At 32.2% G+C, this 121,628-nt stretch overlaps 11 protein-coding genes, 6 long non-coding RNA genes and 5 pseudogenes across 45 annotated transcripts; 14 read left to right on the forward strand and 8 right to left on the reverse strand.

Annotated features, from left to right (window-relative positions):
- Positions 1-2,170: 2,170 nt before the first annotated feature.
- LOC146943507 (serine decarboxylase-like) lies at positions 2,171-7,505 on the reverse strand. Its single transcript, XM_085741782.1, has 6 exons — positions 7,414-7,505; positions 6,040-6,392; positions 4,039-4,270; positions 3,763-3,956; positions 3,535-3,671; positions 2,171-2,876 (listed from the first exon to the last, which is right to left on the reverse strand). Exons 2-6 carry the CDS (start codon positions 6,365-6,367, stop codon positions 2,310-2,312), a joined length of 1,458 nt encoding a protein of 485 aa, XP_085597908.1. The 5' UTR covers positions 6,368-6,392; positions 7,414-7,505; the 3' UTR covers positions 2,171-2,309.
- A 3,447-nt stretch (positions 7,506-10,952) lies between these two features.
- Positions 10,953-12,344, forward strand: LOC146943508 (uncharacterized; annotated as a pseudogene).
- A 4,386-nt stretch (positions 12,345-16,730) lies between these two features.
- On the forward strand, positions 16,731-19,328 carry LOC146943509 (glycine-rich RNA-binding protein RZ1A-like). The gene is made up of 4 exons (XM_085741783.1): positions 16,731-16,876; positions 17,594-17,710; positions 18,403-19,024; positions 19,104-19,328. Exons 2-3 carry the CDS (start codon positions 17,600-17,602, stop codon positions 19,003-19,005), a joined length of 714 nt encoding a protein of 237 aa, XP_085597909.1. The 5' UTR covers positions 16,731-16,876; positions 17,594-17,599; the 3' UTR covers positions 19,006-19,024; positions 19,104-19,328.
- A 4,937-nt stretch (positions 19,329-24,265) lies between these two features.
- On the forward strand, positions 24,266-26,992 carry LOC146943510 (peroxidase superfamily protein). Of its 2 annotated transcripts, none has more exons than XM_085741785.1 (4): positions 24,266-24,503; positions 24,586-24,768; positions 24,909-25,071; positions 26,452-26,992. In XM_085741785.1, the coding sequence occupies exons 1-4, from the start codon at positions 24,297-24,299 to the stop codon at positions 26,868-26,870; spliced, it is 972 nt and encodes a 323-aa protein (XP_085597911.1). In that variant the 5' UTR covers positions 24,266-24,296; the 3' UTR covers positions 26,871-26,992. The 2 variants fall into 2 exon arrangements, with proteins under 2 accessions (XP_085597911.1, XP_085597912.1); XM_085741786.1 differs by having other exon boundaries at positions 26,557-26,992.
- A 776-nt stretch (positions 26,993-27,768) lies between these two features.
- LOC146943511 (putative clathrin assembly protein At1g03050) lies at positions 27,769-29,934 on the forward strand. The gene is made up of 2 exons (XM_085741784.1): positions 27,769-28,474; positions 28,682-29,934. The coding sequence occupies exons 1-2, from the start codon at positions 27,805-27,807 to the stop codon at positions 29,794-29,796; spliced, it is 1,785 nt and encodes a 594-aa protein (XP_085597910.1). The 5' UTR covers positions 27,769-27,804; the 3' UTR covers positions 29,797-29,934.
- A 1,416-nt stretch (positions 29,935-31,350) lies between these two features.
- Positions 31,351-32,629, reverse strand: LOC146943512 (large ribosomal subunit protein eL42). The gene is made up of 4 exons (XM_085741787.1): positions 32,572-32,629; positions 32,312-32,491; positions 31,686-31,760; positions 31,351-31,567 (listed from the first exon to the last, which is right to left on the reverse strand). The coding sequence occupies exons 1-4, from the start codon at positions 32,572-32,574 to the stop codon at positions 31,508-31,510; spliced, it is 318 nt and encodes a 105-aa protein (XP_085597913.1). The 5' UTR covers positions 32,575-32,629; the 3' UTR covers positions 31,351-31,507.
- Positions 32,630-33,635: 1,006 nt separating this feature from the next.
- LOC146943513 (uncharacterized) lies at positions 33,636-35,707 on the forward strand. The gene is made up of 3 exons (XR_015028104.1): positions 33,636-34,334; positions 34,818-34,916; positions 35,459-35,707. It is a non-coding gene; the product is annotated as an uncharacterized LOC146943513 (long non-coding RNA).
- A 1,466-nt stretch (positions 35,708-37,173) lies between these two features.
- Positions 37,174-47,129, reverse strand: LOC146943514 (phosphatidylserine decarboxylase proenzyme 2-like). 2 transcript variants are annotated; one of them, XM_085741789.1, is made up of 19 exons: positions 46,810-47,129; positions 46,166-46,225; positions 45,200-45,268; positions 44,971-45,063; positions 44,836-44,886; positions 44,381-44,464; positions 43,905-43,996; positions 43,584-43,739; positions 43,315-43,399; positions 42,832-42,943; positions 42,348-42,448; positions 41,579-41,626; positions 40,725-40,871; positions 39,092-39,187; positions 38,934-39,008; positions 38,723-38,815; positions 38,021-38,107; positions 37,875-37,925; positions 37,174-37,513 (listed from the first exon to the last, which is right to left on the reverse strand). In XM_085741789.1, the coding sequence occupies exons 1-19, from the start codon at positions 47,116-47,118 to the stop codon at positions 37,406-37,408; spliced, it is 1,917 nt and encodes a 638-aa protein (XP_085597915.1). In that variant the 5' UTR covers positions 47,119-47,129; the 3' UTR covers positions 37,174-37,405. The 2 variants fall into 2 exon arrangements, with proteins under 2 accessions (XP_085597915.1, XP_085597914.1); XM_085741788.1 differs by having other exon boundaries at positions 43,584-43,742.
- A 7,777-nt stretch (positions 47,130-54,906) lies between these two features.
- Positions 54,907-55,923, reverse strand: LOC146943515 (uncharacterized). Its single transcript, XR_015025590.1, has 2 exons — positions 55,785-55,923; positions 54,907-55,175 (listed from the first exon to the last, which is right to left on the reverse strand). It is a non-coding gene; the product is annotated as an uncharacterized LOC146943515 (long non-coding RNA).
- Positions 55,924-59,154: 3,231 nt separating this feature from the next.
- Positions 59,155-61,415, forward strand: LOC146943516 (7-deoxyloganetin glucosyltransferase-like). The gene is made up of 2 exons (XM_085741816.1): positions 59,155-59,784; positions 60,279-61,415. The coding sequence occupies exons 1-2, from the start codon at positions 59,283-59,285 to the stop codon at positions 61,220-61,222; spliced, it is 1,446 nt and encodes a 481-aa protein (XP_085597942.1). The 5' UTR covers positions 59,155-59,282; the 3' UTR covers positions 61,223-61,415.
- A 5,176-nt stretch (positions 61,416-66,591) lies between these two features.
- LOC146943517 (soyasaponin III rhamnosyltransferase pseudogene) lies at positions 66,592-68,175 on the forward strand (annotated as a pseudogene). The gene has a single exon (XR_015025591.1). The product of XR_015025591.1 is annotated as a soyasaponin III rhamnosyltransferase pseudogene (transcript).
- Positions 68,176-69,655: 1,480 nt separating this feature from the next.
- On the forward strand, positions 69,656-72,748 carry LOC146943518 (uncharacterized; annotated as a pseudogene). Its single transcript, XR_015028106.1, has 10 exons — positions 69,656-69,916; positions 70,026-70,293; positions 70,403-70,496; positions 70,578-70,702; positions 70,798-70,888; positions 70,973-71,114; positions 71,196-71,353; positions 71,478-71,598; positions 71,688-71,866; positions 72,132-72,748. The product of XR_015028106.1 is annotated as an uncharacterized LOC146943518 (transcript).
- A 3,819-nt stretch (positions 72,749-76,567) lies between these two features.
- LOC146943519 (uncharacterized) lies at positions 76,568-81,089 on the forward strand (annotated as a pseudogene).
- A 3,536-nt stretch (positions 81,090-84,625) lies between these two features.
- On the reverse strand, positions 84,626-85,665 carry LOC146943520 (uncharacterized). Its single transcript, XR_015028105.1, has 3 exons — positions 85,540-85,665; positions 85,180-85,363; positions 84,626-85,083 (listed from the first exon to the last, which is right to left on the reverse strand). It is a non-coding gene; the product is annotated as an uncharacterized LOC146943520 (long non-coding RNA).
- A 4,759-nt stretch (positions 85,666-90,424) lies between these two features.
- Positions 90,425-91,333, forward strand: LOC146943521 (uncharacterized). Its single transcript, XM_085747715.1, has 3 exons — positions 90,425-90,547; positions 90,619-90,969; positions 91,067-91,333. The coding sequence occupies exons 1-3, from the start codon at positions 90,425-90,427 to the stop codon at positions 91,331-91,333; spliced, it is 741 nt and encodes a 246-aa protein (XP_085603841.1).
- Positions 91,334-96,261: 4,928 nt separating this feature from the next.
- On the reverse strand, positions 96,262-97,847 carry LOC146943522 (uncharacterized). Its single transcript, XR_015025589.1, has 2 exons — positions 97,377-97,847; positions 96,262-96,647 (listed from the first exon to the last, which is right to left on the reverse strand). It is a non-coding gene; the product is annotated as an uncharacterized LOC146943522 (long non-coding RNA).
- A 336-nt stretch (positions 97,848-98,183) lies between these two features.
- LOC146943523 (uncharacterized) lies at positions 98,184-101,914 on the reverse strand. Its single transcript, XR_015025592.1, has 3 exons — positions 99,986-101,914; positions 99,373-99,492; positions 98,184-98,858 (listed from the first exon to the last, which is right to left on the reverse strand). It is a non-coding gene; the product is annotated as an uncharacterized LOC146943523 (long non-coding RNA).
- LOC146943524 (uncharacterized) lies at positions 98,431-99,771 on the forward strand. Its single transcript, XR_015025593.1, has 2 exons — positions 98,431-98,508; positions 99,389-99,771. It is a non-coding gene; the product is annotated as an uncharacterized LOC146943524 (long non-coding RNA).
- A 2,111-nt stretch (positions 101,915-104,025) lies between the features above and the next one.
- On the forward strand, positions 104,026-105,398 carry LOC146943525 (uncharacterized). Its single transcript, XM_085747716.1, has 2 exons — positions 104,026-104,059; positions 104,581-105,398. Exons 1-2 carry the CDS (start codon positions 104,026-104,028, stop codon positions 105,396-105,398), a joined length of 852 nt encoding a protein of 283 aa, XP_085603842.1.
- A 4,441-nt stretch (positions 105,399-109,839) lies between these two features.
- LOC146943526 (beta-galactosidase 1-like) lies at positions 109,840-114,498 on the reverse strand. Of its 25 annotated transcripts, none has more exons than XM_085741796.1 (13): positions 114,213-114,498; positions 114,003-114,046; positions 113,274-113,367; positions 113,034-113,177; positions 112,858-112,946; positions 112,478-112,618; positions 112,325-112,366; positions 111,793-111,854; positions 111,617-111,698; positions 111,188-111,263; positions 110,507-110,660; positions 110,338-110,435; positions 109,840-110,093 (listed from the first exon to the last, which is right to left on the reverse strand). In XM_085741796.1, exons 1-8 carry the CDS (start codon positions 114,369-114,371, stop codon positions 111,833-111,835), a joined length of 735 nt encoding a protein of 244 aa, XP_085597922.1. In that variant the 5' UTR covers positions 114,372-114,498; the 3' UTR covers positions 109,840-110,093; positions 110,338-110,435; positions 110,507-110,660; positions 111,188-111,263; positions 111,617-111,698; positions 111,793-111,832. The 25 variants fall into 25 exon arrangements, with proteins under 25 accessions (XP_085597922.1, XP_085597919.1, XP_085597939.1 ...); XM_085741813.1 differs by lacking the exons at positions 109,840-110,093; positions 111,793-111,854 and adding exons at positions 113,571-113,719; positions 113,820-113,857 and having other exon boundaries at positions 110,185-110,435; positions 114,213-114,344; XM_085741793.1 differs by lacking the exon at positions 111,793-111,854 and having other exon boundaries at positions 109,908-110,093.
- A 1,439-nt stretch (positions 114,499-115,937) lies between these two features.
- Positions 115,938-117,528, forward strand: LOC146943527 (soyasaponin III rhamnosyltransferase pseudogene; annotated as a pseudogene).
- A 1,989-nt stretch (positions 117,529-119,517) lies between these two features.
- On the forward strand, positions 119,518-121,143 carry LOC146943528 (soyasaponin III rhamnosyltransferase-like). Its single transcript, XM_085741818.1, has one exon. The coding sequence runs from the start codon at positions 119,577-119,579 to the stop codon at positions 120,993-120,995; it is 1,419 nt and encodes a 472-aa protein (XP_085597944.1). The 5' UTR covers positions 119,518-119,576; the 3' UTR covers positions 120,996-121,143.
- Positions 121,144-121,628: the final 485 nt, after the last annotated feature.

Consider the following 121,628-nt stretch of genomic DNA (forward strand, 5'->3'; position numbering starts at 1 on the left):
AATCTACTCCCATTTTTATGTGAGTAGATTAGCACAGTAAACCCACCATGTTTAGAGATCACTAAAACAGGTTTTACAATATTTTTTTTAAAATTAGAAGAAAAAAATTTAGAATAATGCTGGATGTCCCGACAAAAATGTTCCCGAAATCGTCCCGAGCAGAAATTTCAACTAAATGTTTTTTCCTTAATTACAAGAATACCCTCCCATGTATTGTGGGCCCTCCCTTTTATTGTGGCAGGAAACATGTCGTGAATGCGTCGGGACAAAGCATGTCGGGACAAATAGCAATGCTGAAAAATTTAACACACGTATAAAACTAGAGGAGTACTAAATATCGCGACAAAGCATCTCGCGAAGCACCCACGAATTTTATGTAACCAATTAAAAAAGTTTCTGGCAGGAAAACACGCTACGGGATGCACTGCAATATATTGCTACGTTCTCATTCATGCCTTCGTGATCAATTCGATATCCCATTTGTTGTTATATATATATTTATATCATTTTCCATAAAACTATAAAGTCAGGTTTTGTTGATTCAAGATTTGAATCTGGGTCATGAAAGATGCGAGGGTCTCTTTTTCGCCAAACGTCTATAATCTGCCATATAAATGATGTTCAGCATTTTTATGTGCAACGTCGGCTTAGTTTAGTGTATTTAGCACTCCTATTAAAGAATGTAGATTATATTATATATCAATAAATAAAGACTTCTACATAAACCACTCTAAATTTCACCACTCCAAATAGTTATTTTGCAATTTGGGTAAGTGTTGTAAACTTTTAAATATCAAGTTTTTGTAATAGCCGACCTATTGAACTGTTACTCTCACCCCAATAACTAATGAGAAAATTACACTCACCTCCCTTGAGGTTTATTAAAATGACAAACACCTTCTCTAGTTTTAAAATTAACACTAACCAAACCTCCCTTATGTTCTAATGAAATAGACAAACACCTTCCTTCCTTATTAACACCGTTAACTTTCCATCAATTTTCTTTTTCAATCGGTTTTATGGATCCCTCAGTCGCCATAAAATAGAAAACAACCACCACCGATGACAGCGAACAACAAACCTCAATCATTGCTCACCATTTCGTCCTCTTTCCTTTCCATCAACAAGGTGGTCTTGTTCTTGTTCTTTGTTGACAAGGTATTTCTAGATCAACCTCTTTTGTCATTGCTTATCTCATGTAGAGAAAAGGACAAATATTTGAAGATGCTTTTCAATTTCAATATTATGTGAAGAATGCTCGCGTTACAAATCCTAACATGGATTTTGCTTGTCAACTTTTACAAGTGTCAGAAAAGAGTTGTAAATGTAAATTCAAGTGCAAATCCTAATGCTATGCCTTCAAGTCCTAATTATGTTCTTGGGATGTTATAAAATGGCTCCTTATTCACCTTATGGACCTCTTAATTTGGTGCCTAAAATGATGATAAGCCAATAAAACATTAAATGCAAAGCGTTTATTCTCGTGGTGCTTTCACTGTTCACGTTTCTTCTGCTACGTATGTTTGGATTGTAAAAATTGTAGTTTTGTTATGCAAGATCAGCAGCTACGTTGGTCGTTCATTATGAGAAAATAAATGCTTCAAATCATAACATATGTGTAAATGAAGAGCCAGTTGACTTTTTGGTTGCTCACTCTAAAAACAAACAATTTGACGGAGAATTAACGGTGTTGTTAATATAAAAGGAAGGTGTTTGTTTATTTGAATGAAACTTAAGGGGGGTTAGTGTTGGTTTTAAAACTAGAGGGGGTTTAACTGTCATTTTAATAAACATTAGGGGAGGTAAATGTAATTTTTCCTTAACAAATTGCAAGTTTGTCTTTTACATGAGTTGGTACCACTATCAAGATTGGTAGTCAAGTTCAGCTCCCACATAAGGTGGCGAGCATTACAATGAGTAGGTTCAACTCCTGGTTTTGAATCTCTCTTCTCACTTTTTCTTTGACTAAGAAACCAAGGAAAGATAAAAATCAAAGTGACTCTAAGAAAGCTTTCTTTTCCACAAGTTTTCATCCATCCATTTTATTTTAACTAACTTCGTAATTGCAGCTTTTGCTGTCGAAACTGAACAATATATGACCATTGGCAAGCCAAGTGATGGCTATTTGACCAAATTTATAAGTAACAAAACAAATATAAGGCCAAGTAAGTACGATAGCAAAGACGATTCTAAATGTTATATAAGTGCATCACAGTGCCGATAAAACACACCACATAAAAAACTCCAAAAAAACGAACTCCAAACAAACAGCTACTGTTGTAAACTCTAGGTTCTATTAGATGCTACAATTACTTATGCAGAGCACATAGGCAACTGTTTTCACCTACATCTGATGCTATGCAATACGGTTGAAATGTGCCATCTTCAAACCAGGTAGCACGCTTCTGCACAAGCTCGTTTAGAAAATCATCAAGCTTCTCAATAGTGACGTTTGGCATCACCACCACATGAGCGATGTTCCCCTTGCATGCTAACTGCCACTTGCGTATAAATTCTTCATCATGTGGTCGCTCAAATACAACCGTGCTGCTAAGCTCATTAAGCATTGCACCAATCCCAGCCTCGATAAGGCGGTCTTTGAAGTAGTGTGCATTCCGCAAGCATTTCTGTACTTCTTTCTGAAATCCTCTGTATCCTTTCCGGTTCAAGGTATACCAAAGGAATATGGGAGCATGGCCATTTCGACTGCCCATGATAGTCGCATCCCTAGAAGCAAGGTATTCCACATTCCTGGAAAGAGCATTAATATGCTCCAATCTTGTTATCTGCACACCACAAGGCATGGGGCACCCCACAAATTTGTGGCCAGAAACACTGACACTGCCAATAGGCTTCTTAAAAGTAACTTTTGGAGCCTGACAAAGCACACGATTTTTTTTATTAAATAAAATGTTATAAATATCAACTCTATCGCATATGAAATGGATACAAAATAACAGAATATGGCACAAACCAAGTAACTACAGGAATAGTTCTAATTTTCTAAAGCTAGCAGCCAAACAATCACATATCATCCAATATAGATGTATTGACAAAGAAGCAACAAACTTAATGTTGTCTATTTTTTAAATATAACCAGGTCAGAATAAAGACAAAATTCTCAGACTTAAATTGAAATAAGAGGAGCTGTTTCTTCTGAATGTAAATAGTCACCACAAGTCATGCTCATATTTGTATAAATTACGCTAATCAATAAGCATTAGAAAAGCAGCTCAACTATCATATATGAACAAAGTTTGATCATATAATAATTGGAATAAGGTCTACGAAGTATGACCTTATTGCTAAAGTGAAAATGCTAAAAATGCAGAACAAATGAGCCACTGTAAGATAGAAAGGGTATGCATGGAAGAACCAAAATGCAGTGCGCAAATATCAAATATGCAAACAACCAAAATAAATGGCAATGACACATCAGCATTCTCTATCAGAACATATAGAGATAGCAGATGGAGGTTTCAGCATTATATCTCACGTGTTATATGATTTATTCATGGTAACATTAGCACTTACGCGTTTCACAAAAGGCATCATGAGACCAAACAAAGCCCCATCAACATGGATGTAGAACCTGTCATGTGAAAATCCAGCTTCTTCGAGTTTCTGTATGACCAGATCAAGATCATCCACAGCTCCTTTCACAGTTGTACCTGTAAAATTTCAGTGCTATGAGCAAGAACCAAAAGAATGAAGATGAGGGGAGGCATGGGACTATTGGAGAGACAGTGTAGAGAAACTTACCTATGTTCACATTTATAATTGCTGGCTTGTCCTGGTGGCGAAGAAGTTTGGCCTTGAAATCATCACAATCAATCTCGCCAGAATTGAGAGTCTCAACCTTCTCACATTCCATTCTGTACATACGGGCAGCTTTAAAAATTGAATAATGCGACTCTCGTGAGGCATACAAAATCCCATCTGGTAACACCTCTCTCCTGCAAAAGTCATTTAAACCATATTTTAGGTTCTTTACAAACTTTCAAAATGCTGAAGCAGATAAATTTAGCTGAAACGAACCCAACTAAGATGCCATGGAGATTGCCTTCTGTGCCACAGTTTGTTATATAGCCCCAGTACTCATTTTTCTCCAGTTCCCACAATCTGGCAAACCAATCCAAAACACCAACTTCAAACTGCCGGGAGTGAACACCATAATTGCTTTCAATGAATGGATCTCCAAGGTTGTTTATGGAAAAGTGCTGAAGTTGAGAGAGTGCACCATAATCGAAATCCAAATTGTAGGGGTAGCCTGGAATAGATTTTTCATAAATTAAATGAGATGATAGGCTTAATTAACTACAGAGATTAGTTGAAGAAATGAGCTTCAACGGATACACAAACGACAACAACCGAGTCATATCTCACTAAGTACATGGATCAAATGCCACCATAATTTTCTACTCCCTCCGGTCCTATTTATAAGAGAAATTTGGGTCAACAAAAGTTAATGTATCTGGTTAAAAATTCAGTCCAGATACATTAAATTTTGTTGACCTAACTTTCTCTTATAAATAGGACCGGAGGGAGTATAATATAGCATATCCCTATCCAACTCATTAATTAATCTCTAGATCTTTCTCAGTGATTACACAAAATCCTAGTAAAATAAAGTTACTTCAAAAAATGGAAATGGAAATAAAAATCATTTAAATGCACTGTTAGAGATTTGTTAAATGATAAGTTCCAATTCCAAAAACATATGCAAGATTACAATTTTTTTTTTTAAATTCCCTCCAGTCTATAGAATGATCATATGGGTCTTTTCGAATGTTTTTTAGTTGTGTTGTACAAGAGAAATGATATTTGTACATCTACTTTCTCACATGCACAACCTTCAAAGGTGTCTTTTCGTGAATCAAAGCAACATCCAGTGAAATTGTAATAGCACCAACGCAGTTGCAAATTCATTCTGAACATAAGATAACATAATAAAACACTAGAGCAAAGTCTGGATGGAAAAAGGATTCAAATGATTTTCTTGGTGTCAACATGGAAAATATCAAAACTATATTTACTTTTTTTCCAGAATAAAATGAGGTGCTATTCACCTCCAGAATAAGCCATAATACTTAGTAATAAAAGAACAAATAATCTGATAGACTCTGGTTCATAGCCCATATGTTTGAGAAAGAATGAAAAAAACAAGATGATTTTATCAATGAGATCTTTCTTAGCCCTAGATCAATGACTAACCTGGTATCACTCCCCCTAAGACCAATTTCCAACCATACAATATACTACTTTACCCTGTCTTCCTAGTTCCTACATCTTAATATCCTATTTCTGACAAATTTTACAGAATTCTAATTAACAATGACAACTGTAACTCCCTTTATGTACAGAAAGTAACCCGTTGAGTTATCTAAAACTTAAGCTGCCATTTCCTACAGACACAATTGAGCTTACTTCCTAATCTGGGAATAAAGATTTGAAATAGAATGATCAAGGGAAATAAAGAACATGAATGGAATACCCCACCAAAATGGCTATGGGTCCATTTGCTGAAAAAATAATAACTCTTCATGTCAAAATCTCCAACAAATAAAAATTAAAAAAAAAAAAAAAAACAGGATTCTACGTGATGTTCATTCATTAAAAGCTTCTTCAGGGTGTACATGGTTAACCAAATCAAGTGAACCAAACCACTTTATAATTCGGTTTTGATAAACCAAACCAAACCGCTTGTCAGTTGTCACAAACCTTTTTCAGGGTGTTGCATTTGCTGTTGGTAGTGCAAATCTGGTTTGCACAATCCTATATTGCCTACGGTGTTGCGACTGTCTACTGTGATGCGTTGCTCGTTTGGTCTCTTTTGTGCGGGGGATTTTTTTTTAGGGCTTGTAATTGGCTCGTTAGAATGAACACGAATACTTAAGTTTTAATAAATATTTCCTACTAGTAAACACTATTTTCTTCTATGTCCAGAACTAGCACCTATAATACCCCCAGATACAACAATGACATAAATGTAATGCAATCAGCAAAGTAAAAGGATCAAGAGGGCAAGCATTGTCAAACCTAAATGATACTTTGTCCTTTCGGTTAAGGATTTTCTGTATCTGGCCAGCACACTTGCCATATGAGCATCACGATCGCCGGTAATTTCATCATCTGCTTCTGGCTCCGTGACTTCTAGACACGTGGTGTGAATATTTCTTCCCAGAACTATTTCTCTTTTCTCTTTTCCTCCATTGGTCTTTGCCTCCTCCTTGTCAATGCCATTGTCTGCAACTACAGGAGGCACTGGATCTTTGATGATGGCTGACACATCAAAATCATCAGGCAATAGTTCGACTGCTCCATTAGTGCTCAAACCATTGACCAAAACATCAGCACTTCCAACCATTTTGTTATCCACAACAGAGGAACAGCTGACAAAAATTGGATACCAAAATTAAGAGTAAATCATAAAAAATGGGAACCAAAATCAATTTTTTTTTAAAAGATACTAATGAATCCCAAAATGCCTGCAAAAAGAAAATGTTTCACTTCCACAAATATATAGAGCCTGTTTATTACAACATTTTCAAACAAAATAATCACTTATAAAAGTTTTCATCCGTTTGTTACATATTTTCATAAAATTGAGGAAAAAAATCTAGAAAATGCTTCAAACAAAAAACTAGTGATTTTTCTGAAAATCAGTTTTTGTTAACTGACTTTATTTTTTAAAAAGTGATTTTCATTTTGATAAATAAACACAAAATAACTTCTCTTTTCTTTTAAACCTCTAAATATTGACTATCAAAATCATTTTTTTCTAATCCGTGACAAACAAGGCCATAAAACCTAGCCATTCCTATCCATTGTGTTTAAGAAGAACATGATATAGAAACAATAAAATTTTTAGAAACTTTAATTAAAAAGTGCGCAAGCAGGCAAGAATACACAAAAGGAAGTGAAACAATACTTCACACAAGATCTACGTAAATCTCCTTTAAATTCATAATAACTTTAAGTATGTTCAAGTGCATGTTTGGTTCCACTTTTGAAGGATCCAAAATTGATTATAAAGGTGTAAAACAGATTTTGCCATGTTTGATTACTCTCGATTAGAACTAAGTTTGCCTCTACTTGAAGCTAGAAATCGCAGCTTCTGCTTCTATAATTGAAAGCTAGAAATTGTAGCTTTTGATTATAAAATTGATTTTTACAGTCAAGTTTATTGTTCAACTTGTATGTTTGGTTCCACTGTACCAAAAACTGATCATGTTTATAGCTACCAGTTAAACTAATTCTAAGTTCAAATAGAATCAAGTGTGCATGCAAAATCAATTATAATCTCTAGAATCAATTACATGCATATATTGTATCGAAACATAAAAATCAGATACAGATAATGAATTGATAATGAAAATGCAGGAAGAAGATAGAGATCTGAAAGAAACTTACAGAAGAATGAGATTGGGAATCGAAGAAAACAGTGGCAAAAGACGCGGAAACAGTGATACAATGAAATGTAATGAAATGGGGCAATCAGAGAGGGTTTCGGAAGTTACATTTTTGTTTATTTATAGTACTACAAAATACACAACAGTTTCCATCCGTTAGATTCTCTCACGCGCTTCGAATCAACACCGTTGCCCCACATACACGTGATTCTTTGTCACCCTTCTTGACGGACTCATTCCCAATGGCAATTACCAATTGGCTAAAGCCACGTCCCCTTATTACATTGAAATTTGTACCCAATACCTTTTTTATCGTCTATTAATTCAAGATTTTTTTTTTAAATAATAATAGCCGGAGCTCGCAAAATTTTTAAAGAGAAATGATATTTAAACAATCATTTTTTGATAATTTTTGTGACAAATTTATCTTCCATATTTATATTATGTTTTTACATTCTTTTTTAATTGTTTTTGTTTTTGTGTCAATACCTCATTTTTTTTGTAAAATTTTGGTTATCTCAAAAGATGTCATATAAATAAATGTTCAGATAACACATCACTTTTTTAAATGTAGACAAGTGTTGTATTTAGGGTTTGAACCTAGATCCCTATATATATCATGCATTGTTTTTATCAATTGATCTAAACTCATAAAGACACTTCAAGATTCTTTTTAATATTGCACATATGTTTTAAGCTCGTAGAGACACTAAAAAAGTGTTCCATGAGCTTAGCTCAGTTTGTAATATATGTAGAGACCAAAATTCGGATCATGAATATCTCATTTATTCATCTTAAGAGTCCCCACTCAAAAGAGATTTTTATCACATGTCACTTTAGCTTTTTATTATATTTTATTCAATGCATAAAAATATCTCCAATATTAAATTGAAAATGCTCACAATGATTAATTTGTATACATCGACAAAAAATTATTTTATATATGTGATTTATCAAATAACGTTATCAATTCTCTCAAACAATCAAATCACAACAATTGAATATATATAGAGGATTTTATAAACTAAAAAAAAAAAAAAATTATAATGTGATTTGATTTGATGCATAAAAAAGTTTATATCATCGGGTGAGTATAGAAATCAATTTCGTAAAAATAATAATTGTATTTTATTGCGGTGTCGTGTTCAAATAATAACATTATTACAATATAAAAACACTCTCAAGTATATGAAGGGTTCTCCTAGTAGTTACTAGGTTTGTTTTTTCCTATTCATTCACCAACTCATGTTAACCTTTCAATGATTTGAAGCTACCAATATTCTCTTATCTTAAATATAAAAAATAAAAATGATAAATTGTTGGTATAAAATATAAGCAAAATTCAACTATTATTACTCTTTTTAATACTGTTATTCTAAAAATACCCTTGATTTTTTCACATTTCCATTTCAGTTCCCAATTATAAGGCTTTCCCTCTAGAGTGTTTAGTTTCTCTCGACCAAACTTCAAGTCATGAAATGATTACAAATATTCATTTTCTCTCTTCTATGCTTATGTCTTGCTTGAATAAACAACTTAACTTGTAGCCTATGAGATAAACACATATCATGGCAGATGCTTATGTAATAAGCAATTTTTTTAAGCGTATTTAGAGAGCTTACGAAAATTTAATAAGTTGTTTTCACAAGTTCTTTTAAACTGTCTTATAAGTATCTATGTCAGTAGATAAATTCAAATAAGTCTATCTTAACTTAGCCATTAAAGATTCACAGGATTTATCCTTTCTCATTGTTAAAGACTCTTTTTAAGGAAGGAAAAAAAAAGACATGGATAGTTATCATGTTAAAGATGATTTATTTGAAAGTGAAGTAATTTCTCAACATGATGATGAGGTTACACTCAATGAGATTTAAGGTGGAGCATTTGAAGAAAAGTTTATGGACCGTTTTGATTCGGACAAAGTCTCTGATCAAACTATTATCAGATGAACGAATGTGACGAGAGTGGACTACCCCTTGAGCCCATAGAACCCACCTGACCATCACGCTGATTGGAGATCAAGAATAATCTTAGGAACCAACCCTTAAGGGAAATTAATCCCACCCAAGGTTCATACCAACACGGTGTAGACAAACCATTACCAAACACCTTCATAACGCTATTTGAGAACTAATCACTTAGCCTCAATCAAACTCCTTAGCACTGAGACGTCATTCCACCGGAGAGAACCCCATAAAGCCTTGAGAACACCCTACTAAATAAAAGAGGTGGCCTATAGTAGCATAAATAGACTTGGGTCTCCTTCCACAACCCAGTCTCTCTAGAGTTAATCTTCTGACGCCATTTTTCAAGCAGGGCCAAGTTAACCCACGTTTAACCCCTATATCATCGTGGCCTTCAGTTTACACATATCTTTCCAACTAATCCAAGGATATTTTCATATCCCCTTTAGACCCACCCCACATAAAGCGTTTTTAAAACCTAACAATCATTGTCTAGACCATAACAAACACTTTCATAAAAGAAAAAAAAGATGAGGATATAATTCAAGACATAACTAAGAAGAATAATCATACCATCCAAACTAACAAACATATAACTCCAACGACCAAACCTTTTAAAAATAAAATTAGTCACATGTTGTCAGGTCTGCTCCTTACGCGTGGTTAAATAAAACCAGTGGTTAAACGAGACTAATATAGAGATTTAGTTGATAGTATATTAGTAATGGTTAAATATATAAATCAACTTGACAATTTAATATAGTTAATGATCTTTTTTTTTTTTTGCGTAAACCAGACATCTCCACGCGTAATTGCAGAGATTAATCATTTAAGCCTTATGAAACCTAAATGGGTAGCAATTTAGCAAACTCTCTTTAAAGATTTTAATTAACGCTGCTGCATATTTAAAACTAAATTCAAACCAAAATCTTGCTTAAATTAAAAGAGATCTCCGCCATTAAAATATTCTTAATATCAACACCTTATTTTTCAAACCAAAATCTTGCTTAAATTAAAAGAGATCTCCGCCATTAAAATATTCTTAATATCAACACCTTATTTAAAAGAGTAATGATATTTTGACATCGATTTGATGACAACTTTGTTGACAACCTTGTTTTTCTCTCTTCTTATTGGTCAAAAACAATGGAGAGAGAAAAAGGAAGAGAGAGGATAACAATATCATGTGAGTATGAGAGAGAAAGTTGTCCAAAAATTATCAAAAAATGGTTGTCAAAATATCATTTCTCTATTTAAAAGCACCCACAAAGTCATAGAATAATTTAGTCATTTTTTGTGGTCACGATTGAGTTGTAATCAAGAAAATAGTTAAAAAGAGAAAAAGAAATGGAGAAAGGAAAAAGGAGAAATACTTAAACTCCAAAATACCACTCGCAATGATAGCGCGTAGAACTTGAATATTCCACTGTCCCACTCTGTCTCAAATCCCTAATTTCTGAAATCACCAAAACCCTAAAAATTCAATTTCCCAAATTGGAAGATTCCACTTCACCGGAGTTTCGCCGGAGATGGTGATCCTTGAACCGGAGAAACGAAAAGAGTCACAATCACAAAGCCCCGAGTCGTCGGAAAATCCTTCACATTCTGATCCGCAGAAGAAAACTAGGGATTTGCCGAACTTAACCGAATGCCATGCTTGTGGCTTCAAGATTGATGTTTGCACCGGTAAGAACAAACTTCAAACCCTTTATAGCGAATGGCGTGTAGTTCTTCTATGCAAAAAGTGTTTTTCTTGCGTTAAATCTTCCCAAATTTGTTCCTATTGCTTTTCTGAATCATCTTCTGATTCGCTTCGTTGCGTTAAATGCAAGCATTCTGTTCACAAAAATTGTTTCTTGAAGAACAAAAATGTTGCTCCTTGGTCATATTCTTGTGTGGGTTCTGAATTTTCTGTTTGTGTGGATTGTTGGGTTCCTAAGCATGTTGAAATTTCGAGAAGAAGAACAATAAGAAGTTTAAGAAAAGTGAGGAGTGGGGTGATTGTGAAAAGGGGCCGGGTTGATTTAGTGAAAGAGAGTTCTAGGGTTTTGAAAGGTGGGAATTTGATGAGGTCTATGGAGGATGTGGTTAAAGATGCTAACCATAAGGTGAAGAAGAAGGTTGAGGCGGCTGCTATGGCTAGAAGCGTGGCATCGAAGAAAGCTGTGGCGGCTAGAAGGGCTGTTGAGTTGGCAAACAAAACCTTGAATATAGTGGCAAACAAGGAAGAGGGTACTCTGAATTTGCATTCCAAAATGGATCCTGTTAAAGTTGTTAGCTGTTCATACTTAGCTTTTGACTTGCGTTTGAATAACTCGCCGAGGATTTCAAAAAGTTGCTGCTTGTTGAATACAAATAACTTGGATGCTCCGAAGAGGTGGACTTTTAGTGTTGATTCATCAGGCAAGACATCAAACTCAAGGAGTGCCAGTGGTTCATTACGATCCTTGGATAGCAACTCTTCAACTGATCTAAGTTGTCCATGCATAGGAAGGTGTGACATGATAACTAGCCCAAAAGATGGTGAATGCACTGCTGAATTGAAGGAAGGGGAGGGAAGTTGTTCTGATCGGCTGATAAACTTCAGTGGAGAAAATTCTGCATTGCATGGGGAAGAGCGGTCAGATCGTTATTTCTTCAAGTATGTTAGGAGGAAGTCTGATCGTTATTTCTTCAAGTACAGTAGGAGGAAGTCAGATCGCTACTTCTTCAAGTACAGTAGGAGGAAGTCAGATCGTTATTTCTTGAAGTATAGTAGGAGCAATCATTTAAAAGCAAATCTCGATAGTTAGCCTTGAATCAGCATTTGACTGTTTGGATTCCATTCAATCGTTCCACACAATTGAGAACAATATCCAATGCTTCATGTTAGTCACGTGATGCTTCTTTATGTTAATCAGCTCATCAAAGTTGCTATTTCAGAGAGCTGTCGTAAAATGGAATTGGTACATATAGTTTTCTCTTGTAATTGTCTGTAGTTAAAATTTGAAGCTGTCGTTATTCATATTGTTTGTTTTTATTTCTAACATCATATTTGCTCTTCTGCTTTTATGTTTAAACCTAAGGGAAAATGAACAAAGGCCTAATAAAGAATTTAAGTTATGTAGACTGGAAAAGGAATAATGATTAGAAAATGGTGTCAGTAATTCCATTAATGAAATGATAATCAATAAGATGCCTTCTTCTATAACACTGGAAGTAAAATTTCATATGCTCGATCACTGTTTAAAGGTATTTCACTGTATAAAATCATCATTCTGATTGAATAGCTTTATGATGTTCGGAAAGGTTTCAGTAGTTCTCTGTAATGTTGATTGCTCTTGTAATGTCACGTTTTCAACTTTAGATGTTTTCATTCTAATGGTTTTTACTTTTTACTGAATGTATGGTGGCATATAATGGTTTTTACTTTTTACTGAATGTATGGTGACGATAAGGCCAGACTTTTGGCTCTACAAAAAATGTAAAATGAATGCAGATAACACAAGGTATAGATGAAGCTAAAACTATTTTTGTTTTTGGGAGGGAAGGCAGGGTGTCTAGCAGATACAATTCCTGTCAGGTGCTGTATTTTTAACCTGTTTTATCTTGATTTGGTTCTTACATTATTAACATTGCTCTTGACTATTTCTCACAATCACTCAACATTTGTCTATACTTGAGTCTTAACGAATTGTTGTTGGGTTTCATTAACCTCTGAAAACTTGCGCTAAAATGTGAAGCTACTGATATTATAGACTTTTGTATCAAGTAGTTTCTTGCTTTAAGATCACTTATTTTGCAATTTATATTTTCATCGGATTCACTTACCTTAGGAAGTGACAAATTTAGAGAAAAGGTAAGGTTTGAGACATAGTTTTGTTTTGTTTTGTTTGCACGGGGAAGGGGGGATAGCTTACCTCTTTACATTTTAGAAGTGGTTTGATAGTTTATGAAACAAACTGATGATTTATCTTTAATCTTTTAAGATTTATCTCTACATCTCTACAACATATATTAAGGCGATACTTCTTTATCATACATCTCTACATATAATCTTTAACAGATATTTCATTTCATAAGTAAAACATGTATAAAATTTATTTGACCTAAACATATGGACGATCCCTTCCCCCCAAATTAGTACCACACTCATGAAGATTGAAGGGTCATGGATTGTGTTTTAGTAAAAATCATGTATTGAACAAAAGAAAGAATCTGGTTCAAATATCTAAATCTATCTACATCTACATATACATATAAGGGATAGGCTGATTTGGTTTGGCTTATTTTCTTACCAGTTTTGCCATAATCTCTTTTCATTTCTATTTTATCCTGGGCGGTTTTCATTCTCACATGTGCCCGCAACTTATTGGCAGTTTTTATTTTTATTACACCATGGCCATGATGATAACAGGACCTGTGATGCTATTCATTGTCAACCAAGGGAGGAATCCTAAACCAAAACAGAAGAGAATTGGCCGTGGTGAATGTTTAGCAGACTAAACGAGAGTTTGGGGTGACAAATTCTAAACTTATGGGGTTCTTACTTTCAGTACAAAAGTCTCAAAAAATAGGTGAATAATTTACAGTTTTATAAATCTTGGGGTATGTATATTTTGCATGGTTTATGTATGTAGTTGTTCTACGACAAAATGGCTGATAGTTATTATGTCTGCGCCTTCGTTCAAATAAAAGCTTAGTGAGACCATTAGTAGTTATCATTTGTGTCCCTCTGTCAAAATCCCACCACTCATCTTTTTTAGCACTTAAACTCTACACTGCACGGTCATTGTCCTCTCCCAAAAAATTGCAATTATCTGTGAAATTTATCTTAATCACATTAACATGTAGTTTTGTACACCGAGACAAATTGTGAAGTTGGAGAAACACATTAACATGTAGTAAACCTATCTTAGATATGCTGTAATTCACATTGTGAAGTTCCAGTTGGAGAAAGATACTTTCCTTTATTCGAATCATTGAATGCAGAACTTTATCCCTAATACTAATGCATTTCTGTATATGCTATATATAGTATATGTATGCTTTGAGTTTTGACACAAGAAAACTTTTGGAGAGCAAGATTTATTTTGGTGCTGATTATATGCATGCTTTGAGTTTTGACGCCTTCTATTTATCCTTGAGCTTTCATCAAAGGCACGTGATATCTTATTACGTAATTTGCATGTTAGCAAGAAAACTTTTGGAGAGCAAGAGTTTTTGACGCCAGTGAAAAGTCATACTCCTTAAGATGAATTCAAAATATACCGTGTACGAATAGGATGCAGGAGCATTGTAAAATGATGAAATTATCAAAGTATTTAATTCGTAGCAAGGAATTGAAGTTCAAAGGACCCACACTGTAACTTTCAACTTCGCAAGCATAGGTCTGTTTGGAAAAACACATTTTTAAGCTTATAACTTATATAGTTTATGTCTTATAAGTTTATTTGACTAAAAGAGATTAGTTTGATAACCGTTATTTTTCACAAATTTATATCTTATTTTTATTATAGTTTTTTGATAAGTTAATTCAAGTGAATTATTGTTTAAAGCTACATCTCAATTATAAGCAAAGAAATTACTATTTAGATTTATTAAATAAGAAATCTATTATAATAAAAATGACAATGGTGAAGCCTTTCCGCATATAATAATAACTAATTAATATTGATAAAATATATTAGGGTTAATTATGTTTTTAGTCCCTATAAAATAGCGACCTTGTAAGTTTAGTCCCTACTTAATTTTAATAGCATTTTTAGTCCCTATAAAAAAAATTTACTTATAATTTCAGTCCCTGCTAAAATAAAGTTTGATTAATTATCCTTAAACCTTAAATTTTTGAACGGTTTTTTTGAGACAAGATTAGAACACTATGAAAGGTTCGTTTACTAAAATTTAGAATTTTCTCACATGAAATGAATTAAATATGAATTTTTTAAAACGACAAAAGTTAAAGATAAAAAGTAATAAAATCTGGATGTAGAAATCAAATTTTGCAATAATTTTTTGCAATAATAAAAACTGCGTCAATACTGCACCGATACGCCGATACGGGAAAATTTCAAAAATCAAGATACGATACGGCTGAGATACGTTAATAAAAAATTATATAATTAGATGTACAATATAATTATAACCATTTTTTTAAGGGTTAATTATGTTTCTAGTCCCTATAAAATAGCGACCTTGTAAGTTTAGTCCCTACTTAATTTTAATAGCATTTTTAGTCCCTAATTTTGTTTTTCTGCACTGAGTATTAGTCCCTATTCAATTCAAATTTGTTTAATTTATGCTTAAACTCTTAAATTTTTGAACAATTTTTTGCAGACATGTTTAGAACATTACTAAAAGTTCGTCCGCAAAAAATTATCGCAAAATTTGATTTCTACATCCAGATTTTATTACTTTTTATCTTTAACTTTTGTCGTTTTAAAAAATTCATATTTAATTCATTTCATGTCAGAAAATTCTAAATTTTAGTAAACGAACCTTTCATAGTGTTCTAATCTTGTCTCAAAAAAATCGTTCAAAAATTTAAGAGTTTAAGGATAATTAATCAATCTTTGTTTTAGCAAGGACTAAAATTATAAGTAAATTTTTTTATAGGGACTAAAAATGCTATTAAAATTAAGTAGGGACTAAACTTACAAGGTCGCTATTTTATAGGGACTAGAAACATAATTAACCCTTTTTTTAATATGCAGATATACTAACAAACAAAAGAAACCAGTCATAAGCTCGTACCACATCAACATAAATATAAATAATATTGACGATTAAGAGAGTGATAATTAGTCAATTACATACACAATATATCCCAAAAAGAGCACCATAAGTGCTATACTATATCCAAAAGGAACATTGTTAGTGCTATACTACGTCGATTCAAAAAAGAAGCACTATCAAGATACGATACGGCTGAGATACATTAATAAAAAATTATATAATTAAATGTACAATATAATTATAACCATTTTTTTAATATGCAGATATACTAACAAACAAAAGAAACCAGTCATAGGCTCGTACCACATCAACATAAATATAAATAATATTGACGATTAAGAGAGTGATAATTAGTCAATTACATACGCAATATATCCCAAAAAGAGCACCATAAGTGCTATACTATATCCAAAAGGAACATTGTTAGTGCTATACTACGTCGATTCAAAAAAGAAGTTATTTTAGTTAACATTAATTGGGAATTATTGGGGCAAGTATAGGTGCAGGATAATTATCGGATACTTTCCTGATACGTATCGTGAAATATCGGGCAGGTATCAGTACAGAATACGCAGAGATACGACACATCATCCATTTTGAAGTATCGGGGCTTCATGAGCATGAGTGTGGCACGTGCGATATAGTAAGAGACCTAAGTAACTGACGATACGAGAGAGAGAAAGAGAGAGAGGCGGAATCTGAAACAGGCGCGCGCGACCGGAACAAGCTCAAGCTCAAGCTCAAGCTCAAGCTCAATTGCAGCATCCATCTACTCAGTACTCTTAGGTATTATTGTTCCAACATATTCATTCATTCATTCATTCATTCTTGTTCACTTCACTATTCATATGTTTCCGATTCAATTTTATTTTGTTTTGCTTTGTTTTGTTTTGATTCGTGTATGGAAATCATGGGTTTACTTTGATTTTGGTTCTTAAGTTGAGAATTGTAGGAAAGCTACTACCTTTGGGGTTCTTTAGTCATTTTTTTGGAATTTAGGGTTTTGGGTTTTGCAAAAATATCCATTTAGTTGTACACTTGGTTCTACTTAATTGTGCATTTGAGGTTAATTTGATTGGGTTTATTCATGTTGTTTATGTATATATGTGGGATGGGATTTGGATCTCTATAGCCATGGTCTTGGTTTTTGTTTTGATTCATGTACTAGAAATTATGGGGTTCTTGGGTTTACTTTGATTTTAGCCCTAATGTTGAGAATTGTAATAAAGGTGATGTATTTGGGTTCTATGATCATTTTAGGGATTTAGGGTATCAGTTGTGGTTCTACAAGACAGTGCTGTAACAACTAACAAACTCATTCTTTTAAGTAGTTCTCTTATGAGTTTGCACAGACATTTAAATTGTGTATTTGAGGTGAATTTGATTGGGTTTATTATTGTGGATGATTCTGTTCTTGTTTATATATGTGTGATGGGATTTGGATCCCCTATAGCGGATTTAAATATTCAAGGCTAATGCTAATTTTCCTTCAATTGTGTGTAGTTTCAAATGTCGGATACGGATGAGTTTCGTTGCTTCATTGGTGGCCTTGCATGGTCAACTTCTGATAGAAGATTAAAAGATGCATTTGAAAAGTACGGCAAGCTTGTTGAGGCAAAGGTAATTAATTTCATATTTTTAATGTATTTGCTATGTTTATTGTTTTTACCATCTTGTTACAATTTCATGTTTGTTTGTTGTTTTGCGTCATATATATGTATCCTGCTTTACTTTTGCCAACTTCTGTGATTTTTCTTTTATTCATTGATAACATTGGATGAAAAATGGAGTATGCATTGAACTTATTTCTTACAAAATTAGCATACCAAACATAGGATATTGGTGATGCCATGTTTGGATAGATAGTGTAGTTAAGCACTTATAGCATAAATGTTTTTGATATAAGTGCTTATGTATATGCTATTTTTTATAACATCAACTAAAATGAAGTCAACCTGTTTCATAGATGCTATAAGTTATTTTCATAAGCCATCCTAGAGAGCTTCTGGACATGACATAAGATGTTTTCATAAGCTGTCACAAACAGTCTCACAAGTGCTTATGCAGTAGATAATCTCAAATTAGTCAATTCAAACAGGCCCATAATAAAATTGGTTTTCTACTGAATTTATTTTGTAAGTGGTCATGTGACCATTGACCTTCCATGTATAATTGTATGCTTGGGATTTACTCCTTTCACTCTCATACAAATAACCCTTTCACTATATACATCCCCTGATCCCATTCCCATCACACATTTTCTTGCTAATAATCATTCATTGACATTTAAGGCGCTAAATATTTTGAGTTAGGTGGTGGTTGACAAATTCTCTGGGCGTTCCCGTGGTTTTGGGTTTGTCACATTTGATGACAAGGAAGCAATGGAAGAGGCTATTGAGGCTATGAATGGAATTGACTTGGATGGACGGACTATTACCGTTGATAAAGCCCAACCACAAGGATCTAGAGATGATGATGATCGTCACCGAGAACGTGGTCGTGACTCACGTGATCGCAATCGTAGCCGAGATTATGGAGGTAGTCGAGGGTCTAATGGCGGTGAATGCTTTAAGTGTGGTAAACCCGGTCATTTTGCAAGGGAGTGCCCTAGTGAAGGAGAAAGAGGAGGAAGGTATGGTGGCAGGGAAAGTAGATATAGTAGTGGCTATGGTCCTGATAGGAATGCAGATCGCTCTTATGGTGGGCGCGACAGGGATTCTGGTGGTCGTGACAGGGATGGTGGTGGTCGTGATAGGGATGGCGGTGGACGTGACAGAGATGGTGGTGGGCGTGACAGAGATGGTGGTGGGCGTGACAGGGATGGTGGTGGACGTGATAGGGATGGTGGTGGGCGTGACAGGGATCGTGATCGTGCGGGACCGTATGAGCGTCGTGGATCTGGAGGCCATCGTTGATACCTCTAGCTTCATTGAGGTACTTAACATGCATTGAGTTCTACTTTTTGCACATGTTTTTCATGGTTCTGATGAAACATTTATTGTGATTTTTGCAGTTTTGAATTGGAGGGTTTCTGTGCTGCTTCAACTTTTCTTTTGATGACAGTGTTCTTGGATTTTTTATGGATGTATGATATGATATCAATATTTTGATTTGCAATACTTGGAAAATATATCAAACTTTTTATGTTCATAACTGCCAATCGTTAGCTCTATTGAAATCTTGTGCATGTTTGAGTTACTGTCAAATATGATATTGAGCTCTATGCTATCTTTATTTACTGCTGGTTATCGTACATAGACATATTAGTTGCTGGATTTACAGCAGTGGGTTGTAAGTTGTGTGATTAGTGACTTGTGCATGAATGGTTACATAAGTTGCTGGATTTATTCATTGTGTTGTACGTAAGTTGTGTCATTCCATGCTTTTTCTGAATGACCAAAGAAGGTGTTCCAACTCTGGTGTTTGCTGAAGCCTTAAAACAAATATTTTTCTCATACTCCTACTTTCTTATTATCGAACATATATTTTCATAAAGAGGAGCCTACAAACAAATATTTACGGCACGTTTATACTTATAATAGTACAGGAGAGATACTATTTTTTATGTTAAAAAATAAAAAAAGGTTATGATATTTTTAATAGTCTGTACAGAAAGAAGAAGTTGTCCTATGGTTTAGTGAGGGAAAAGAATTCATATTTTTGTCTAGTTCATTGCTACATTTTTTGTCCAGTCCCATGATAAGTTTATAAATAAAATAAGATACAAAAAAGTTGTCCATTCTCGTGGTTTTTTAGTAAATCAAATGCACCAAGAGGTATATTTGATTCACAAACTTTGCTTTCTGGTAACTTGGAAGTTGAATCAAAGTCAATTCTTAATATTTGCAAAAAGTGACTAGCTTTATACCTCAACATGATACACTAGTTAGCAAGATATGCATGCAGTGGAGAATGTGTGAATGTGATAAGCATTCTGCTAAGAAATCTCATCATCCAACTGCCAAATTCATAAGAATCTTCCATTGAAGAACCTTATCTAATTTCCAGAGCGCAAACAATATTTAGAAGCATGTCGATATTCCAGTTGATCCACAAACCGTGGCTATCACGCTGCAAGGCGAACTCTGCTTCCATGACAACTTTTGTAGTTTAATTCATTTTTTCGAACAGAAGACTACTAATTAGGTTTGAATCACAGTATCATGCTATCTTTTAGCTCAGTCTAAGAATGTTAGTTCTTTCTTTTTATTTACTTCATAATCCCTTTAGTTTGCAGTGAGAGAGAGTACTTGGCTTTCCAGACAATGAGGTATTGAGATGAAAATTTATATCCTAATAAAGACATTGGTTTCTATGCTATGTATATTATTTTGTTTCTAATTAACTCCTTTTAAACCACCCATCCACATGTGTATTCCAATCAAGCATAGGAACCAACGATTCAAACAATTCGTATAAATTCCGGGATGTATTTTTTTGCTCTAACCAATTAGACAAAAGGAGGAGATAGCGGTCAACGCAATTGACTAGGATATTCTACTTGGATATGTAATATTAATATTTTAGACTCGATAGTATTTTATATATGTTACTTTTAATATTTGGAGACCATATTAATTTTCAGTGTTGTTTTTATTAAATTTTACATACATCTTTTTTTTAATTTACATAAGGTATCTGTTGTCAATGGATAACGTTTAGATTGTCTAATCAAGATCGACGGAACTATAATAAGATGATTAATTATAAAAATGAGTTTGTCATAGGACTGCAGAACCACTATCGACGTAGAAGTACAACTATGTGTATGTTTTTTCAAAGGACCCAAAGGCACCCTTGTAACAAACAATAATAAAATTCTCATAATCGATGTATTCTTGTAAAAGAAAAATTGTTCGCAGGAACTTCACGGGAGGCTTAAACATCGAGGGTGGTCTGGATCAACATATTGAACTAAGAGCAACCATACAAATAAATCTCATTTATTTACATTGTTACAATATAGTGGTTTGGCTATGAATATATTTTACGTGAAATCTCGAGTTCAAACCGGGTCACCACATTTCCACTTATGTGTGGTGGCCACAAGGTCAACAACAAAATAATAAAAAATAAGTGAATTTTATCTTCACTCAAAATTTAAGGCATTAAACATACGAGTTTTCTCACTTATATGTTGTTCAACATCTCCTAAAAAAATGATGTTCAACACATACTAAGACTTTTGACTCAAACTTGATACATCAACACCTTAAGAGGTCAAGTGAAATAAATTCTCTCCTTGTTATCTATTTTATTCACAAACCTGCAATGGTTTCTCTCGGTTATGTTGGCATATTTGGACTTAACATCAATAAATTGTACTTCAGAAAGGATATTTATCATGATGTAAGAGTAATTAAGAATCAAAGATATTTATGAAAAAGCCCCAAAATAATGTACATGCAACTATGCAAGTTGCAATGAATAATCAAGGCTCACACCACGCCAACACAAGAAGATACGCCTCCACCACAAAACTCTCTAACCATAAATAGTCATGAGGTGATGTTTACGCCTTTCTTTTTGAAGGCAAAGTTTGTAATTGTTGTAAGTCGAGGTGACAACTATTTTTTATCATAAATATAAGGCTTTGTCACTACTCACTAATAGATATCTAAAAGTGTATAAATACATACTTGTATCTACGTAGCTTTCACAAAATCACATGCATATTTCATGCAAAGTAGATGAGATCAATATGATTATTGAAGTGGTGAAGTAATATGGACTAGGACAGAGGAAAGCAAGATATATAATCACAACAAGACATTGGCCTTGTCCATACCAACTACATGAATATTTACTCAATTTGGGAAATTGATTGTGAAGGATTACTGTCAATTAATTAAATATTATGATAGAAGATTATAATATTCCAACAAATCACGTTATTTAAGATTTTGACAAATTTTCAGGATTCAAGTAATGTTGACATAAAATCTACCACTTTGTTTTATGTGTCTGATCCTGACCCCAACAAAATGGTCTTGGGTCTATAGGATGTGAATAGTGCTATGTTCCATTTATTCATTTAGGATTATGTTTATTAGAAATCATTTGAAGACCTATATGATTCAGTAGTAAATAAATACGTGGAATTGCAAAAAGACAAGGTGTGACACATTTGCACCTAATTGTAATAATTGCATTTGTAACTTGTATTATACATCCTCTAAAAAAATCTTGAATTATACATTATATAAAGTTTAATTGGTATTCACTAACCAGATAATCGTATGGATACATTTGGAGTTGATACAACAAAGTGTATTGCATGCAAATTGCAATGAATCGGAGTCTCACACACCACGCCAAACAAGAAGATATATATGCCTCCACCAAGAAGATACTCATGCGGTGATTGATGTTTATGTCTTTGTTATTAATATTGAAGCCAAATTAAGTTTGTAATTGTTGCAAGAAAATTAAAGAATTAACAACAATTTTTATCATAATGTAAAGCATTGTCACTATAGATTTTGGAATTAAACCAATATTCCTTACCATTAATTAAAGGGACAAAATATGAACTACCACATTGTAAATATTCTCATTTTCACATTAGAGAACATTTATTGACACGTCTTTGAAATTTGGATAACTACTTTGCTTTATTCCAAAAATGAACTTGAAGAAAAATCAGAAACTGTTATTGGTATACAGAAGTTGAAATGCGTGTGACTGATTTATGCACAAGTCTTTGATAAAATGGAGAAATGACAACAATGCAAGATTGACTAAAGAAAGAAAAATAGGTCAAGATTCATGCATTAGTTCTTGACACGTTGCTAACTTACTCTTCAAGGTGTCAATTTAAGGATATCTTCTAATTATTAAACTCATAACGTTAACTTGAAAAGAAAAAAAAAATCTATAGTAGGTATTGTGTTGTGTTCAATTATTGAGTTGCATCATCGTTTAGAAATAATATCACAATATTACATTAGACATAGGTTAATAGTGTGAATAACTTGTTAGTATCACATATCGGGTCGCGAGGAGAGTTAGAGGATCATATCTTTATTCAAAGAGCAATGCTATATCTCTAGAAAAATAACATCAAGAATTCTTCAAGAATAAAGAGTAGCCAATCACAGTGCACTATTTGCCACAATTCAAGGAGGTGTGGCTGAAAAATAGGAAGTGGACAAATAAATCATCCAATTAAAATTTGCCAACTGTGTCTTGAAAAATTCTTGAAGCTATTTTTCTTGAAAAGTAGCATTTTCCTTATTCAAAATTCAAAACTTTAAAGTATTCTATTCTTGAGTCATCTCATTTATAGTCACATAATTCATTTGAAATGTTGCGAACCATGAATTGATATGTGCGTATCGGTTCGCAGTATTTTTGAGAATTGGTTCGCATAAATTTTTCTCTAATTCGTGAAAACCAGCAAATCGGTGAACTGAGGCAAGTGGATGAAGATCCAAGAAAGAGTAAGAAAAGGCTGAGTAGGAGATAAGAAAACCTTCGATGGAGTAGATAAATTTTGCAGGAAAATATCTATGAAGCTCGGAGAAACCTAACGTCTCTTACAAAGTAACACCAATAAAAATGAACAAAAGAGGAAGAGAAGTGAGAATAAAAAAAGTTTTGGAAAGTAACATTAATTTGTTGCAGCTTACTACTATAATTTTTTTTTCACTATTAATTACTTTAATTAATTAAATATTAAGAGGTTTTCAGCATCAGAGCGCACAGTTGGAAAAACTCACATCGAGATGATACACTTTAATAAATATTTAGTGATTATTAATAAATTTTAAGTTTTGTTTAAAATTTATGGTAAAAAATATCTTTTTCTTCAAAATTTATAGCTTACTATACAAAATTAGGTAATGCTAGTACTATAAATCGACACATACCGAAGCTATATACCTGCATATATACCGATTTCTTCTCATGTCCGTGAACCCGTACTCATACCACATATCAACGTAAATTGCGAATCATGAGAATATGATCTGATATATATACTACTCAACATTCATTTTTTTCATCCAATACGAGACTTCTACCTCACATTTACTTATTGCATAATTCCATTTTTACTACATAATTCCATTTTGAAATTTACCCTTCACCTTTTCTTACTTTGTACCATTATTTAATTTCTGCTTCTGACAGACATATCTATTATATATATCTGTGTGCTGAGTGTTAGCAGATATACCATATTGTATTGTACTTGTAATTAGTGATGGCTTACTTTGTTTTTTTGTCTCTCTTATTCTTATTCTTAATCTTAATTGATGGTTCTAAGAGTCAGCTTCATGTTGGTTTCTACTCCAACACATGTCCTCAAGTAGAGTCCACTGTCCATGATGTTGTTAGAGAAGCTGTTCTTTCTGACAGAACCATGGCTGCTGTTCTTCTCAGGCTTCATTTTCATGACTGCTTTGTTGAGGTCTTTCTATATATATGGCTTGTGTTTAATTCTGTGTTTTAATTCTAACATTTTGTGACATGATTTTGATTGAGTTTTTCAGGGATGTGATGGTTCAATACTGATTAATGCTACTCAAAATCCAGAGAAGACTGCATCTCCACATGCAGGTGTTAGAGGATATGATGTGATAGAAAAAGCCAAGGCACAATTAGAAGCATCTTGTCCAGGAGTGGTTTCTTGTGCAGATATTGTTGCTTTGGCAGCAAGAGATGCAATTGTCATGGTCCTAATACCTAACTTACTCTAATACCACATTAGTCACAAATCTTTTCTTCTTCTTCTTCTTCAAGAAGTTTAATGCTTCTGCATTAACTGTTAAATCCTGTTTATGATTGAATAAGTGTGGAATGATGTTACATGCAGGCAAATGGACCTGCATATCAAGTTCCAACAGGGAGAAGAGATGGATTGGTTTCAGATAAATCTCTTGCAGATAATATGCCGGATGTCGATGATTCAATTCAGCAACTCAAGGCCAAGTTTCTGAACAAGGGTCTCACAGAAAAAGACCTTGTTCTTCTCAGTGGTACACACACTCTCTCTATCTCTCTCTTTTACTCTATAAAATATACTGACACGACACACGACATAGATAGACATGACATGATACATGTTGATACCGGTAATAATTTTAGAAAATGAATTAAGCAAACATAATCCTATACGTCGATGTTAGACACTAACACGTGTCTGACACTATATACGTCTTCAATTAGAAATGTCTGTTTCAGTGCTTCTAGACAAATACATGCATATTACATGCAGAGTAAATGAGATCATGGTTGTTGAAGTGGCAAAGTAATATGAACTAGAACAGGGCAAAAGCAAAATAAATAATCACAACAAGACATTGGCCATACCAACTACATGATTTACTCAATTTGGGAAATTGATAGAGAAGGGTTACTGTATATTAATTAAATATTATGATATAGGATTATAATATTCCAACCAATCACTTTTTTAAGATTTTGTCAATTTTTCAGGATTCAAGAAATGTTGACACAATATCTACCACTCTTTGTTTAATGAGCCTGTTACTGGCCCAATTAATAAAACAAAAGGATCTTGGGTCTCTAGGATTATGTTTTGGCACCTTCTTTTTCCATCCTATTGAGTTTCTCGTGCGTTTTATGTAATTTGGATTATAAAATTCGAACGGCATAAATACTCTATAAAATTCTTCCCATTTTATCATAACATTCTTTCTTCTTTGAACAAGTTTATCATCACATTCTTATTACTAGAGGATAACCTTTTTTCTGGATTTACAACCAACTTTCCTTTTGCACCATTTTAGAATTTTGTTCTCTTCTCAAACATTAATATTTCATCATTGTGTATCCTAAAGATAGCAAAGTGTATAGTTTTTAAACTCTTATAAAATAACTAAATCATGTAATTGATATGAGTGTTAAGAGATTCATAAATTTTTAAATAAGTGGTCAGAGATTCAATCTCTAACTTTAATGTATGAAAAAAATTTGATTGGAATGTGCGGATTTATTTTGTGCTTCCTACAAGTATTTTTGTGAAGAGTTAAGAGATAGTGAATATTTTGTATCTATAACATGATTAAAAAAAAAAAAAAAAAAAAACAATTCTATACTATTTGCATTTGTGACTTGTATTATATATTATATGGAGTTTCTCATATTCATCCAATCACATATTATATCAGAAAGGTCATGATAGTGAGATACTGAGATATGATTGATTGTACGTGTACATTTTTTTAACATTATACAACAATGTATATCAATTAAATTCTTGTACGGAAAAAAATGTATATCAATTAAATCTTATTATATGTATATTGTTTTTTTTTTTTTGGACGTATTATATGTATATTGTTAATTTCTAACTATAGTAATTGTTCACTGATCTGCCATAAACAAAAATTCAGCTGCACATACAATTGGAACCACAGCATGCTTCTTTATGAGAAAAAGACTATACGAATTTTTCCCATTTGGATCAGACCCAACTATTAACCTGAATTTCCTCCCAGAACTGAAAGCAAGGTGCCCTAAGGATGGAGATATCAACAAACGTTTAGCCATGGATGAAGGGAGTGATCTGAAATTTGACAAGAGTATATTGAAAAACATAAGGGAAGGTTTTGCTGTGTTAGCTTCTGATGCAAGACTTAATGATGACTTTGTAACAAAGAGTGTCATTGATTCCTACTTTAATCCTATAAATCCAACATTTGGACCTTCTTTTGAAAATGATTTTGTTCAGTCAATGGTAAAAATGGGACAAATTGGAGTAAAGACAGGTTCTGTTGGAAACATTAGGCGTGTGTGCTCAGCTTTTAATTGAAGTCAAATTGTGATTACATAAAATTGTTCACAAAATTCTTATTACTGGATTGTATATCAGAGTGGTTATATATATGTAATTGATGTTCACATATTAATCGTGATCTTATTTTTCTGATACAATTCTTGTTTAAATGTGATTTAATTTAAATTTATTTTTTGATTCATGCAAAACAATGTTAAAAGATTATAAACAGTATATAAAATAAAAAGGGATATATTAGCATTATTGATCCATAATTAGAATAGGAAGATTTAAATTGGTGAGGTGACCCATTGAAAAAGTCAAAGGGTGATGAGAAAATAGAAGATGAATATTTTTCCTACCAAATATAGCAAAGCCAAGAATGTCATAATTAATTAGAGTCAAATACTTTCTAAAGGGTAATGCATGTATCACTACATCTCCTTTGGTTCCCTTGTTTTCATGCTACAAAAACGGACCATGCTTAACTCAGGTTCTAATGCTTTTCCAATACAGGAACAACAGAAGAAGAAGAAAGGAAAGAGGGAACACAAGATAGATAGGGAAAAAAATTTCTATCTATCTTTTCATTCCTTGTCTTTCTTTTTTCTTTTCCCTCTAAACTTTTCTGATTTCTTTAACAACATCTGGATTGATAACAATAGTTATCCATTTGGGAAACTTATTTACATCCCTCTGGAGCTCTCTGAGAAGGTAGGATCTGCCTTTCCTATTTGCTTTTCCATCATATTCACATTTGTATCTTCCTATATCAAAATATGCATTTCATGTTACAAATCATGAAATATAAGAATTTCAATTTATATAGTTCAAAGTAAAATGTGTTAGTTATGAGATATGACAAACTAATTTAAATTTTGAACATCTTTGATCAGGTCATAGAGTAATCCAAATTGAAAGCTACAAAAAAAATAAAAAAAGCAGAAGCATAGGAGCAAAAATAAAGGATATGCCTCCAAATTCTTTAAGAAAAGCCCTTGGGGCAGTAAAGGATCAGACAAGCATAGGACTAGCAATGGTGGGAAGCAGCACCTCACTTGCTGACCTAGATGTAGCTATTGTGAAAGCGACTAGGCACGATGAATATCCGGCTGAAGAGAAATATATAAGGGAGATTCTGAGTTTAACATGTTATTCTCGCGCATTTATTAGTGCTTGTGTTAATACCCTCTCGAGGCGTCTCAGCAAGACTAAAAATTGGACAGTGGCTTTGAAAACTCTTATTTTGATTCAAAGGCTTCTAGCAGAAGGTGATCCTGCTTATGAGCAAGAGATATTCTTCTCAACTCGACGTGGGACTCGTCTTCTCAACATGTCCGATTTTCGTGACAGCTCACAATCTGGTTCGTGGGACTTCTCTGCATTTGTGCGCACATATTCGTTATATTTGGATGAGAGGCTCGAGTACAAGATGCAAAGTCGGCGTGGAAAGCGTAGCATGTTTGGTTACGACGAAGACGAGGAGGAAAGGGAAAGGGAAAGGGAAAAAGAAAGGGACAAAGGTAGAGAAATCGTTGTAAGATCCACACCAGTGCGTGAAATGAAGTTAGAGCAAATTTTTTCCAAAATGCAGCATTTGCAATTGCTTCTTGAACGCTTTTTAGCTTGTCGCCCCACAGGTTTGTGATCATTAGACCATACATTTTGCATAACAAAATACTTATCCTTCCATTCAATTTGATTTATGTATTATTAGATTTCATCTAGTTTTTTCTTATCAAACACCTTTTTGCAATCAAATATATCAAAGTATCCATACCATATATTTACATTACATTACACCTGTACACAAAGCATTCTCATGGCTATCTGTTTCAATGCAACAGGGACAGCAAAGAACCATAGAATTGTGATAGTGGCTCTTTATCCAATTGTGAAGGAGAGTTTTCAATCATACTACGACATAACAGAAATATTGAGCATCTTAATCGACCGTTTTCCTGACATGGAAGTCGCAGACTGTATTAAGGTGTATGACATTTTCTGTCGTGTTGGAAAACAGTTTGATGAGCTAGACCTCTTCTATGGATGGTCCAAGAATATTGGAATTTGTCGCTCTTCTGAGTACCCTGAGATAGATAAGGTCACACCAAAGAAGCTAGAGGTTATGGAAGAGTTTATCAAAGATAAGAACATGCTAGCACAAAGCAATAAAGCTGATGTTCAAGAAGAGAACAATTCGGATGAAGAAGCCAAGGAGCCTGAACCCGAACCAGAACCGGAAGAGGATATGAATGCTGTCAAGGCACTTCCACCACCAGAGGAACCAGCTGAAGAAGTGGAGGAAGAGCCAAAAGAAGAAAAAATTGTGCAAACCGAGGGTGATTTGTTGAACTTAGGAGATGATAGAGTAACAACTGAAGAACATGGGGACAAACTAGCTTTAGCTTTATTTGACGGGGCTTTACCAGCAACAAGTGAAGGTGGAATAAAAGCACTTCCATGGCATGCATTTGATGAGAGTGCAGATTGGGAAACAGCACTGGTACAATCAACTAGCCACTTAGGGAACCAGCAGCCTGCATTAGGTGGAGGATTTGATACCTTATTGTTGGATGGTATGTATAAACAAGGAGAAATGAATGCAGCCATGCAAGGAGTAGGATATGGTGGCAGTGGAAGTGCTAGCAGTGTAGCACTTGGTTCAGCTGGAAGACCAGCAATGCTAGCATTGCCAGCACCACCAACGTCAGGAACTGCAAGTAATTCTACTTCAGGATATGTAGATCCATTTGCAGCTTCATTGGCTATCGCACCGCCATCTTACGTTCAAATGTCAGAGATGGAGAAGAAGCAAAGGTTACTAGTTGAAGAACAGCTGATTTGGCAGCAATATGAAAGGGATCGCATACAAGGACATGCTGCACTTAAGCAACAACCTGGTAGTAATAACTCCTATATGGGAGGCTATCAACAGAACTATGGCAATTACCATCGTTGACTAGAGTAATTTTTCATTAGTTGGAACTCTTTTTCCTCATTCGAAGGCAGGCAATTTAATCCACCTTCATTAGAAGAGCTTGTTCTCAAGTCTTGTTAGAACTTTGAAGATTAATGTGAAATCCACTCTCCTAAGAAACACTTGTTTTTCTTTCTTAGTTCTTTGCCCCTTTAACTTCAGTAAACTAGTAAAAAATTATTCATCATTGATAAGCAGTATTGTCTCTGGGCACCTACAAAATGAAATCGTGCTCTATCCTTCATTTAATAGGTTGTGCCGATATGATAAAAACTAACATGATAAAATGAAGAACCACCTTTGTCAAAAAAAAAAAAAAAAAAAATGAAGAACCTCGTAATTAACGTATCCTTACTGCATGGATGAGTCTTTCACTGTAGCCACATTATTCAACATTAATGATCTAAATTCAATTAAGATTAACTCAATTCTTTTTTTTTTTTGGCTTTCGCACCGGTTTCCGACCCACCAAAGGTAGACGACTAATCCGGCTAGTGCGTAAAGGCATGTGCACTGGCCAAGTGTTGTTCCCCCTGGGAATCGAACCCGGTATTCCCCGGGTACGTCTTTGGAAGTAGCTCCTTGCCACTGGAGCCCAAGCAACTTGGTTAGATTAACTCAATTCTAAAACAATGTTTTGTTCATAAAAATTGAAGTCGATATATTACTTGTTTAGTTCATAATTAAAGTCGATATATTAATAAGCTAAATGGTTGATGAGAGGAGTAATAGAAATATTTCCCTACAAGATGTGTTCCATGAAGAGAAACTAGAGGCAACAAACCATGAGTCGTGATGATATGATTAAAATAATCATCCAATACAAACTGGCCAATTCTATGGTGCACTTAATTTTATTTAGTTTTAGTTCAACACACCAAAATAAAGTTAAACCATAGCAAACCCAGTTTATGGATTTATAAATTACTCAACTTGAAGCAGTAACAAACATGTACTTCCATCATAATTTTAGCATTCTGATTGCATGCCTCAAACCTTTTATTTGTCACATTACCCTGAAAGTTTGCTTTATGTGATGACGATTTAAATGAGAAAAAAAAAATGGACATAATCCATTTCCATGCAAACATGATAGCTTATGCTAGATTCAACCAAACACTCAACTAAAAAGAAGTGTAAAAGAGAGTTTAGAATAGATAGCGAGAAACCATCTCTCTATAAACATAGATGTGTTCAACATATTAAGCAGTTAAACTATTACATACATCAACCCCAATCACCTTGATTTCCCCAACAATACACACAAACCATTTCCCTACAAACATATGTGTTCAACATAAAGCTTAAGCTATTTTATGTTCTTCCAATTCAATCACCGACTTTCCCCACATTAACACAGAAACTTAAACCTAAATTCCACACTAGTTTCAATTTACCGAACATTGTGGAGACGGTAACTCTAGAATTAACACCAACACAAACTAGAGGAAATGATATAACATCTAATTTTATCATAACAATGGATTATTTTATGCAAGCCCAAATGATAAAAGATTTTTAAAATCATCAAAGGAATTCAAGGAATGTAAACAAGTACTAATTGATAATAGCAACAGCTTTCACATGTCAATCTCAAATAACAAAATATATCTATCAGAAATCCATAGAGAACCAAAACATTTCAACAACAATGGAAAATAAAACATCAAAACAACATATCCTAATTCTCCACCTAGAAGAGAGAAGTTCCCTTGCCCTTCTTATCACCACCAATCTCAAAATGCTTGCACCTCTGCATAACAGAAACACAACACAAATAACTACCATTAGATACAAACAACCATATCCATCTACAAAATAAAATTTCTGAAGCTGTTCTTTCTTTCTTTCAACTAAATAAACAAACTAACCTTGATTGCATGTTGAGAAACATGCTTGCAACCCTGGCATTGCAACCTCAGAACAATTTTCTTAGTGGTTTTTGCCTATACAATAAAACCAAACACAAACAAAAATTAAATCAAATTTCCATTCAACTAAAAAAAAAATCAAATTTACATTAAACTAAACAAAAAATCAAACATACAAAATCAAGAAATAAAAACCAAATTTGAATTTTTTGCATTCAGCTTAAAAAATTCAAATTCACATTCAACTAAAAAAAATCGAATTTACTTTCTATTGAAAAAAACCAATTTCACATTCAGCTCAAAATCACATTAGCATTCAACAACAACAACCAAAGCCTTATATCACTAAGTGGGTTTGGCTACATGAATCAAATTACGCCATAATGTTCTTCCTATTAACCATATTTGAATCCAGCCATTAATCTCTAAATCTTCCCTAATCATTTGCATAAAGCTAACAAAAATCATAATTATATTCAGCTAAAAAAAAATCAAATTTACATTCAACTAAGAAAATCAAATTTACATACAACTACTTATTTCTTACAATCAGCTAAAAAAATGGAATTTACAAAATCAAATGATGAAATGTATAAAAGTAATAAGGAGGTGAAGTGGGTAGTTACCTTCTTGTGAAAGACGGGCTTAGTCTGACCACCATAACCAGACTGTTTGCGATCGTAACGACGCTTACCTTGAGCGGCGATGCTATCTTTACCCTTCTTGTATTGGGTAACCTTGTGAAGTGTATGCTTCTTGCATTCCTTGCTCTTGCAGTAGGTTTTCTTTGTCTTTGGAACGTTCACCTGAAAATCCAACATCAAAAAAGGGTTTAGCGCTGATATAATTACGATTACGTAGGAACAGACACGGTGGAGATGATTACCATGGTGACGGCGCGTGGATTGGATCTGAGAGGATGAAGTTTTGTGCGCAGTGAAAATGGAACGATGAAGCCATTGTTTGTGTTTTATGGATTTGGGAATTAGGGTTTCATGAAATGGGCTTTGAAATTTGTAAGATAAACGGGTTAAGCCCGATAATATAACCCGGCCCATCGTGAACATGCTCGTTTAATAATATATCAAAATCAAATCAGTCTCTAAAGATGAAAATTATAGGATATAAGTCGATTTTAAGTGATGTGTTACGATTTCAATGATTTATTTTTCTATTTACAAAATTCAAAATATGTGCAATTTTGATGACCAATTTGCTTATTAATTTGTTCTTAACCTTTCCCACCTTTTACCAACTAATTTCAGATATTTTCCCTCTAAGCACATGGATGAAGTGTAGACTAGATGTGTGCTTATAACATACTTTCTAAGACACTCTTTCAACATACTTATGTTTATAGTTAATATTTCAGTGCACAAAAAGTTTCACATCGTTTAAAAATCAATGCTAAATGATATAGTTTATAAACAACATCCATAATTCTTTGTCCATCGATACTCCTTTAAAAATGATAAAACGGCGAGAAGTTTACACACAATCTCAAAGCGGACAATACTTCATAAAAATGACTTGAAGTCGACACATTGATGCTATCTATGGAAATCGAGGGTCTACACTACATAAGAGGGGTGACAGACCCTTTAGCTACTAGCATCAACCGAGGAGCTAATGTTCCAATGCACCAAACAAATCTCATATTGATTGGAAATCAAGATTAAGAGTAGTTTATAACACAATACTCACAATCCTCTATCAACCGAGACAACTTTTAACAAGAACAAAATCATGATGATTTTACACTAAACCCTATTGCGAACGATTCTTATAAAGGTGGCTTGAATTCATCACGTAAACGTTTGTGAAAACCATGAATCTAAACCACACACCAGAACTGCCAGACTATTTAACCCCTTAGCCTCAATCGAGAGCTAAGGGCTTAACAAACCTTTTAAAAAATTGATAAATGACTATTTTCTCCGATCTATCTTAATCTTAATATTAGACCTTTTCATCACATATTTTTAGTAACAAATTCCAAGTGTCAATCAATAAGCAACTCCACCTATTAATCATCAAAATTATAAAGTACACTTTTTTATCCTCTTTTAGCATTTCCAATTCAAATGCAAACCAACCATGAGCTGGGCCTCAAGATAACTCTTTTTCTTGTCAGCTCATTTACACTAGACCATAATTTCACCACAAAACAACAAAAAAAGATGTTGTAGTCTGCTGCGCTTTCTTCTCTTAGCTTCTAAGACTTCACACCTTTCTCTTAGCTTCATAAACTTCACATCCATTTTGGGTGAAAGATTCCTTACACCCACACTATAAGCAACAGCTTCCAAGACAACTATGTACCACTCAAATTCAAATTGAATCAAGTTTTACCCTCTCTCTACTTTTCAAAATTTGAATCTCTCAAACTCTTATCTCATTTTTATATCTTTTCTTCCTTCTTCTACCTCCTAACCACATGTCTCTGTTTTTGGTTTTTCATTTTTTTTCTCCCTAATCTAACTAATTATATACCAAAGACGTCTTTTCTTTGAGGAGTAAGCCATCATGAGGATTGACAACTGAAATCTTCCCTCATGTTGGTTTTGATACATGTTTTGTTGGTGAAGGTTCCTTACTTCCTGCTGTCCTTGCAAAGCCTCAAACTTGCAGGAATAAAGTGGTGAATTGGTAAGGAATTGAAATATTCTTCACTTTATGTTGGCTAATTTGTTGGATTTCAACTTCCAGTGTGATAGAGGTTTATTTTGTGATCACATATTTTTTCTTAGTAGAGATCTTTTTTACTCTGCTTTCATTAGTATTTCTCTCATAAAATTTTGCAATTTGCATTTGTCTCATATATACTTTTGCTTTCGTTGGTCACAAAATAAACCGTTTGTAACTTATTCTTGCTGATATGCTAAACTGAATTTTTAGTCATCTTAATGGAAGAAATACGTTACAGTTTTTTTTTGGTGCTTTACCTGCATTTGTCATAATGAACATTAGATGCAATATTATGGTATTCTTATACTCTTATATGATTGGTTCTCGATCAAATTGTAGTTTCAAGATTAGATTGTAACAAAACGTACACTAAGATATTGGCTAAATGTCAATGATGAAACACAGTTTACAGGCAATTTTTGACTTATTTTCCTTTTCTTATAGTTGTAGAACAAATAGCAGGACCTGCTTACTCAATCAAAGAGCATCTCCAGCTCTTCTGTTAGTCATGATTGTTCAACTTATATTCAAGAATTCAATAAGGTAGATTCTATCTCTTTGCATTGTGCTAGAATATTATTAAATCGATAAGTTCTTTGAATATATTGTGGTCTGTATGTCATTATTTTGCTTTTACTAGCTATGTTTCTTTTATCTAACCAACTTGAAGTATCGATATATAGGCTAGATGTTTTATTTCCTTGGTAATTTTGAAAGGCGATTAGATTTGTGCTGAAGAATATTGTGTTTTGTTTGCATCACCCTTTGTCATGCTTTAATATGGTTGGCTTTAACAGGACTTCAACTTGCAGTTTTCTTACATTAGTCTTTGCATACCTCATAGTTCCCTAGCAAAATTCCATAGGATTTTGTTTTTTGAAGCCCATGGATTGAACAATTACCAATAGAATTATCTTTGTAATCAGTGTATGTGTTAAATTAACAATTAACAATGAACTATTGGAAAACCAATATGCAACAGAGATATTGTCATTGTTATTTCATGTATCATCCAAAATCTCAAGATATAATCACATGCTAAATTTTGTTACTTTGTAAACATATGATTTGTTACTAAAAAATAGTTATGACTTGACTCCAACGTGAAGAAGCTCTCCAAGTTAACAACACTAGACTTTCAACTTCCACCGAAGATGAAGAACTTAAAGATTGAGAAGGCTCGCTGCTTTTGAGTATGATGTCGGGTTTATAATTATGTCTTAATTTGTCTTCTTTGAAACTCTGTATTACTACTTTGTATGTCCAAATGTCTCAGATTTGATTCTACCCTGATGCCAATTTGGGCGGGCTAATAAAATAAATTATTTGGACAATTTTATTTGTGAATTAGTGTATGTCTTTTTAATACTATCAAGGATTCAGATTCACCACTTCTTACTCCCATCATTTCAGTAGTATTATTTTGCACATACATATATAGTGTATAGTGTATTATCATAAACAAATAGTATAAACAATTATACGTATAATAATCAATTAATAATATCAACCAGACTTTCATATATGTGCATTTTAGTTTTTATTTTCCCTTTTTATACACATATTAGCATAACTAATTGTATGTGAAGTATCTTGACCAAAAGAAGGAATTGTCTGTGAAGTATATTAGTATTGGTATAACCACATAACCACACATAAAGTATGTAATTGCTTTTACCAGGAATTTCAGAAAATTAAACCAACACCATAGTTTTCAGAAAGTCTAATGTATGTATTAGTTTTGCTAATATTAGAGGCATTGAATGTTGATGGAATAATGTTATAAATTTCTTTTGATTTATATCCTACTCCGTTGTTTTGTTAATTGTCCAAAATGTGTCACTTTTATAGTGTTTTATTTAGTCTTCTTATCTGAAGGCCTACAATTTTTTATTTCTAAAAGATACGGTAGGCTATAGAGTTTTATATAGTTTTGGTATCATTAAGTCAAAAGTAAGCATGGGGGCTATAGATATTTATGTAGTCTTAGTATCGGTAAATCTTATGTTTAAAGTCTAAAAAAAAAGTACATCCATATTAGAAATTAAAAAAAAAACATAGATATTATAATAGATTATCATTCTCGTCCCGTAAGTGTAGCTCAGTTGGTAGCTACCAGGGACAATGTTTGCAGGGGCCGGGGTTCGAACCCCGGATTCCCCACTTCTCCACACTTTAAAAGTGTGTGATCTAGCCACTAGGCTATTGAACCAAAAAAAAAAAAAAAATTATCATTCTCAAATGGTAATTACGAATATCCCGTGCGTTGCACGGGTGTTATTACTAGTTGTCTTACAAAATAATGTTTGGGTATGATATATGGAGATCAAGGTTTGTTTTATAATTGATCCGTTCGTGCTATGGAGTATATTCTTAGGGGCTTAACAAACCTTTTAAAAAATTGATAAATGACTATTTTCTCCGATCTATTGTCTTACAAAATAATGTTTGGGTATGATATATGGAGATCAAGGTTTGTTTTATAATTGATCCGTTCGTGCTATGGAGTATATTCTTAGGATGTAGTCTCTGGGAGCAGTGTTATTCTCTGCGAGCAGTGTTTGATGACACTATTTTTCACCCCATTTTTTTTCACAAAAAATCACAGGTGTCTCGAGAATGTTTTCTGAACAACATAATCTATTCCAAAATTCAACATAAAATTTATATTCTTTTTACTGCGTACATCCAAAGTCAAATTGAGTAAAAAAATCTCATGTTTGATTTAGGTATGTTCGTTCTTGTTGGTTTTATCCTACCTTGCTGTTAAAAATATAGTAATTGATGAAGACACTCGTGATAATCACAATTTCTCCTGATTTTTCAGTACAGATCAAACTGAGGATAAATGTCACAAATCTAACTGAGGCAGCTAGAGTGATACCCTGAATGAGATTAGGAAAGTTTTACAAATTGGGTGGTACATCTGCCATTAATAGCCAACAAATTCAACACTATAATGCTAAAAAGAAAATATAACTACACATCAAACAGTATTCATATTTCTATGTTAGTCAACCCTATATCAGTTGTCAAGACAATTTTCTCGTGGAAACACCCAATCTCATCCCCATAGTAACCAAAGTTTCTAGTGATCTGGTGCTATTTGATAGAAGGTCTTCATCAATTGCAATTGAACCCTACATAACACCCAAAAAACGAATGTCATTGCTTACATGTATTCCAAAGACTAGCGTGAGAAAATACCAATGTCAAATCTATAAAAGCTCTGCAAGGTTTAAGTTTCAAAAATGGCAATAAATTGAACTTATTTACTCGAAGACAGAATCTTACACGTTTAAAAAGTAAAATATGTTAGTTTTATGACTTGACATTCTGTCCAATAAAAAAAGATTTGAAATGGATTTTTATTGCCCTATAAATAAAGTACAAAATAGATTTCAGAACCATACCAACTAAATAGATTTCAAACATGAAACAACATGAAATAATCAACCGAAAAAATAAAAGATGGGCAGCATAACCGATTATAATACCAACCTTTTCAAAAACACAAATTACAGTGCTTCCACCAAAAGCAAAATATCCAAACTGTCAATCAAAGCAAAACAAGTGCCAATTAGAAACAAGGACAATGAAGAAAATTGGAAAAACAGTAATTTACTGTAACTGGCCGGATTCCGAACCTCATCTCCCTTCTTCACATAGTCGCCCTTTTTCTTTGTGAAATTAATGCTACCAACCATTGTAGCTCCAATTGCAACAAATGCCACCTGAACACATATCAATGGTAACTCTCTAAGATACAAGTAACATATTCGTCTGCAGTAATAAGATGAAATTGTAGTGGAGCCAGGGAACTTATAGGGTGTTATATAAAAACATTTCCCAAATGTACAAGCCATCAAAGCAAGAATGCAAGAGATGCAAAAGCACGAGTTATTATCTCGACCTCTAACAAATGCAGAGATAGATTTTATGCTATTAATAAATAAATAAATAAATAAATAAATAAATAAATAAATAAGAACAAGACCAGGTAGAAGTTCAAAAATATGGGACTACACTATATGAGTACACCTAGTATAAAATGCATAAAAGAAAGCCATCTATAAACTTATACAGTGTAATAAAATAGTTGTAACTGTGAGCAAACTTTCCCTTTCACAATCTAGTTAATGGTGGTGACATAACAAATTGGAAGAAGAAAACATTAACTTCATAAAATCAGCAAATGGTAGCATTCTTAAAACCATAATATGATTTGCAATTGCAGAAAGGTCCAGTGATGTTTTTATAGGTGTTATCCCCAAATTCATACAGAACAACTTCAGCAGAATAACATTATAAACTCATGCATCACACACAAATTGATTGCAATCACAAACCTTTCCAAAATCTACAGTTGAAATTATTGAAACAACTCGCGTATTCTCTGTGAAGACATTACAGTACTTGCTATTTACAGCAATGGGATTGACCTAAGAGAAATAGAACACATCAAAAAAAGTTGCAAATGATAATTAACACACAATAACAGATAATAGACTCTTATATGTAAATGAAATAACATTTTCCAAGAGTTATTATTTCACATACAGTAAACAAGCTTCCAGGGATATTAACAAATTGCTCAATAGTTCCCGATACTGGCAAATGGAAACGGTGATAATCCTGCAATAAATAAACATTCAAATAAAAATTTGCAATCAAATGAACACAAAATTAAAGTCCCAATGAAAGAAAGCAACAAACACCTGTGGTGCCAGACGGAAAATCACAAGTGTTCCATCAACAAAAGCACTGGAACACATTTCTTTCCCCAGAAGGCCTTGAACTGAAAACTTTCGACCCTGAAAGTAACAAATAGCAATCCCAAAAGAATTTCATTTAGAATAAACATGTGAATAAAAATGTTTAACAATAAAGAGAAATAGAGATGCCCCAATATCTATGATAATATGATTTTCCTTGTAGCAGATAAATAAGATGATAAAATACATCATAAAGAAAAAGCGGTGGATATAATAGTCACATAACATCAAATAGTTGGGTCTTTTCATCATTAAATACTGCTTAAGCAATCAAATTGTTTCATGTTAGCAAAAAAAAAAAAAAAACTGGATTACAATCTCATATAAGCAAAAACCAATCCCTACCCCACACCTCTGTCCTAATTTACAGGCGAGTCATGCAGGGTCAAGTTGAATGAGAAAAATCATAATTTTATCGTATTTATTTAGGTGGATTCTAGGGTGAGGGTCCAATTAAGTCCCTCACCAGTGGACCACGAAAAAAACACTGTTGGATTAAATACATGTTTCAGATTTATTCAAATTAAATGTAGGAACATATACAACTATTCACATTCAATCCTATCCTGTAATGGTTTCACCCAATGTCCTGTTGTATAATTCTCCGTCCATAACCAGTAGAGTAAACTATGACATTAGAGTGATTACAAATGCTTCAGAGTTCATAAAATTAAACCATTCACTGATTGTTGGGGGGTGGTTGCAAATGCTTTCAATTTGACGATCTTTATTTCTACATTACCTTCTGATTTGGACTGAAAAGGGGATTATTGCCGTTTGTTGAAGAAGAAAATTATTTAATTTTAGGATTCATAACTTAGACTCAATTTCATGGTTTGAGTGTAATATGATTTGAGGGAAGAGCCGTATCATGGAAGAAGAATTATTATTTTTTTTGAACAAGAAAGAAGAATTATAATATAGGGTGAAACCATGAAAAGACACCATCAATAAAATCTCTACAAGCACCAATCTAACTCCTTTAAAATTGCTTGAACAAACTTCTAATCAACCAACTATAATACAGAGCTGAAGAATTACAAGCCAAAAAAGCAACAAGAATTCATCGCAAATTTTAATTGTATTTTTATTCCTTCTTAATGCAAAATTTCCTGTTATACGAACTCTCAATCAATTACTTAGTTAATTTTAGGGTTCATAACTTGATTTTCAGATTGGATGGTTTGAGTGTAAGAGTGGTAACTGATTATGGAGGAAGAATCAGAAAGAATCAGAACACGAATTGTAACAACACTAGAATCATTTTAGGATAGGACTGAATGTGAGTAGTTGTACATGTTTCCACTTTTGCTTTTGAATAAATCTGAACCATCTATTTAATCTATTGGTATTTTTTTCGTGGTCCACCGGTGAGGGACCTAATTGGACCCTCATCCTAGAATTCACCATTTATTTAACTTCAAACTGAACAGAAAACACTTGCCAACTACTAGTTCTGATTGATAAATATGTCAAGTGCATATTCTCAAGCGACAAACATCTATCTAAATATTAAATAGAAAATGCATTCTTGAGACAAGAAACCTTCCACATGCAAGAGATGTAAAAGAAATACCTTAATCCAAAATCTTGAACTTTCATCAACTGATTTAAATGCCATTAGACGACAATCAGCACCACATACAGCAATGTTGTCATGTTCAGCGGAAGCAATTGGTCTTGAACCAGGTTTCAACTCTCTAATGAAAAATTCATTGAATGTCTGCCCAGAACATTATTCAAAACAGGTCATATTGCAAGATAGTTACTACTGTTAGTCTAAATGATTTTCAATATGATCATTGGTCAGTTCTTGTTTCTTTTTGTTCCAACTTCTAGTTCAAAGTTCAAACAAAATGTATGTAGCTAGCTTAATGAAAAACAAATTATTTTAGTTCTTCGTATAGATCAGTGCGAAAAGCAGGAGAATTTGAAGGTCTCACAAAAGCACATCGAATATTGCTAAAAGGCGAAATAAAAAACAACTGAAGTAGATCATACAAAATATGCTATGTTGTAATTGTTAAAAAAAAATACTGTAGCCAGAATGAAAGTCGCTAATAAGAAGAATGTATGTAACCAAGATGAAGGTATCAGAATATTTTTCAAGCACAGACAGCGACTAAATGAAATATGTTGTTACATAAGTAAGCATTGTCTAGCTTATGAAAACACAGGAGAAAAGTTATTATTTATTGAAAATATTTGACATGAATTAATATTTACTAAATTAAGTCACAAGACCATATGCATATTTTTTTTTTAAGACCATATATGCATATGATACACCATTATTTTAAATTTTATTTTTTAAGCATGATCAAGTGGAACCAGTGAACCATCTTTAAATAACTAAATAGGATAAAAAAGTGTGCTCAGAAGCAACTGTGCATCAATTACACATAAATTTAATCTTCAGTTTTTGCCCACCTTAAAGTGTTCCAGTGGATGCTTGACCTCAGCCAAACTGATTTGACCCTACAAGACAATATTCACTTTATAAGATGGATATAATTATAGGCAGACAAGTCCAGCACATAAAGAACTAGGTGAAAAATGGAAATAAATATGGCAGAAAAAAATAACATCCTACTGTGCCTCAAAATGCTTCAACACACACACACACACACAACTAGTTCCATTTTTAAATAGTTGTATGCACACATATCTTTTGCACCGTATATGATTGTCATACTCATTTCCTATTGTACTGTCAATTGTGGGGGGTGCAATACAATTAGATGCTTGTACTCTAACATTTGATATCATGCTTATGGTAAAAGTGGTTCTTCCGGTGTGCCAGTAATAAATGTTTGTCTTGTGGCAGGGACAGTGATACTTGCTTATGTTAACTTGAATATGCTGATTGTTGAATGAAAGCATTATCTTCAGTTTTAAAATACAGACACAATCATAAAAGAAAAGATGGCTAATTTGTGAAAGTGAAACAGAGTAGTTGCTCAGGATGTCCATCAAGCACGCACACACAGAATGTGTATTTTTTTATTAAAAAAGAAAGAAAGATATATTATTAGATGAGATGGCTAAAATGCACAAGATGAAAAGCAATACTCCAAAAGAAACCACAACACTGAAATAAAGAGCACCTTATATAACATAACCAAGAATTGCATTGTTCTGCGACTTTTCAAAATCGAAGTACGCTATCCACAAAGAACTAAAAGAAACATTGTCATACCTTATAAGATTCAATGAATTTCGGTATATCAGCAGCCGATTCAAGTGAATCCATTTTTGCTCCCTGCTTTTCAGAAATGCTTTGCAGGAGCTCCTTCACCCCTGCATCCAAGAGGTTTGCCAAAGTAAAGCAAATGACTAACTCAACACCAATGAAAAGGTTTATTCGAGTTCAATTTGAATCTCATATTGACGTCAAATCTCATGTATCATGTGAAGAGCGATCCAAGTATCAGAAGGATAAAATATGAAAAATCATTTTTAAAACTGATATTTTTCTTTATTAGTATTAATGTACTAAAAAATCACCAAATTGGGTTAAGAAATGTCAGCGAGATCTAATATCTGCAAAGCATATTTTAACAAGATTTTTTTTTATAGCAACAGTTTTACTGACAACACATCATCAATCCTATCATATATACATTTAGCCTACAATTTCTTTCAACTATTAAAAGAAATAAATAAATAAACAACCCACATACCTATGTCCATTAGACCAAGACCAATTTTTGACTGATAAATAGCTCTCATTGACAAAACAATCTTTTTGTCAATTTGTTCTTCGACAAGCCTTTTAGACTTCCGATCATATACCTAAAGCCAAAATAAGATTAAGTAAATCAATAACACATCGAAAGGGTGAGAAGGAACAAATATGGAATAAAAAATGTCAGTATTTAGTATTGTGTTTCTAATTTCTTCAAATTATCTTAAGGATATCTAGTTCTCTACTTTGATGAAGTTGTTGAACCAATACAATTCAAATTCACGAGGCTATAAAAAAGGTATGCACAAGCACAGCAAATGTTTATATATGTTCTTGGTAGCCTTCGTCTAAATATGATGAATGTGATTCTGGTTCGGATCATCCTGATAAAACTTGAAACATACAACCATGTATGATCTGTCTTCAGATTTTTAAATAAAAGAAAGTAGAAATTGGTATGGAAAGAAATATGGCATACCAGAATATGGGAAGAACTTGATCCAGATCGAATACCAACATCATAGGATGAGAAATGGGCCCATTCACTCATTTTGAAGAGCCAGCTACATATACCGAAAAATAAACAAGTTACTTCAATTATCTCGTGATATACAGACCATAAATATATAGCTGCAGTCCATATACATGTCAATACAATACTGTTAAATAATCCATTAGGTAAAAAATAAAAATCATGTTCTCCTGTCTCTTGAGGCTTAAATTAGTAGCAACATGCAAATAATGTACCCATATGAAGCCTGCTTATCTGTCAAGAATCCTCCAGTCATCACCTGGTTTCCAGTCCCTTCGTCAAAACAAAGAGTTAAGTGGATCATGCTGTTCAACTGGTCAGAAATCTGAAGAACCTCACCACAAACAGGGCAGCAATTCAACAGTGGTTCCCTGCTACACAAGAAGGTAGCTAATCACATAAGAATCAAAGAAATGTAAACAAACATCACCAGGAAAATTTATAATAAGCAGTAAATATATCTCTACTGCTAGCAAAAGACGACAGGCATACAAAACCAAAGCTTTTAGTCATTTGTATTCTAGATGCATCATTACTTTTCTTGTTGTAAAGCAAGAAGGGAAGCCAGTTCATCCATGCTCACAACACCATCTCCATTCTTGTCAGCTGCTTTGAACAGCTCCTCTTTCTATTAAAAAAAGAATTGTATATTACTGAAACGGTATAATTCGTATTATACAAAACTAGATATTATATTGTAAATTCATTTTAGGATTTACAAAGCGACGATACATTATTTGAACCTTAAGCCTCAGACCTTCTGTAGTGAAGATTTGGACTTTGATATGACCAGAAAAGCTAATTTCCATTGTCCAAATTTGAGATTCTAAATTTTAACATTCAGATTTTATTAGTTTATATAAGCCATAATATCTTCAACTAGAAGATACAAAAAATCTGAATCGAAGTCCAAATCCATACCCAGGTATAGAAGCAAACTAGTGATAATATAGCAAGAAAGTAAGCCAAAACAAAAACTACAGCACTGTGTAATGCGTAAAATAGTTTGAACCTTTCTGGTTGCTAATTGGTTACCAAAAGCATCAATCAGATCAGAAAATTCAGAAAATGAAAGCATCCCATCTCCATTGTCGTCCTGCATAAAGCATTATTGGATGTCACTGAATAAGATAAAAGATTAGAAATGTTCTTCTATGTATTCAACTTATACAAACATCCTTTCAAGTTTGAAGACCCTCCAATAGAGAAAAGGAGACAGCATGAATAAACTGACATTATCACCTATTAATATCTACTAGTGGTAGCAATTTGTGTAACATGTTGCAAATGAGTCAGTATCAGAACAGCCTCAGCAATAATCCATGGTGCAATTTTGGTTTAACACAAACCCTAATGTAGAGGCAGTTACTATATATATCCTCATTTCTTGTGCTTCGCTCATAAGTCTTTGGTTTAAATCTCACGAAAAGCATGGGTTATCAGAAAGTAGAGTAAGATCAAACTTACCATGATGGATAAAATGCGTCTAACAAAGCCTTTTTCTGTTTCAATTGGATCCTGTTCATTTTCACTTATAATTGTTAGAAAAATTTACCACACCCTAACAAAAACAGAATTGTATTGTATTAGTATACCATATACCTCTACAGAGCATGAAATGGAGATGTTGCCAACCACTTTTCCAGGGACTGATGGATCTAAAAGGTTGAACGTTTCAATGTCAGAATCAGAATCCTGCACCATCATATATCATTCAAAATGAAAGTGTGTAAAATGAATAATGCTGAAAGGACAAAGAAGAAGCTGATATTTTAACAAGTCTAACATCTGCGATTTCTTAAGAAAAAAAAAAAAAGCAAAGTTTCTTTACCTGGGACAGAAATTCAAGCAGATCAATCTCACAGTATCCAACAAGAGTATTGCTGGACAGTTTGTTGGTCTACATGAGAGAGAAAAATCAAACTTAGACACAATGTTTGAGGGCAAGGGACCCAAAGTTATAACAGTTCAACAATTTTAGTTTGTATACTATATGCAGTTTTTTTTTCTTTCACGTAAAACAATAATCAACGACTAAAGCTTTTTTCATTAGGTGTAGTCAGTTATATTTACCAAACAACCCTATAAATCAACTGTCATAATTCATATCTGAAGATAGAACATCTGACTAAATATCTTTCTCATTCGTTTTATTTATTGTTTTCTCTTGATCTTCTCTATGTCTAACTAACAACCTATCCTCCATCTGATATACCCTTATTAATGGTGCTTCTATGCACTTCTCCGCATATGTCCAAACCACCTGAGTAACATTCTACCACCGTTTCTACAAAGGAGCTACCCATTCTTTTTCCCTAATTCTATCTTGTCATGTATGACACCGCATCCAGCACAGCATTCTCACCTCAGCAACAATAATCTTATTTTCCTGTTGACATTTTACTGCCCTGCATTTTGTTCCATACACACAACATAGCATGTCTTACAATTAAGGGGTAAAACTTTCCTTCAAACTTGAACATAACCTTTTAATCACAAATTACACCTGAAACATTTATCGGTTTCAACTATCCTACTTGGATCCTATGACTAACACCACCTTCTATTTCGTCGTCATTTTCTAGGATGGGTTAAAGTTAAACATGAGACTTATGCTAAGGCATGTTCACTGGTTTTCACCTACATGTTAGTATTTATGTACCTCCTACCGAACTTCCACTCCTTCCATGTAATCCATTTTGCTTCTACTTAAACAAAAATCATTTTACTTGTACTCCATAATACAAGGTAATGCATAACCAATGAAAAGGTAATGTTGTTAATTATTATAACACACCTCATAGACAGAAACTCTTGCAATATGTGGCCCGTTCTGTTCCAACAGAAGTTTCTTTTCCTGCAGAAGAACACAAAAGAAATATTGTTTTATTCAGTAAATCATCTGTTCATAAATGACAGAAAAGAAAATGATAGAGAAAGAGTAAATGTAAGATAATATATTAATATGTTCTTTATTATTGTAAATAATAATAGATAGAATAACAAGAGTAAATGTAAATAACTAGTTAATCATCCTAACAAATGTGTAATTTTGCTTATATTTTGTTACAGAGAGGTATCTGATAGGTGGATGTTATAGAATACAATTTTGTTGAACTTGATTAACAATTGTTAATGGAAGTAAAGAAGAAATTGAGTGGAGAGATTTGAAAACTACAAAAACATTTTGAAGAAGCAAACCAAAGAATGAATGAATGTATTTTATTAATAATTTAAATAAATTACACTAATGGTCATTTTACAACCCCGTCCCGTGGAAGGGGTTCGAACTCTGAATTAAGTTACAAAGCTAAGCTAACATAACATAAATGTATGTAACTAACAGTAAATAATGAAGCACGGGTTATTGGGACCATATATGATGTACTACCTATCAATCAATTTACATTAAAAAAGAAAGGAAAAGAGTACAGTACTGACGGAATTCCAAACAGGTTTATCTGTCTGATCAGAAGACTTGGTACGGAAAGTCTGTTCGCCGAGAGAAAGACACGCAATCCATTTGTCCTTGAATTGCATCTCCGCGCGGAGGAGGGCGAAGAGAGCGATTCCGGTGAAGGTTTCGGCGGAGATGAGTTTGTTAGTACTGCTAGAAGAAGAAGGAGTTTTACGGTGGCGATGAAAGTGAAGACGGTTTTTTAAGCGAGCACGACGCGATCCTTTTTTCCCTTCTCCTCCTGACTCTGACGATGAAGATGACGAAGACAGTTTGGAGTGTTCGTGACCCATTTCTTCTGATTGTAATGTTCAATTCAATTGATTAAAAGCCTCCCTCCCTCCTAAAAAAGTGCGTTCCACCTAAGCAAAAGCTAAATCAATTCCCACTATGTACAATGTCTTGTTCTTTACTTTACTTTACTTTACTTTGCCGCCGGAGGAGAACAACAACAAGTGTTTGTATTATTAATTATCAATTTTTTTTTTTTTTTTGAGGGAGTCAATTAATTATAATTATTATTATTATTATTTTTATCCGCCATCGGCTATACAAATTCAATACTATATTTGTAGACTAGTAGCAGTAGTGTATTAGGAAAGAACCAATAGTCTTCAACAAACAAACAAACACTTCCATTTTGTTTTCGCAAACAACCAACTAGTACACATTTTATTTCTATTTATTTTTGGTCCACATGTCCAAACACACTACTACTATTCATTTTCTCTTTTTGACTCGGTACATAATTTCAATTGCATGTTTATAGCCAATGAGAATGAGAAGGAACCTAAAAATTCCACAAGTAAGGAATATCATGCTTTATCTGCTTGAAATGCATGCGAATACTTGCATCACAAATCACTCCATGCTTCCCTATCCCTAACCATACAAACTAAAGAACACAACACAGATTTATTGTTCCTTACCATTCTCACACAAGACAACTAGCTATCTAATACCATCAAAGTAGACAAAATCATAGCCGTAAAGCCTAATAATATGTTTACAATAATCATCGATGTACACCCAACGACGAAGCTAGAGTAAATGTTATGAGGGGGCCAAATATAATGATTTTATTTAAATATTTATATAATAAACTTGAGAGTTGAATACATTTTTTTTTTTTTTTTGAGGGAAGAGTTGAATACATTTTTAACCTCTATACTTCTTGTTTTTCATAAGTTTTAGATACAAATCATTTTCAACGATAACCGATAAGAGGCTCAAACAAATCTATTTACCAAAACTTATTGAGGTAGCTTAAAATAAAAAGTACTCAAATCATTCATAAATAATTTTTTTGGGGCAGCCTTCAAAAGAGGTCCCGCCCTTGTGTACACCTCGTATTGTTCAATGTTTTTTTTTTTTAAGGGTCGTATTGTTCAATGTTGAGTGTGTCCATTTACCTCAATAATAACTTAATAACATGGTTAGTCTATCCTTCAAAAAAAAACATGGTTAGTCTACTTAATAATAATATGACTAAATGTGAGCACACCCAAAAATGGAGTGGCTTTGAGGCGTTCTTTAAGAATCTTAAAAAAAATTTAAAAAAATCTTTTAAAAAGTTAAATGTTATAAATTTCAATGCGTTGAATACATGAATTTTCATAAAAACTTAATATTAAAGGTCCTTAAAGAGTGTCCAAGACGCATTCGTTGGCATTTTCCTTGTTATTTTTATTTGTATACTTAGAGCATCTCCAATGGGGGTCCTTACTTAACAAGAACCACTCCCCGTTAAGGATCACCCACTGGAGGAAGAAAAAATGAGTCTCTATTAAGCAACACATAATTATATAAGGACTTTATCTCTCCTGAGCAACTAACAGGACACACATTTAAAAGAAGTAATAAAATATGCACCAGTTGGTCTCACATGCAAAAGAAGATATTTTATTTATTTGACATCATTTTAAATAAAATGTAATTCATGCAAATTATTATTATTATTATACCCAATGAATTCACAAGTATATAGAATGAGAATGAGAATGAGAATGAGAAGTAACCTAAAAATTCCATAAGTAAGGAATATCAAGCTTTATCTCTTTTTTGTGCTGCTTCAAAAGCATGCGAATACTTGCATCACAAATCACTCCATGCTTCCCTAACCATACAAACAAAAGAACACAACACACAGATTTATTGTTCCTTACCATTCTTACACAAGTCAACTAGCTATCAAATACCATCAAAGTATGCAAAATCATAGCCGTAAAGCCTAATAATATGTTTACAACAATCATTGATGTACGCCCAACAACGAAGCTAGAGTAAATGTTACCAGGGGCCAAATATAAAGATTTTATTTAAATACTAGTATGGACACCCGTGCCAAGCACGGGCTAGAATATCGTCATACTTAATGGAGATAATATTAAGATGAAGAAAATGTCAGTTAAAGTCTAACATTAGATAAAAGAGTTCAGGTTGAACAACAAATAAGTAAAAAAAAAAAAAATCATACTTAAGCCTTTCAGATGAAGATGTATTATTCTCACTTATCTGATTTCTATTTTTTAAAACGTGTGGATCCACATCAGTGTTGGCTCGCTCAAAATGCACAACAGTTGTATTATATCCTATTTCAACATTTTGGTGGAGTAGGAGTGGTATCATTCTCACTTATTTTGGGGGAGTGGTATCATTCTCACTTATTTCGGTGATCGATCACGGGCACATAGAGTCTGACACTTAATGGAGAGATGTTAATGTGTCAAATTCGAGTTAAAGTTTCACATTTTATGTAAGAGTAGATGTTGAGAGAGATGTTAATGTGTCATGTGTGAGTGAAACTTCTACTTTTGATATTGAACAACATATATGTGAGATGGCCAATATACCTAATGTCTTTAGGTTTCGGATGGAGATGTGGTTTTCATCTTACATATGAGGTTTCTCATATTCAAATGTGACAATCCAATCCATTGTAGGATTTATCTGAAATCCAAACACTATAATGATATTTTTTTTGTTTTGGGATGTCATTTGCTTAATTTTATTATATTAAATTTAAGTTTTTTGATGTCATTCACCTTAATGCAATGTCTTTGTCTAACTTTAATTATTTTAAATTCTTTCATTTTGGTCTTCGGTGGGTGACTGTATAAACAATTGTAGAAGCATTATGTTGAGTCGACAAAATACATACTTATTAGACAATTTGAGTGAACATGCGGTGTCAATATCACCTGTGTGGTTGCTCTTAGCCTAATACAGTGATCCAACCTAATTTAGGCTCCATCTATCATTCTAACATTAAGATGAATTACTTTGCTGGTGTTTGAATGTCATTTATTAATTATTTTATCTAAAAAATTAGTATTTAGATGTCATTCGCTTTCATGCTATTTTTATTCAACCTCTATCATTTCAAACTCATTCACGCCTGGTCTTTTGAATGATTTGAAAATAGAAGAATCTTTATAACGACTGTGATTTGACAAAATACATGTTTACTAAACTCATTTTAAAATGCTAATTTTTTACCCAAAAACCTTCAACTCCTTCAAGAAACCACTTCCAGCCCACGTTTTTGAACATGTTGTGTCTCTGTTTGACATTAATTGACTGTCACATAATTACTAATTACATGCACGGATGGTCGCACACTTGATTAAGATATGCTAATATGTCAAGTGTGACTGTACATTCTACATTGGATGAAAGAGTAAATTTTCAACAACATATAAGTGAGATGCTCCATGTACCTAATGCCTTATGGTTTTGTGTTAAAATACGGTATCAATCTCACTTGTATGGTTGATATTGGCCTAATATAAATATTCATATCAGTGTAGGTAGGCTTACCAGGAATCTCAATATTATCCCAACATTATGATAAACATTTTTGTTAGTTTTTGGATGTCATTTGTTTGATTTTTTTTATCTCAAATTTTATTTATTGGAAGTCATTCGCTTTCAGGTTATATTTTTTATTCCACTTCTATTATTTTAAAATCCTTCACTTTTGGTCTTTGGTGAGATTTGACAAAGAAAAACTGGATACTGTTCTGCTGAGTTGACAAAATACACGCTTGTTAGAGTTTTTAAAATAATGTGATTTTTTTATTTTAATTTTTTGTTAAAAAATTTGTCAAAAAATATACAACTCCTTCAACAAACACGTCCAACAACTACTTTATTCTCTATATTCACTGACAACGCATAAACCCCTTTTTTCTTATTATTTCTTTCATTTCAAATTTCTTTTATGTCTTCTCAATTTTTCTAGTTTATTTTTTCTCTTCTTTTCTCCATTTTCAGGAAAGGAACAAAAATCTTCCTTCATTAAATCACCACCAACCCACTTTTTTTACCATGTTACACCTTCTCTAGTCTTATTTAGTTGTGCTACCAGATCATATGCAGAGAGTCTCAAACTTAAGGGATAATTATTATTTTTTAAATAAGCTAAATTAGCCCAGCCAATTTAGCATTGGGTCCCAAGTCAATACCACCAGACTTACCCAAGTTGCTTAAATGATAGATATTAATATGTCATATCTAAGTTAAAGTTGCACATTAGATTGAAGAGCATAAGGTGATGAACATATAAGTAAGATGACCCCATATACTTAATACCTTGAGAATTTGGATGTGATGTCAATCTCACTTTTGTGGTTGCTCTTAGCATAATGTGATTATCCTATCCTGTTTAGGCCGATACATAAGTCCCAACATTATAATGATCTTTTTTTTTGGTCATTTTCTTGATTCTTTTATTTTAAAATTTAGTTTTTTTTTTATATCATTTGCTTTAATTCTATTTTTTTAATCCAACCTTCATTATTTCCATTTCCTTCACTTATGGTCTTTGATGAGATCTGACAATAGCAAAACATAGATGTGTTATGTGAAGTTAACAAAATACATGCTTATTATACATTCTAAGTAAAGATGTGTTATCAACCTTAATTGTGTGGTTGCTCTTATACTAATTTAATGATTAAATCCAGTATAGACTCCTCCTTGGAGTATCAACATTATGATTAACTATTTTGAAAGTATTTGGATATCATTTTTTTAAAAAAAAATATCTTAAAATTTAGTTTTTTGATTTTATTCGCTTTCACAATATTTTTTAGGCTTAATTGCAGTTTAACCCCCTAACTTTTATAAAATTGCAATTTTGGCCCCCTAATAAAAAAAAACTACAAAACAGCCCCCTAAGTTCTGCATCTGTAGCAGTTTTTACCCCCCAAGACAAAAAAAAATTAAAAAAAAATAACACGGGGCACCTCACTTAGGGTGCCACGTCAGCGTAGACCGAGTCAAAGTTGGCATTGGGGGCTAAAACTGCCACAGATGCAAAACTTAGAGAGCCGTTTTGTAGTTTTTTTCTTTTTAGGGGGCCAAAATCGTAACGTTGTGAAAGTTAGGGAGTTAAAACTGCAATTAAGCCGATTTTTTATTCAACCTTTGTCATTTCAAATTCCTACATATTTGGTCTTTGGTTGAAATGCAGATGTGTTATTTTAACTTGACAAAATACATTCTTATAATGATAGTAATGTTTGAAAATATATATATTCGTTACTATAATTATATACATGTCAGTTTTACAATATTTAATTAATTGTGAGATTAATTTTTTTTATATAATTATAATGATATTTTGTTATCATGTACGAATCAAACACATGATAAGATTTTTGTTATCATGTCTATATCATATCATGTCTCTATCGAATTTCATATTCTATCATATCTCTATCCTATACCGACCATCAAAGAGGGTTTAGTCTAGCAGTGTAAAGACATACTTTAAATTTAAAGGTTACGGGTTTTGAGCCCTTCTAGTATCTTTGGAGGTATGCAAATGTAAATACTAAATAACTTAGTGAGTGCTCTTTTATCTCTAAGATTTTTTCTACCTTATACAAAATTAACATTCATTCACCATAAAAAAATTTTACCAACAAAAAATTCACTATGACTTTTAATTTTTTTAATAATGGAATTAAATGTCATACCCAAGAATCACTATGGTCCATTGATCATTATGAAGTTTTTTGTGTTAAAAGATATTTATGATCATTATTATTATACTATTAAAAGACGTTCTTATGTCAAGCACGTGAGAATTTTCTTCTTTTTAATTATTATTTATTTGTTTATTTTTTATTAGTGAATGAAATGTTTTTTTTTTGGAAATTATGAGATTAAATGATATACACTATCAATGTTTGTTTTACACTAACATCCAGTCACACAATCAATTATCAGACACAATAAAAATAAATTTAATATAATTTTCGTTATAGACTTAAAATTATTAGCCTTTAAGTTTTTTATTTTTCAAAATATTTATTATATTAATTAGTTTGATTTTATTGGGGTATATTTTAGGCTTTCATGAAATATATATGTTGTTTTTATTGTAATTGGATTTTTTTAAAAAAACCTGTTTTAAAATACTTAAAATTTTCCTTAAAAAATACTTAAAATTTACTGAAAATGAATTTAATAATGTTAAAAGTAATGCGGTAATTTATGGAATTGTGATTCAATTTGATTGTCTCTAAGAATAAAAAGACTCATCATTTGATCAGATCAATTATTCATTCTATGATCAATTTGGCTTCACCAAAATAAAGGGAGGTGGTTAATAATGTTAAAATAATCTTATGGGCATGGTTTGATTTGATGAAGGATAAAAAAACGGTTATATAATTTTTTATTTAAAAAATGGATGAATTGGTATAATAAGGGTTGGAGTACTTATTGTAGTCTCTAATTATATATCATTTTTCTTATTAAAAATTCAAACATTTAAATATCTAATTGTCATTCATTTTTATTTTGATAAAACATCTTCTTTAATTTTGATTTAATGCACATGATGATTATAAAAATCGATTAATTTTTTTAGATGATTTCCTTAATAAAATAATCCATGATAAAAATACCAAAAATAGAATTTCATACAAATAAAAATATATAATAATCATTTCTTAAAAAGATAATACACCAAAAATGGAAATTCTAGTAAATAAAAGTATGTAATAATCATTTATAATTATAATAGAAATTCCCACAACGATTCTTTAGAAAAAAGAAATTTTCACGACGATCAGCTTGTCATTAATTTCCACTTATAATTGGAGGTTCGCCATAAATTTTATTTATTTTTTGTTCAATTTTAAATTAGTAACCACATAACATAAAAAAGTGGAAATTACCTTTAATTCCCAAATTTTCTAAAAAGATGAAGTCCATACTTTGATTGATTCTATTCTAAATTTTTTGGTTGGGATACTTTGTTGCAAGTTTTGCTAAAAAGAACAACAATGAAATTAGGTCATGTTTCGACATCTTATTGGATAAAGACAACCCAAAATTGCAACTTTAAAAAAATCATGAAAGAAACATGAGTAGAAGAGCAAAGATTGATATATCAAACATAATAGAAAGTCAATCCCATGATTTTTATCAAGGATTAATTCCCTATGAATTTAAAAACCGTTAATTTAGCGTCGGTATTTCCAAAAGTTTAATGCATTTCTTTTTGACCAAGGGTGTGTACGCTTGTGCGAAATTTTACGTTAAGCTAACAATTTTTTTCTAGAGATATCATCTCTCAGTTGTGTGCTTGACGATACTTAATTTGAAAAACATCCACAAATATATTTTTTTTAAACCTTTGTTGCACTAAATATCCATAACTTTATTTTGACACAGATGCATAAAGTCATTGAAGAAACATGGAACAATGTTACAAATAATGAGAGAACTAACAGAACACAAATCATTGGGTTATTCAACATCATAAAATATACTCCCTTCATTTACTATTATAAGAGGAAGACGAAAACCAAAGGATCATATCATATAAGAAAAGAAAAAGAAAAAAAATAGTGGCTCGTCATTCTAGGGTTTGCCGTGCGGTTTCAATCAATTTGAGGTAAAAAAAATCGAATAATCAAATCAAAGTATGATCTAATGCGAAAGGTTTTCACAAAGGACATTCAAACATATGCAACGATATTAAATTTTGTGATTTTCAGTTTTTGTACCAATTTATGATTTTCTTTTGAATCGGTTTATATTCGAACACTCATAACTCGTCATTAGTGTGATTAGTTAGACACTTGCAACAATATCAATATTACTGCTAGCATTTTTACAATCTCAATGCAAATAAAACTACTTAAAATTCATATAACATCAGACACTTTAATCAAATTTGTAATATATACAACTCTTAAAATATAAAGCTTGATTAAAATATTCTACTCTCTCCAAATTCTTTCTTTTGTTGAGAGGAACTCTACAAATCCATGTAGTCAAACTTCAATTATTGCATCCTTGCGCTTCATCTTTAATTGTATCCACATAACTGAAAAAATAGAGCAAATCAATAAAATCCCGTTAAAACCAAAGAACAATTGGTCGAAGAGCTAAAGAAGAAAAGTTGAACAAAAAATTAGGTAAAAAACTATAAAAATATAGAGAGATAGAAAGAGGATTAAAATATAAAATAATAGATTTAAATAAATTGCAAACCCAAAGTAGTCAAGAACCAAAAACAAATATGTAATATTTAGAGAATAAGGATGAAACACTATTTATGGGCACTATGAAGAAAAATAATACAATTTTTTTTAATAAAAAATGGATACAAACTATAAATGAACAAACATGATTTTGAAATAATTTTAAATTCTATAACTGAATGTTAAAATGATGTGAGGAATGGTGATGGTTGAAGTAATATTTATAAGGAAAAATTCAAAGCATGGTGAGAACCGAGAAGTAATGTTGAAATTATAAACAAATATCTATTAAATAGTGGTTAAAAGTATGTTTGAACTTTTTGTACACAAATACTAATGGAAGAACGATTAGCACACATCTATGAACATTACACAAATACAGGCATCAAACCAGCACTAACATGTCGACATCGTCAATAATCTAAGAAAATAAAATATTTGAATCCACTTACCTTGTTACACTTGAGACTATGATTTTCATCTAATTGATTTTTACTATATCATATCTTCGTGATTGAAAATATGATCGTGATTTAAAATATGCTACCTAACAACCGGAAGAGGAAAAAAAATGGTGTTAAAGCTTGGAAGAAACGTATGGAAAAGAAGAAGGATAAAAAAATATGTTCATTTTTTCAGGTTTGACTATGAAACAAATTAAAAAAATGTAATGAAAGTTAATAGCATTTACACGCCATTAAATCATCCATTTTTTAGTCAACATTTATGTTTTAATCACATAAAAATAAGAACGAATATTCTTTGATGAGAGAGATGAAAAATGCTAGATGAATAACATTAAATGCTAGATGAAAAATATGATGCCAAGTGTACTATGGCTCATAGATGTATCCTTTTGTATTATATAGAGATTTATATAATAAACTTGAGAGTTGAATACATTTTTAACCTCTATACAGTTATATTTCTTTATAGCTATTGAAGTGATTGAAAGTGTTAAAAAAAGACAAATAAATTTATTGATCAAGGATCATTTTCTAACCTTTTGTTTTTCTTTAGTTTTGGTAAATAGATTTATTTGAGGTGGCTAAAAATCAATTATTGACTTAGCTTAAAATAAAATCTACTCAAATCATTCAAGAAATAATTTTTTTTATAGTAGCCAAAGCTACCCCATCCTCACAAGAGCTTTCGCCCCTGTGTACACCTCATATTGTTCAATTTACAGTGTGCCTATTTACTCGATAATAAGACCATCTACAATGGGGAGTCCTTCCCCTATTAAGCACCATTGTAAATAAGCACCTCCTTTGTGACACCAATGAATATGGTGCTTATGAAGGTGGGTGCTTGTATAAGCACCATTTATCTCCTATTACTCATGAGCCCCACATGTACAATTAATTCTATTTTTTTATATATTTAATTATTGTATTATTTTGATATTAAAAAATAATTATATAATAGTTGTAAATAATACTCCCTCCATTCCTTTTCTTTTGATGTTTTAGAACTTAAACTTTATTCCAAAACTTTTGATGTTTTAGAATTTTTAATACTTTTTATCCAATTTTACCCTTGTTGAAAAACACACTTTGAAAATTGGAAGTTTAAATAATAAATGCAATTTGTGTGGTGAGTTTCAATAATTAAGGAGATTAGAATTTTGAGAAAAAAAATCAAGGAGTAAGTAAGGGTATTTTAGTATAAACCATACAATTATTCCTATAATTTAATGATTCCTTAATATTTGTGCAATCACCTAAAACATCAAAAGAAAAGGAATGGAGGGAGTAGTTGAATTTGATTCCCTAAAAAAAATAGTTGAATTTGAATTTGCTTGTAGCATAGCCCATTCGAAATTTTAGTTGACATTTCTTGTATTCAATTACTCCTTAAAAAAAAAATCTTCTTTAATTACTTTATTTTTTCCTTCTTTGAATTTGTTTGTTTTTTTTAAATAATTTATAATAAAATTATTTCAATATTTTATTAAAATTATATAATTATGAATGAGTATAAAAATTATTGTTAAAATGTAATGATATAGAGTTATTGCTGGGACCCAATTAATAATTATTTTGAGGTTCTGGGTTGGAGAGATTGGGTGCTTATTACATACTCCCTCCGTTTCAAAATGAGTGTCGTTTTAGGTGCCTACACACATATTAAGAAATGCAATGATTAAAAGAAAGAGAATAGTTATTTTACCAAATTATCCTTATTAACTATTAGTTAGTTTTAAAAGTAATACTTTGGAAGTAGTGTACAGAGGATTAATTGGAGGGTACAATTGAAAATAAAAAGTTATTATTGCATTGGAAACTGAAAGTGACATTCATTTTGAAACAAATTTTTTTGTCTAAAGCGACACTCATTTTGAAACGGAGGGAGTATTGATTATAAAACGAATGATGTGTACAGTCGAGACCCATTTAAGCACCCAAATGGGGTGCTGCATTGTGGATGGTCTAACAACTTAATAATATGGCTACATGTGAGCACATCCAAAGATGGAGTGTTCCTGGGACGCTCTTTAAATATCTTAAATTTAGAAATTATTCCTTCAAAAGGTCACATGTTACAAATTTTAATGTGTTGAATACATGAATTTTTAGAAAAACTTAATATTAAAGGTCCTTGAAGAGTGTCCTGAAGGCACTCGTTAGCATTTCCCCTATTATTTTATTTGTATACTTAGACCTCAATTCCTTGATGTATTTGTGTGTGTGTGTATATTTAAGGTTTTAACTTTTAAGAACATTTTAATATGATTCTCTATAAAATCAAAGATAACGATGATTACCACGATAGTTTGAAACTATGGTGGAAGATTAAATAATGAAATATGTAAAATAAAGAAACGAGAATCATCTTAATTATTCTTATGTCTAGGGTTACTAGAAACCAAATGGTATGTTTGTAAATTTGTAATACAACATGATATATGAATTTAGAGTGAACTTACTTGTTGAAGTTATAACGGGAGAATCGAATTCGAGACCTTAAGGAGGAGCACGTTCCCAAATCTCAAGCTAATACCATCAGGTCGGGGTCGATTGATTGTAACTAACAATGTCTTCCAAGAAATTTCAATTGTTCTCTTTAATTTCACGATTGATTCTCAATAACTTCCATTGTTCTTCTATGCATTTGCATTCAAATTATGCATTACAACTCATACTTGCTTTTACACATCATTATAATTGATGTTATGTATTTGACATAAATTAGATGTTGATAAAGAAGTTAACCAATCAACGCCAAACCCATTTCTTGGACTCTTGTGTTTTTTAAGATCAGTTATAGTTGTTCACCCAGTTTTACACGTAGTTTTGTCTTTAATTATAATTATAATGCCCTTGATCATGATGTTATTCTGCTCTGTTGGATATATTTATTATACCGAAAGGGAAGGAACCTAATTCACAAATAGACAATATCATGAAAAGATTCATCCTTGTGGTGCTTGATAAGCATATGAGAAAACTAGCTACCAAATACCATCCAAATATGCAAAAAACTATTAAAAAAAAAACTATGAAGTCTTATATGTTAATTTATCATTCAATGCTCATTTGCCTGCTTCCTTTATCACAAAATGTTAGTAAACTCTTAGAACTAAACTAACACATCAAATATAAAAAAATGCTTTCTCGGTTTTACATGTCATCTAAGCAACACTCGTCAGTGTTTTTGACAGAGTTGATGTCCCAGAAATTGAAGTGACTGACAAATTAAAGGACAGCAATTAATGTTGATAATTTAGGTGTATGGGACCAAAGCATGAGTTGATGTCCCAGAAATTTAAGTGACTACCAAATTAAAGGACATACATTAATGTAGACAATTTAGGTGTATGGAAAGAGATACTGATTCATGTAACATGTCGGTGGTATTGGAAAGATATACAAATCTAAATAGACAAGTAGTAGTATTTATTTATCCATTATCCACTTTCCTTCCAATCCAACAATGATTCATGTAAGATGGGTTTACTAGCTGGAACAAAGAAGCCACATGCTCTTCTAATCCCATTTCCAACACAAGGTCACATAAATCCATTTCTCAAACTAGCAAAAATACTTCACAACAAAGGCTTCTACATAACATTTGTCAACACCGAATTCAACCATAAACGCTTACTCAAATCCATTGGTCCTAATGTTGTCAATGGTTTGCAAGATTTCCAATTTGAAACCATCCCAGATGGTCTTCCTCCCACAAACAACATGGATGCAACTCAAAGCATTCCTGCTCTTTGTGACTCTACAAGTAAAAACTGTCTGGTACCATTCTGTAACCTTGTATCAAAACTCAATGATCCTCCAGTTACTTGCATAATATCAGATGGTATCATGTCCTTCACTATTCAAGCATCTCAGCAATTTGGGTTGCCTAATGTTCTCTTTTGGGCTCATAGTGCTTGTGTTTTCATGACCTACAAACAAATCAAGAATCTCATGGAAAAAGGTCTAACACCACTGAAAGGTATATACTGCACACCTTTACAATGTTCAATCTAACGTGGTTATATTTTATGTCGGACCGATGATGTTTCACTCAGGATTCAAATTCGGATTCTCTCGAACGGTTTGTCCTTAACTGAAGTTCATTAGCCACTTGTGTTCAACTAAATGGTTATAATTTGATTCATATTCTTAAAATATGGGTTGGGACTAACTCAACCATTACAAAGCTAGGGCTTATCCAATGTAGGACTTCTCAAAACCCTACACGCCTAGGACTAGACATATGGAGCGTGACCTGAGTGACTCTATAGCGGGTGGCTCAATGGATATTGGATAAGTTTTTATACCCTCTTAAAATTTGAGTTGGTCCTAACTCTATTCTTAAAAAATCGTCTTGTAAGATGAAGACCACCACCACCACCTATAAATATATATTTAGGTCTTATCTCATTCAATGTGAGACTTCTCAACACATATAAATGCTAATGTACGTTTTTTTATGTTAATTTGCAGATGCGAGTTATCTGACAAATGGACATTTAGACACCATCATAGATTGGATCCCTGGCATGAAGAACATTACTTTAAGAAACCTTCCAGGCATATATCACACAACAGATCCAAATGATAAACTTTTGGACTTTGTTGCAGAACAAATAGAAGCAGCTTCAAAAGCTTCGGCTATTATTCTACCAACTTTTGATGCCCTGGAGTATGATGTATTGAATGAACTCTCCACAATGTTTCCTAAACTCTACACATTAGGCCCACTTGAGTTGTTCCTTGATCAAATTTCAGAAAATAATGGATTTGAATCCATTCAATGCAATTTGTGGAAAGAAGAGAGTGAGTGTCTCAAATGGCTAGATTCACAGGAAGCAAATTCTGTTCTCTATGTGAATTTTGGAAGTGTTATAGTCATGAAGTATAACGAGCTAGTTGAATTGGCATGGGGATTAGCAAATAGCAAGAAAAAATTCTTGTGGGTGATTAGGCCTGATTTAGTTAAGGGTGAAACTGAAACATTGCTTGTGCCACAAGAAATTGTGGAAGAAACCAAAGATAGAGGACTAATGGTAGGTTGGTGTCCCCAAGAGAAAGTTCTAAAGCACAAAGCAGTGGGAGGGTTTTTGAGTCATTGTGGTTGGAATTCAACAATTGAAAGTATAAGTAATGGGATGCCTTTGATTTGCTGTCCAATTTTCAATGACCAAATTCTCAATTGCAAGTACATTTGTAGTGAATGGAAATTTGGAATGGCTATGGATAGTGATAATGTAACAAGAGATGAAGTGGAGAAACTTGTGGTAGAGTTAATAGAGGGTGAAAAGGGTAAGGAGTTGAGGAGAAAAGCAATTGAGTGGAAGAAAATGGCAGAAGAAGCAACCAATGTTGATGGTTCATCCTCTTTGAATTTGGAAAAATTGGTAAGTGAAGTGCTGCTCTTCAAGAGTTAAGGCTACAAGAGACATTAATGGTTCAATTTAGATATTGCTGGAAATAAAATCTTCCTGAGGATGATTTTGATTTATTTCCAAATCGCGTTAATGCGAGATTGGTGGTAACTCAGTGATAAATCGCGTTAATGTGAGACAATTGCAAAATGGTCATTAATGTCACTTTAATTAATAAAAATTTCTCCTTACCTAATTTTTTTTATAAAAGGATTCAACATTGAATTTCTCCTTATTCATGTTGTATCTAGGGTCATTGTTTGAATGCTTTACTGGTTTTGTTTTGGCAAATTATTTTCTTGTGTTATTCTTTTTTTTTTTTTGTTGACAAATTATTGTATTTTGTTTTTTCTGATGAATTTACAGATTCTTGTATTATCTCTAATAATTGACTTATGGGTCATATTATAGGAAAAAGCAGAGAATGTGCTAGAATACCAAAACATAAAAATTTAAAACACCAAAAACAATCTAAATCAAATCCTAGCCTTTATAAATGGTAGGACCCTAATGTTTCCTTCGGTATGTCAGTGACCCTTCAACTCTTGAAAACCTCCAAATAGTATCGACTCTCCAAATGTATATTAGTATATACCTCCATGTTTTATACTCCCTCCGGTCTCAAATATAAGAAAAGATTCCTTTTTTAGGTTCATTGAGTAGTTAATGTATCTGGTCTACATTGTAAAACAAATACATTAATTATTCAATGAACCTAAAAAAAGAATCTTTTCTTATATTTGAGACCGGAGGGAGTACTTAAATAGTTGCATTGGTTAACAGAATTCACCAAAAAAATTGGGATCACCAAGTAAAAATTGCAAAATTTCCAAGTCTTCTAGTCTTTTTTTTTGGCTAATATTGACAAATGAATAAAAGAGAAGTCCTAGAAATGAAGTGCAACATAGTGTTGTAGACTTGTAGTTGATCAGTGACTTCTGCTCTTTACCCAAATGTTTTTGCTCATTCCCAAGTGAAAAGACCAAAATGTCCCTTCGTGAGTTAACTCACGCTAATATTAAATTTGCGTGGGTTAACTCACGCTGCGTGAGTTAAGTTACGTTAGTACAAAATTGCATAAAATTCAAAATTCAACGTGAGTTAACTCACGTTGGTTTTCTTTCTTTCAATTTTTGTATTTTTCTTCCCAAACTCACTCAAGCTTCACGTAACATTTTTCAATTCTGCAATATCCAAATTCCAAATTAAGCAACCATAGCAAAACGTATGTAATCAAAGAGGCTAGTTGGTCCAATTAAACAATTTTCCGATTCTGCAAATTCCAAATCGTTCACTGAAACGGTTGGTTTGTTTCCAATTTTCCAATTTTTCAACCCCTCCTTTCCAAAGCACAACACATTAAACTCTATGGAAATTCAACCCTTCCTTTAATTACAACAATTAATTGTACGTCGGCAAACAAGTCTTACATGGGAGAATTTACCAACAGCAATATATGCTTTTAATGAGTCTTCATTGGAGAATTTACACATTAAACAAGTCTTAATTGTGTCGGCAATATATGAGGAATTGGGGAATTGATTGCAGCAAGCAATATATGCTTTTAATGAGTTCAGATTTGCAATGGTTTTGCAATCGAAATCGATTTGGAATTGGGGAATTAAATTCCTCTGTTGATTCCTCTACCTCTTGAATTGGGTTGATCGATTATTTTTTTCAAGGCAACGTGAGTTAACCCACGCATGAGTAAATTTGTCTTTTCAGTTGGGAGCAGAGGCGGATCTCTTCAGAGACCCTCGGGTGCCACTGCACCCTCCAGTTTTTATATAAATTTGATATTATGCATAGTATTTCACTAATTCATTGTCGTTGCAGATGTTAAGCGGTCCTCCCAATGTATTAAACTTTCGATCCAAAGGTCGCATGTTCGATCCATGGCACACTGCCTTTTGTAATTCTAAGCGAATTTTTCTTATTTTATTCAAAAAAATTGTCCTGGTGGGATTCGAACCAGCAATTTTTTTGAATAAAATAAGAAAAATTCGCCCTGGTGGGATTCGAACCAAAAAAATTGTAGAATAAAATAAGAAAAATTCGCCCTGGTGGGATTCGAACCAAAAAAATTGTAGAATAAAATAAGAAAAATTCGCCCTGGTGGGATTCGAACCAAAAAAATTGTCCTGGTGGGATTCGAACTAGCATCCCCATGTATGAATAAAATTGTAGAATAAAATAAGAAAAATTCGCCCTGGTGGGATTCGAACCAAAAAAATTGTCCTGGTGGGATTCGAACCAGCATCCCCATGTATGAATCGCCCTGGTGGGATTCGAACCAAAAAAATTGTCCTGGTGGGATTCGAACCAGCATCCCCATGTATGAATCAATAAATGAATCATGGCAATATTACCACCACACCAGTTTACAATCATGTAAATTGTTTGAAACTCTTTAATATATATTCTTCAAATATTTGGCACCCCCAAAAAAAATTCAAGATCCGCCACTGGTTGGGAGCAAGCAATTTCTGTTGGGTAAAGAGCAGAATTCTTGATCAGTTGTTCCTTATTTGCTGAGTGTCATTGCCCATTGTTGAAGCCCAATTGCACAAAACCAGAACCACTATCATTAATTGAACACTATTATATGGCTAAGAGACAAAAGTAAAGGTAGAGAAATAGAGGAACTTTTGAATGCTTCAATTGCCAGGTAAGGTTTGTGATATCATCATGGATAGTGAAAGTTGTTATTGTTTGAATGTTTCAATGCTTGAATGTTAAAACACTTGGGGATGAGTCCTATTTATACTACTCCGGTAAGGATGTACATAGAAAGATGTAGAAGCATTTAGTGCTACTACTTTATTACAAGAAATATCTAGAGATACTAGTTTCTAGTTCATGTAGCTAGAAAATGCCAGAGATGCTCCTAATTGTTATGACTTTATTTAGTAGTATTCTTGAAAGCTCTGCAACAGATATCTCAATTTATTTTGATTTTTCGACCCAACTGTACAAAATCGCAATTTTGTTATAAGTAAGTATATATTCACAAGTCAAATTTTGTAGGCAAGTTTATAACATCATAAAACCTCCACTGCAAATTTTTTTAGTGACTAATTAATTATGAATTTTTGTTCCTTATAGTTATGAATTTCTTAAAAAATCATGATTAATTTGTCTCTCGTTTAAAAACTCCATAATTTCTTTGTGGAGGTTGTTATGATGATTTAAACATGACTACAAATTTGGAGAGAAAAATTTGACCCGTCAGTATATGCTTGCTCAGAACAAAATTGCGATTTTGTATGTTTTGGTCGAAAAAACAAAATAAATCGAGGCGTCTTCGGAATGCTACGAAACTTTGCATATCCTTTCTATATATTTTTATAGTGGTCTCTACAACAACAAAAATCATATCAAAAAAATGATCATGAACTTAGCTTAGTTGGCGATTTAACTATTATTTTGGAAATAAGGTTATTTTTTTATATACTAATGACATCATTTCCTAAAATATAAATTTAAACAAATGTCATCGTGAGCTTAACTCAATTGATAGGGACAATGCATAATACACCCTCCGGTCACAAATATAAGCAAAAATTCATATTTTAGATTTATTCAATAAATGATGTATGTTGTCTACAATAAAGACCACATACATCATTTATTGAATGAATCTAAAACATAGATTTTTGCTTATATTTGTGACTGGAGGGTGTATATGCAACGTTTGTGGTTCGAACCCCGACCACTGCAAAAAAAACAACCAAACAAATATTATTGATTGACCTATTTCTAAAATACTTTGCTCTTCCTTAAAAAAAAAAACCATACTCTATGCGTGTACACATCATCAAAATCTTACATGAAAAAAACTACTCGAAAGTATTAAAATAATTACTATTACTTTCATTAAATAATTAATAAAATAAATATTAATTTACATATCGCTACATAATAAAATTTGACAGTTCCCTTAAAAAAATAAAATTTGACAGTTATGTTGGAATAATAATCACAATTTGTTTTTATCGATAAGAAAATGTTCAATTAAAATTTGGTTGATTACAACAAAATAATAATTAATATAATAAATGTTTTGATTAATATTAAAATGTTTCAAAAAGAAAAGTTGGAAGATGAATTTCAAATACTCCCTCCGGTCCTAAATATAAGCAAATTTGACTTTTTACATTCATTCAATTAATGATGTATGTGGTCCATAATATGAACCACATACATCATTAATTGAATGAACCTAAAAAGTGAAATTTGCTTATATTTAGGACCGGAGGGAATATTAATTTTCTCACCATGGGAAATGTCTACCTATACTAATGATATACTAGCTCTGTATTAGATGGCTTGGATTTCATGAATATACCTTTTGTACCAATTTCCATGTTCTATTTGCATTTATTTATGAATGTGGCTCAATTTTATTGTAGTATTTGTTAGTAACGAATATTTTTGAATCAATATTTTTTGTTTTTTTAAACAATATTTTTAAGTCTTTGTAAATATTGTTTTTGACAGAAGTTATAAAGCTTAGTCTTTGTAAATATTTTTAAGTCTTTGTAAACAATATTTTAGTTTTACATCCCGATTTTGAGGTAAAGTTTGTTAGGCGACAAGCGAACATGGATGCTCACACTCTTGCTAGGGCGGTCTGTTCTTGGGCTAGTCACCGTGTCTTTGAGATTTGTCCTCCTTGTATTGACAATATTTTAAATAATGATACGAATTAGTTTTCTTTGGTAAAAAAAAAAATAAAGCATAGTTTCTATAAAATAATTTGTATTTCTCTTTTATAAAAAAAAAAAATAGATATTTTAAATATCTACAATTAAAATATCGAGAGAAAAAATAGATAATAATAAAAATTTAATATTTTGAACTATAGATAATGATAAAATATTAATATCTTAAAAAATTAATATTTTAAATCTCTACTATTAAAATAGCAAATTAAACTATATTAATATTTTAAAAATTAATATTTGGTATTTTTATCTACTATTTTTGTTCCTGTCAAAAAAAAAAAACTACTATTTTTGTTGTTTCTTCAGGATCATGACCATATACACTAATTTTTAAGTCTAATATATAAGTATTATATCAAGTTTGTGTGGTATGCGAGGTTCTCGTGCAAGATCATGACCATATACACTAATTTTTAAGTCTAACACTAATTTTTAAGTCTAATATATAAGTATTATATCAAGTTTGTGTGGTATGCGAGGTTCTCGTGCAAGATCATGACCATATACACTAATTTTTAAGTCTAATATATAAGTATTATATCAAGTTTTCCCTCAAATGCGAGGTTCTCGTGCAAGTTTGCGTTTGCGTGGAATGCATGCAAAAAGTGTTACTATATCTTCAACTCTTGCATACTAATTTCTTGCATATTTATCCTAGTTGCTATTCATACCTTCCAAATTACAAATCCAAGTCTTGATGGGTTCTACTGTTAATGAAGAGGATAGTAACAAACCTCTTCATATTGTAATGCTCCCATGGCTAGCTATGGGACACATATACCCTTATTTTGAAGTAGCCAAAATTCTAGCTTCAAAGGGTCACACTGTCACCTTCATTAACAGCCCCAAAAACATTGATCAAATGCCCAAAACACCCAAAACCATTGAACCATTCATCAAATTGGTAAGATTGCCTTTGCCACACATAGAGCAACTCCCACCAGGTGCAGAAAACACAATGGACATTCCAATAAACATGAACAAATACCTTGAACTAGCCTATCAAGGTCTTCAAGATGATATTATTGAGATTCTCAAAACATCAAAACCTGATTGGGTTTTCTACGATTATGGTACTGTTTGGTTAGCACCAATAGCTAAAAGCCTAAACATAGCTTCTGTTCATTACAGCATAACACCAGCTTGGAACATATGTTTTTTTGATCGACCTAAGGATCAAATTAAAACAAATTTCGAAATTGAAGACATATGTGGCCCGCATAAATGGCTTCCTTTTCAAACAACTATTCATCTCAAACCTTGTGAGCTTATTAGAGCTTTCACAGCTCTTAGAGATGAATCAGGTAACATGCCTGATTCTGGTCTCAACAATGCTTATTCAAGCTGTGATCTTTTACTTCTCAGAACCTCAAGAGAGCTTGAAGGTGAATGGTTGGATTATATCTCTGGACAGTACAATGTTCCTGTTGTTCCTGTTGGGTTGATTCCACCTTCTATGCAGATAAGAGATGATGAAGAGGAAGAGAACAGTCCTGATTTGATGAAAATCAAAGGGTGGTTGGATTCAAGAGAATCATCTTCTGTTGTTTACATTGGATTTGGGAGTGAGTTGAAGTTGAGTCAAGAAGATTTAACTGAGTTGGCTTATGGAATTGAGCTTTCTGGGTTGTCTTTCTTTTGGACTTTGAAGAATCTGAAAGAGGGTACACTTGAATTACCTGAAGGATTTGAGGAAAGAACGAAAGAACGCGGAACTGTTTGGAAGACATGGGCACCTCAGCTTAAGATTTTAGCTCATGGAGCAATTGGTGGATGTATGAGTCATTGTGGTTCTGGTTCTGTTATTGAGAAGGTTCATTTTGGACATGTTCTTGTGACACTGCCTTATTTGCTTGACCAATGTTTGTTTTCAAGGGCATTGGTGGAAAAGGAAGTGGCTGTTGAGGTACCAAGGAGTGAGGAAGATGGGTCTTTTACCAGGGACTCTGTGGCTCACTCATTGAGGTTGGCAATTGTGGATGAGGAAGGAAGTAGTTTAAGGAACAATGCTAAAGAGTTGGGGAAGGTTTTCAGTTCAAAAGATATTCATAATCAATATATTGATGACTTCATTGATGCTCTTTACAAGTATAGGATTCCTTCCAATTCCAACAACTAAGTTGATTAGTAATTTTGTATCATGTGTTTCCTTTATTTATTTTGTTGAATAATTTAGAACGCAGTCTAAAATATTTTGGTATACAATCTAATATATTTTGGTACTTGAAAGGACTGTAGTCAATTATCAAGTATCAACTTCTGCATTTGCATATCACAAACATGGCAGGAGAAGTAGACTAGAATGCAATTATGTGGTATGAAAGTTTTACATAAATAAAGATCATAAATGGTATGCATGCTTGAACAAAATAACTAGATCATAAACCGATTGAAAATGTGTTGGTGGGTAGAAGAAATTCTAATCTCTAACTGTGCTATTTTGTATTTAAATCTTGGATTCATGAATCTCTCTTAATATAAGAAGGGAAGATGTTGTGGAAAACACCATCTTGCCCCATGCTGGTTTAATGACAATCCAGCTAATGAAGGGTAAAATGTGTCTACAATTTACTTTATGCAACTAAATGGGCACAATTAACTTAAGTGATGTCATGTAACTAATTTGATTTGCAATGGGTCACTTTGTTTGCACAGCAAAGTTAGCTCTATGATGTCATCTAACTACAAAAGCATTTCGGTCCGGTTTATTTGTACAACAAAACCATACACTCACATTACATCCTAACCAATGCTAACCGTCTCTTTTGAGAGGGAAAAGAGGAGCTCAGATTTGAACATCAAACATCTTTTTGTCAGATACCCAATCAGTCTAAAACAACACTATTCCATAACTTTTTAGTACTATAACCTAACCTCTCACTCCAAACCACTGTCACTCTCTCCTAACTACACAGATTTGAAGAAACTCATTATCTCTCTATGTCCATGGCTGGTAACAACTCTAAAACTATAACCTTTCTAATGTATTTTATTTCTTCATGGTGATATAATTTCGTTCATAGATGTCATGTCTTCAGGTTTTTTCTCATATGTATTCTACCATGCAACATATGTTTGCGTTTTAATATATATCTCATGGTTCCCATTGGTTTTTGATATTTACTCTATATATATGTTTCATGATGTCAGATCCAGTTTTTGTTCCTTTGTTTCACTTTTACAAAACCAATAATGTGTTTTGAGCTTTATTGTTCTTATTTAGTTTACAACATTGTGGTTTCCTACCATTGAGAAAAAAACAAAGTTTACAACATTGTGGTATCCTTTTTCTTTTATCTACTGGTTTCAACTATTCCTCAAACAACTTTGTTTTATTCTAATTAATATTACACTTTTCAAAGTACTGTTATTTTTACCCAACCATGTGTTCTTCTCACATGTTTTTCATTTTTTTGAAAGAAGAACACCATTGTTGTTACCTAACCATGTATTCTTCCACTGTTTTGTTATAAGATCTACTGGGTTCAGCTATTCTTCAAACAACTTTGTTTTATTCTAATATTTCACTTTTAAAAGTTCAAACCTTTTTACATAACCATCTATTCTTCTTACATGTTTTTCATTTTTTTTATAAGAACACCATTGTGGTTATCTAACCATGTCTTCTTCCACTATTTTGTTATAAGATCTAATGGGTTCAGCTATTCATCAAACAACTTTGTTTTATTCTCATTAATAATTCATTTTTTTCTTCTATATATGTCATTTCACTTTTGTAATTTAAAATATACTTTTTAACTATCCATGTCTTTTGATTCCTGATTTCTGGTTATTACACTCACATGTTTGTATGTTTTATGAAGCCTCTATGTATGAAAGGCCAGTTCAGTTCATTGCTGACGTTACTGAGAACAAAGACTTATGGAAAATAGCTGTTAGAGTGAAAGACAAATGGACTGTTGTTAAGGATGGGAAGGAACACTTAGAGATGATCTTAGTTGACGCCAAGGTATACTAATGATTTTTTTTCATGGTCCTTATGATATACAAGTTATTTCACTTAAATTCCTTAATTGTACTGTATGTAGAATATAACACCACTATGTTTGAGGTTGTAGGGGAATGATATACAAGTTATAGTCCCTACTGGATACAAAGCTATGGTTGACAAGCTGTTAACAGAGAATTCTACATACACATTATCTAACTTTAATGTCCTTAAGAATGACTTACCTTTCAAAGCTTCTGATCACAAATACAAACTGAGATGGACTGGTGGAACCACAGCTGTTGATGTCACTGTGCATAATATCCCAGTTCCGGAGATGAAGTTCAAACCTTTTGCTGAGATCTTGGCTGGAAAGTGGCGTCCTGATCAATTATGCCGTGAGTTGGTTGTTGTGTTCCACATCTGACATTAAAAATTATATGACTGTTATACATCAATTCCTTATTACATCTCATGCTTATAACATTACATGAATAAAATCTATAGATGCTATTGGAGTTGTCCAAGAAATGGGATACTGCCAGCTTACAGAAGGAACCGGCAAAAAACTACAAGTCAACTTTACAATGAAAGATTTAAGGTATATATTTTATCTTATATCCTAATTCAATATTCATTTTAGACTCTCACTTATAACAATGTGAACCATGTATGCTTACAGTGACATCTCAATTAACTGCACTTTGTGGGAGGAGTATGCTGGTAGGTTTATCAAGTTTAACACTGAGAGAAAATACAGTGGCCCACTGATTGTTATGCTTGCTTACTGCAAAATCAAAGAAGAAGGTTATATCCTCATTTATATTAGCCACCCTAATTTAATGTGTACTACTCATATTAAACAAAAAATCCCATTTATATCTTTCAATTCGCTGCATTAGGTCGCTTTCCTCTCAGTGTTTCAAACACTTACTCTTACACTAAGTTGTTCATCAATGCTGACATTCTAGAGATCAATCAATTCAGAGCTAGGTAACTATGTTTACAAATTTTTAAACATTTGATTCTAAGTAGGTTGCTATATATCACTCAAGTATGTTTTTATTACTAATCCAGTTTACCTAAAGACGAACAAGTTCAATCTCAAAGTCAGCTAATCTGTACGCAGTCACTTTCTGGCACACAGTATACTTCTGAGGAAGATCTACTATCTAATAACACTGTCATCCCACTTTCTCAAGTTATCCAACTTGACCAGGTATCATTTGTTTTTATAACATTAAACAGTATAGAGTGCACAGGTTACTTCTAAATCTAATCTGGGTTTCTTTTGTACCAGATCACTTATTGTGTCACTGTTGCTAAGGTTGAGAAGGTTAATTCTACAAAAAATGGATGGTACTACTTTGCTTGCCACAAATGCCCTAAGACTGCCAAAGGTGACAAACCTCCTTATACATGTGATGATGGTCACAATACTGAGACAGAGATAGTCAGGTATTAAATATAGTTGTGCAAAATTAAGGAGATGCAATAGCTTTTTCTTTACATAGCGTATTACTGATAAATTGAAGTAATCTGATAAGAACACATCGCCTAATAGTTATACTCTTGGATACAGATACAAGCTTGAGGTTGAAGTGTCTTATGAAGGTGAAAGAAGTACCTTTGTTTTATGGGACCGCGAGGTAACTCAGTAGTTGGGAGTATCTGCTGCTCAGCTCCGCATTAACATGATTCAGGTTAATTAACATTTGTGATTTGTTATATCAGAGTCCCTTCAACAACATTATTAACTCACTGTTGGATAACTTATTTCATTTTTCTTTAGGCTGGTCTAACCAATCGACTAGAGTACCCGAGAATTATGGATGACATTGCTCAAAAGACTTTTGTGTTTAAGCTCAAATGGCAGCCAAGGTGGAAATCAGCTTCTGTTGTTTGTTTTAAGGAAGGACAACCTTTTATTGATCAAGTGAAGTCGAAATTCCCTAACTACCAGGTCACTCATCACACTCATTACCTTTTTAAATGACTATGGCAATGCCTTGGTATAGCATAGTTACATGTGTTATCCTTATATATACAATAAACATACATCATATTAATATGACACCCACTATTTTGCATGTTAAAGATAGTGGAACCAGATAACTTTGAGGTTCAGCCAACTGGTATGATTCAGGACATTGTTACTCCGACTAATCTTGATGATGATTTTATCAATATCTCTGCGGTAAATAACCTACACTCTTATATACAATAAACATTCTGTATTACTCAACCAATTATATCAAGTAGTTATATATGTTACTGACCTCTTTTTATATGCTAACCATGTAATCAACCACCAGGATTTGTCTGGAACAGCTGACCATGATCCTGAGAGTCTCAGCCAGATGACACCTCTTAGCAACTTTAAAGTTCCTGGAGCTTCAAAAAATTGGGACACCATGACACAGCTCACTCCTACAAGCAACATCTCTCTTGCTGCTCCATCTACTAATGACAACATCAATGATGAACCCACCCCTACTCCTGTGAAACCTAAGGTTGTGGTACCACAGACAACACCCCATGATGAGCTCATTCCCACCAAACACTCTTCTTCAAAGAGAGCCAAGCTCATCAAACAGGAGAAGAAGTAAGATGTTGTACTGACCAGGAACAACTTTTTTGTTATGATCAACATAGAGAAGTGGCTTATGATGATTTTATTGACTCCAATTCCACTATTCCTATTTGATCCTTATGCACTTTAAAACATGTTTTGTAATTTAAATATCTTGGTTGATCCTTAGATCCCAAATGGTACCAGACTGTCTTCATTTATGCTTTGCTACTAAATTATATGATTACTATATTACTTAACTCACCACTTTCATTTTATAATTTATGACCTCCAGTTATTGGTTGATAACATTTATTTCAACTTCATTAACAAATTTAAGGCCTGTACCAACTTCCTTACGAAACCATATGACCTAACACATATTTCTGCAATTCATGACTATAACTTTCCCAACTACTACTTTTTCTCTTGCTGTTTTCAGTCGCTGATATATACATTTAGACTTTTATAAAGTAAATCTAAATAAACCTTGCACTGTACAACATACTTTTGTGAAAATCAATAACAATATCATTCAATTCATACGTGTATACTATAGCTCAAATTTATGTAATGCTCTTGCGTTCCAACTTTATTGATTTCCAACTTTATATTTAGTAAGATCATTTAATGATTCTTTATCCCTTCAATCTATAATGAGGTCCAACTTTAAAATAATCTATCCATATAAGACATCTTAAATAAAAACACCTTTCTCAACCTTTGGTGGAGTCATGTTTTACAAGTTTCATATGCTAAGTAGTATTAACTGGATATATATATACTATGTTTTAACTGGATATATATATTAACTGGATCATATATCATATGCTAAGTAGTATTAACTGGATATATAGTACAAATGTTGTACAAGAATATGCCAAGTAGTTTTATATGGATTAATACTGCAAAAAGTTTGAAGAAGAATACCGTCCTTTCAAAAACTATGTACTTTTTAGACTACAAGTGGTTTTGATGTTGGATTATTTAAAAACTTTATTCACTACAAAAGTTTTTCCTACATATTTAGAGATATATCATTACTTTATTTCTTTATACCTGTGAAGACAACCAACACAATATTGGACAAGACATCTTCCAAATATCTCCCTCTCTTTGCCTGCCATGCATTTAATGCCAAGATATCACTTTTGTATATCATCATCACCCGCAGATCTAATTCAGCCAACTACTTGACTATTTCCATCATTTTTAATCTGAGCACCACTACATCATATGTACCATACCTGTTACATTGATTTGTTGTGCAAAGAAAATTACTTTTTGGTCCAACTGTAGGTATCTACTTAGTCATTTCTTTTTTGAGTCCATATTAAACTTCTATTTTAATAACTACATGTGTTCAAAAGCATGCTTTCATCACATACAACATATATTTTATAATGCATTTTCAATATACCTAAATGATGGAAATAATAAAACACATATTAACAGGAACTTTACAAACACTTCAGCACTAACAAATTTACTCCTTCCAAGTTGAGTTACATGCTTCAACACATTTCATTGAAACAAAACAAGGCCTAGGTATGTTCTACATTTGTTCTTATTTCATAACTTTTATCCTATCTTATAACTGCAACATATATTTTATAATGCATTTTCAATATATCTAAATGATGGAAATAATAAAACACATATTGAAGTCTTCAAAAAAATAAAACACATATTAACAGGAACTTTACAAACACTTCAGCACTAACAAATTTACTCCTTCCAACCTGAGTTACATGCTTCAATACATTTCATTGAAACAAAACAGGACCTAGGTATGTTCTACATTTGTTCTTATTTCATAACTTTTATCCTATCTTATAACTGCTACACATGAACATTTCCAGTAGCAACCTAGATATTGAAGTTGTTGCTGTGTTTAATAACATTATTCAGTCTTCCATTTGCCATGACATCAAATTCCTTATCAGTTACCATCATACCGAATCATGCAAATCTACATAAATCTTACAATAATAAATATATACTTCTATATGTACATTGAAATAAACATTGTTAGATGGATTGGTCTGAATATTATATTTATACCAGTTCACTGGATTGTTGATTATATCTGAATTTTTAATGTCCCATTTTGTATATGGATTTGCCAAGGTTTGTTCTACATTTGTTCTTATTTCATAACTTTTATCCTATCTATTAACTGCTGCATATGACCTGTATTAGGAGCAAATTACATAATGGAGTTGTTGCTTGGTTTACTAACATTAATCAGTCTTCCATTTTCCATGACATCAATGCCCATATCAGTTACCATCATAACTACTATATATATATATATATATATATATATATATATATATATATATGTACATTGAAATTAACTTTTATAGATGGATTGGTCTAAATATTATATTTTTAGCTCTTCACTATATTCTTGATTATATCTTTATTATTACTGTACCATTTTGTTCCTTGGATGTCCTAGACAATGAAGAAGGATCATGTATCACTCGAGACTAAGGCTGCTCAAGCTAGGACACGAAGGATTTCCTTGCAAAAAAACAAGACCAGCATTGGAAGTAGTCAGACACAAAAGGCACCTCTTAAGTGATATTACAAATTCAGCAGTTAACAGGAAAACCACTTTAGAGTCTGATACAGTTAACCCACCTACTAAGAAGAAACAAACTACTTTAAGTAGAACTGGCCATGTATCTGATGGTACTGCCAATAAACATATTATGAACATTCCTGGCCCATTGTTTTCCCCACAAACTGAAGTTAACAACAAGCGTACTGCTTTGTCACAGCCTTCTACATACATTGCTGACACTAAGAAGAAGAGACTTCAGCCAAACATACCAGATCAAGTCACACCACCAGTCATACAACCTAGGTTATTTAATGATTCTCAAAGAAACATTGCCAAACCACATGAATTTCCAGACCTACGTTACAAAATATCACCATATACTGAAAGTCTTAAAAGATCGTTACCTGGAATGTATGGCTATGACATACTCAAAGAAAATAGGTCTCCTTCCCCAAACTTAACTCCACAAGATAATATGCATAGTGAGCATAATGCAGACTATCCATCAAATGAGTCCGTTCTCTCAAGGTCCAAGAGAAAGACCCGTGCTACAGTTCTTACAACAAAGGAGAATACACCCCCCACACAAGGTGATGAGAATCATTTTCCTGCAACAAATGTTGGTAAAAATACACAAATTTCAGATCTTCATTACAACATACCACATAGTAAGAAAACTGTTACCAGAAGTGTACCTGGATTGAACCTCTTTCATAAATTCTCAGGAACCATTCAACCTACTAAAAAAACTGTTGCATCACATATCTTCCAGCCTAACCAAACATCTCATTTTCCTTACATTACAACCAGGTCAAAATCCATGGCCAAAAAACAGATTCTCGAAAATACTCCATCCACTTCAAAGTCACAATCGCCTGCCAAAAAGAATGAATTGAGTAGTTTAAGAAACAATGTTCCTATGATCAATGAAGGTCATCTAACCAATGAGATTGATGTTAGTCACCAAGACAAACCATGGTGTGACCCAACACCAACGTATGTTGATACTTCTCAGCTTCAAAATAATAGGAAAAACCTTCACACAGATGCTGAATACTTTGCCAACATGTCTAATTCTTTACCAACTCCAACTGAAGACAGTGATGATGAAAATCAAGATTCCTCTGATGAAGAATTTATAAATACAGACAGTAACCAATCAGATTTCAGCAGTGATGATGACATTGAACAAGATGATGACATTAATTTCGAAGGTTTGTCGTTTATTCAATTTTATATTCTGATTTCAATGTTTAATGTGACTAAATTAATAATCTCTGCAATAAATCTAATGCAAACAGCTTACGGTGATATTGGTGATCCTGTTTGGGAGTGTCCAAAATGCAAAGCACTAACGTGGTATCAAGAAAGGAAACATAAACCAAGGAATACCACTAATCCTAAATTTCAGTTATGTTGTGGTGATGGGAAAGTACAACTACCTATGTTAGAACAACCTCCACAGCTACTTCAGAATCTCTTATTTCAAAACATCAGCAAACAAAGCAAGAACTATCAGAAGAATGCTAGAACATATAATGCTATGTTCTCATTCACATCTCCCGGTATGCAAATGGATACAATGGATCTGAAGGGTAGAGGTCCCCCAAACTTAAGGATTCAAGGACAAGTGTGTCACCGGATTGGATCCATGTTACCTTTGCCAGGAGTACGTCCTAAATTTGCACAGTTATATATATATGACACAGATAATGAAATTGAAAACAGGATGGCAAGTTTTAGGTATCTTTCTGTTGATAGACATTTTCGTTTTTAATTCAACTACCAAAGTATATAATTGCGTCTAATTTAGATGTCACATGTGTTATTATTCCTCATTATAGAGACAATAAAGACATTGATCAGAACATAGTCAAAGAATTAAAACAAATGCTTGATAACAACAATGTTCATGCCCAGGCTTTCAGAATGGCCAGAGATGTGTTTAAGAATGGACATGTTCAAGATGTGCGATTGAAACTGATATCCGAGAGGAAAACTGATGGTAGAATGTACAACAAACCAACTGTTTCTGAAGTTGCGGCACTAATTGTTGGTGACATTGACTTAGCTGAGCGAAGAGATATCATCATGCAAAGTCAGTCGGGAAATTTACAGAGAATTGATGAATTTCATGCAAGTTATCTTGGATTCCAGTATCCCCTACTTTTTCCATTCGGTGAAGATGGTTATCGCCCTGACATTTTGCATAGGTTTAGGCATGAAACCAAAATCACAAAGCATAACAGATTGACAATTAAAGCTTGGTTAGGGTTTAGAATTCAAGCAAGGAAAATGGAAGCAATGACTTTGCTTCTTTCAAGGAGACTCTTTCAACAATTTTTGGTTGATGGTTACACAATGATGGAATCTGAACGGCTCAATTGGCTTAGAAGGAATCAGTCCAAACTTAGAGTTGGTAAGTATAGACAACTTATTGATTCCAATAACAGTTCAAATCAAAGTCAAAGTCAAAAAATAATCCAAGGTAAAAGAGTTGTTCTACCATCAACCTTTGTGGGCAGCAAAAGGTACATGGATCAGTTATATTTTGATGGGATGGCAATTTCAAGTGCAATTGGATTTCCAGATCTATTTATAACTTTTACATGTAATCCAAATTGGCCTGAGATCACAAGAGAATTGGGAAAATTCAATCTTAAACCAGTTGATCGTCCTGACATCATTGCAAGGGTTTTTAAAATCAAATTTGATGAGCTTATGAAAGACTTGACCAAAAGGCATGTACTTGGGAAAGTGATGGCATGTAAGTTCTTTTGTGTTTTATTTCTAACTTTATATATTGCTATATCAAGATAATATCATAAACCTCTTCATAACAACCTTTATATTTATCAGATATGTACACGATCGAATTTCAGAAAAGAGGCCTACCTCATGCTCACATTCTTATCTTTTGCATCCTTCAAGCAAGTATCCTACACCAGAAGATATTGACAAAATCATTTGTGCAGAAATCCCTGATCCCAATAGACACACTGAATTATACAACTTGGTCAAAAGTCACATGATCCATGGACCATGTGGTAAAGCTAGATTGTCATCACCATGTATGAAAAATAACAAATGTTCTAAATACTTTCCCAAAATGTATACTGAACGTACTGTTGTTGATCAGGATGGCTATCCAGTCTACAGAAGGAGATCTAAAACGTTTACTGTTGTAAAAAATGGTATTACCTTAGACAATAGACATGTTGTTCCATACAACACAAAATTGTTGCTCAAATACCAGGCTCATATCAACATGGAGTGGTGTAACCAGAGCACATCCATCAAATACTTATTCAAATACATCCACAAGGGATATGATCGCATCACAGCTAGAATCCTACCATCACAGACCAATGGGAAATCTATACAACAACATGTGGATGAAATCAAAGAATATTTGGATTGTAGGTATATTTCTCCAAGTGAAGCCTGTTGGAGAATATTTTCATTCTCAATTCATGGCAGGAGACCAGCTGTTGAGCGTATGTTTTTCCATCTAATTGGTGAAAAGATCATTTACTTTACAGATCATTCTAGAATGGAAAATGTCCTAGAAAAAGCAAGTGTAACTGAGTCTATGTTCACTGCATGGTTACAAGCAAACAAAGATTTTGAAGCAGCAAGAGAACTAACATACGGTCAGTTTGTTAACAAATTTGTGTATAACAAAAAGACACGTATTTGGACACCAAGGAAGAGGGGTTTTACTATTGGTAGATTGATATGGGTGCCACCAACAACAGGGGAACTTTTTTACCTCAGGTTAATGTTAACTGCAGTTAAAGGTCCAAGAACATATGAAGACATCAGAAAAGTTGGTGATATACAGTACTTGAGTTTCAAGGATGCTTGCTTTGCTATGGGATTCCTGGATGATGACAGGGAATTCATTGGAGCAATTCGAGAAGCATATCAATGGGGTTCAGGATATTTCTTAAGGAGATTGTTTGTTATTATGCTCATGTCTGGAGCAATTAACAGACCACGTCATGTCTGGCACAACACTGTCCAATGGTTGTCTGATGGAATACTGCACACACAACGTGCTTTGTCAAATAACAAAGGTATGGAACCTTTACATATAAAAAGTTGTTTCTAACCATTGTCTTTTGAATACATACAATGTATGTGCTTTGTGTTTATATAAGTTTACATGATATATTTATCCTTACATTTTCTCAACAGAACTAATACTGACTGAAGAAGAATTGCACAATTTGACATTGTTAGAAATTGAAAAGTTATTACAAGGTTGTAGGAGAACTTTGAAAGATTTTCCTTCCTTGCCTTATCCAAAAGGATACATACTTCAACAATTGGGCAATAGGTTCATCTATGATGAACGCAGTTATGACACTAACACCCTTAAAGCAGAACACCAAGAACTATTTTCAACCCTTACAGGTAACATAACTTCACAAAACCAAACATAACATCAGTTTATTTGATTACTACTTCATAATGTTCACTAATTATACGCTACTTTTTACATGTTATATAGATGAACAACACATGATATATGATAAAATCATGTTGGCCGTTTCAAACCAGAATGGAGGAGTTTTCTTTTTGCATGGTTATGGGGGGACAGGGAAAACTTTTATGTGGCGTACACTTGCAAGTGCATTGAGGTCTAAACATGAAATAGTACTAACTGTTGCTACAAGTGGAATTGCATCATTGTTATTACCTGGAGGCCGAACTGCGCATTCAAAATTCAAAATGCCTGTACCTACTTTCGATAACTCAACTTGCAACATAGATCATGATAGTTATTTGGCTGAACTTCTACGACAAACCAAGCTAATCATATGGGATGAAGCACCAATGGCCCATAGATATATTTTTGAATGTTTAGACAGAACACTCAGGGATATAATGAGTACTGAAGATGTCAGATGTGAAACTATTTTTGGTGGTAAAGTAATCGTTTTTGGTGGTGATTTTAGACAGATTCTACCAGTTATACCAAGAGGGGACAGATCAGACATTGTTCATGCATCAATTAATGCATCTTACATTTGGGATCATGTTGAGGTGCTAACTCTCACAAAAAACATGAGACTCAAACATGGCTCTAATTCTGAAGAGAATCAAGAAATTGAAGAATTCTCAAATTGGCTTCTAAGTGTTGGTGAAGGAAAGGTTAGTGAGCCAAATGATGGGTACGCAGAAATACCTATTCCACCAGAAATGTTGATCACAGAATATGATGATCCAATACTAGCCATTATTCAAAGCACTTATCCAGATTTCTTGAATAATTTTCATTCGTATGAATACTTGAAAAGTAGAGCAATCCTAGCATCAACAATCGAAGTAGTTGACCAAATAAATGACCATGTTCTAGGTCTAATGCCAGGTGAAATATTAAATCATTTGAAACTAATTTTATGAATGGAACCTTCAATTTTTGTAGCCTAATATCTGTCTGGTATTACATTTACAGGTCAAGAAAGGGTATACTTCAGCTGCAACTCAATTGATAGATCAGAACTTAACGACAACAGCATTGTTGATGTTTTAACACCTGAGTTTTTAAGTACACTACGTACTTCAGGACTTCCCAATCACCAAATCAAGTTAAAAGTTGGAAGTCCTATCATGCTTTTGAGGAATATAGACCAATCTGAAGGTTTGTGTAATGGAACAAGGTTGTCACAAAAATGGCTAATCATGTATTGGAAGCAAAAATCATGGGTGGCAAACATCATGGTAATATCACATATATTCCCCGTATGGATATGTCACCATCTCAGTCTCCATGGCCTTTCAAATTATGTCGGAGACAATTTCCAATTGTTGTTTCATACGCAATGACAATCAACAAATCCCAAGGTCAGAGTCTTGATTGGGTTGGCTTATATTTACCAAAAGATGTTTTTAGTCATGGTCAAATTTATGTTGCACTTTCTAGAGTAACAAGCAAGAAAGGTATAAAAAATTTGGTGCATGATGAAAAAAAGGTTGCAAAACTAACAACAACAAATGTTGTCTATAAAGAGGTTTTCCAGAATGTTTTACAGGTAACTTAACTGAACATTATTAAACATCATCATTTTTATATAGTTTTGCAATGTTGTTTTTAATTCATACAAAAATTAGACCTCATATATAAAACACATATCATACTAACTTACAATATATACCATTTTACATGCAGGATTGATGATCCAGCTCTTTGAGCATGTAATGAATTTCATCCCATTTTCAAGTGCATCCTGGAAACAATTCAACAATGATCATGTTAAGTTTGCACTATAGAATTCCTTTATTGTTATAGTCCACTTATCTTTTGATCTGCATTCTAAAATTATGTAATATTTAACTTTAATATAACTTCTTGATGAAATTAACACATGCAAACTGGTGGTAGTCAATATATTCTACATCTTAACAACACACGTTACAATTACTCTAACCATACTTTCACTACAAATTGGAATTTTTAACATGTCAATTACATACATTTTGCTGATACCCATAACACTCATCTATAATCAGATGCAGACTAACACCTTTTCTGCACAACTAATTTTGACATGCATATTACTTATGTTTAATTCTACTTTTATTACATACATTATATCAGATACATTATCAGTGGGCCAACTCCAATTTTTCTCCAATTGTAACCTTCTTATCTACACATTAGTACTCAAACTAAAGACTATATAACTTACCAAAATGGAGTTCACACTCAAGGTTGCAGCCGTAATAGTTATCTTCCATGAATGCCTATTGATGTTACCAATTAACTTACATGTGGAACTTCCCTCTCTTGGACCAAATTCTGCTTCAACACCAGCTGGATCAAAATTTCCCATATAGTTCTACATACTTAGGACCAATCTCATCCCTACAATTGACTTCAATGAAATTCAACCAAATTAGATACGATCCGGACACCAATCTCTTTTACAAATTTTGTAATATTACAGAATTAACAGTACCTGGAACTTGAATACATCGATGAAGCACAAGGTAAGTTATCTATCTCAATAATTTCACCCAAATGGGATAACCACAACAAATGCCTGATCTTCTATGTATGATATTTCATTTTTTTTTTTTGCACAGATGGACAACCAAAATAGTTCATGCTTATTGTTTCTTTTTTCCTTTCCTTTTCAATGCATGTTGGAATTTCTTACCAGATATAATTATGTTGAAGACATTAAAGACAAGTTGACAGTCAAATACAATTGCATGTGAAATGTGCAGTACCTTTCTTACATTGATAGCAACTTATCATTTTAATATTATTTTTTAATATTATTAGCTACAACACAATATTTTGTAAAAAAACAAAATATTTCTCATAACATTATATGTTGTGTATAAAATAAAGTTGGATTTTATAATGGTGCACACATACACCAGTTAATAATCCAACAAACCATTGTTTAATTTATAAAATATTATATATTTATGATCTATACAAGTTCTCAATACAATACTAACTGCTTTAATTACTTAACCACCACTACTGAGACAACAGTTAATATTACTCAAAAGTTATTACAAATTATCCACCATTATTTTAAATATTTCATCATTCTATAAAATTGCTATTATTTACTACATGTAATCATCAAATTTAAATTATTAACACTAAATCTTCATTCAAATAAGACAGCTTTTAATTAAACCATTAATCAAACATGACATTTTATAAATATTATCCTAATTCATATCGATAGAAGAGAGATAATTACACAAGCTTACAAAAACATGTAGAATCTCAAGAATTGCACTTTATGCTGTTAATAGTTTAGAACCCTGCAAAAGCAAATAACCAAGCTGCTACCCAAGTGTGTTGTTGCATGTTACACGTTACATGCCAGACAAACAAATTTCAATAGTACAATTGCAATTGCCATTATATGTTTAGTACATAATAAATAATTATATAGTTAATTAATTATTATAAGTCCATTTATTTATACCGAATATTGACCTCTTTCACAACTCAATAATATAATATTGACTATGCAATTCATAAATATTACATTACGATTTTTAGTAAACAAGCTGTACCATTTTTTCAATTTAAAATAGGGAACAAATTAAACATAATACAATAAGTTTATATTGTCTTTGTACAACATAATCATTATACATCCATTTCATTAACTCCAAATTACATATCGACCCCATTAACAAAATCCATATATGTTTCAAATGAACAACTTTAACAACTGCTCTTTAAAAACGTTACTATTATATATTTAAAATTCATTAACATAGCTGTATTTCAACTACCATGTTTATACTTCTTCAACCAACTTAAGTAATGTGTTATTAATATTATAGACTCTAAACTATAACTACCATTCACACATACAGCTGTTCAATTGTACACATCGTTACCTCTACTTTATATTGGTTATTGTACGGTCTTATTATTTAATGGTGAATGCTTCTCAATTATTTTCAATGGCGTTAGTTATATATTCTACCACTTCTTCATCCATATTCTTAAATTTCATCTTTCCTTAACAAAATGAACTCAAACAATCCATATTTCATGACTGTATGCAATAAAGATCAGGTACCTCTTCCATCTTTATTAGACATTTTCAACTTTCTGACATGGTTATATTAATTTCATAATATATATTAATTTCACAATATATTTTGTTTCTTATTCAGATTATAGCAGAATTAGACCCAATTTTTATTGCCGAATATTACAATGAATTAGAGGAACAATGGCTGTTAGTTGATGATAATGGTAATCAACATATTATTGAATATAACCAATGTCTCACTATGCCTCTTCTAACTCAAGGTTGGGGTCAATTGGCATCTTACTACAATATCAATACTTATGGTCTGATGTCATTTACATACTTAGGAGATAGTAAGTTCAAAATACATATCTTCCATGGACCTATTCACACAAATGAATTTCCTCGGTTTCACAAATTGACTACATCTATAACTCGCAACTCAACTTTTGTAGTTTTTGTGCCCGATCTTGCTAATATTCAAGCCAAATTGGTAAGTAATTCAATGTTTCTGTTTATGCCATATTTTTTTTCATTGCCAAATATTGACTTCTATATATTATTATTTCAGACATTACCAACAGATTTTGGATTGTTCCTGATAAGAAAAGGTCACAAAGAGTTAAGATTATGTGGACCATCTAATACCATCACTACTTGCAAGTTATGTTTTGAAGAAAATGATCAACAAACTGAAACAATTGTTAAGCTTGGGAAGGGTTGGACTAAGTTTTTCCTTAAAAATAATATTTTTGATAATTATATATTAGAGTTCAAATGTGACTCAATTATGGCTAAAAATTATGTATTTGTACTAATATATGATGAAAGTCTTAGGCACTTCTTTTAAATTACATTTATTGTTATATTTCAATGCTATTTTCTTTCTATAGTTAATATGTTCCGTATCAATTTTATATATATTTCATTCTTATGTTGATCAGTAGCTTTCGACCTAAATGTTTTACTACCAATTACAATCATAATTCTTTATGAATTTTTATATTAATAAATTTTTTTCTTAATATAATATGAGCTGAATTTATTGGTCGTATATTGATTAATATATTTTGATGAAATTGTATACCCTGAACATAATTGATGATAGATTTAATCATACTTTCAACCACATTACATTAAAATAACAAACCATGACTTAGATCAAATTGTTACATTCTTCTAGCCCATGTTTATTCAACAACACAATACACCACAAAACAATGACAAAACAAAGACATTGTTAAGACTACCACAGCTAACACACTCAGTTGGAAACAATTTTTTTGACTTTCATATGTTTTGCACTATTGCAAACAATTATTTCCAATATATCACCAATTGCTAAATATCTTTGCTGAACATAATCTTCCCATTCTCTTGCTATGTATTTCTCACCGCTGTCTTCATCATCTTCTTCAATCTCACAGCTACATGAGAAACCAATTTCCTCATCAATTAACTTTATCTATTTCTGATTGGGATATAAACACTCCTCAATAATATTCTTTGGAATCATCTGCAAAACAAGAAAAAAATAAATTGTTATGGTTTCTTGATTATACTAATACATACTCATTAACTCACCATTATGAAATAATATGATTAAACTTACCAGCACACGTCGATCATTACCGGTCAATTCACTTATACTCAACTGCCAGGATCCACTCTTTACCTTATGTCCACTTTTTTCTGCTAATCCCACAAACTGAGGATAACTTTGACAAAAGTTCTCTTCAAATGAAGCAGGATCATATGTTGCAAGATATTCTGCATAATCTGGGTCAAGTTCATCGCTGCACAATTGTGTTTTGGACAAAACTTAGACTTGAATCATTATTCCAATTGTTATAAAACTATCTAACTATATTATGTAGTTTTTATTGGATATAATCCATACTAAATTAATTTATGTGAATGTGAATATTGCTGCAATTACTCTTAATAACTATTAGTATATTATGTAATTTACCTGGACGAAGAAGACATCTCCAATGAGATCAGATTTTTGTATCACCAAAGTAGTATAATGCCTATAGCAGAGAGGACCTAATGCAATTATTTCTTAATGCAACTTCTTCTTATATCTCCACATGTATATTATATATGATCGTACATAGGCTACTTACAAAGGCTTAATTATTTATTGAATATTGTACTTTCCAACAACTATTAGACCTGCATGCTGGACATACATACGGTCAATTTCAATGTTATATTATTTTATATAACAATGCATGTACAATCACATCTAATAGTTAATTTACTATACATTTTGATTCTTTTCTTACACCATATTTTCGTACAAATTTATATGTGAAGCCATCTCAATGTTTTGTCCTATATATGCTTATAGACCAATGCCCTCTAACACGCATACATCTGTTCATGAGCATGCACTACACAAGTTGACATGTTTGTAATATACACTACAGTATATCAGCTGATCCATGTTCTATTATAAATATACAATATCATCATATATCAAATACCTACCTTGGTGTCCACCATTAAATTCTATAACCAATTTTATTCAAAATATGTCATCAATTGAAGCTATTCAACAAACCGATCCCATATGCAATTTTTCTACCGTCAGGTTATATAACCAGGTTCAAACATATAAGATTATCTTCGTTCAATTTACATTCATTTTAGTTTATTTTGATTAAAAGTTGTTTGCTTTTATATTTACTATGATTCATTGTTCATTTCAGTATCATACAGAAATTGAGCCGTCCTTTCTAGAAAATTATGGTAATCGTTTTGAAGATACTTGGGATATTGTCAACCAAGATGGATCAATAATAAAACTCTACATTCGAAACAATATCTATAATCCTACTATAGCTAATGGATGGAAACAACTCAAAAATTACTATCACCTGACTCAAAATGTTCAAGTTCATTTTGACTATTTTGGAGGAAATTTGTTCAAAATCGCAGATTTCAATATAATCGAAAATCTGGATACCATACCATCCTTTCACAGCAGAAGTACAATACCAAATGAGACAAAGTGCTTCGATTTTCAATTGTCTAAAAGAGACTTGGACAGATCAACACTGGTTAGACCATTATATACTTTTATATTTAATCTTTTTCAAATATAGATATTCAACTTTGATTTTTAAAAATTATTTTCTACTTTCCTTGCAGATATTACCTGTTGAGTTTGGTCATTATTTGGAATACAATGTATGTGACAGTTTAATTTTATGTGGAGATGATGGAGATATCCAAACATTCGATGTCATTAAGAACCTCAATAATAACAACACCATTCAGTTGGGGCCTAATTGGAAAAGATTTTCCCGTCGTCAGCATTTTACTATTAATTGTACTATTAGATTTAAATTTACTTTCAATAATTGTTATGTAGCTCAGGTTTTTGAACTTTAATTGTTCTAACTATTGTATGATGTATTTCCAAGCCATTGAGATGTATGTTTCTTTTATTTTTATTTCAGTGAAGCATGTACGTTTATATTGTAATATATTTTAATATTAATTGTTTGTTTTATTTTTATGGAAACCTTATTTCTACTATTATTGATTATTTTATAATGTCTTCGGTTACATTGTTTACTTATTGTGCGTATGTTATCATTTCTATTCAGGTGCTTACGAATTATTTTTCTAAGTTTTTGACTTGCAACATTACCACATCTTCATATAACAAATTGCTACAAGTTATAAACTAACTATAAAACCAAACGGTTTTATTTTTCCTTATAATATACATTGAGAATAATGTTATGTCAACTAATGATAAAAATGCTACTACATCAAAATATGCATCTTGCATTATTTATAACTTCCATACATAACTTAACTGCAATACTATGATCGCTGATACTAATCAGTAATCACCACTCTATAGGACTAACGTTAAGTCTTCGAGCTGGGATTTCAAAATTAAACATAATGTGAGATCCAACTAACCAATGTTTTCAACCAATAAAATCATCCCATCCTTTAGACATATACTTATTACTTTGATCTCGAACATCACTACATATATCACATTGATACAATTTGTCCATTTCTTCATCAACTAGAGTTAAGCTATTAATATCGTTATTCTTCAGTACTTCAACAACCTGCTTGGGAAAATGCTATAAACAATAATAACATGTCGTTGCTACAATATTTTTAAGCAACATAATATTAAAATAACAACCAAATATATATACCATTATATATTTAAAATAACTTACATTAACCCTCTTCCATTTACACATTTCTTTGTTAACTTATAGCTCGGCAACAAAGGATTTATATCAATATTCATTTCTACAAAATTTCAGTTTTTGTGTGTCTCAACAAAGAATTTTTTCTAACGCACGTTCATTCAACACCATATCAATAACCAATCAATTAATATAATTTATTTAACTAAAATATATGAATTGTCAAATCAAATAATAGATGGATTATTTTTGTATTGTATTTCATCCCGTCCTATATATATGCTCCTATTTATAAGATAATTTCACAGCTTTTAAGATGTAATTATTTCTTAAAATAATTTTTTCCCCTTTCTTTTAAGTTTGTCATTTTAATCTTAATAAATGTATTCAATAATTCATACTCTTTTATAAGGGTATATTTGTAAAATAATTCAATATTTTACGATAATCAATGACTCTATTGGTTTTGATGTTTTTTAGTTTTTCTTCGTATATTATGGACCAAATAGAGTACACTGATTTATACATGCATTGGTCAACACATGACAATATACTTTGATTATTACAAAAACCGTGCTAAGAACAGTCTAATCAATTACTAAAAAGTTTCTCTTTTAAATTGCACGATGAATTGACCATTGAATGCTATATATCTGTCAGGAATCTATATATACACACATTAACAACATTCATTAATTTTGAAATATACGAAATAAACCATCTGGTACCTAATATAAGCAACATAATACATTTTAGGTTCATTCATTTATTAATGTATTTGTTCTATAATGATGAATATTCATAAATACAATGTCAATCATTAAATGAATAAACCTAACATATAATTTTTTGGTTATATTAGTGACCTGATGGTATATTTATATAATCCAAACTTGATGAATGTTGTTAACGTGTGTATCTTTATATTCCTGACAGTTTATTACCATTCAATGGTCAATTTAGTGTACAATTTATAACACACATATATTATTCCTGACAGTTTACACCCACTACAATTCATTTATTCATAACACTACAGTTACATTTTTTTTACCCCTATACTCAAATTCATAACACTACACTGACATTTTTTTTTACCCATATACTCAAACTATATATATATACAATACAGTATTATACACTAATACAACACGTAACTAACAATATTGGTTTCTTCAACATGTCTTCTTTCCAAAAACTACTCCAACAAGATCCACTTGAACATTTTTCTATTGCACACTTAGCTTCTCAGGTATCATTTTACCATGTTTGTTTAACTAAATATTCTTTCTAATTCTTTTTACTTATACTAATTGTCTTTCTTTTTTCATCACTTTTAGAAATATTCAGAAGTTGAACCTGAATTTGTTAAAAAATTCTCTGACCAACTTCAGAATAAGTGGCATATTATAGATGAGGATGCTGAAGTGAATGAACTAAAGTTCAAAAACTGCTGCATTTTCCCTATTATAACTGATGGATGGGAAGAATTCATTAAAAAAACTAATCTTCCTACAAATGCTCAAGTGATGTTCTCATTTTATGGGAAAAGTATATTTGCAATTGCTGGATTTAGAGAACTTAATGATCCTATCAGTTATCCAAAATTCCATAGCAGAAGTCTTGATCCAAATGAGACTTTCTATTTTGATGTTGCCATGCTAGACTTCAACTTGAATCAACAAAAAAAGGTAAATATCACCATTATTATCCCATTCTTTCTTTCTTGTATTCGTTTTCTCATTGATTTTTTTAATTAATCATAATATTCACCTAAATTTTTCATTTTTTTTATTTTGTAGTATATTCCTCGCAAATTTGGTGACTTTCTCAAACAAAACGGCTTTGAACTACTATATTGCAGTACTGATCTAGGACAATTCCAGATTTTTGAAGTACTTCTGAAGAATGACAAAGATTATACGGTTGAATTAGGTCTAGATTGGAACAACTTCTGCCAAGCAAACAACTTCAAGACAGGAGCACTTCGATTCAAATTCACAAAAAACTTCACTACTGCTTCATGCCATGTCTACCAGCTCCCAACCACTGCTTCCAGTTATACATCTGTGTAGTTACTCAATTTCAAACCACTGCTTATGATATTACGTGCACTATCCCTACAAAAAAGTTATTTCCCTATTTTATATTATTGGATTTTATGTTGCTGTGCTAAGACATCAATGTTATCTATATGTAATTTCTTTTTTAATTATTATGTATGGTTGTAATATTTAAATTTCAATGCACTATGTTTATTTCTTTTAACGTGTAAGTTGTTCTACTACTTTATATATATTCTATATCATTTCATCGATTACTTCGTCTCAAGTTTATCAATTCATCTATTATGAAATTAATATCAAATGTTAATATTAAATAACACACTACTTCTATTACACATCTATTGATTATAAGGTACATAATTTCTTGGTCACTTGACCATTCAATCTCATTTATTAAGGCATGACATGTCTATTACTGCTGCACTACAAATCTATATATCAGCTACACACTCATATTACTCTTTCCAACACATTATTCTGTTCACCATGTCCTTTAACTCTCTACACCAATACTTCCACAATGTACCTATAATTGCAACATTTCACCTTCTATTTATATTCTGTTCAAAATTATTTCGATTACATTTACCAGGTACCAATGGAATCAAGTTCTTCATCAATTAGTGAACTACCACAAAACCAAAGATCAGTTAATTGCAGCATAGCTCCATCAATGACTTCTGAAACTAATAGACATTCCTTCATTGTAGTTTGCACCGAGGTATTACTACTATTTTTTTTCCTACCAAATTTTCATTACATTGCACTAACATCATTTTATTGCTATTACAGGTTATTTGCGAATTAGATCCCATTACTATTGCTGAACTTTTTGATGACCTAGATGCGCGATGGACCTTGGTTGATGGTTTGGGAAATGTTAATGAAGTTCATTTTAACAAATCTATGATTATGCCAATCATTACAACTGGTTGGCCTCAGTTCAGAAAGTTTTATAATATAACAACAAATCCACTAATGTCTTACACTTATGTAGGAAGTAGTATATTCCTAATCAAACTCTTCAACGGTTCTACATCAACAAATGAATATCCACGTTATCACAGATTAACTACTTCTTGTCTTAAAGATCTAACTTTTGAGGTTCACATGCCAGATACTAACCCAATAACTTCTAAATTGGTAATCCTTCAATCTTTATTTCTCATTATACATTAAATGTTACTTTGCAATTATTCTATTTTGTTACTCATTTTTTCATCCTTTTATTGCATTTTAGATTCTACCACCTCACCTTGGACTTTTTTTCCAAACCATCAATCATGAATATATCCGAGTATGTGGTGGATCAAATACTATAACTATTTGCAAATTGGTCTTCAAGAAGGATGTCAATAGCAATACAAGAACTATGATGATTACACGTGGTTGGAGATCATTCTGCTTTCATAACCACATTTCTCCCAACGATCTACTCGAATTTAAGTGCGACTCAATAATGGCCAAAAACATCGTTTTCGTTCACAAAATAAATAGAAGTAATTAAATGCTACTATCTATTATAATTATGTAACAACAACTGTATTCTATGTTAACTTTCAGTTTATTACGTACGACATTTTCTAATTATGTAATTTTTTTTTCAACGTTTAATTTCAAATTTATAATATCGCGCTATTGAATATTATTAATACTACTCATTTTTACTCTCCATTATATTTAATTATTCGCTTCATCACTGCTCTTATTATATTATAGCACTTAAAATATATCAGTATTTATTTTTGGTAACATTAGACTTTTAGCCACTTAAATTAAGTTCAGTTTTTTTCCATTTTCATATATAGTTCATACAATCATGACTTTTAAGCTTAATAATTCATATCAAAATGGATCAAAAGGACAACATTGAACTGAACACAATAGTAATGACTAAGTTGTTAAAACAAATAAAGTTAAACGGATTGGAAGTGTAATTTTGCCTAAGTTTTCCCATAAACATGTAATCTAAACCTATTTAAGCAGTACCTCCGGTCAATAGGGGTGTTCGCGGTGCGGTTTGGTTTGGTTTTGAGCAAAAAAGTCATTCAAACCGCGAGATAAAAAAGCATGCGGTTTGGTTTGGTTCGGTTGATTTTTAAAAAGTCATCCAAACCAAACCAAACCAAACTAATGCGGTTTGGATTGGTTCGGTTTGTGCGGTTTATCGCGAGATAAAAAAATATTACATTAACTCTAATATTGCCAACTTGTTACAAAATAAACATAGGACATTTTATTTTGATGTTTATATGATAAAATATTAGGTAAAACTTATATCAAAATAGGTAAAATTAAGAAGAAACATAAGCATAAAACAAATTATTGGGAAGTAAAGAAAACAAATTCATCACTGGAAATGAATTAAAAGAGATGGAAAGGAATTATAATCGAACATGATGGTGCAACGATGGAAAAATCGAATCAAAAGAGATTATTCTTGAGCTATGTAATTGGGCTAGTACATATTTAAGTAATATTCATTATTCTTGCGGTTCGGTTTGGTTTGGTTCGGTTGCTGAGATGCAAACCGCAAACCGAACCGAACCGCGCGGTTCAGTGCAAAAGTCATCCGAATTCATCCGAACCAAGTGCGGTTTTTTGCGGTTTCGGTTTGGATTGGTTTGGTTTGCGGTTTTTCTATTGGGTTGGTTCGGTTTTGAACACCCCTACCGGTCAATATTATATGCAAACATTGTCTTTTAAAACTCATTAAATACATAATGTATGTGATCTATACCAAAATCATCATTTACTTAATAAATCCAAATAGTCCTTTTTTTTATGTTAATATCCTGCGGCACTATATACGTTAAACCATCATATTTTCCTTTTTAATATCACACCATTAAAGACAATCCTTATTTAAATATTCATTTGATTTGTACAGACTTTCCTTTAAATTTAGCTAGCTGCCATTTGTTATGACTCCTATTTAACTATTTGTAATTTCAAATCAAATTAATAACCACCTCACCCATATGACCTTTCTTGAAATTTATCTACCTGCCAATACTTATGACCCCTATTCAACTCTTTGTTTTTTCAAATCAAATTAATACCCACCTCACCCATATAACTTTGCCATCATTATATCAATTACATCAATTAGACAAATTGCACAACAAAACCAAAATCTTTTTTTCTGAAACATAACATTACTATTCTAATATTTAAAAATTTTAATAAAGTCTATCATTATTTCCTTATTTCATTACTCTTCATGCAATGCATGTTTTTATTTTTGCAATTTTTTCACTAATTTCAATTTCAAACTCTTACTACTAAATTCAACTTTCAATAATTAACATTCAAATTCTTTTAATTGTAATGTTCAGACTAATAAAATCGTCCTCAACCAACTACTACCCGCAAGGCTGCATCAAAAAATGAATTACCATGATCATAAACCTTACATATAACCTAATACAAACTATTGACATTATATAATAACTAGCGTCCAGACGGGCACTCCCGTGCCCGTCTGTCCGCTCTTTCTACTGCGCTAATGTATGTATATATTTTTCTATGTTTCTTTGTTTACAATATGCTTCATACTTGAACATTTTATTAAGCTACATTAATCTATTAAATATTAACAATGAACATAACACAAAAACATATCATGAACTAATTGATAACACAAAAGAAAAGAGAGACTAAGGATATACAAAAATGAATAATTTTACCAAAGTTTTCCCTTTTACATGCTACCAAAAACTCTAAATATCTTCATTTTTTCTATAAGGAATTAAGGATGGACCATATAAGTTTCTCTTGAAGCTTCGTTATCTGTTCCATGTAATAATTTTCAATGTTATGCTTTAGTAGAGAAATCTTATGTTGCATGACATTAGATAGAGGTACTTCTTTTGCAGGTGGTCTCAAATCTTGACGTTAGATAGAGGTACTTCTCTTTGAAGGTGGCCTTCAAAGAAATTTTAATGTGGCTGCAAGTGTTGTAGCCAACTCCTACCATAGTCTACTTAAACAAAGACTAAAAACCATCCATTTATGAATGGCAATCCACACTTTATTCAATTCAATTTAAACAATAATCAACTAAAAAGAACACATTGTTCAATCAAAGGGAGCACATGGCATAACTATGAATATTTTTTATTTACACAAAATTGCCATAGCAATACGAATTATTTAATTTTGAAGATCAATCAACTTATTCTTAAAAAGTGTAAATCAAACAATAAAACAAAAAGATGAGCACACTGTTGAAATTGTTGAAGGGGTTTCTTACCTTTTTACCAGAACCATGTGCTCAAAGTATAGTCCTCCCCTCTCCATGTAGAGAAAATAATTTTAAACAAAAATAGGAGGGAAGTGATATTTTTGCTATTTGAGTGTGGTTGCAACAAAGAGATATCATCTCAAAGAGAGTAGTATCATAAGACCACACTCAAAGAAATTCCCATATAGAACATCTCAAAGAGAGTAGTATCATAATACCACTATAGATAAAAGCCACAAATAGAGTGTACCAAATTCCCATATAGAAAAATAAAAGCCACAAATAGAGTGTACCAAATTCCCATATATAGAAAATATAGAATACACGAAAGGATTAGAGTCTTCATTAATGTATTAACTTTTCTAGGTTTGAACTAAAGAAGTTTTGTTTTGGGGTCTATTCACAATGTTCAATTCAAAAGGGCAACGCAACACCAAAAGTATGTGATTTGTTTAGTTAAATAGTTATACTTTAATGTTGTACATTTATATTTGTATAATTGGTAATATATAAAAATATATACTTCAAATTCTATTAGGTTATTAGTAATTTTATGAAAATTTATACAAAAAAAAAACAGTAATTTAAAGGCTTAAACGCACTTTTCACCCCCTAACTTTGCATAAGTTGCAATTTTGGCCCCCTATTAAAAAAAATGGCAAAAGTAACCCTCTACGTTTACCCCTTTTGCAAAACGCCAATTTTGACTTGGTCAAGCTTACATGGCATGCTACATGTGTTTTTTCCAATTAAAAATTAAATTAAAAAGCCAGATATAGATAAATGAAATTAAATAAATCAAAAAGAAAAAAAAAAAGGAGAATGTGAATTAAAAAAATTCTGGAAAAAGGGGGCAATAACATCTTCATCTTCAACCTCTTGATTTTCATAAAATCATTCAATTAAATCCTCTTTTCTCTAATCTCTTCCACATCCATAGTTAATTCTTCTTGTACCTTCTTCAAATTAAAGGGCTCAATCAACGTGTGTTCTAAAAGGTGAGTATTTTTCTCTCAAAATAAAATTTTGAAACTCCAAATCAATTTCCGTATGGTACAACTTCATGTCTGATTTTGTGAATAAATTCTAATGGATCTTTGAAGAAATGAGAGTTAAAGTGTATGCAGGTTTAGTTTTCCAATTAATAAATGAAGGTTTCGTTTTTTTTTATTTCTTTCTGGGTTGGATTGGAAGATATGAAGATTGCTATGAAGCATGGAGATGAAGATATGAAGACTCACGTGCTTTCTGGGTTTAATTTTCTTTTCTTACCTACGGTTTGATGTACCAGTAATTTTCTTTTCTTACCTACGGTTTGATGTACCAGAGGAAGGAAGAAGCGCGGCGAGAGATGGAAAAGGGCGGGGAGGCAAAGAAAGCGAGATGGAGTCGAGGATCTGAGCGGGCGTGTTCATCTACTTCCCTGCTACATGGTCCCGCCGAAGTTTCTCACTATTTCAAACCTAAACCCACCGGTGTCGTTGGAGAAGACGGCTTACCATTACAGCAATCGCATTTTAGAGGAAGGTTACTCGAAGGAACTACTCTTCCTCTTCCTCATAACTACTCTGGTTTTGTTTTTGTTTTAGGAAAGAAAAAATCCGATGAAAGCTCCAACGATCCTTATGAACTTCCCCTTTTAATTTTTATAAATCCTGTTTGTTTTTCACTTAAAAAAAAAATGTTACAGAGGAAGAAGAGAAGAAGACCAAGTGCTTCTCTCCTTAATTCTTTCCTTTTCTTTTTTTTTTTTTATTCTTTTTTTTTATTATTTTAATTCTACATATATACACATGTGGCATTTACATTTATTTTAAATTCAAAAATTAGACAGCTGGCCATTTTTTAACTGATGTGGCGTGACACCTAGGATTGATCAGGTCAAAATTGAGCTTTTGCGAAAGGGGGTAAACGTAGGGGGTCACTTTTGCCATTTTTTTTAATAGGAGGCCAAAATTGCAACTTATGCAAAGTTAGGGGGTGAAAAGTGCGTTTAAGCCTAATTTAAATCATAATCAAAATTTCGCAAGAAAAATATTGTTCAAAATTTACTTAAGCGCAGTAGAAAGAGCGGACAGACGGGCTGGACATTAGTGTCAGATAAAAAAAAATAAAAAGCTAATTGAAATTGAAGTCACTAAATCACAAAGCATAAGCAACATATAGATAAACTCATAACAACCAAAACATTTACAAACATCTATTTGAAAATCAGCCCAAAAACCCGACAAATGTCGGATATGATTGATAAGCAACATATAAAACACCCAATTCTTATATTATGCATGTGAAATATGTTATTCGTTTGAAATAACAAACAAAAACTGAAGGAAAAAAAAAAAACAGAAAAGAAACATAACTGAAATCTCAACTTAACTTAAAAGAAGATAAGAAATGAGAGCAAAGTTAAAAATTTTGTACTATTTGTTGGCCACGCACCGGCCTGATGCACCATATCCATCACAACCTTTGCTCTCTTTTGCTTTTAGTATCAATTTTGTTATCCCGTCTTTGTTTTATTGTAGCGGCTCTCATCCATACTTCTTTTTTCCAATTGTTTTCCTTTTTTCTATTGCTGATGAAAGGACAAAGAGAAACCACTAATCTTATCCATACACATAAGTATGATACTATTTGCTCTCAAAGATGTACATGTTTTCTAAAACGACACTTTTTGTTCAGAAAAGAGAAGTGTAAAAGTTAAAAATCTTGATTTGAAAATACAACAGAAGAATTAGAAGAAAAAACAGAAACAAACCGAGACATGAGAAGGGGGCAAACACAGATAATTAAATTGAACCAATGAATTCAACAATCAATCACATAGCATAATATCGCAGGATTTGAATCAACAAATGAATTGAACATTTTTTTTAATAAATCGAACTAAACAAACAAATATATAAGAGAGATTAAAAACCGAATGAGAATCATAGTCACAGGGACCAATAAATCACATGTAATTCCTTCAAATCAATTAATCAGAATCAAAACTAAATTGAATCATCAAAACTAAATTGGTGTGGCTTATTTTTGTTCAAAAAAATACCCTCAACTTGAAAGGACACGGTTGGAAAATAGGGGTGGTTGTCTTTTTTACTCTTTTAAAATCAAGTTGTTCCATTGTTTTGCTAGAGGAAAAAAAGAACATAGAACCACAGTAATTAACATAGGAAATAGAGATACATGACAAACTAATGTAGAAAATTTGAAGAATATAATCGATGTTAGTAAAATAAAAAATTTGAACAATAAAATTGAAGCATATAATTTATACCAGTGAAATAGATGGATTGAACAATACCTTAACTCACTGCATGTTGCTCCAAATTTTATAGAAAAGCTTTTGAATCCTGACCTCATTGGATACATCAATGCCAAATGCCTTCAAAATTTGAGGTGTGTGATACCCTAAAACTTAAACAATATTAAAGGAAGAAAAACATATCGTTAGGAAAAAAACCAAACAATATATGAAGAACCAGTGTAGCATAATGTTTAAAAAAATGGAGAATGAAATTGATGAAGATAATAGAAACAAACAATTAATACATAAAATGGACAAAGAATCGTTCATTTGCATTGAAATGTTCTTCTGTTGCACATGATAGGTTTCACCGTCAAATCAATCAACCAAAAAAATGGCAGTGATCAGTTACTTTCTCCATTTAAATTTGTATGTTATTTTAGAAACCATGTTAAGAAGTGAGTCTGAGGAATTATCGATGGTTATATTATGCAGTTTAGATTTTTAATTCAATTGGTTAACTGCAATTAAAGGGTAGTTTTGGATAAAACAAAACTATCAAGGGTATTTTTGGAAACTAAAATAGGCTACACCAAAACCAAGTATTGCCTTTATTAATAGGTATAGATTATATTACATCAAAAATTTCATAAATATCAATAAATGGTTTACAAATAACAATCGTTTACTTCACCCGTGCTGACGCACGGGTTTGTTACTAGTGTCAATAAAGATATATTACTTAGGAAGGAAATTCACCTCTTAGTTAGATGGCAAAAGATGCTCTTAATATTTTAATAGATAAGAAAAGAAAACAAACAAAATTAGAAACTAGTTGTCAAATGTATTCAAATGAAGGGCAAATAAGAAATTCAAGAGCAGATATAAATCAATAATCTTAACCACAACCATAATATAATACCACTGTTCAAAAGTGATTAAAATATATTATTTCAATCAATGAATTAAATCAGATTAAATTACCATCCACTTGCAATGGTTTGTCATTTTTGCATCCACTTGCTAAATAATCCTTCCCCATATAATACCCTACAGAGCTACTATATAGGTTAGAAACCTACTATATAAGTTTGTCTTATTTGGATTTATTTTTCTATATATGTTGCCTTTGTTGAAGTGCATTCCATCCCTTGTGCTCCCAGACCTTCATACTCTCTCTTTGGCGTAGGTATGAGAATCACTTGAACCCTTCATACTCTCTTTGCAAAGTGAACTACTGTTGTTTATGCATATCTCATGTTATATGCATTTCTAATGTTGTCTGATAAATCTGTCCTTCATTCCAAGATTTATCTTCGTGACTGTGCTCCATGCTCTAAATTTGTGATGATGCAGGTGGTCCATTGGAGGATATAGATAAACAAAACTTTGTTATTGGTGTGTAAAAATATGTAAAAATCCATGAATTTTTTTTCTATATTTCTTCATTTGTTTGTCATCAGCTTTATGAGTGCAATTTCATTCCTCTTCTTGGTCACCAATCCATAGGTTTGCACAGCTAATTAACTCATGGGACTTCTGAAGCAATCACACCAGTAACACAGGCACAAAAAAAAAAATATACAACAATTTGTCCCAAATGTTTAAATTTTATTTTGAAAGGAAAGATGATTAAAGTGTAAAAGATATATTGAATCTTCTAATTTTTATACAATCTGACCAAAGTGTAAATATAGTTTAACAAAAAGGTTCTCATGTTTATTCAAGAATTCAGTCTATTAGTTATTGAGCAGTGCCTGAAGCAACTACACCAGCAACATGTTATATTCAAGTTTAAATTTTGTATTTTCTATTATACAATGCAATCTATCTAAACACACATTTAAAAGGTGCAAACTGATTTGCTTTAACTATTTGCATTAAAGTTTGCTGACTTTAACTATATTTTGCGAACATTGTAGATGCGGTTTTAACTAAACATTTGAGGCAGAAATTGCGAAGAAAATAATGTTTGTTGTTCAAACATAAGTTTAGAGGTCTTTAATTGCAATTCAAACACAATATATATTTGAACACTGACATGAAATTTTACCTGCAATTCTGGACAGAGTGCATTAAAATACCAGCCTTCATGTGAGTAATCTTGAGACTCCACAGTGAAATGGTAGTGATGCTTCAAACCAGGATTTACCTTTACAATGCAATCCGAGCACTGAAGGTATAGATTATGAGTCACTGATCAAAGAAATACAGGCAGATTGAACTAGAGAAATGCAAAGAGATAGTACATGTTTGGACATTAAAAAAAGACCAAACTTTCCTTTAGTTTTGGTGATATGGAAAGATTAAAACCAAGTGCTGAAACACCTTAACAGTATAAAATGCTATCAGTGATTTTATTATTAAGGAGCAGTTTTTATGTTATATTCAAGTTGATGTTTTGAATTCTAAGCATCTTGAATCAACACTACTAGCAAAACATTTTATTCAAGTTTAAATTGTTTTTTTTATTTTAAAATCTAATCTATCTAACCACATTTAAAAAGAAACAAATTTTCTAAGCAGTGTGTGCATTATATTCAAGAATGGTTAATGATTTACAACACACCAAGAGTCCAAAAAAGGTGCATATAATGTAGAATTAAAAGCATCTATGTTTGCATTATATCTCATGTTCTATTACCAAAATGATAGTTGGTTCTCACCTTACAATCAATTGTGGCAGTGATAAAACTGGTTGGGAAGGAACCATCAGAAAATGAAACAAACCCATAATTTTAAGCTATAATACATATGCACACTTGCCTGCATCATACTAGAACCTTGGAAGAAATTTTAAAACAAAAAAAAAACAGTCCAATCTGTCACCAAAAATGAAATTCCAGATTGAAATTCCGAGAAGGAATACAATTTCAAGATAGATATTGAATTTTTTTTATTTGTACATATACGAGTCTAAAAAACAGATTGTGCGGCAAAACGAAGACAAGAATAAGCTCACAACATACAAATTCACTAACTATAACTAAGATATAATAATAACAAGTTTGTTTATATAGAGAAAAAACACATAATTAGCCTACAATTATATAACAAGTTATTTATTTTTCTTTGATCAAGATGTAGGGAAAAAGAATATTAATTCAAAATTCATCACATGATAATTTGTTAAGTATTAAATTTAACATCAATAATCTTAACAAGAAGCCTAAGAATTACCAATGTAGATTCGTGAAAAAATTGCAATCTTTTATTCAAGTTATTATATCAGATTAAGTTATTATGTTAATACACCACATGCAAGGGTTTGGTTTTTCTGGACAATCACTTCCAAGGCTCTTTTAAAAGCTACAAAGCTATAACCTTATATATGCGGCAGCCACCCTATCAAATATTAAATTAGAGGTTGCGTGTGATAACTGTCAAAGTAGCTTCATGGTGTCAATAATGTAAAGTTAATATTATAATTTGCATTACTTTAATATTTTGGCTAAAATGCACTTTTGGCCCCTATGTTTGGCTCCGTAGCAATTTTGGCCCCCTATTAAAAAAAAACAACTTTCCAGCCCCCCAACTTCACCCTCTTTTGCAACTCAGTGGCCCCCTCATATTTTGACTCGGTCAAAGATCATGTGGCCCTTAGATGGACGCCACGTGGCATATAATAAATTAAAATTAAAAAAAAAAACCAATTAATTATTTACATAATTAAATAAATATAAAAAAAATAAAAAATTGGAAAAGGAGAATCAAACACAGCAACATCATCATCTTCATCTCCTTCTCATTCATGTTGTTCTTCAATCAACAAGAAAAAGATAATCAAACAAAACAAACCCAATAACAACAACAGTTCCAACAATTTCAACAAATCTACAAAAAATCAACAAACATAAAAAAATTCAAAACTCACAGAAATCCCAAATTAACTTCCCAGAAATATGAATTCTGGGTTTGTTCTCAACACCAGAACCACAACAACATTCTCCTCTGCTACATCTTCATCATCACTTATTCACGACTACCTCTCTTTCCTACCACCGCCATTCACTGCGTCACTATCGTCGTCGTCGTTCATCCCCCACCGTATTAGTTTGCTGTCTTCATTAGTTGGGTGATTTAAAAGTGGAGACAGTGTGCAGAGACAGTCATCGTGGCGGAGAGGCAGATCTGGGGATGGAGTTGTTTTGGGTTTACGAAATCCTGGCCTCGATCATTTTTTTTATGTTTTAGATTGAAGAATGGGGAAATTACGTTTTTTTTTTACTTTGAGCAAATTGGGTCTTAGAAACATAGTGTGGGTTATCTATTTGTTTTGAAATTTCATTGTAAGATGAGATATAGTTGTTATGAAATATGCAAAGAAAGTGTTCAATTAGTTTGGATGAATATGAGAGAAGCAGTGGGTGGTGTTTGTTGATGGTGAAGCTTAGAGAAAGAATGGGAAATGAAGGCTGCAAACAAAATTAAAGAATTGACGCATCTGGAGATGGTGGGTGGTGGAGGTGATGAAGAAGAACCTTAACTTAAAATTATTGGTTTTTTAAAATTATTTGTTTATTTTTTTAGGGGATATGAATTTGAACGTGATTATGAGGACGATTGCTGGGAAAAGATACTCAAATGAAAGTGGTGATGAGAGAGAAATGAGAATACCTTTTTATTTTATTTTTTCATATTTATTTAATTATGTAAATAATTAATTGGTTTTTTTTTAATTTTAATTTATTATATACCACGTGGCGTCCATCTAAGGGCCACATGATCTTTGACCGAGTCAAAATAGGAGGGGGCCACTGAGTTGCAAAAGGGGGTGAAGTTGGGGGGCTGGAAAGTTGTTTTTTTTAATAGGGGGCCAAAATTGCTACGGAGCCAAACATAGGGGGCCAAAAGTGTATTTTAGCCTAATATTTTATAGGGTGGCTGCTGCATATCTATAAGATTATAGTATTGTAGGTATCACAAAAGGCGTTGCAAGTGGTTGTACATAAAAACAAAAGCCTAGCAAGTCGTTGAATAAAATATTGCATATTTAAACACAACTTTTCACATGGATTTTTCATTTGATTTGTTGGACTTTTCATTAGGACCTAGCTCCGTCCCTCTACTTAACCTATTATGTTAAGTTACAACCTATTGCATAGATTTACTGTTTCAACAACAACAACGATCAACGAGAGAAGATGTGATGATCTGAAACACACAAAATAGGGTTAGCGACGGCTGATTTGGTTCTTCCTCAACCGGTACCTTTATGCCTCAAGTTCTCTTCAGATGGGGAGAAGAGAGAGTTTGCCGTGTACGTTATATTGGGGACCATAGCCTCTTTTATATTGGATGGCCATTAGGGTTTCCCATTATTCCGTTAATGGGCCATCCGGACATCCACTCATTGAGTCCATATCAACTAATTAAATATTTAATTAATTATCCAATTAGAAACCTAATAGCCTTATTACTTAATTTGATCGATTATGGCTCACAATTGATAATAGCCTTATCTCTTATGTATTAAAGTTAACCCGGGTGTTAACTGTTGTCCTAATTTTAACCTAAATTCTATGCTTACTTTTAATTAAACCTATTGAATTTGATTAATTTAATTAATTTAATCAAAATCTTATTTTCAAACGGAGATATCTCTTATCTGTTATTTATTGAAGTTAACCCGGACGCTAACTCTTACCCTAATTTTAACCTAAATTCTATGCTTACTTTTACTGTATTACCCCTGTTTAATTAAACCTATTGAATTTAATTAATTTAATCAAAATCTTATTTTCAAACGGAAAAATCTCTTATCTCTTATTTATTAAAGTTAACCCGGACGCTAACTGTTTCATCCTATAATCGTTGCTCCTATTTTCAACTCATTTTTGCTACTTTGTTTTTACTAAACGGAGTCCATCCTATAACAGTTTCCTCCTATTTTGTTTCCCTGCTCCTAATTTGTTTGCAAGATAAACAATAACAAATATATACTACTAAATCTTAAGGTGTGACGGTACTTGAAATTTTTAGAAATTGGAACTTTAGAATATAATTGTTCTTGAATGTATGATTTAGGGTATCTCTATCACCCCTAATTTCCCAAACGTTGTTAGCTTCTACTTGGAAATAGGAATAAAACTTAATAGACTGATCAATACAATATGCTATATTTATTATTATAAAAAAAATATGAGTGGATGGTAAGAAAAAAGAGAACATGAGTGGACCTTTAATTAAAAAAATAAAATTTAGTATAAGTGAACCAAGTGGGGCTTTTTTTCCAATCTGCCCTAGTTGTGAAACTTTAATACCAATATGCCCTAGTTGAAAAAAAAACACCAAAATGCCTTAGTTAAGATGAACTAGTACGAGTACGCCATTTCATTTGGCGGACTTGTGGCCATGAGTATGCCATTTCAAATGGCGGACTCGTGAAGCTTTTTTAACTTTTTTTTTTCGTTTTTTCTATTTTTTTTGGTTGTTTTATATTATTTATTTATTTTATCAATTTTAATTAACATAAAAACATAAATTAAAAAATATGGAAAAAAATTCTAATAAAATGCTTAGTAAAATATTACAACAATAAAAATTAATTGACAGGATATAAAATGAATAACATAAAATTAGTTAACAATAAATTATTAATTAACATTAAAACATAACATAAAATGCATAAAAATATAAAATATAAAAATTATTATGACAAATAAAAAACTAAAAATGTCCATCAGTGCCACATCCCCTACGTCTAATGTCACGAACAGGATATCGTGGTTCTTCCGGTTGTATGTTGTCGATAGATGATTGTACTGAAGAACTGCCTCCTTGAAGTATTCCATTAAATGACTGAAAAAATCCTCTTTCAACTTCAGTACCGTCTTGACGCCATACTTCGCGTAGAAAATCGTGATCGGCTGTGCCCCATGTAGCGTTTAATGATGGACTGGAAAAATTAAAATTATGCGCCGGTGTGAAGTTATTATGTGGTTGGGTTTGTTGTGTAAAATGAAGGTTGAAATGTTCTTGGGGTGTTTGGTTTGCATAGAAGCTTTGCGGGGTTTGGTTTGGGTAGAAACTTTGGGGTGTTTGGTTTGTGATGAATTGGTTTCGTGGAGTTTGGTATGTGTAGAAATTTTGAGGGGTTTGATTTGCATTGAATTGATTTTGGGAGGTTTGACCTGTGTAGATGTTTTGGGGAGTATGGTTTGGATAGAATTGATGATATGAGTTTTGGGGGTTTTGGTTTGGGTAGAAGTTTTGGGGGGTTTGGTTTGTGCATGTGCCATAAGTTTGGTTTGCAATGTAGGTTATGCATTGAACGAGCCTACATTCAAATATTACCGCAACAAAATCCGAGGGGAAAATGAAGAAGCTGTGAAGTGGCTAGACAAAATACCCAAAGAAAAATGGACACAGGTATATGACAAAGGTGTACGCTGGGGTCACATGACCTCTAACCTTGCAGAGTCGATGAACAATGTGTTCAAGGGTATTCGCAACCTCCCTAAAACTGCTTTGGTGAAGTCAACCTATTATAGGCTTGCATCACTTTTTGCAGAGCGAGGAGAGAACGCGAATATCAGGTTAAAGACTAATCAAGCTTATACCGAGCATTGCATGAACACAATTAAAGCCGAAGTGATTAAGTCCCACATTCACGAAGTCAATCAATTTGATCGAGAAATGCATACTTTTTCTGTCCGCGAAACTGTCGACCACAAGGAGGGAAGGCCAAAGGGAACTTTCAAGGTCGACTTGCATGCAGAGTGGTGTGATTGTGGGAAATTTCAGGCTTTCCATATGCCTTGTTCACATGTCATAGCTGCTTGTTCCAGTGTTAATCATGACTACCGAAGATATATCCATCAAGTTTACAGCAGTGATCATGTATTCAACATGTACAATACCAGGTTTGAAGTAATTCAACACCCTTCATATTGGATCCCATACGAAGGGGAAATTCTCTGCCACGATGAGACAAAGCGAAGAGTGAAAAAAGGTCGTCCAAATAGTACTCGCATTAAGACTGAAATGGACGCGGTGGAAAGAAACCCAAGAAAATGTGGAAGGTGTCGTGAGACCGGACACTCACGAAAAAATTGTCCTCTTACTAGACAAAACTAGTTATTTTTTGTGTAATTGATATTTTATATGGTGCTATCTTTTAATGTAATAAATATTATTGTTGTAATATTTTACTAAGCATTTTATTAGACTTTTTTTTCCATATTTTTTAATTTATGTTTTTATGTTAATTAAAATTGATAAAATAAATAAATAATATAAAACAACCAAAAAAAATAGAAAAAACGAAAAAAAAAAGTTAAAAAAGCTTCACGAGTCCGCCATTTGAAATGGCATACTCATGGCCACAAGTCCGCCAAATGAAATGGCGTACTCGTACTAGTTCATGTTAACTAGGGCATTTTGGTATTTTTTTTTCAACTAGGGCATATTGGTATTAAAGTTTCACAACTAGAGCAAATTGGAAAAAAAGCCACCAAGTGGATATGAAAGCATGGGTGACGAACGGTTAATATGCACATCGTTGAACTTTTCACATGCATATTTAAAAACAAAAGCCTAGCAAGTCGTTGATTTTTCATTTCACAACTTTTCATTAGAAACAATGGTTAAATTTCAAAAAAAAAAAAACAGATAGATGTTCTTCATTCATTAAAAGCATATGAAAAAATTCTACAAATCAAATACTACGGGACGCTAGATTTTCTTTGTGTGATGCTAAAGAACAGGAAACTCAACACGTGTATCTTAAAATAAGGATCAGAATGAGTTAATCAGGAATGAAACTCAGGACAAGAACAAAACTCAGTTAAAAATCATTTTAAAAGAAACAGGGAGATATAACAAAGCAAAGGGGGTATATATCTATAACAATAAATCACAGAGCAAAGTTAAAGAAGAAATAAAGGGATAGATTTTTATTACCAGCAAGCTCCATGGAAGCAAAGAGAGTTAAAAAATATCATTAAACATGCCAGTTTTTTCCCATGATGGGAGAAGCCGCATTGACTTGTAATAGCCAGCCAGTTTTTTCATTTTTACACTTGTACCCAATTATTGTATTCAATATGAATTGCACTTAAACTCCTTTAAAAAAAATGAATTGCGCTTAAACTTTTTAAATAAACATATACACATTTTAAAAAGTTCGTTATTTAATTAAATACATGCAAAACCTTCTCTAAATATTCTTTTTAGCAAAAAACCTTCTCTAAATATTACGTTACTTTTTTTTAAGGCTAAATATTATGTTACTTTAAAAGTGAACTGAATATTTTTTTTTTAAATGTCAAAATAGTTTATCAACATAAATTGAGTATGAGGTGGGTATCTCAATTAGTTTAACCTAAAAATGAGCTTGAAGTAATGAGCTCAAACCCGGATAAAGAAGTAATCTAACAAACTAGTTATTAACATTTGTTGTTAAAAAACAACAATTGACTCTAATGAATGGACTAGATTCGAACAATATAGTGAAACAATTTTTAAATATTAGGTTGAAGAATTATCTAATGTGCCTCAAATTATTTATCACTTCGTATTGAAATTTTAGATAGAGTATTGAAATCAATTTATCAAATCAATTTATCACTTCGTATTGCAAATCAATTTATCAAATTATTTATCACTTTGCATGGTGAAAAACTATGAAAAGGAAATATTGCAAATCAATTTATCACTTCGTATTGAAATTTTAGATAGAGTATTATGAATTATTAATCTACTAAAATTTCGTGGTTACTTAATTATTTACTAACACTGTTAAATTTATATCTACAAAACTAATTATTAAATTTAGATCGATAAAACTCATTTGTTATTGGTTTAGACTAGATAAGGGCAGGGCATCTGAAAAAACGCAATCATATTCTTAGGCTTTTTTATTTTATTTTATGGATTAGGCATTTTCTTTTATAAAATAGGTATGTGGAAAAATTCAATCATATATTTATAAGATATATCTTTTCGAGAGAAATGTTGAAATCGTAATGTACATATGCTGGGCATTTTATCACAAGTATATTTGGCACAAAATAAAATTGTCTAAGTTGTAGGGACAAGTGTATAAATAAGCACCAAGTTTGGTTCAGAAGGTACCCATTCTTCAATCATAGCCATAAAATATTTTAATAATATATCAATGGTGGATTGGAGCTTTTCCTATCATGGGAAAATTAAAGAGTTCTCCCACCATAAATGCCACCTTAAAATTAATGGTAGATTTAGAAGTTTACAATGAATATTAATTTATCTTCATAGAACTTCAAAAATACTTTTTACACGGTACTTCATGATCCAGAAGAATGCATAAACTCTTATGAAGTCTATCTAAATTTTAAGGTTACTTAATATTTCTTGCCTGGGATGAATTTAAAGTTGAGTTTGTCTTCCATAGAAATTCTAAAAATTGTTTTGCAAACTAATACTTAATTTATTTGATTCATGTCAATGTCAAACTATCATGGACAATGTTAAAATTAAATAGAACTGTTATTGAGCAATGTTCTTATATAAAATAGTAGCGTGCTCATGTTACGATCTACATGTTTGAAGTTAGTTGATTATGACATTTGTTTTGGGCCAAAGTTCTTTTGTGTTAGTAACTGGTTGTTGTCTAATATGTATAATGTATTGGACTATCTTATTCAAATATTTAGCTTTTTTATTTAATTTTTGTTTCAATTTTAGGTTACTTTAATTATTTCTAATGTTATACATCGTATATTTCGTTGAATGGTAGTATTGTGTGTAATTATTTTTAATATTATCCTTTTTAGTTCAATCATCATCATCATTTGACATCGTTTGTATGTAGCTTCTCTAATTCGTTTTATTGTCTTGATAGTTTGAAACCAATCGATATAGTGCCTGTTTGGCTATACGTTTGCAAGCCCCAAAAGCCCGTTTTCACTCTCAAACGCCATTTCAACCTTTTCATGGATGTTTGGATGACTGCAAAATCAATTCCCTAAAACGTGGATCTGACCCAAAACGTGGGTTTCTTTAAAGCTACAAATCGGAGCTTCTGCAGCAACAGAGAATCGATTCCAGGATTTTAATTTTTGGTGAAAGATTTACTTACTATATTACCCTTATCTTATTCTCCAATTTCCTACACGTCTTTTTCTTTAGCACTTACCATTTTTCTTCATAGATGTTAAAGATGAACAGAGAGAAAATGAGTAAAAACTTGTAAAAAAATAAAATGATAAACTTTTCAATGCGCCGCACCCCATTACAGTGTAGGTTGGCGTTGGCTGTAGGTTGAAGAAACAACAACTGGGCACTGGATTATGTTACCTCTTTGACCCGTTAACTTTTATATTATGGGCTTTCTATTATTTATTTTTGTTTTTTTTTTTGAAGGAATGTTTATTTTTCTTTTGTTAAGAGGAATTTTATTTTTATAAATTATAATCACCGTTCCAAAAGTTAAATCGACTTAATGAATTTAAAATAAAAAAAAAGCTTAATGAAGAAAGAAATAAATTAATGTTAAAAAAAGGGTTATAATTTATATTGAAGTTGAAATCCATTTATGATTTTAGATAAGTTCAAATAATTATGTAAAATGAAAATGGAAATTTAGTTAAATAGAAATAGAAGGGTAATTTGGTCATTTAACATTCAAAATCAATTTTGATTCAAACTAGTTACAAACCCGTGCTTCGCACGGGGTTAGCTACTTTTTTGACAAAATATTATATCGGACGGATAAATTGCGAAATGACAGATCATGTGTCTATAAATTGCTATCATCTCTAAAAGATAGTTTATGAAAACAATTTAAGCTTATATGAAAATAGTTTGACTTTATTTTATATATAATTATAGTTTGACTTTATTTTACATACACACTTATATGATAGAAGTTATGCCATATGGATATATTTAAATTGTTTGTCCAGCCCAGACATTAGACAAAGATAACATTTCAAGACCAATGCCACCTCTTGTCAATATTTTGTCTTCGAGAGCCATGCAACCATGTACATTGGCATACTTATAGCGAATGCAACTTATTCCACACACTACAGATAACTCAAAATCCAACCACTGTGTGGGAATAGGAGAAATTGAATTGTCTTTGCCCAGAAGCAAAACACTGAAGCAAAAACCCTCTAGATGACTTAAAGTGCAAACTTTTTTTTTTTTTGAAGGATTAGAGTGCAAACTTATAGTGAGAATTTTTACTCAAATTTTGGCATTCATGATATATGAAAGACACAAGGACAATTTTTCAAATTCAGTTTTAGAATGATCTAAAAACTTCCTTATATTCCCCTACCACTTTTATTAGGTACAACAGTAGAGAGATCCATTTTGTGACAACAGAACATCACCACAAGAAAACCTCCTGATCTGAAATCAGGGGAGGTACAAACTGAGCTAAAAACCACATGTTACATCCATCTAAGATACAGACCGCCCTTTATGAGGTGGAAAGCGTTTAAATAGAACAGCAAACAAAAAATTTATCTTTTCCCACCCTCCTTATCAATTATGATTCAATGCTAAAGCACATGAAAATTATGGAGTACATTACGATTTCCGGTGAGTTCATTTAAGGTTCAAAGTGTTATTAATAAATCCAATAGAAGAGAAGGGTAGAGATAAGAAGGGTATCTATTCACAACATAGTAGCACCTGTGCAAAACTACTCTCGAGCAATATAGTCATGTTACATACAATCTACATTGCCAAACCCAGAATAAGAGAGTAAAGAAGGCCACAATTCACAATCCGTCCAACAAAGAAGACCTTTAAGTACATTTTGAGTATTTGAACTCATATCTTAGGTTGAATGTACAATCATGAATAGCCAAAAAGAGAAAGTTAGATGACAAAGATAGAAACACATGTATATATGAAAGAACTAAATCAATATTATGAGTATAAATAGTATAAAGCACACATTTGCAATTTTGATTCAATATTTAAAACAAATATATAAAACCTTCTAAGCTAAGAAAGGATATATAAAACATTCTAAGCTAAGAAAGGATATTTTTAGATATCGGTAGTTGTCCGGTCGTACCCAAACAGTTAGATTCCAGAGGAAAATGCACCTAAGATCAAATATTTCGAGCCAGCTTCCGTGGAAAATTACAATTCTGCAGATTTGACCCAATTTTCCTGCATGAAACATGTCAAAATTCATCCAAAAACAGTCTCCAAACAGCCCAAACCAGTTTAATCATCATTACCTACAAAACTATTCGGATTGAGCAGCATTTTCGTTCGCCAGCCTTCAATATCCAGAAGATAGAATTCCGTGTTCATGAGATCTGAATCGTGCAATATGTTAACGAACTTGTCGGCGTAGACGCTCAGGGTTCGAAAAACCCATTACCACTAAAACTGTTCAGAAACAAAAAAAAAGAGCATGAATAACAAAGCAGAAATTTACGGGTCAAATTGAAAGTGGTTATGCCACTATTGTGGGTTTTAATAGAGAAAAAGGCCATGAAATAACAAAGGGATTAGAGTGATACATTAGTTTTCATTAGTAATAAAAATTTAGATGGATAACTCTTATAGCCATATCAATCACATGCTTCATGGAGCAGTTGCATGTCTGCTAAACAAATTCTGGTTAATTGTTATAACATGCTATATTTTCAGTCCAACCCAATACTCTGGCAGTTGTAGTATAGAAATCTATGAATCAGAATTTAACAACACTTGCTTTCATACAAAACTGAATCCAAATATTTAAAATATCTAAAACAAAACTGAAGCAAAATCAATCCAAAACTACAAACACAACACTCATTTGTACAAACTTCCACATATCTAATTTCTATCCACCTTTTACTGCATGAAAATGAAAATAGAAAATCATACATCATAGAAATTCAAGCCATGATTAAAAACCAGGATTATACCTTCAATTTGATTGCCTCTCCAATATCATAAATAGAAATTCACGCTTTTGCTATACAGACGAGCTTGTCACTGCTTCTAGAACATAACAATGTCAATAAATTTGCAAGCTTAGTGGAACCAAATAAAACAAAAAAAACTGAAGAGGGGATTATCTAAGAACAACTGCTGCTAAAGCTAAACATTTATCCCACCCTCCACACAAAAAATCTAAAAAATTTCTACCAAAGACATATGAATTAACAATGCAGATGAAGAACAAATCTGATTTCTCAAATGCCACATTGTGTACATGCCTAGAATTTATCATGAAGTTCATCAGAATTCATAACCACATTGTATAAATGTATATTCAAAAAATCAATGGTAACTATTTCAAATTTATTTCATTAAAAATTATTTAAATTTCTTGATGACATGATTAGTGTTACCTGAATGCTATGACTTCAACAAACTCTGTTTAGTCACCTCTAACATTCAATCCAAAAAATTATGGAACCAAACCAATGTTTCCTGCAGCAGAAGTAGTAATCATATGACCAGATCAAAATCACCTTATATATAAAAAAAGTAAGTGCAAGATAAAAGATATTAAAAAGAGAATTGCCTCAATAGCTTCTTCTCTATATATGCTGCTCTTGAGATAATTATCTTCTTGCAACACATCTGCTATTGCATTAGAAACCAAAGAAAACCCTATAAAACACACAAGAGAGACTCAAATTATGCAGCACAAAAATCCATAGAGCTAGTTTCATGATTAAAATGCTACTCTAAACCACTTATGCAATTACTTGAACCTTCAGGACTTCAAATACACTCAAATTTTACAGAAATTTAAATCCAAACTTACAAAAATCTAGTCACCTCTAACATCATGATTAAAATGCTACTCTAAACCACTTATGCAATTACTTGAACCTTCAGGACTTCAAATACACTCAAATTTTACAGAAATTTAAATCCAAACTTACAAAAATTTAGTCACCTCTAACATTCAATCCATTTATTAGTGTACTATTATCATGCTGTTACATGATATTTGGAAATACAATGTCTTAATTATGCTCTCAAATAATTATGCTCCATAAAATTATTTTTTAGGGAATATACTGATAAATCTTATTATATGGACTAACATATTACACTCTATCACCAGACTTTCTTGACATATCCTTGACCTAAAAGTTCAAATAAAAAAATGATAAGATAGTAATAACTATATGTCAGAACTCAGAAGTGTAATGAACGGGAACAATAAATGGTTATGATTGTCAAATTGTAGTCATCACCTTGCAAGCAATGGAGCAGTACTGATATGAATCAGCTCCATTTGAGTTTCTGCTGCCAAAGCCGCATGATGATGCATCATCCAATGCTGACCCACATCGTGGGAGACGATGCAGAACCCGCCGTTTGTTGCATTTGTATTGCTGCGATCAAAGAGGAATCAAATACAGACACTAAAATAACTTCATTAAAAAATTGAATTACTTAAACCCATTTATTTACTTTTATTGGCAAACATAATTCTAGTAAGAATTTTTTAGGTGTATGGCTGCATACATAAAAGAGGAACAAAAGTAATGTATAGTCCGACTTATATTATATCTAGCTTGCATTTATCTTCTTCTTATGGAAACCTAAGAAATAAGAAGCAAGGCATCAATACCAGCCAGTCCAAGCTTCTGTCCACATCTTTGGTTTGTAATCCTTATTTGGAAAGAAATAATCACAATAGAAGCCATTGCAGGTATTAATCTGTAAAATTATTTACGTCGAAATTAGAAGCTGAAATCCTTGGAGGCATAAAAGACTATATCAAGAATACAATTCAGCTGAACTTACAACAGGATCAGGAGCATCATCTTGCTTACACATGATCCACAGAACTCCGATACCGAGTCCTATAGCCATATCTGCTGCCCGTTTCGTGTAGGATGTACCAGGAGCACCAATTTCATACTCCATAGGTCCATATTCATTTTCAATCTACACAAAATTAAAAGTTCTAGTCAATAAATAAAACATAAGATAATTTAAAGCTAAGATAGATTAAGTAGAAAGTTAGCAGCATGTTTAGTATACCTGAGACATAATTATTGGACCACCCTGAGACTCAAATAGCTTTTCTGCTTTCATCATATCAACAATCTTCTCACTAAATTTTTGCATTTGAAACCTCATTATAAAAACAAAAACTAATTAGAAGGTACTAACCAATGAAAAGGGAAATAATGAGAATCTTTAACAATTCTTAAGGTATAATAATAACTGAAAATATGACCTTAAATGGACCATTGTCAGTTCTAAAACTGATAAACCAGGAATGTACTTCAACCAAATAGGAAAACCCCTAAAAATCAATCAAAGAAAAATTGATACCAAAATTATCACTATCCGTCGTCTAAGTCGGTAACGCGCAACCATTCAATCACCGGCGACGAAACCCTCTCCGATTTTCGTTTCACAATACAAATTGCATCACAAAAAACTCCAAATCCTTGTTCAATCACCGGACCTAAAAATTCACCCTAAATCCAACAAACTAATAATGAAAATTGATTTTTGTTTGTGTTAATTACAATTGGTTTCAAAAATCATAACTTCTATAAGCAACTGCATACAACAAACCTTAACACAACAATATCACCCTTCATTTAGCAACATATCTAAAATTCAAAATGCAAAAAACAAACAATATCATAGATTAGAGAGATGAATGATAATTAAATGAAAACAAATTTCATCCCAAATATTGGTATTTTTCAGATCAAAGAAGGAAAACGGGATTGGGTTTCAAAACTCTAATTTCACCTTGCTTCTTTCTCTTCCTCGGCTTCTTCTTCTTCTTCTTTGATCTGTACAGGAAAAAAAACTTTACCATGCAATCAATTAACCAAAATGCAGAAACAAAGAAAGAAAAAACTGAAAAACAGAAAACCTAAAACTCAAATTGGGAAAGAAAAAAAAAACCTGAAAAAACCAAATTGAAGAAATAAGCTTGAATTTGAGCTAACATCTTACCAGGATTAAGTTTCCAAGCTTGCATGTTGATTTGGAATGGATTTGGTTGATGAATTTGGTAGGAATTGGAAGAAAGGGGGTAGGCCGAGAGAAGTAGAGAGAGGGAGGAGAGTTCTTTCTGTTTCTCTCGTTCCCGTTTCTCTCTTTCTCTTTTCTCATATTACCCAAGTGCCCGTTGATTTTACCAAAATGCCCTTCTCTCAAATTACAGGATTACGAAAATGCCCTCAGAAGGGCAAAATGGTAAAAAGCACGGACAACTATTTTCATATTTAGTTTAGTAGACTATCCAAACAACATCAACTCATAAGAATCACTTTTAAATAAGTTTATCCTAACATAATCAATTCACATCCAACTCACTTTTAAGCAAAATCAATTCTCTCAAACTCAATTCTATCAAAATCAATTCTCTCCACCGCTATACCAAACACACACATAGACTTGAAAAAGAACGGTGATATTCACCCGTGCCTTCTCTTATTCGGCTATTGACTTTCTATTGAATATTGTATATGTTATGTACTCCCTCTGTCCCAAAATATAAACAAAAATTGGTCAACGAAAGTTAATGTATCTTGTTCAAAATTTGCATCAAATACATCAATTTATGTTGACCTATTTTTGCTTATATTTTAGAACGGAGGGAGTATCTGTGTATTTGGTTATAATGTTGAGTATGGTATATGTTCAAGTAATCATAGTCTTTTGGTTCATTGCATCTGCCTTTGTGTACTGTCTTTTTTCATCTTATTTCCACCCGTGCGTCGCGCACGGGTACCAGACTAGTAAATAAACAATAAAAACGAAAACAAGGCACTTTGAAAACGACAACAAAAAATTTGCTAAACTTTCAAATTAAAAAGTTCTTAATTGGCTCTCTATACTTTTAAACAAATTGTAACTGGTTCTGAAATTAAGGATCCGAAAAATATAGTTTTTGAAACCTACAACATAACAACCAATGTTAAATAAATACATTGATCATAAGTCATAACTTAATCGGTAAGAATGCTGAATTTTTTAGACATGGGGTTTAAATTCTAGTTCCTTCACTTATATGTGTATCCAACAACTATTTTCATTTCGTTTATCTAAAAAATATGAGCACGCTAACATTGATTACTTTTTTCATTATACATTTGACTTAATACTTAATTTGGCTCAATTATATATTATTATTATTATTATTATTATTATTATTATTATTATTATTATTATTATTATTATTATTATTATTATTATTATTATTATTATTATTATTATTATTATTATTATTATTATTATTATTATTATTATTATTATTATTATTATTATTATTATTATTATTATTATTATTATTATTATTATTATTATTATTATTATTATTATTATTATTATTATTATTATTATTATTATTATTATTATTATTATTATTATTATTATTATTATTATTATTATTATTATTATTATTATTATTATTATTATTATGTCTTTCATTTAGAATCTTGCAAAAATTTTGATGGAGAGTTTTGACACTCATTTCAGCTCTACCTTAGTGCGCAGATGATATCCGATTCACATCACAATCTTAACTAAACCCTAAATAAACAAACAAATGTGTGTCTCCTTGACTTACTCGTGCACAATTTAGCGGAATAAATTAGTAGATGCGTGTTTTGCATGCCACCATCATCCATTTCTATTTCTTCCCTATAAGAATATGCCATCTTTTTCATGTATTGCAGCAACAACCCCATAAAAACAACAACATTAATTCATTCATTCATGGATAATAAGAAAAACAAACCTCTTCATGTTGTCATGTTTCCATGGATAGCCATGGGACACATGTACCCATGTTTTGAGGTTTCCAAGATTCTTGCACAAAATGGTCACTTTGTTACACTCATATCCACTCCTTCAATCATAGATCGTCTCCCTAAACTCTCACAAACCCTATCACCATTTATCAATCTCATCAAACTTCCCTTATCATCTTACATTGACAAAAACCATCTTCCAACAAATGCAGATTCAACCATGGATATTCCCTCCAACAAACTCTATTACCTTAAACTAGCCTATGATTCTCTTCAAGAATCTCTAGCTGAAATACTCAAAACTTCAAATCCTGATTGGGTTTTCTATGATTTTGCAGCTAGTTGGTTACCACAGTTAGCAAAGAGTTTGAATTTGAACATATCATGTGCTTATTTCAGTCCTTGTCCTGCATGGAGCATATGCTTCTTTGATACACCAAAACAACAATTTGGTGATGATGTTGCAATTGCAACTACTAGAACAAATCCTGAAGATTACTATGGTCCACCTAAATGGATTTCATTTCCTACAAAGATTGGTTTAAGACCTTATGAGGTAAGAAAATTGCTTGAAGATATCAAAGTTAATGAAACAGGGGCATCCCCTGTTTTTGATCTAAACAGAGCAAATTCAGATTGTGATATGTTTGTTATTAGAAGTTCAAGAGATCTTGAAGGAGAATGGTTAGATTTTCTTGGTGAGTTTTACAACAAGCCTGTGATTCCTGTTGGATTGCTTCCACCAAGAAGAGATTCTTCTGATAAGGTAGATCATAGTCCTGATTGGATTCAAATCAAAGCATGGTTAGACACACAAAAGAGTTCATCTGTTGTTTACATTGCATTTGGGAGTGAGGTGAAATTGAGCCAAGAAAATCTCAATGAATTAGCTCTTGGGATTGAGAATTCTAAGTTACCTTTCTTTTGGGTTTTGAGGGATATATTTGAAAAATGGTTATGTTGAGTTATCAAATGGGTTTGAGGATAGGACAAAAAATCATGGTATAGTGTGGAAAAGTTGGGCCCCACAACCTAAGATCTTAGCTCATGGTTCAGTTGGTGGTTGTTTGACTCATTGTGGTTCTGGTTCAATGATTGAAAATCTTTACTTTGGACATGTTCTTGTTATGTTGCCTTTCTTATTGGATCAAGCTTTGTATTCAAGAGTGATGCAAGAGAAGAAAGTTGGAATTGAGATAGTGAGGAATGAGGAAGATGGGTCATTTACAAGGAATTCAGTTGCTAAGGCATTGAGATTTACTATGGTTGATGAAGAGGGAAGTGATTATAGGAAGAATGCTAAAGAGATAGGGAAGAAATTTAGTAACAAGGAGCTTCATAATCAATATATTGAAAACTTCATTTCTTCACTTCACAATCACAAGTCATAGGAATGTTTAGAAGTATTTAGTAAACATTCATTTGATTTGAAATAAAAACCTTTGATTCAACTTGTGGAATTGCATGTGTTTTTGTGCCAATGAATTTAACTATTATAGCATGATTTGAATAGATTTTTTATGTACAGAGATATATATTTTTAGAATGTAGAGAAATGTTGGTTATCTCTTGTTTGGGTGATGCAGGAAGTTTTATAGCAACACTTTTCACTTCAGTGACTGGCTTGACTGACAGTGACAGTCCCTCGGTAAATGCATATAATTGTTTCATCCTTCCTCGTCATGTTCATGCAGACAGTACAAAGGTTGTTATTTGTTTGTGTGTAGAGCATATATGTTCACTTGCCTCTAGAACACCTTAATTCTTTCAGGTCATTGCCATTAATTTCTACATTTGACCAGTTTGTAAGCATAATCCCTTGAGAAATTCAACATACATAAATCGGTGGGGTGAATCAAATCTAAAATTTTAGTGTGATACAAATTTGTAATTTCTTCGTACGATATTCTTGTTGAATATGAAACTTAGTTGATGATTCGGTTAACAGCTTTTATCAGCGATCACTTTTTTTAAAAGGATTACGTCAAAAGGAATGAACTTCGTCTCTATGCTATGAGTTCTTTAACTACTTCAAAGAGTGTTAGTTCTTCAAACGATTAGACCAATAGAAATGAACTCCGTCTCTATGCTATGAATTCTTTAACTATTTTAAAGAGTATTAAGTGGGGTAAATAATTTTTGAGAACTAAAATGCTCTAAGAAAAACATAAGTAAAAAGCTAAAGGCATATAAACGTAAAATAAGTTGTTTGATTGATTGAGTGTGTCAACGGTAAAATTTACAAGTGATAGTTATAAACCAAGATACTAGAGTCTATGTCCTGTCATCCATGATCTTGACCAACTAAAATGGTGCCCTTAGCATCGTTACTCGACTATAGACTATAGTCGCATGATCGTGTATATGCTTCCTAAAAAATAGTTGTGGGGGTTATCCATTCTTTTCTTAAATAAATTAATTTAATGACAAGAAGTGGACGGCATTATGCCCTCTAAAAAAAATGGACATTAAGGATGAATTATTGCATGCTCTGAGTTACAACTCTTCTTATTGCATCAATTACTAGAATGATCCCTTGCAGCTTCAAGTTAAAATCAATTTAAAACCTTCAAAACAATTATACATCTGTAAAAAATCAATTAATCAATTTTGACACCTTCCAAATTGAAACATACTTGAAGAATAAGTTTGAGTCTAGAAAACAATTTTAGAATCAAAAGATCTAAATTCTTGCTTCAAGTTAAAATCAATTCTAAATACAAAATTAATTCTTCAAAAGAGTAACCAAAATGTTAAAATCTATATAAAAAAAATAATTATCCCCAATATAGATTTCTTGCAGTCGACAAAGGCAACATTCACGATAACATCGATCCTTGGATCGAGATTAGATTTCTAACATTTTTTTATTAAAAACTACTAAAATCTAATCTTTAATATAGTGATCATCAATGTTTTTAATGATCGAGATATCATAATGATCATCAATGTTAGAATGGTTTTTAATGACTGCAAGGAATCCGTATTCTACAAAGTGTCTGTTTAGCACAACGTTTGCAAAACAGAGTTTGATAAAAATCACGACAAAAAACCACGTTAACATAGAAACTAGTAGTGTTACTACTATGCCTAGCAAACGTGCTTTTGTGTGTTGTAAGCAGAAAACCAGACACACACAAAGTCACCATAATATTGACTTGAACGTTAGAATTTCTCAGCAAACAGCCAAGCACCACCACGTTACAAGAGAGAAGAACCAACCCTGAAAGTATAGATCCCAAAACACAATCTTCTTTTTATTTTACAATAAAATAATCATTGCATGGCTCTCGTGGAAGAGCATAGCCTCCTCGTGGAAATAAAATAACGTTGGTTTGGAAGTGTTGTTTGCAAATAATAATAATATAACTGAATGCGTGCCACATGTGGCAGTGTTTGTTTATACAAAACTAATTTTATATTAATTAAAAAAAAAAGGATTACACTTGCTTGAGACTTCGAATGCTACTATATCTTCAACTCTTGCATACTCTTCCTACTCGTATCTTCAACTCTTTGCATATTCTTTCTACTCATACTTACCAAACAAATCCAAGTCTTTATGGGTTCTATTGCTAATGAAGATAGCAACAAATCTCTTCATATTGTAATGCTCCCATGGCTAGCTATGGGACACATATACCCTTACTTTGAAGTAGCCAAAATTCTAGCTTCAAAGGGTCACACTGTCACCTTCATCAACTCCCCCAAAAACATTGACCTAATGCCCAAAACACCCAAAACCATTGAACCATTCATCAAATTGGTAAGATTACCTTTAGCACACATAGAGCAACTCCCACCAGGTGCAGAAAATACAATGGACATTCCACCAAACATGAACTGTTTCCTTAAACTAGCCTATGAAGGTCTCGAAGATGATGTTACTGAGATTCTCAAAGCATCAAAACCTGATTGGGTTTTCTATGATTTTGCAAGTGGTTGGTTAGCACCAATAGCCAAAAGCCTCAACATAGCTGCTGCTCATTACAACATAACACCAGCTTGGAACAAATGTTTCTTTGATCCACCTAAGGATCAAGTCAAAACAAATTTCAAACTTGAAGACATGTGTGGCCCACCAAAATGGGTTCCTTTTCAAACAACCATTCATCTCAAACCTTATGAGATTATTAGAGCTTTTACAGCTCTTAGAAATGAATCAGGTGGAATAGCCGGTTTTGATCTCAACAAAGCTTATTCAAGTTGTGATCTTTTTCTTCTCAGAACATCAAGAGAGCTTGAAGGTGAATGGTTGGATTATATCTCTGAACAGTACAAGATTCCTGTTGTTCCTGTTGGGTTGCTTCCACCATCTATGCAGATAAGAGATGATGAAGAGGAAGAGAACAATCCTGATTGGGTGAAAATCAAAGGGTGGTTGGATTCAAGAGAATCATCTTCCGTTGTTTACATTGGATTTGGGAGTGAGTTGAAGTTGAGTCAGAATGATTTAACTGAGTTGGCTCATGGAATTGAGCTTTCTGGGTTGTCTTTCTTTTGGGCTTTGAAGAATCTGAAAGAGGGTACACTTGAATTACCTGAAGGATTTGAGGAAAGAACGAAAAAACGCGGAATTGTTTGGAAAACATGGGCACCTCAGCTTAAGATCTTAGCTCATGGAGCAATTGGTGGATGTATGAGTCATTGTGGTTCTGGTTCTGTTATTGAGAAGGTTCATTTTGGTCATGTTCTTGTGACACTGCCTTATTTGCTTGACCAATGTTTGTTTTCAAGGGCATTGGTGGAAAAGGAAGTGGCTGTTGAGGTACCAAGGAGTGAGGAAGATGGGTCTTTTACTAGGGACTCAGTGGCTCACTCATTGAGGTTGGCAATTGTGGATGAGGAAGGAAGTACTTTCAGGAACAATGCTAAAGAGTTGGGGAAGGTTTTCAGTTCAAAAGATATTCATAATCAATATATTGATGATCTCATTGCTGCTCTATACAAGTATAGGAATCCTTCCAATTCCAACAACTAAGTAGACTGATTTCTATCATGTGTTTCCCTTTTTTTTTATTGTGATTTTTGTTTTACAATGAAGGTAATTCCTCCTTTTCAATTTTGCAACAAAAATGTTGGATGGCCATCTCTATAAATGGCACTTTTGTTTACCAAAAAACCAAAAATGTATCTCTAATCATTCTTCTCCTAATTTCTATATTGGTGAAATGGCCTGAGAGGGTTGTATTTGATTATCAAGTATCAACTTCTGCAATTGCATATCTCAAATATAACAGCAGAAGTAGTCTAGAATTCAAATATGTGGCATGAAAGTTTTACTCCCTCCGTTTCAAAATGAGTGTCGCTTTAGCCAAAAAAAATTGTTTCAAAATGAACGTCACTTTCGGTTTTCAATGCAATAATAACTTTTTCTTTTCAATTATACCCTTCAATTAATACTATGTTACACTACTTCCAAAGTATTATTTTTTCTTTAATGAAAAACAAACTAATAGTTGATTAGGATAATTTGGTAAAATTGTTATGACATTTGACTACTTTATTCCATTCCTTAATCTGTGTGCAATTGGCTAAAGCGACACTCATTTTGAAACGGAGCGAGTACATAAATAAAGATCATAAATGGCATGCATGTTTGAACAAAATAACC

This window comes from Medicago sativa, chromosome 2, assembly GCF_051527215.1.
Source record: "Medicago sativa cultivar Bolivia chromosome 2, Bolivia_mono, whole genome shotgun sequence".
Lineage (NCBI taxonomy): Eukaryota > Viridiplantae > Streptophyta > Magnoliopsida > Fabales > Fabaceae > Medicago > Medicago sativa.

What these genes read in the sequence shown, in the direction of transcription:
- LOC146943514 (XM_085741788.1), bottom strand. Translation starts at nt 47,118, where the DNA reads ATGGGTCACGAACACTCCAAACTGTCTTCGTCATCTTCATCGTCAGAG. An exon ending in CCATTTCATGCTCTGTAGAG is followed by an intron (nt 44,887 to 44,970) that starts GTATATGGTATA and finishes GAAAATGAACAG; the next exon opens with GATCCAATTGAAACAGAAAA. An exon ending in GATAAGCAGGCTTCATATGG is followed by an intron (nt 43,400 to 43,583) that starts GTACATTATTTG and finishes CGGTATATGTAG; the next exon opens with CTGGCTCTTCAAAATGAGTG.
- LOC146943526 (XM_085741793.1), bottom strand. Translation starts at nt 114,371, where the DNA reads ATGAGAAAAGAGAAAGAGAGAAACGGGAACGAGAGAAACAGAAAGAAC. An exon ending in GTCCAATAATTATGTCTCAG is followed by an intron (nt 113,178 to 113,273) that starts GTATACTAAACA and finishes AATTTTGTGTAG; the next exon opens with ATTGAAAATGAATATGGACC. An exon ending in ATGATGCTCCTGATCCTGTT is followed by an intron (nt 112,947 to 113,033) that starts GTAAGTTCAGCT and finishes ATAATTTTACAG; the next exon opens with ATTAATACCTGCAATGGCTT.
- LOC146943509 (XM_085741783.1), top strand. Translation starts at nt 17,600, where the DNA reads ATGTCGGATACGGATGAGTTTCGTTGCTTCATTGGTGGCCTTGCATGG. An exon ending in GCAAGCTTGTTGAGGCAAAG is followed by an intron (nt 17,711 to 18,402) that starts GTAATTAATTTC and finishes ATTTTGAGTTAG; the next exon opens with GTGGTGGTTGACAAATTCTC.
- LOC146943516 (XM_085741816.1), top strand. Translation starts at nt 59,283, where the DNA reads ATGGGTTTACTAGCTGGAACAAAGAAGCCACATGCTCTTCTAATCCCA. An exon ending in AGGTCTAACACCACTGAAAG is followed by an intron (nt 59,785 to 60,278) that starts GTATATACTGCA and finishes GTTAATTTGCAG; the next exon opens with ATGCGAGTTATCTGACAAAT.
- LOC146943510 (XM_085741785.1), top strand. Translation starts at nt 24,297, where the DNA reads ATGGCTTACTTTGTTTTTTTGTCTCTCTTATTCTTATTCTTAATCTTA. An exon ending in TTCATGACTGCTTTGTTGAG is followed by an intron (nt 24,504 to 24,585) that starts GTCTTTCTATAT and finishes TGAGTTTTTCAG; the next exon opens with GGATGTGATGGTTCAATACT. An exon ending in CAAGAGATGCAATTGTCATG is followed by an intron (nt 24,769 to 24,908) that starts GTCCTAATACCT and finishes TGTTACATGCAG; the next exon opens with GCAAATGGACCTGCATATCA.
- LOC146943528 (XM_085741818.1), top strand. Translation starts at nt 119,577, where the DNA reads ATGGGTTCTATTGCTAATGAAGATAGCAACAAATCTCTTCATATTGTA.
- LOC146943521 (XM_085747715.1), top strand. Translation starts at nt 90,425, where the DNA reads ATGGAATCAAGTTCTTCATCAATTAGTGAACTACCACAAAACCAAAGA. An exon ending in TCATTGTAGTTTGCACCGAG is followed by an intron (nt 90,548 to 90,618) that starts GTATTACTACTA and finishes TTGCTATTACAG; the next exon opens with GTTATTTGCGAATTAGATCC. An exon ending in ACCCAATAACTTCTAAATTG is followed by an intron (nt 90,970 to 91,066) that starts GTAATCCTTCAA and finishes ATTGCATTTTAG; the next exon opens with ATTCTACCACCTCACCTTGG.
- LOC146943512 (XM_085741787.1), bottom strand. An exon ending in AGCCCGTCTTTCACAAGAAG is followed by an intron (nt 31,761 to 32,311) that starts GTAACTACCCAC and finishes TTTATTGTATAG; the next exon opens with GCAAAAACCACTAAGAAAAT. An exon ending in TTTCTCAACATGCAATCAAG is followed by an intron (nt 31,568 to 31,685) that starts GTTAGTTTGTTT and finishes TCTGTTATGCAG; the next exon opens with AGGTGCAAGCATTTTGAGAT.
- LOC146943525 (XM_085747716.1), top strand. Translation starts at nt 104,026, where the DNA reads ATGTCACGAACAGGATATCGTGGTTCTTCCGGTT. An exon ending in ATATCGTGGTTCTTCCGGTT is followed by an intron (nt 104,060 to 104,580) that starts GTATGTTGTCGA and finishes TTTGCAATGTAG; the next exon opens with GTTATGCATTGAACGAGCCT.
- LOC146943511 (XM_085741784.1), top strand. Translation starts at nt 27,805, where the DNA reads ATGCCTCCAAATTCTTTAAGAAAAGCCCTTGGGGCAGTAAAGGATCAG. An exon ending in TTTAGCTTGTCGCCCCACAG is followed by an intron (nt 28,475 to 28,681) that starts GTTTGTGATCAT and finishes TCAATGCAACAG; the next exon opens with GGACAGCAAAGAACCATAGA.
- LOC146943507 (XM_085741782.1), bottom strand. Translation starts at nt 6,367, where the DNA reads ATGGTTGGAAGTGCTGATGTTTTGGTCAATGGTTTGAGCACTAATGGA. An exon ending in CTCCATGGCATCTTAGTTGG is followed by an intron (nt 3,957 to 4,038) that starts GTTCGTTTCAGC and finishes TGACTTTTGCAG; the next exon opens with GAGAGAGGTGTTACCAGATG. An exon ending in AATTATAAATGTGAACATAG is followed by an intron (nt 3,672 to 3,762) that starts GTAAGTTTCTCT and finishes GAAATTTTACAG; the next exon opens with GTACAACTGTGAAAGGAGCT.